At 46.2% G+C, this 143,568-nt stretch overlaps 3 protein-coding genes and 1 non-coding gene across 6 annotated transcripts; all 4 read left to right on the forward strand.

Moving 5' to 3' along the window:
- The first annotated feature begins 5,360 nt into the window (after nt 1-5,360).
- Nucleotides 5,361-40,645, forward strand: SLAMF1 (signaling lymphocytic activation molecule family member 1). The gene is made up of 7 exons (XM_026487271.4): nt 5,361-5,649; nt 12,759-13,097; nt 14,951-15,235; nt 25,019-25,117; nt 29,325-29,398; nt 36,658-36,750; nt 38,129-40,645. Exons 1-7 carry the CDS (start codon nt 5,574-5,576, stop codon nt 38,177-38,179), a joined length of 1,017 nt encoding a protein of 338 aa, XP_026343056.2. The 5' UTR covers nt 5,361-5,573; the 3' UTR covers nt 38,180-40,645.
- Nucleotides 40,646-49,850: 9,205 nt separating this feature from the next.
- On the forward strand, nt 49,851-80,195 carry CD84 (CD84 molecule). Its single transcript, XM_026487455.3, has 8 exons — nt 49,851-50,041; nt 63,798-64,145; nt 68,545-68,796; nt 69,147-69,266; nt 69,914-69,946; nt 71,285-71,382; nt 72,342-72,401; nt 74,801-80,195. The coding sequence occupies exons 1-8, from the start codon at nt 49,996-49,998 to the stop codon at nt 74,864-74,866; spliced, it is 1,023 nt and encodes a 340-aa protein (XP_026343240.1). The 5' UTR covers nt 49,851-49,995; the 3' UTR covers nt 74,867-80,195.
- Nucleotides 80,196-94,216: 14,021 nt separating this feature from the next.
- Nucleotides 94,217-127,497, forward strand: SLAMF6 (SLAM family member 6). 3 transcript variants are annotated; one of them, XM_048225228.2, is made up of 8 exons: nt 94,217-94,330; nt 117,196-117,528; nt 121,617-121,877; nt 122,311-122,439; nt 122,687-122,725; nt 123,822-123,901; nt 125,705-125,779; nt 126,153-127,497. In XM_048225228.2, exons 1-8 carry the CDS (start codon nt 94,285-94,287, stop codon nt 126,198-126,200), a joined length of 1,011 nt encoding a protein of 336 aa, XP_048081185.2. In that variant the 5' UTR covers nt 94,217-94,284; the 3' UTR covers nt 126,201-127,497. The 3 variants fall into 3 exon arrangements, with proteins under 3 accessions (XP_048081185.2, XP_057171533.1, XP_057171534.1); XM_057315551.1 differs by having other exon boundaries at nt 94,219-94,330; nt 122,311-122,421; XM_057315550.1 differs by having other exon boundaries at nt 122,311-122,725.
- On the forward strand, nt 99,683-99,787 carry LOC113246761 (U6 spliceosomal RNA). The gene has a single exon (XR_003313059.3). It is a non-coding gene; the product is annotated as a U6 spliceosomal RNA (small nuclear RNA).
- Nucleotides 127,498-143,568: the final 16,071 nt, after the last annotated feature.

Consider the following 143,568-nt stretch of genomic DNA (forward strand, 5'->3'; position numbering starts at 1 on the left):
TACCTTCATCTGTGCCAGAGGGAATGTTCCATGGATAACAGGGGATTGGCCAACACGAGCCTAAGGATTGGTTAAGGTTCTTGCCAAACGTCATGGAAGTGGTATGGTAAGTAGAGAGAGCACAGACTCTGGGGTCAGGTAATGCAGGATTTGAATCCAATTCTTCCATTTTTGGACACTCTGAGCCATCAGACAAATTATTCAGCAGCTCTGTACCTCGAGCTGTAAAATAGTGATAATTATACCTGCTTTCTCCTATTATAAAAATTAATGAAATCCTGTATGTGGAAGCCCCAGGCACCCAGGGAGTTCAGTTAGTAGGATTTCCTTCATCCTTACCTTCTTGAGTATTCATGGAGATAATGAGTATACTCCAGGGAAAGAGAAGGAGGTTTTGACCTGGAGTCAGGGTCCCAAGTTTGGTCCAGTCCGTCTTCCATCACCACTAGTTTGCTTCCTCCATAGGACTGTTGGAAAGATCAAATGAAGGCTTTTGAAAATGGACTCATAAGTATGAGGCTTTATCACTTGTGTATCTTTAGTTGTGGGTCTGTCCAAATCCGCTTCTTACAACTGATGGAAACACCTTGGTGTACCAGATACAGTAACTGCAAACCTCATGGCGGTCACCTGGCCCCTCAGGTCCTATCTTGGTTTCCTGTGGCTGCCATAACAAATACCACAAACTCAATGGCTTTACTGTAAGTCTTTGTAAATATTCTTTATCAGGTCAGGGAAGTCTTTCTCTATTTTTGGTTGGCCAAAAGCTCTTATTATCAATTTTGTCAAGTGCCTTTTTTCACACCTGTTAATATGATCTTGTGATTCTTCTTATTTATCCAATAGGATAGATTGATTTTTGAATGTTGAACCAGCCTTGCATGCCTGGGATAAATTCCACTTGGTTGAAAACATCCCACTTGTTATACCTTGTTGGATTTGATTGGGTAATATTTTGTTGAGGATTTGTGTACCTATGTTCATGAGCGATATTGGCCTGTGGTTTCTTTTCTTTTGATGATTTTATCTGGTTTTGATATTAGAATGAGTTAGAATATTGAATAGAATGAGTTAGGAAGACAGGATAGAGTGAGTGAGTCAGTATGCTTTCTGATTTGGAAGGTTATTTAATTATTGATTCAATTTGTTAATAGATATAGACCTATCTAAATGCCCTATTTCATCTGTGAGTTCTGGCAAATTATGTCTTTCAAAAATTGGTCCATTTCATCGATGTTAACAAATTTGTGGGCATGAAATTGTTCATAGTATTCCTTTATTGTCCTTCTTATGTCCACGGGTTTGGTAGTGATGTCCCCTCTTACATTTCTGATATTAGTAATCTGTATCCTTTATCATTTTTTTTTAATTTATTCAGCCTGGCTAGAGGTTTACCAATTTTGTTGATTTTTGCAGAGAACCATCTTTTGCTTTCATTGATTTTCTCAGTTAATTTCCTGTTTTCAATTTCATTGCTTTCTACTCTAGTTTTTATTATTTCTTTTCTTCTGCTTACTCTGGACTTAATTTGCTCTTCTTTTTCTAGTTTCCTAAAGTGAAAGCTTCTATTACTGATTTTAGGTCTTTTTTTTTTTCTATTATATGCATTCAGTGCTATCAATTTTCTTCTAAGCACCACTTTTTTTTTTTTTTTTGCTGAATCCCACACATTTTGGTAAGTTGTGTTTTCATTTTCATTTTGTTCAAAATATTTAAAATTTTCTCTTGAGATTTCTTCTTTGACCCATGTGTTATTTAGAAGTGTATTGTTTAATCTCCACATGTTTTGGGATTTTCCAGTTGTTTTTTTGTTATGGATTTCTAGCTTACTATCTCTGTGGTCTGAGAGCAGACAATGTATGATTTCTATTCTAAATTTGTTAAGATGTGTTTTATGGCCCAGAAGGTGGACTATCTTGGTGAATGTTATATGTGAGCTTGAGAAGAATGTGTATTCTGCTGTTTTGGGGTGAAGTAGTCTATAGGTGTCAGTTATATCCAGTTGATTGGTGGTGGCATTGAATTCAATGGTGTCGTTACTGATTTTCTTTCTGCCTATTGGATCTATCCATTTCTGATGGAGGGGTGTTGAAGTCTCCAGTGATGATAGTGGATTCATCTATTTCTCATTGCCATTCTATCAGTCTTTGCCTTACATATTTGAAGCTCTGTTGTTAGGCACATATACGTTAAGGATTGTTATGTCTTCTTGTAGAATTGACCCCTTTGTCATTATATAATATCCTTCTATTTCTGATAACAACATTCCTTTCTTTGAGGTCTGCTCTGTCTGAAATTAATATAGCAACTTCTGCTTTCTTTTGATTATTGTTAGCAAGTTTTCTCTTTCTCTACCCATTTACTTTTAATCTTTATGTGTCTTTATACTTAAAGTGGGTTTTTTATAGACTACATAGTTGGGTTTTATTTTTGTTTTGCTTTGTTTTTTTGAGTCATACTTCAATTTATTAGCATTGTCAGTCTGCGAACAAGAAAGGTATTTTTTTTCCCATGAAGTGAGATCATTTTCAATCTGCCCTAACATGTGCCCACACATCTTCACTTGGAAAATGCAGTGTTTTAAGCTTCAGTCAGAGTAGATTATTCCTTTTTCACTTTCACAGGTTTTTTTTTTTTTTTTTGCTGCTGCTGCCGGAAGTCTTCTGGGCATTTGTTTCGAATTCTGTCGTCAGTGCATCTCATACTGCTTTTGCACAGATCTGAGAGTATCGGATGTAGCTGAGTCCAGTCTGTTCAGCAGTACACCACCATGATGTCTCAAGAGTGAGTGCCTCTGGCCAGCTCACAAGGACATGTCAATGCTGGCTTAGTGGGCAGCCCAGCTACAGGAAGATCAGGCCTGAGAAGCAGAAGGGGCAGGGCTCTGGACCTGCCAATCCTGCCACCTCTTGCCCTGCTTCACCTCCCTAATGGTCCCTGCTGTCCACCAAGCCAACAGGGTCTCATGTTTTTGACCCATTTTGACAATCTCTCTTTTAATTGGTTCATTTAGACCACTGATGTTCAAAATGTTTCTTGATATCATTAGAATAATATTTACCATATTTGTTACTGTTTTCTATTTCTTGCCCTTGCTCTTTGTTGCTATTGTTGCCTTCCGCTCTTTTTCTGCCTTTCGTGGTTTAATTGCGCATTTCATTTTCTCTCCTTTCTTAGTATGTACGTTATACTTTTTTTTAGTGGTTCCTCTAGATTTTGCAATATACGTTTACAACTAATCCAAGCACATTTTCAAATAATACTATATTGCTTCATGGGTAGTGTGAGTACCTTATGTAACAAAATAGTCCTAATTCCTCTCTCCTATCCCTCGTATCATTGTCATTCATTTCACTTATAAATAAGCATTCAGAAGCACATATATACATAAGAAATGTACACAAGTATACATAATTGAATACATTGTTGTTATTATTATTATTTTGAACAATGTGTTATCTGTTAGATCAATTAGGAGTAAAAAAAAATATGTTTCTATTTTACCTTCACTTATTCCTTGTCTGATGTTCTTCCTTTCCTGGTGTTTTTGACCTATATTATTTTCTTTCTCCCCAAAGAACTTCTTTGACTATTTCTTGCAAGGCAGAACTACTGGCAACACGCTTCCTCAACTTTTGTTTGTCCAAGAAAGTCTTTGCTTCTCTTTCACTTTTGAAGGATAATTTCTCAGGATTTAGAATTCTAGGTTGGTGAGTTTTTTCTCTCTCTCAACTCTAGAAATATTTCACTCTATTCTCTTCTTGCTTCCAGTCACTTTTTTCTTTTTTAGGTTAAAGAAATGTGCAACATCAAAGACAATATACTGTAACCTTATTTGCTGGTCAGTGACATTAGTGACTTTTTGCTGAATAAGACGGTAGTTATTAAATACTGGAATATCACTTCCTCAAATTTTCCGTGCTGTTCACAACCTCAAGGCTACGGTCATGATACACTTGTAAGTTTATTCTGAATCATTACCTTTTCTTTATCACTTTCTTACATCTGGAAAATCAACAAAACATAAAACCAAAGCTCTGATTCTATCATTTGCCACTAGGCTCCTACCCTGGCTGATTTCAAGCTACCGACATGGTGTCATGGAACGTGGGGCTGTAAGAGCAGTGCAGCGGCCCATATATCTGGTATTTTATTTCCATCTTTGAGATACAATAGATGTAAATGTGCTCTAGAGAATAGATAATAGTAAAATGTTGTGAACTAATTAGGAAGTAATGAGTTTTGAGTCTTTATTCCCTTAGTTTTAATATAATTTACATAATTATAAATTCATATAATTGAAATTCTTAATAATGGTAATATTTATCAACAACCCAGCCCGGAAGAGTCCTGAAAATGTAACCATCAGCTCTCACTGGTTGGTACACGTTGGCTCCTGCACAGCACCAGGTAGTGTTGTGGGGAGGGTGCCTGGGTGTCCCGTGAAGGAGGGAGAAGAGCAGTGACGATAAAGAGTAAGTTCACATACATCACTGGCTCGTTGCCCTAATTTCCTCAGGAAGGTCCACTGGAGAGTGCCTCTGATCTGTTAAAATGGGTTTCTTTTTTTTTTTTTAAGATTTTTTATTTATTCATTTGAGAGAGGGAGAGACAGAAAGAGCACAAGCAGGAGGAGAGGCAGAGGGAGAGGGAGAAGCAGACTCCCTACTGAGCAGGGAGCCAGAAGTGGGGCTCGATGCCATGACCTGGAGATCCTGACCTGAGCTGAAGGCAGAGCCTCAACCATCTGAGCCACCCAGGTGCCCCTAAAATGGACTTTAAAAACAAAAGGCTGGCCTCTCCAAGTCTCTTCCTGAACACTGGTAAAAGCATCTTTCCAGGGTTTTCATTTTTATGGCTTAACTCATGGAAAAGTATATAGCTTTCTCCTGCCAATTTCAGTCCCTTCCCCCCCACAACAGTTTAGACCAAGCTCTGAAATAAAGGTACCCCCTCCAAACACAACCCCAAGCTCACTAAATTCTCCCACACTGCACCAGCTGGGAAATTGGGTTTCTGCCAACTGATCTGCCCTTGCGCTCCCCATGTCTCTGTGGCTTTGGCATCAGGACCTAAAAGCATGTGGAGGTGTTCTCTGAAGCGACGGAGCAAGTCAGACATGAGACATAAGAACTCTTCAACGTTTAGTCATCCAGGTTCAGCCTTGAACTAACTGACCCAGATTTCGGGACGGGCTGACAAGCCCCCCTCTCTTCTTCACACTCTGAGAAGGGTTACCAGACAGAACTACCAGGGAAGCCTGGGGTGGGGAGGAGGGGGAGGGTCCATTTCTGCTCAAGCCTGGGTTTGCTGAGCTACTTTCCCGTCTTTGGCAGTCCGAGCATTTGACACGGACTTCTTGGGAACAGCAAAGTGATTTAAAGCCTGAAAGGAGATGAGCAATCCTCGAGACTCAGGCAGAAAAAGTCCCAGTGATACAGGAAGCCATCTGGTTCCTGATGCATAACTAGACGGCAGAGGCACCTCGCCTGACACGGACCTCACTCTGTCGCCACGTCTGCAAGCAGCTGCTGGGCTCCTCACGGGGCTCCCTTTCCTCTCTTCACCCGCTGATGGATCCCAAGGGGCTCCTCCTCTGGAACTTCCTGCTGTTTCTCTCCCTGGCTTTTGAGCTGAGCTGTGGAACAGGTGAGTGTTTCTCTGTTTGAGGATGTGAGTCCCGCCATTACCTGCCAGGAGTCAGCCAGCCCATGGATGGAGAGGAGTCGCAGGGGCTGAGGGCTGTGGTTTGGCTGCCTCTCTCTCAGGGATTGGCTCTGAGCTCCTTCTGACTCTCTCAAAGAGGAAGGAATATTGTGGGTTCCTGGATGCTAAGGCTCAGCCCCACCAATCCTAGTTTCCAAGGAAACCAGGAGCCCTAAGCCAAAGGCACTGGTCACATCCCAGACCTGGCTCTTAGGGTGGAAGTTCTGGTCGAGGTTCTGGTTGAGTGGTTGTTTTTGCATCTGGCAAAGACCCAGGCTAAGGGGCTGAGATGGACGGATGGAGCTTGGGGAGAAGATGACTCCTACATCCCTGCCCTTGAAGGGGATCCTCACACACGCGAGCAGACAAACCAGAACCACGGTCCAACAACAAGGAAGGGCTGTAGTGGGAAGAGCGAGTAGAAGTGAAGTGAAAACCTCAGGCATCAGCTGAGAACAGACAGTGGCTAAGTGTGGTCATACTGGTGGCTACTTTCCTGGAAGAGAACCTCCCAAGGCAGTGAGAGGGGGAGAGGCTAGGATTTCTGGAAATGCAAATCGGGAACCCTCAAGGGTCAGGGCAGCTCCAGCAGTGGGGCCAGACGCACAGCACAGGGCTTGGGGCTAGGCTCTGCTCTTGTCTTTCTGGCTCGTGTTCCTCCCGAAAGCGAGCTGGGGTTCTCTGTTAGCGGTAGCAGGGCTATGAGAAAAGGTATTTGAGAAAGAAAAAGCCATGCAAGAAGTGGACTTTGGGCTCACTGAAGAGTGTTGAAGTGCCTGGAGGCCGGTTGGGCTAGGGGAGGCAGCCTGGGGTGGAAGAGGCATTAGGGAAGGGGGGAAATCCTGAGGCTCTGGGTGTTTTGCACTTGGGGTTTTCAAGACCGCAAATCCATGAAGGACTTTTCCAGGAAACGTCCAGAGATACACTAGGGATGTCGGAGAGGCTGTGCTTGGAATCTATCTTTTGCTAGACTCCCAGATAAAGAGGGCCTTTCTTGACCCCCGTTTCCCTCAGAATCAGGCAGACCCATAGCTCTTGCTTTCTGAGCTCTAGGGAAGGGGTGATCGAGCTCAGGGTTCCGAAACCCAAACTGACCCACTTTAAGCCACCACAGAGAGAGCCAAACCTTCCCAGGTGCACCCCATTTGTGACTCTACCATTTGGGGATGTTTCTTAGCGACTATCAGGAGTGATGGGGTTGAACAGTGGACTGGACATTTTAAATCTCTGTGCTGGCTCGCCTGCTGGCCAGCCTGGCCCACAGTGTCCCCGTGGTACCAGGTGTTGGCAGCTGCTCCACTGGAGACTTGGAGGTCCCTGCTTAGTGAGAAGCAGCCCAGCCCTGGGGGGCGTGTCTACCCAACCTGCAGTGTCTGTCTTCCGTGCATTCCGTTTTCTCTGAAATATGCACAAAATTTTTAGTGTTTTTATTTTTAAATACACACCCATTTGTGAAACCCCAATTAAACACAGATGGAAATGCTTTGCAAGTGGGACAGGTCAACCATGAGAGTTACTCAACCAAGAAGTGCGACTCTTGTAAAATCAGGACCCACTCGCTCTCCTTCCCATCTCTACTCGTAGCTTGCCTCCCAATTCCCTGTCAGAATTATAAAATCAAAAGTCCACACGTCCCTTCCCCCAATGAAGTGAATTTTCTATTCCCTCAATAGTATTTTTTTTTACAATAGACTTTATTTTTGAAGAAATTTTGGGTTCACAGCAAAAGTGAGCAGAAGTACCAAGACTTCCCCCTACTCCCACACATACTTAGCCTCCCTGTTATGAGCACCCCCCCCCCAGAGGGATGTGTCTCTTACAGCTGATGAATTGCCCCAAGGGGATTTTGTATTCCTCCATGCAGGTCGGCCCCACCTCCTTCACACACATGAAGGACAAGTGCATGGCTTCCAGACGTGGCCCAACTTTGTTCACTGGGCCATTCTATCCCAAGACGTAGATCTAAGCACTTCTATTTCTCAAAAGCTTTAATGCTGGGGTATAATGCCATCACCTTCACATCTCCAGCGCCAGACTGGAAACCAGAACATCAGGGCTGATTGGTTTTATCCATAGACTGACTTTGGACAGTCCCATTGAGTAGCTATCTATAAGGCCACGTGATGTGGCAGGCATTGCGAGAGGTGTGGGGAGAGCAAAATGAACAACCACAGCTTCTGCCCAGCACCTGACGCAGTATATCAGAGCCCTTCCACAAATGATCATTGAATGAATAATAATAGTATGTCCAGCCTGCTTGCTATATACCAGGCAGTGTTCTAAGTGCTATGTGTATTATTAACTCTCACACCGACCCGATGAGATATGTTATTACTGTGACCATCACAATTTCATAAATAAAGGCATGAGAGGCCCAGAGTAGTTTAGCAATTTCTCTGTAGTCACACAGCTTGACTTCAGAGAACTCAATAAATGAAACTGGATAAACTTATGTTCGGTGGGGGTGGGAGGGTTGTTAAAATTTATATCCAGGTCCCCTGGTAAAAATTAGAATACGCTATCTATAATTGGAGCATGTAAGTTGATTTTAATTGAATTGAAATGAAGTGTAGGAATATTCAAAAGATGAGAGAGGTTGATAAAATTATAGCAGGAAGTAGAGGGCATATGGAAGTATTCGATCTGGAATTTGGAAAGGGGACAGGAACTTCTTTCATCACGTAAGTTGTCATTTAATTTTTTTGTTAACTAGTTTGTTTATTGGAAGAGTATCACACATCAGTCTATTTAAAACTTCAGCAGTACCAAAGGGTATAAAATGGAGATAAATCTCCCCACTGTCTCCCCTGCTGGAGGCAAGTGCTGTCACCAGGTCCTTGTGTGCCTTCCCGAATACATGCATTGGACTTTTATGAGACTTGAAGAGAGTGTTCCAGATGAAGGACCCAGTGCAGAGGTGAGGTGTTGCGAGTGTTCGGGGGTGGGGGGAGATGACAAGTGGTCTGCTGAGCTTGAAGCCTAGGGTCCATAGCCAAGGCTTTTCCATCTGTTCACCTGGCAAGCGGGGAGACGGGTCCCCATCATTTCCCCCCACACTGTACTTCTTAGGGATGTTATAAAGATGAAATCGAGTACCTTCTGATTTTGGAGAGAGGGGAACTTCGACTCTGTGTTGCCATTTGCTCGCTCATTCAGTTTCTCATTCTCTTGAGCAACGAGGATTCACTGAGCTTCTACTGTGTCCCAGGTGGGTGTGAGGACTGGAAGTGGACAAAACAGACACAGTCCCTACTCTCAGAAGCTTATTCCTGAGTAAGGATGACAGGCATAGATTCAGAGTTTCAAGTGTGATGAGTGATATGAAAAGGCACTGGAGGCACGAGCAGGGAGGCCTAGACGAGGCTGGGGGCCAGAGGCAGAGACGGGGAGGACGGAAGGAGTTAGTCAGGGAAATAGAGCACAGTCACGGTAGTCAGGCTGGGGCATGGAAATGAGAGTGCTCTGAGTCAGAAAGACCCAGCAGCATCAAGGAACAGGGGAAAGACGATGGCTCTAGGGACCGTACATGAAAGAGCAGCTTCTCCTCCTGGGCCTACGTGTGCTGTAGGAAGCGTGAGGCCTGGTAAGACCTGCCCCCTCCTCTCCCTGCAAGCTAGGGGCGCGGTGCCGTGGCCCCTGTGAACATGTCACGACCCGGGCAAACACCACGGGTGGCTATCATTACGTGGAATCCCATCCTGAGAAGGGTTGGCCAGATGGGGTTCTTTCAGGAAACTATCCACGGGTCCATGTGAATCACTCTACTTTCTAAGTAGAATTACCCTTGAAGAAAGTGAGTTGGTGTTGATGGCTACAAATGTTTCCTCCAGACTCGAGTAAACAGGGCTGACTGAATCACAGCCCCGCTGGAAAACACGCATCAGGCCGCGGGGTGTTTCGGGAGCGGGGACTCCACTTGAAGGGTTCTGTGAACCACTTTAAAGTCCCCACTTGTTTTTCCACTGGTGCTTCGGTGGTGCCGGTTTCTAGCACCCCTTCCAGACCCAGCCACTCACACACACTCCGTTGTGAGATCACCATTCTTCACGTGGGTTGCAGGGTGCGAGGGTTCCTTCCTGACCGATGTTTGATCCCCCTCCCCGTGCGTGAGTGTGCAAATGCCACTCGGCCTGCCCTCTCAGCTGCTCTTTCTTTGATTTCTCCTTCTCTTTCTATTTTCTTTATTGATTTCTTTGGTGGTGGTGATGGGGGGCTCCTCTCCATCCTCCCTTCCCCTCACTTTTCCTTAATCGTTCTGAGTCTCCACCAATCTTACCCTGATTTCGGCCGACGTGGACTGCCTATTGTTTTCTCCCAATCTCTGGATCCTGATGCTGGCCGGGCCCTCTGTGGGCCCGTGTTGAGATCTCAGGGCATTTTGGTATCGAGAACATCGGGACCGGTTCGTCCAATTCTCCAGCCCGCCACGTGAGTCACAAGTCGACGCTGTCCTTTCTAGGAGGCTGTGCAGCTCACTGGTGGTTTTGCTCTATTTCTCTGGCTTCCTTATCACCTAAAGCAATCTATGTTCTCTGAGTCATGGGCTCCTTCTTTTATGAGAATTAGCTTATGGTTAAGTTCAGTTATTAAGTTCAGTTCCATATTGGGCGAAGTTAAATAAAAGAGACTTTAGTCAGGTAAGTAGCTTTGTGCGCTCCTATTTTGAACAGAAATTTATTAAAAGCCAACCACATACCCACTACTGTTGTAGGTCTTAGACACAAAACAATGAACAGAATGAAATTCTTCCTCTTGGAGAGTTGGCATCCTAGCCGGGGACCCACAAATAAAATAAAATAATATACGATGTAGATCATCAGACGGGGTAAGTGTGTAATCAGAAGGATGGTCGGAGCAGTTTCTCAGAGGAGATAATTTTTTGAGCAGAAGTCTAAAATAAAGTGAGGGAGGGGGATATCTAGATATATAAGGAAAAAGATATCCAGACAACAGCAGAAGCAAAAGCTCTGAGGAGGGAATGTGCTCCATGAGCCAGTATGTGTTTGAGCCAGTATGACCATAGTGCAGTGAGTGGAGAGAGAGGGCAGGAGAGGGGTCAGGGACGGGGATACTCAGAGACTTTGAAGCCATAACGAAGCCTATGGGTATTTTTCCTATGGGTGCTAGAAATCCCTGGAAGTTTCAAAGCAGGAGAGAGACAAAACGGGACATAGGTTAAAAAATGACTGTGTCTACTGCATAGATGCCAGGAGATGAGTTGGAAGCCAATGGCCGTGCCAGGCTGTGACAATGGTGGCAGAAATGCGGGAGGTTTGAGGTGCTAGGATTGCAGACATATTCTGAAGGTAGAACCAACAGGGTTTGCCGATAGACTCCATATGGAGTATGAGAGAAGGAAAGGAGTCAAGGACCAAATGTTTTGGTCTCAGAATTTGGGGGAGTTGTCATGTTGTTGGTGGAGGGGGCTATGGAGCCAAGAGTTCGTTTGCTAAGTTTGCAATGCCCTTTGGACCTCCAAATACTGACCCATGTAGGCAGTTTGGGTGGGAGATCTAGTCTGCAAGCTTTCCAGAAGTATGTCAACCCATGGAACTGGATAAGCATGGCTGGGAAGGAGGAGGTCTGAGTACTGAGTCCTGGGATGTTCCAATATTTAGAGGTCTTTAAGGGCAGAAGGTTCCAGTCAAGGAAACCGAGAAGGAGCAGCCAATGAAATAGGAAAGAAACCCGGAGAGCAGTGTTCCAGGGGTTGAATGAAGGCAGTGTTTCAAAGAGGGAGTGATGAACCACATCAAGTGCTCCTGAGAAAGCAAGATGAGGATGGAGAATGGGCTCAGCACCATGGCATATACAGTGACCTTGGTCAGCGTGGTTCCAGTGAGTAGCAGGGAAGAGCACCTGCTAAGAGTAGGTACAGGAAAAATAAGTCAGGAAACGGAAACAGAAAATATAAACACACATTAAAGGACTTTGTAATAAAGGAAAAGAGAAATGAGGCAGCAGCTAGGGATGAACCTGGGGTCAGGGGAGGGGTTTGTAAGATGAGGGAAGTTACAGGTTGGTATGTTATGTGTTGATGGAAATAACCCACAACATTCTATACCAGTAATAAAGCTGATGGCGCAAGGGGTGGGGGCTATTGCAAGAGCAAAGGCTCGAGGTGTGTGAGTGTTCCATGATGGAAGAGGCTAACCTAATGGGAGCATAGACCATCCATGGGCATGTAGGTTTCTCAGTGGTAGTTTCAAACGGAAGCTCTCTTCTCATTTCTTCTACATTTTCTGTGTGATGAGAAGCAGAGTCATCAGCGGAGGTCATGGGTTTGAGGAGAGAGGAGGTGTTAAATAGTCAGCAGTGGGATCCCTTACAGGGACTTGAAAGGGTGGTTTTTGTGTTTTTGTTTTGTTTGTTTGTTTGTTTTGTTTTTGGTTGTTGTTGGCTCAGGTCTTTTGAAAAAGAGAAATAAAATAATTTCTCACCCTTGGTATTAGGAACCATCTTATGGTCTTTTGGACCAAGATTTCCAGTTTGGACACCGGGCTCACCACCTTCCTAGCACCACATCCCTCAGACTTTTCTCTTTCATCATTGTCTGAAAAGACGCTCTGTAGCCTTGGTCTCCCGGGCTCACGGGCAGAGAATCAGCTTCAGTTGCTCTCCACCCTTCATACTATGTACCCAGTGGGGGTGAGAAGTCTGGTTGAGGAATTAGCAGACCTGGCTTCCAGTCCAGTTACTGGTTATGTGACTTTAGGGATGTCCTTTAAAATCTCTACATCTTAACTTCTCTGTGCCTTAACTATAAATCTGAGTTGATAGAATTCTTGCCCAGATCAAAGAAACTCAGTGTCCTAGTTAGTCTGTACATCTCCATTGTAAGTAATTTTAAGGTTTCCATAGGGATTTTTGAAATATTGAGATTATAGTGGGACGGTCGTGACCATTCTTATGGGCTACTGAGGACCTGGCAACCCCAGGGATCGTTCAAGAGGAAGAGGGAGCATCTTCAATCTGTCATTCCTGATCCAAAGACAGGGTGTGATTCTCAGAGACCTCTACAATAAGGGACTTTCTTCTTCGTCCTCGCACAGGTGAGAGCTTGTTGAATTGCCCAGAGATCCCCGGGCGGTTGGGAAGCAGTTTGCTGCTGTCCCCGGCATCTGAAGGGAGAAGTAAGAGCATGAACAAGAGCACCCACGTCCTCGTCACCAGGGCAGAGTCACCGGGAAACACTGTCAAGAAGAAAATAGTGTCTCTGGATCTGCCAGAAGGGGGTTCTCCACGCTATCTAGAAAATGGCTATACATTTCATCTGGAAAACCTGAGCCTGGGGATCCTGGAAAGCAGGAAGGAAAACGAGGGCTGGTACTTCATGAGCCTGGAGGAGAACTTCTCAGTTCGACACTTTTGTCTGCAGCTGAGGCTCTATGGTAATAACGGGCTCCCCCGGTCCGTGCAGAGTTGGGGGGCGGCACCCGAGATCATCCCTTACCTAAGGATTTAGCTACCTCTCGGAAGCCAGAGTATCCAGGACTGGGAGCAACTTGAAACATCACCTAGTCCAGGGTGCTTTAGGAAGAGGTTTGAGAGATTCACAAATCTTTTTTGTCCAAATTGTTCATTGAGGGCAGTTGATTAGCACTGGTTAGCTCGACCCCCATTTCGCAAAGGAAAGGAACCCAGCTGCCTACGGACGACAGGGCCTGTGGCCCCAAGAGTCTCAATTTGCAAATAAGATCGATTTTTAAACTGTTTGAATTCCGCAGATTGAGCCCAACCTCTTTTCCATAGATGAGGACACTGAAATCCAGGCAGAAGTGGCTGGCTGGTGCTTACACAAGTCCTCGTGGGTGGTTCCCTGGCGAAGGGGCCCAGGAAGAGGAGATCTGAATCAGCCCAGGCACCACTCGCGTGCTCCGTGCTCTGGCACGGGACCCCATCTACCTAGTGGGAAAGCACCCTTTTCTCATCAAAACAGAGGCTCTGGTTATAAAGTCGCTTAGTTGCAGAACTTAAACTAGAACCCGGGTCCATCTGAATCCAAGGCCAGTGCTTTTTGAGCCTCTTTAACTGCCAGCCCTTCTCGAACGCACCCAGAGTTTATGTCTCTTAGGCCCAGAGGCTCTTTGAATTTCCAGAAATCCTTTCAACAGCCATATGGGTTGTCCTGCTTTCTCATAGAGAGACTTCCTTGTCTTTGAGATGGGACAGAGAGCCCCACCTACCCAGCATTTCTCTGAAATCCTCAGGTGCCTACAAGAACGCTGGTGACACCCTCGTCACCCTTCCCCTGGCCCCAGCATCCCCCTTCCTTCACATAGTGTATGCAGACTCCCCTCAGCCCTCTGCCAGGTACCAGAGAGCTCTGACTACTCCAACAGTGGCCCTAGGGATGACACATCATGCATTTTTCTAGAATAGTTCACTGCCTTTGTCACATCTTGTCACATAAATTCTTACCCTGGAAGATACAGTCTCTGCAACCATAAAAGGAAGAGGCTGGATTTCAGAGTCAAACGATCTTAGGTGCTGATCTCAGCTTGAGTGGTATTATGGGAGACACTCTACGTCTCTGGGACTCAGTTTCCTCATCTGTAAAACGGCAATACTTATAACTAAGGTGATAATTGTGGAGAAAGTTGTTGAGAAGATTAAAGACTATGATAAATGTAAAATCCCAGAATCGTGCCCATCTTACAGTAGTTACTAAATAAATACAACTTGCCCCCTTGCCTTGGCTCTTTCACAGCATTACAGTGCGATCCTCCCCCCCCAACATCCACACAGATACATACATACACACTCACAGACACATAGACACATAGACACACACTCACGGACACACACCCCCACCCCCACCCCACACACTCCAGGTAAAACCCCACCACTATGTCATTCTTTCAGGTGTGGAGGTAATACTTTGGCCAATGACAATTAAAGCGCGGAGGATTAGTTGGCAGAAAACGCCACGGGTAGAAAACAGAAGAGCAACTCAGACTGGGAGCGTCAGCGAGAGCAGGCGGAGCCCTAACAGCAGCTGCGGGAGGGAACGAAAAGACAAGTGATGCTTCCCTATTTTGTCCTGAGGCTGTACTGGAAAGGAGTACAGAGGAGAGACAGGGATTTGGGGGAACTAGCAGATCCCCACTAGAAATAAATCACACCGCAGACCCACATGGAGGGAAAAATACCATTAGGCTGCATTTTTTTCTAACAAGAAGGTCAAGTTAGAATCCCAGGGGGTTCACTTCAGTGATGGCTTCCTTCCTCCCCCTCCTGACAGAGCAGGTCTCCACTCCGGAAATTAAGGTGTTGAACTGGACCCGGGAGAATGGGACCTGCAGCTTGACGCTGGCCTGCGAAGTGGAGAAGGGGGACTATGTGGCTTACAGCTGGAGCGAGGAAGGGGCTACCAACCCACTGATCCCAGACAACAGTTCTCACCTCCTCCGCCTGCGCCTCGGCCCTCAGAATGTCACCAACGTCTACGTCTGCACCGTGAGCAACCCCATCAGCAGCCGCTCACAGACCTTCACCCCGAAGTCCAAGTGCGGGCCAGAATCTTTAGGTGAGTGCCCTGGTGGGGGCGGCGTGGCACAGGGATGGTATGGGCTCGGTGCTCACCTGGACTAAACGCTCTGCTCCCATAGCCGTGGCCTTCACCGTGGTAATGACACTGGCCATTTTCACTATAGTCGGTAAAAGGTTCCTCATGTGCATTCGGTAAATGCCGTCTGCTCATAATCACCAGGTTGGCCTTACGCTCGGTTCACACCCGAGGGCAATGATGAGACATGATGGAGCCTCCCAGTTGTGATTCTTCCTCTCCCCTTCTGTCTTGGGTCCAAGCTGCAAGTCAGCTGGGTGAGAGAGTGAAGGTGGCAGGTCCCAGCTCCCCAGGTCCGTACTCCACTAATGGTGGGACAGGTCCGCACCGTCATTAAGTACTGTTGACCACCTGTGCACAGAAAATTGGGCATGGATGTGACACGTGGTCTCGGCGCGCCAGCAACTTGTTGCCCAGATAAGACATGAACTGTTTGCTCAATAATGGAAAGCAGGATGTGATGAAGGGCCACATTTGATGGACTGGACTGTGACTCTCCTAGCAAGTCAGGAGGCCAGGGGACTCCGCTCTCTGACTGAGACCTAGACCGTGAGGTTTGGGAATAATAATCATAGAGTACTTCGTTATGGGCAGAGCACTTTCAATGGTATGATCTCTTTTGATCCTCACAACAACCTTCCCAGATCTGTGTTATTATCGTCTTCATTGTACGGGTGAGGAACGGGAAGATTGTAGCATTTCCGTACCCTGCTCACATTTCTTCAAATTGTAAACGGTAGAACCAGCCCCTGAGCCTAGACCTTCTGCCTGCTCTGTCTCCAGGCGGAAGAGCGTCATGACTCTGCTATCAGAAGGGAGGGAGGGCTGAGTGGGTAACCATGTGAGGTTGGAAGCAGGATAGACAGACCGCCAACCCTTTTCAATAACAGATCCTGTGTCCATGCCTCAGGTGGGTTCAGGGACAGAAGGACCTGGGTTCTGGCCTTCAAAGCATACGTATGCCCTGACATTCTCCACCTGCATCCACCCCAGGGAACAGGAGTCATTCCAAGGAGACTACAGCCCACAGTAGACGTGGTGTCATTGCAGGAGTCTTTATAGAGTTTATTAAAGAAGGTGACCCCAGGGACACCTGACCCAGTGCTGCTCTGTTTACTTACAAGGATAAGGTCACTTAACCTAAGACTTAGCTTTTTTTATCTAAAATAGTAACAACGGACAAATCTTAATTGTTGACTATGTCCCGCTTAGGTGGCCTCTCATTTAATCCTCACAGCAACCAAATAGTACTAGCATTTCCACTTTATAGATGAGGAAAGAAAGATATCAAAAGAGCACACACAGAGCAAGTAACACACAGAGCAAGTAATCGGTCTGATCCCGGAATCCTCACAGATACCAGTGCAAGAGATAATACACACAAATTGCAGGGGTTTTCTTGGGGGCACAGCGTTCCATGGTCAGAGCAACCCTCTTAGAGCAAAGACGGGGCATCAAGTGTTTACCCTGGCCTACCTCAAAAAACGAAGAACTCTCTTCATGCTTCTCCATGTGGTTTAAGAAGAATTTAATTAGTGCATTCCAAAGTCTTGATAGGTCACTTGGCTCAGAGCTTTCTACAGAAACATGTGAAGATGTTTTTACTTACCTAGGCTACGTTAAGGACCAAGTATGCACAACACAACCAGATTTACTGAGTGTGGAGCGGCTCTGTGAGGGGTGAAGGAACATGAAGAAGTAGAAACATGGCGCCCTGGGAAAGCCCCGTCAGAATCTCAGCTCAGTCGTTAGAGGAGACCCACCTGACAGGAGGCAGCTTTGTCACTGTCTTGGGTCCCTGTTTCATCATCTGTAAAATGAAAAGAGTGACTTAGTGACATTCTGTGCAGAGTCCAGAGTCTACGTTTCAGTTCGCACATACATTCGTAACAAGTGCTAACAAAAGGTCACAAGGAGTGGGAGTCTGGTGGGGCTGGGACAAAGTATGATAAATGGAGTGGCTGAAACAACCCAAACTTACTGCCTCACGGTTCTGGAGGCTAGAAGTCTAAAATCAAGGTGTTGGCAGGGCTGGTTCCTTCTGAGGCTGCGAGGGAGGGGTCCATGGACGCCCCTCTCTGCGGCTGGCAGGTGGCTGTCTTCTTCTGCCTCTTCACCCTGTCTCCCCTTGAGGCATCTCTCTGTTCAAATTCCCCCTTCTTACAAGGACACCGATCATACCGGATTAGGGCCCCCTTGTAACTAGGGCTGCCATAACAGAATACCCACAGACCAGATGCTTGAATGACAAAAATTTCTTTTCTCACAATTCTGGAAGCTAGAAATCCAAGATCAAGTGTTGGCAGGGCTGGGTTATTTCTGAGGCCTCTCTCCTTGGCTTGCAGGGGGCTGCCTTCTTGCCACGCCTCTATATGGTCTTTTCTCTGTGCATGCGCGTCCCGGTGCCCCTTACTGTGTCCAGATTTCCTCTCCTTATAGGGACACCAGTCAGATTGGATGAGGGCCTGCCCTAATGGCTTCATTTTAACTTATTCATGTATTTTAAGGTTCTATCTTCAAATCCACTCACATTCTGATGTACTAAGAGTTAGGGCTTCAACATACGAATTTGGGAGGGATCCAGTGCCACTCCTAGTGCCACCCTGCTGACCTCATTTTAACTTGATTACCTCTGTAAAGACTCTGTTTCCAAATAAGGTCACGTTCTGAGGACTTCAATGTATGAATTTGGGGGGAAGCACAATTCAATCCATAACACAAACAGAGATCCCTCCTCCCTGCCTCCAAGGCTGAGGGACTGTTGTAACAGCACATCAGAGGTCACACGGCTGGTCTGTGGCGTGCCATTCCCAGTGTGCCACATTGCCCAAAGACAGAAAGCCCAGTTTTATGAGTTTATTGATTTTTGTTCGCAAATGCATATGACTAATTCTTAAAATACTGTGCTTAGTTTGACAAAACTTTTATCGAACTTCTGCTACGTGCCAACCTTATGCTAGGTGCTGAGTACGCAGAGACAAAAAATAGACATGATCCTTGCCCTTAAGGAAGGAGATAGTTTCTGTAAATAACTGATCCTAGGTTATGTAGTGTGATGGGCAGAATGGAAGTAAAAAGAGGAAGCAATGATGGACACTGTCCAGAGGAATCAGAGAGAGTATCACAGAGGATGTGACATCAACTGAATTTTGAAGAATGAACAGAAATTGCCCAAGCAGATAAAAGAAAGACATTCCAGGCACAGGGAAAAGCAGAGGCAGCTGGGTCTCGTCCTGTATTATCCTACAGGCGAGGGGAAGTGACACAGCGTTTTAGGGAGAGGAGTATCGTGATCAGCTTTGCATTTCAGAGAGAAAATTCACTGGTGTGGGGGCAGGGCAGAGGCAGCAGAAAGAGAAATTAGCTGTGGGGAAGAGCCGTCCCTGCAGGGATCCATCAAGAGATGACAAGGCCTGGACCAAAGCAGCGACCACTGGTTTAATGAAGACTTCATACAAGGGACTTTCCAGCCTTGGGACAAGTGGTGGGGTCTGAGGGTTTCTTAAAGGTCTCTTGACCATAACATTTTTCTAAGGACATTTGTCCAGGCTCTCAGTCACATATTCCTCCTTTTTCCAATTTCCACTTCATTATTTTACAGTAAGAAACATCTTAATGTCTCTTGCTATGAAGCATTTTATTGCAAAGTCCAAGTCTTAGTCTGCTACGGAGGACTCTCGGGGAGTCATGCAAACCGGTTCATGTGGGTCAGTCGTGTGTGGCCTGCTGCTGTCCTTCATGACCATCTTCTGGAACAGTCATATCTATGCTAGAATGAATAATACGAAACCTTAAGTAATTTAGCTCAAAGGGAATGCCCCTGGAAGTTCATCTTGAAAAGAGGACCCTTTTCAGTAGGTTAGCAGAAAGTTGGCTCAGCAAGTCTGGGTTAGCTCAGAGGAAGAGACAAATGACACCTACCACGGAGCCCCAGGGGCTCCCCCTTTCTAACAAGGCCTTTCTAATAATGGGAGAACCCATTGCTATAGTCACCTAGATGTTCCATACACAGAGACAGGTCCCTCTTCATGGTACGCGCAGTCCAGTAATCATGACGATAGCGATAGGAGGATGGAACCTGGTACCTCTCGTGGGCCTTGTCACATGGCCACAGCTGCAGCAAGGGAAGCTGGGACAGGTAGTCCTTAGCTGGACAGCCCTGTGACCGGACAAGGTTTGTGCTGCCACAGAAGCATGGGGGCAAACTGTGGGCACAGCTGGTATCCTCTGCCACACTGCCCTGGGGTAAGGGGTTTTTCTGGAAACTGTGAACTCTGTAAAAATGTATACTTGGATGGTCCCAGACCTTAAATTAGTGCGTGGTTTGTGTGAGTGCCCCTCCCCCACCCCCAAATCTGAGTGGACGCCTCCATGAACGAGAAGGTGTTTGTTTTGAAGATGGCTGGCTTCCTCACGGAGCTGTGCGCCTTGCTGACAGAACCACATGAAAGGCAGGAAAGAGATCTGGCATTCTCAGACCGTTATGGTAGCGTCTCGGATCTCCTGAGGGCAAACTATATTTGTTTCTCAGCGTCTTTTTTGTTTACTTCTTTATCTCTTCAAAGAATAAGTTTTGGGGACTTGAGGGGGGAGAGAAGCTTTTGTGTTTCTGTGGCAGAAGACTTTTGGGGTAAAAAAGGCCCTCCAGCATTTCCCCTGGAGGCAGCCTACTTGCCAAGCTTCACACTTTAAACCACAGCCAATAGGGTAGAGGCCAAAGGGTGGGGACTCCTTGTCAATGGCGCCGGAGTTCTCAACCAGCCTCCTTGGCTGATTCTACGAGGCTCCACGGGGGAAAGGCCCCAACCTCCTGGGTAGGAATATTCAGATTGGGTTTCTTTGTGAATGAACCTCTTGGCCCATGGCCCTGGAACAACACTGCTCTGACTGCTGAGCAACGCCATTCTGAGAGTCTTCACTGAGGAAGAAGAGGGAGAGCTGGAGTCTTCGGTCACAGGAAACGGTGGTTTGAAAATGGGAACACAGGTGGTGCTGACGGCACAGGCACACCCTCTCTTCCTGGTCCCATTACATTATCGTGAAGCATATGCTAAGTAGGTCATCGCTCATTCCCTTCCATTCCTGCTTTGAGCCATTCAGAAGTGACCCTGCATTCCTTCTGAGACCTTCTTACATTCAGCGCTGTGATCGTTCTTAACCAAAGGATACAGGACAGTGTCCCCCAGCTTTGTTGTATAGCTTCTAATTTAATTAACCTTCCTTTTTCAAGTGCTCATTCAGTGCCCCCTAACCCTACATTGTATCAGGTGGGGAGCAGTGCAAAGAAAGCATTAAGGAACTGGGTACCTTAATTTAAATGTTAGAGGGCAGAAGGTGAGACCCTCCCCCAAAGAATGCAGCTGTGGGTTAGATGATTCTGTATGAGAAGGGGGACAGAAGTGGTTTGTGCAGATCTAGGAAGAGAAAAAGAGGGTCTGAGCCTGGCAGATGGTGGACAGCTGCCTGGTTCACGATGGAATCAGCTCCCTGTGACCTTTCAACGCTTCAGTAGAGGATTCACGTCCACAAAATTCTTGGTGTGAGCTTTTGGCTTTTTTGTGTGGAACTGACGAAGGCACTGAGCCTTGCCCCCAGGGAGCCCAGACCACAGCAAGCCAAACCACACGAGCAGAGACGTGGAGGACCATGAGGAAGTTCTCACCAGAAATTGCAAGAATCATGGGCAGCCTGACTCCAACAAGCCATAAAAGCAGCGTTTGTCCATATTTATCCAAATTGCTAAGGGCATAGAGTTCCCGATATTTAGTTTTCATATGAACATGTGTATCCCTAGGTAATAGTACCAAATAGATGAGCGCCCAGTGCAAGACCACTTGGACCCGCCAGGTAGGGAAACTAAGTCATAAGCAAACAACAGGGTGGGGCTGGAGTGTGAGCACCAGCAAAGGGACTTCTCTGGATGTGAGAGCAAACCTATCTTCTGTCCTTCCAACCAAGCAACAGGAATTTACTGAGGACCTACTGTGTGCCAAGTCCTAAGACAGCCACAGAAGAGGTAAAGAGGTGGCCTCGGAGAGGCTGGCAGCTAGGTGGGGGAGTTAGGCTGGTGGAAGGAGCTGGCATTTCTGCACCACGCTCGTGCCCCAGGCATTGCTCTGGGCACTGCCCGTAATTATTTCCTTGGCTCGCTAGAAAGACTCTGTGAACTAAATATTGTCATGCTCATTTTGCAATCAAGGAGACTGAGGCCCCAGAGGTTATGAGCAGTCTGTCTGAGGTCGCAGAGCTAAGTGGTAGGTCCAGAATCTGAATCCACTTGTCTGGTTCCAAACGACCTCGCTGAAAATGGTCTGCAGAGCAACGGTAGCGTCACAACTCGGGTTCTAAGACACATGATGTAAACCAAGGAGCCGCAGAGTCCCAGGGAGAGGGAAGAATGGGAGTTGGCATGGTCAGGGACACTGACACAGAGGGGATAGGATGGGCCTGGGGTCAGCATTGAGCAGGCCTGGTTGGCAGCTGAAGGTGCAGGGGGAGGCAGGGGAGGGGGCACAGCACAGGGGACAAGAACAGGCAGGTGTTGGAGGGAGGATGTTGATGGCGGGGGCACCTCCCAGGGCTTTCCTTGTGGGGGCCCATGGCCATAGGCGAAAACACAGAATGTCAAGTCTACAGTTCTCATCCTGCCCAGCTCTGCCATCAGCTTCTCTGCGACTCTGGGGACACCTCTGAATCTCAGTTTCCTCCACACAAAATTAGTGGGTTGGGTAAGATAGCGCAGTAGCTCCTTTAACAATGAGAAGCCTCTGTGGACCTGTCACTTACATCCTGGAACAGACTCATGTACTTTGTACCCAAAGACTAGGAGAAAAATGAGGGCTTATGAAATATGTCTCAGGACAAAGGCCAGCTTGCCTCTCAGATCCGGCTGGACTGGCAGAAGCTGGGTATTTACGCTCTAGGACAAGGGTAGCAGATGGCTTCCATCCTCCCGGGTCCCTGGAAAGGACGGAGAGGGCCGGGGAGCAGCCATGCTTAGTTCATGCAAGTAGGTGAACAGCAGAGCAGCGGGCGCCTGGCGACAGGAGAAAGGCTTGCTCGGCAGGTGTCCCCAGTGCAGTTTTGTCGTCTGCTACTGTGGAGTTCAGAGGCACGCCCCAGTTCGTTGGCTTTCCTTTATTTGTATCTCCAATGAAATTGGAGAGAGATACTACCTTTTAAAAGGATTGAAATGGTTGGAGTCTTTGTTCTTAAACGAACCGTTGTTTTAGAAGGTCCCCACATAGGTGAGGGAAGAAGGAAGAGGAAACAGTGTCAAAATAGCGACTGTTAACAATTGGCTGGGTCAGTTCCACGGGCTGACAGAACACGGTGGTGTGTGGCTGCTGTCTCGGCTTCTCGTCTTGGGATTGAGATAGTTCTCCATGCATCCCTGATGTTGGCGGCGTAAGCCCTGAGGACTCGAGGTTTCTCTGGTGCTGTCTCAGACACACACGCACACACACACACACACACACACACACGCACGGCCCGCCTGCGAGGAGGGGTCTCAGTGACCACAGGCCGTTCAGAGTGGGCCCACTTGCAGCACAGCTCCGGCAGCTGTGGTGTCTCCATGTTCAAATCTTGGGCTTTATACAAATTCAGGAGTCTTACTACAGCTCTCTGCTTGCCCCCCTGCTTTTTGATCAGGTCATATGGCGTGACCGTCTGCCGAAGTTGGTATCTGGCAGGGTTCAAGCATGTTTCACTTGGGGCTGGGAAGCTAGCATCAAGATGTTCACAAAGCTAGTTCGGTAAGATTCCTTGGGATGACTTGTTGAGTAAAAGAACTAGGAAGAAAAAGGAAGAATCTTTTCAAACCCAGGAGGCAACCTCTGGCTAGCTCTCAGGCTGAGGGCCCACCTGGAACTCAGTGGGATGCCTTTTATCAATTCACTGACGTTAGCCTGTAGCTTTGGTCAACCCTGTGAACGTCTGAATTGTGCTTGCAAGGACTCTATTCCTCCGTAACCCACCTATTCCTCTCAGCTTCGCCCCCAAAAATCCACCCCAAGTTCACCAACAAGCAGGCAGATTTCGTAAGCATCCTTATAAGCCCTCCTGATGCATTAATGTTAACACCTGCTACCATCCTCTAGCGGACCCTTGAACACACAGGTTTGAACTGGGCAGGTCCACTTACACGCAGATTTTTAACAGACACAGCACAGTAATGGAAATGTATCTTCTCTTCCTTATGGCTTTCTTAACATCTTCTTTTCTCTAGCCGACTTTATTGTAAGAATACTGTATATAATACATAGAACACACGAAATATGTGTTAACCAACTGTTTATGTGATCAGGAAGGTTTCTGGCTAACAGTAGGTTATTAGCAGTTAAGCTTTGGGGGAATGAAAAGTTGTATATGGTTTTCAACTGTGTTGGGGGGCCAGTACCCTTAACCCCCATGTCATTCAAGGGTCAACTGTATTTAGAGGCTTCATGCTGTTACTTAGAATCCTGGTGCTTCAGGTTGACCCCTCTGTTTATTACCCTGAGGTAACTCACGCCAAGCCCATAAGCCTCTCTGACTCTCCACGAAAGTCTGTCTTCAGCATTCAGCCACGTTTCTACCCCTAGACCAAGCTCTAGGAGGTGAAGATCTCCACGCCGGCTTCCTTACGCACAAAACGGGAGTAATGATTGTTGGATTGTGGGAGAAGGATTGTTGTAAGGATTAAACCCATTCGTACACACAATGCACTAAAAATAAACCCTGGGCCACGGACGATGCTCCATGATAGTCTTATTATCTTAGTAAGCGGAATGTCTTGTTTGCTGGGGCATTAGGTGTCATCGCTGTTTTCCAGGGTACTGCTCCTGGCTAGGAAGGAGTTGGTGAAGTGAGTATAAGAGAGAAAGCAAAAAAAAAAAAAAAGTGGCTCTGAGACTTTGAGCCTGGCTGCCTGCTACTCCAGGACTTGCCTTAAGCACTGGAATCCCTGAGAGGGAAACATACACGCTTTTCTTTCCGTTCAGGGTCACTGCGTTCAACACAGCTATTTGCATGGGAAGACAATAATAGCACTATTGTGTTTATTTTTAAAGAACAAAAGTCAGTAGTTCTTCCTCCGAGCATCACATGAGCCTGGTGTGGGAGTATGGGGACAGCAGGTGGAACTGGCATGTTCTCTTTACCAAAATGGATGCAGGACGCCTCAGAGACTTAAAACCAGGGAAACGGGCAAGAGATGTTGACTTGGGACAGACAAAGAGAAGTCTGATTTTGGATACGTAGTCATGCAGGTGCAAATCAAGCATTTGAATAGAAAAATCCTTATGGGGACACCTGGATGGCTCGGTTGGTTGAGCATCTGCCTTTGGCTCAGGTCATGATCGCAGGGTCCTGGCATCAAGTCCCGCATCGGGCTCCCTGCTCATCGGAAAGCCTGCTTCTCCCTCTGCCTGTTGTTGCCCCTGCTTGTGCGATCTCTCTTTCTCTTTGATGATAAATAAAATCTTGAAAAAAAAAAGAAAGAAAAAGAAAAATCTAACTTATGGAAGTTAGGACATTTCCATAGGAAATTAGGAAAGTCAAGTATGGTGAGAGAAATTAGAATAAGAGAAGAGGTAGGAAATCGTCAGTGGTCTGCAGCTGCTGTCTGAAACCATCAGAATGGATGTGTCCCCTGAGAGAGAATATAGACAGAGAACACGGGGCTTGGTCTCCCCACTTCCGTGAAGGATGTTTTCAAACTTACAGTACTGTTGAGATTGCCCTTTGACTTTTTTTTTTCAGAATCAAGACCATGGGGACTGTATGCTGGGCTGTTCTCAGGGGCCATCGTTGGTGTCATCTTGATTCTCGAAGTGGTAATACTGCTGTTGAGAAGAAGAGGTAGGTGTCTGACAATAAAGAGATTCATATCAGACTCTGTGGTAAGCAGGGAACCTCTCTGCACAGGCAAGTATTAGCTGGCATCACTGTGGCTTTCTGCCCAAAGCACTTTGCACTAACACTAAATACACCTATCTTGGGACCTTGCTCAATTCAGTCTAATTCAGTATGTCTTGATCCCTCATTAGGCCATGGGGATGGAAAGAGGGATGAGCCACAGGGGTTGAACGTGGGAGACATGACACAGATGGTTCACGTTCAGGGTGACCAGCGCTGGCGGAGAGGATGCTGAAGGGGACCAGACAACAGACTTGACAATGTTCACTAGACGCAGAATCCAGGGCACTCTTGGATCTCATTCAAGAAAAGTTATAATTACGGACCCAAAAAAGGGTGGTAGAATAAGATGTTTTCATCCAAGGGTTGAAATCTTTCTACAATCTCTCTTTATTCTTGCAATCTCCGTCTGAGAATAGTAAGCTAGTTGTTTCTACATGACTTAGCAATGGGGTAACAGAGGCACAGAGAAGCCACGTGACTTGTGCAAGTTCACCCAGCCAGCTGACGAGAGAACCAGAACTGTATGTCTCCCAACAACCAGGCCACGTGCCACTGGAAAGGCCCACGTGTCACTGGGAAGACCCACAGCAGAGGGAACGCTCTTTACTAAGATTTTTGCACAAATTCTGACTCATCTTGGGAAACTGTACAAGTTGTGAGATGGCCTAAGGCCAAACCAAACAGCACGGAAGGTCACCCTGGGTAGCCAATAAGGCCCAGTTATTCCCTTGAAGTGCCTAGAGGATGTGTCTCCTGGCCTCTCCTCCAAGGTGTCCCCTGATTCCACGTCACAGGGCGGTGTGCTCGGCCACACTTTCGTCACCCACCTACACCGAAGTCAGAAGGTCCTGCCCCCAGACCCTGACCGGTCCCTGGGCTGGCCTCCCCGTGGTGAGGACAGGGCTTGATCCGCACGCCACCAAGCTGATGGGATCTTAATCTCAAGTAGATCAGCGTTCTCACGTGTAACCTTCTCAAAAAAGCCCTTACCACAGCACTCAGAGCTGGGTTCACTTGTATAAGAACGGCTAGATCACAGCACAGCCACCTACTTTCATCTCATTTCCTCCAAATGAGAGTTAGCTGGGGAGCGGTGGGGGCAGGGTGATTCAGACAGAAACCGTGATGAGAGCCCAAGGGGGTGGGGCAGGGCACCCACATTTGGCTTGGATAATAAGGAAACAGTGAGATACCAGGAGGGAGAAAAGGGAGATGAACACAGCCACGCCAGCCTAGCGGGGCTGGGTGCCAGGATCCTAACTCACATTCTTTCCTCAACCACATTCTGCTCAGCGCATGGTTGTGCTCTGAAGGGAGTAATGCCCCCCCCCCCAAGTCCCTGTCACCCTCCTCAGCGCACATATCCACCCTCGTGTCCAGCCGCCCTGTGTTCCTTGTAAGCCAGGAACATGAAAGTCTCGCCTCAAACCTGTGGGAAAACCTGTATTAATTGCTGTGCCGTCTGCAAGGCTTTGCTCAGGAGAGTCTGTGGGCGCCTTCTAATGCCGTCACCTGCAAAGGGCTGCCTGGCTCCGAAGGTTTTCACGTGGTTTCTTGGGCAGTTTCACATCCAGAATATACTGGCTAAAAACAGAGGGTCTGGCATCAGACAAACTTACATTCAAATGCAGACTTTGCCACTGACAAGCTCTGACTAAATAAATGAGCTCTTGTCTGCAAAACAGGGATGATATTATGTACCGCACGGTTTCGTTGTGGGGATCCACGAGTCCACACGGAGAAAGTACCAAATACAGTGGCATCCGTGGTTAGACGGTGGATCATGGACGGGTGCAGGATGGGTGGATGGACGGATGGATGGACACATACACAGACAGATCTTTTAATGGAGTGAATTAACACATCAACGTTTAAGTCTTATGGCCAGCAGGGGGCGGCACTAGGAGCATCCGGGAATAGTCCTTAGAGCAGATCTAAGTACATGAAATCCTGCTAACAAAGGACAACTTTGTGCTTCAGGACACAGTTGAAAAGGACACTCGGCAGTCTATGTCTTCATTTTATAGTTATGATAAGAGGTCCGCTGGATGACGGGTTTTGTCCAATGCCACTCAGCTAATAAAGGCTAGAACATAGATACCCTAATCCGAAGGCCACAAACTTTCTCGTTCGGCCCTTGGCCTCATGACTTTGAGCCGAGAGGAGCTGACCCCCGAAACATGCTCTGACCCTGGGAAGGAAAAGACGCGACTGAACGACTGCGATCCACTGGTTTTCTCGGAAGCAACGTTCAGCCCCTCTTCTTCCGTCTGTCTGAGCATTTCCGACTGTCCCCGTGATCCTAAGTTTCAGCCGGAGCTGACCTGAAAGTCACAGTCCCTGAGGACCGGGGTCTGTCCTCTACTCTGTCGCCCTACAGCCTGAGGACAATGCAGGGCAGGTGTGGCTAACTTTGCCAACACTCCCAGATTTGAACCGAGAGCATCGATTTCACAGACCTAACCCGCACCCCCTCTGATATTTCCTCCATCGCTCCCACCCCTCTTCTCCATTCCACCCATGCACACGCACACGCACGCGTGCACACTCGGCAGCCAGGATCGATCCTGGCCACAAAGTCAAGTTGGACCCACCAGGCCCCCCATGCCCACCCCCACACAAGAACGTCACGCATGGACATTCTTTGGATTCTTTGAGCTTCCCCAAGGGCTGCGCATCATTTCCACCCCAAGGACCATACCCACGTGCAACACATTCCAGTACTTTCACCACATATGTACATACTCAGCCTTCCTCTTCCAAATAAGAGCGTACCTCTCCTCGGCGCTGTTATTCCCTCAGAGACGCGCTCTAGGTTTTTTAAGAAAATAAACTGCTTGATGTTAAAACAAGTCCACTCTAAAGACCCTGTGTGGTTTCCTCTGGGTCAAGCCTCCACTGCCTCCCCCTGGAGTTTGCAGTAGTCCCCAAATTAGCTTCCGTGCTTTAGTCAGGGACTCTTCCTCCAGCTTCTCACCGCGGCGTCATGCGTGTAAAGAACACCAGGAAGCATTAGAAAGAATGAGATGGGCCTACTGCACTAGCAGAGAGTGCGTCCTCAACACGCGTAAGCGAAGAGGTCCAGTTACGGAGAAGGGTGGAGAGAACGGCCCCGTTGCATAAAAAATATCTGTATAGCAAATGTCCAGACCCGCACTGTCTAATATGATAGTCAGTCGTCACATGTGGCTGCTTCAATTTACATTAATTAGAATTAAATACAATTTAGAACTCAGTTTCTCAGTTGCATTAGCCATAGCTGAAGTGCTCAGTAGCCCCCGTGGCTTGCGGCTACCACATCAGCCTGCGGACACTGCACGTTCCCATATTTGCACAGAGCAGGTCTGGAAGGATATACGTCAAACTTAAAAGCGATTGCTTCTGGGAATGAAACTGCATTGGTTAAGGGGGGAGGAGGGACACACTTTTTACCTTATAGAATTTTAATTTTTGTAACAAGAGTGAATTGTTTCTATAATTTAAAAAGAAAAAAAAATGAAAAACTGGTTAAACATGAAAATGTTCTGCGACGGATTAAATTCCAGAGACTCTGGCTCTGAGCAAAGTTGCTGGATGGTGGGTGTCAGAATGACACTGTCACCTTAGTTTCCAATCAGTCCCAGGGGATCATCCGTCTTATACCCCTTCCCCTAACCACGCATCAAGTGCCCCAGAAACAGAGTGGTGAGAAAGCTGAGGGAAGCGACTTACGACCAGTGGGAGAGTACAAAAGGGTAATGAGTCCTGTCCTTGGAGAACTTAGAATCCTATTAGGAGACCAGATATGCACATTAAACAATAGAGATTAAAATAACAGAATGGCATTCCGATTGCATGTAACACATACTGGGAATTTACCACGTGCCCGGCACTGTTCTAAACACTTTACAGATAATATCTGTGATCATCACAACATCCTTGGGGGGCAGGTACTTCCGTCCCATTTCACGGATAGAGAAATAGAAATAGAGAGATGGAGTAACTAACCTAAAGTCATGTGACGCATGTCGGGGGAGGCTGGGACTTGGCGTTCGTTCCTTTGGGACTCCTGGGGACAGCGGGTATGCGGTGGGGGGTAGAGACCAGACCGGGATGAGCAGATTGTGCAGTCCAGACAGGAGTAACCACTGTGGTTTCTTTTCCCCAGGTAAAGCAAATCATTACCAGCCAACCATGGAAGCAAAAAGCCTTACTATTTACGCCCAAGTCCAGAAATCAGGTGTAAGTTCTGTATTTTCTTTGTCTGGGGTCAACCTGTCATGTTTCCCATGGGGTTCCTGGTCAGTCCATCTTGCAAAAGGCATTAAACTTCGTCTCAAATGGGACTATTTATTATTTGAAATAATGGAAAACACTGGGTAATCTCCTGGTCATCCGTGTCTTCATAAGGGAAAAATGAGGAAGCAAGAAACACATGACTCATGACTCCTCCAGCCCCGGTTCCAAGGGTCTGTGATTCCCTGTTACCACACTCTCCCCTCTCTAGGGACAAGGGTGCAGGCTTGAGTACAGAGGGAAGGTTCAGAAAGGCTGTTGTATGATGTGCTGGTCTGATCCAAGTGTAGGAGTTTGCAAAGTGCCGTGGAGACAGGGAAGGAGGATCTTGAGGATTTTGGCTTCGTAGATGGAAAGTGATACATAGGCTGGAGGCGAAAGAAGACAAAACTTGATGGAGGGCAGTTGGACTGAGGGAGAGGGATGAAAAACTAGTCATGATGGGGCGCCTGGGTGGCTCAGTCGTTCAGCATCTGCCTTTGGCTCAGGGCGTGATCCCAGAGTCCTGGGATCGAGCCCCGCATCGGGCTCCCTGCCCCACCGGGAGCCTGCTTCTTCCTCTCCCACTCCCCCTGCTTGTGTTCCCTCTCTCGCTGGCTGTCTCTCTCTCTGTCAAATAAATAAATACAATCTTAAAAAAAAAAAAAAAAAAGAAAAACTAGTCATGATGAAGTTGATAGGTATATTAGGAGTAAGAGGGAGGCTAAAGGAATATGGTTAGATGGTAAGACATTCTAGTTCTTCAGACATGAAGGCAATTCTAGGTGATGTACAGGCCAGAATCTGGCCATTCAGAGGAAGCAAATTCTGATTAGCACCTTGGAAAATTGCACCAGATGAGAATAAAGGCGTTTCTGGTAACCAGGGATGGACTCTAGGACAAAGCGCTTATTTCTGCTGCCCCCTAGTGGCTTGGAGGGTGTAATACATAGGCCATCACCACGGCTGAGAACCCGGCTCCATTTAAATACAGGAGAGTCCCGAGAGCAGCCCCCGCCCTTGCATTTACACATTTAGATAACCAGTTTCAACTTTAGCAGGGTGCCTTCCCTATCTACTGTCTGATGCTGCTCTTTTTACTGTAAACTATGACATATATACCAGAAGTGCACAAAGTATAAATGTCACCTCAATGAATTACCCTATCGTGTTATCTAGTAAAGCAAATGTTCCCACTTATTTTTCTCCAACAGTTTTCAACTTCAACAGTAGTCTTGTCCCTTTGTACTTTTGTATACATTTCAGAATCAGAAATATATATATATATATATATATATATATATATATATATATATATATATATATATAAAATCTCAAGTATCAGAAAAGGGGGCAAATCCTATTAGGATTGCATTGAATCTACAGATCTATTTGAGAAATTACACCTTTCAGTATTGAATGCTCTAATACCATATAACTACCACCCAGATCGAGGAACAGAAGATTGCCAACAACCCCCACAAGACCTCCCTTCATCTCTGTTCTCTCTCTTCTCACCAAAGATATCACTATCCTGACTTATATTTTAGTGTGTACTCTCTCTCTAACTTGACAAAAATGGGATTCTACAGTATTTTTCCTCTTGGGTCTGTTCCCCCCCCATATTACTTTCATGAGATTCATACGTCTTTATGCTTGGATATAATACATTCATTTCCATTGCTTTATAGAATAGCAGTGCATGAATATACTAGAATTCATTTATCTAGTTGACTATTGATGGACATTTGGGTTATTTCCAGTTTGAGACTATTACAAAAATTCCAACTGTGAACATTGACATGTGTGTCTCTTGGTAGACACGTGTACCTATTTTTGTTGGGTATGTACCTAGAAGTAGAATTGCTGATTCATACAGTATGCATATCCTCAAATTGGCTAGCTAAGGCCAAACTGCTTTTCAAAGTGAGGGCACCCATTTACTTTTAGGCCAGCTACACATTCTAATCAAAACTAGGTGTTACCAGCCTTTTTAATTTTAGTCATTCTGTTGAATGTGTCTTTTTATAGTTGTATTTTGCATTCCCCTAGTTATTAAGGAAGTTGGACAATGCTTCTTATGTTTATTGGTCATATTACTGTCCTCTCTCTTAAAGAGCCTGGTAAATCTCTTGCCCATCTTCCTTTGAATTTCTGGCTTTTTTAAATGATGAGTACAAGTTCTTTAGATACTTTTAGCTTTTTGGCACTTACATTTTATTTTATAATTTAAAAAAAATTTAAATTTTTTAGCAGTTACATTTTCGCAAATACCTTCACCCCTTCTGTGGTTCGCCTTTGCAATTTCTCAGTGACACCTGATAAAGAAAGGTTCTTAATTAACTCTGTATAGCAATTCAGTAATCTCTTCCTTTATAGATAACAATTTTTGTGTCCTGTTTAAGAAATCTTTCTCTACTCCTGGGTAATGAAGATATCTTATCATTTTCTAAAAGCTGTGTGGTTTATCTTTCACATTTATATCTGTTATGTACCTGAAAATGACTTTTGGAGTTGAGTGTGAGATGGGTCAGGTTTCATTTTTCTCCAAATGGATGTCCTATCGACCATATATTGAAAAGATCGCCCTTGCCCCTGCCAGAGAAGGTGGCTTCATCACAAACCAAGGGTCCGTATACGTGAGGATCCGTTGTTTGGCTCTCTCTCCTGCTCCCTTTCCTGTTGGCTTATGCTTGTGCCTGTGCCGTGCGGTCTTTACAAATTCGTTATAGATTACAGATTCATTGTAAGTTTGATATCTGCTAAAAGGTCTTCTCATTTGTTCTTCTACTTCTTCAAGCGTTCTTGGCCATTTTCAGTCATTTGCATTTTCAATATATATATTTTACATTCAGTTTGTGAAGTTCTACCTAAACATCCTGCTGGAATTTTAATCCGAACTGCACTGATCCCTTTGAGGAGACCATACATACTTACAGTACTGAGTCTTTCCATTCACAAAATAATACATCCTTTCCTTCACGTAGGTCTTCTTTAAACGATGTCTTACAGTTTTTTGCATAAGAGGACTTGTCCACCATAATTTATTACTTGGTATCTGAGCATTTGAGATTTTGGAATAGTATCATCAACATTATCTTTTTAAAAGATTTTCGTTTCTATATATTATCGATATGTAGAAATACTTATCTTTTGTACTTTAACCTTCTATTTGCAACATCGCTAAACCCACTTATAAATTCTAGTCATTTATCTATAGATGACTTGGATTTTCTCTGCACACAATTGTATCATCTGTAAAAAAGATTACAGTATATTTCTTCATGTTCCAATCACATAACTTCTCTTCCTGTTTTACTGGCTGAGACACCCTACCCAGTGTTGAATGGAAGTGTTGAAAGAGGCGTCCTTGGATGGTTCCAAATTCAAAAGGGAAACTTTCAACATCTGGCCATATTAAATATGGTTTTTGCTGAAGGTTTTTATAGCTGCCTTTTCATCTGGTTGAGAACGTTCTCTTCTATTCCTGGTTTGCTAAGGAATTGAAGTTGAATTTTATCAACGCTCTCCCTGCATCTGTTGATATGATCTTATGGATTTTCTTATATTGATCTTTTTTATTTACCTGAACCATACTGATCTACAAAGACTACATCGCATTTGCATTCCTGGAATAGAAGCCATGTAGTCTGGTCTGTTTTAATATTGCTGGGTTTTATTTTATTCGTATTTTGCTGAGAAGATGCTGTTGATGTCCTGTTTAGGTTTCCGAGTGGAACCGGCCTACAATGTTCCTGGCTTATAATGCCCCGGTGAGGTCTTGATACCAAGATTATGCTAACCTCACCAAATTAGCAGGAGGGCATGTTCATGTCCTAGCGCGGCTGTAACAAACGTCTGTAGACACAGAGACTTAGAGCTACAAAGTCCTTCTCTAACAGTTGTGGAGGCCAGAAGTCCAAGATGGAGGTGTGGGCAGGGCCATGCTCCCTCTGAAAAGGTTGCTTTACCTCTCCCAGCTTCTGGTGGCTCCAGGCGCTCTCTGACATTGGTTGGCTTGAAGCTTTAGAACTTCTGCCTCCACCTCCACATACATTTCTTCTCTCTGTGTCCCTGGGTCTTCTCCTTTCCTGTCTCTTACAAGGACGCACTCATCGTTGGATTTAATCCAGCTTGACCTGAGTTTGAAATCCTTACCTTAATTACATCTGCAAAGACCCTTTTCCAAATAAAGTCACGATGAGAGATTCTGGAGGGATCTATCTTTTTGGAGGGGGTCACAGTTCAACCCATTATAGGGTTTATTTCGTTTGGGCAGGATTGATGTTATTTTTCCCTTAAATATTGGGTAAGATTCATGGGTGAAGCTATCTGAGTCAGAGGTTCTTCTGAGGGTGGAATCTTTTAAATTATATTTTTATTATCCCGTTCTTTTCCCTTTTAGTAATTAAGCAACTTTTTTTCCTGTTTTTTAGTTGCTAACCTAGAAATTATAAAATGCATCCTTGACTCACCAAAGTCTAATATTTATTCTCTTCCTGGACAATACTTCATCTTCCCTGTTACCTCACCTTCTGACTTATGTGCCTTTTTGGGCCATTATTTTAATTTCATGTACGTTTTACATGTAGGAGACATAACTGTTATTGTTTTACACATCAATACGCATTTACACCTACCACTGTCTTCACGGTTTCCTTTGTTCATAGTTGCAATGTCATATGATATCATATAAAGACTAATAATGTGGACAATGATTAAATGTTAATATTTCCTTTGTTCTCATTCATAACGGTGATATGATACCTTTATAAAGACTAGGGTAATGGAGAATTATGTAACACACATTTGCTGTCTGCTAGGGAACTCTCGTAGGTCTTATCAGGACTGCTGCCTTGTACAACTCTGGGGGACACTGATCACAAAGAATGTGTGAGAATAACACCCCTGGAGCTCCTTGTAAGTCATGCTGGACTCGTGCCGTAATTGAAGACATGGGGGTACAAAAAGGTCCTAAGTTATTACAATGGTGTTTAAGAGAATTCCCTAAATCCGGGTTAAAATCCTGAAGGGAAACCCAACAACGTGCTAACCGTGTTGTGTTGCAGTAGAAAGACTTACAGGTGGTTTCCTTTATACTTTTTCCTCCTTTCCAAAACTTCTTAACTACACATTAAAAATATAAGTTACTAACTTCTTCCCCGTGCCCATAAGTCAGGTCACACCAAAGTCCTCGCAGAAAGGAAGACAGGCGGGGTGGATAAAGGTCTCCTAATTAAATTATTTCACATTCTCTTCATCTAGCTCATTATTGCAAGTAATTCTTCCTTAAATTAATTTTTTCTCCAAAATATAATATCTATGAGTTGTATGGGATCTTGAAAGTCATCTATTTGAATCACTCAATTACTGCTTGAGTTTTCTTTTCATCATTACTTCCAAAGCGTTGCTAGCTCCTTTTTACTAAGATATAGTCTATCAACAAGCAGCGGCAGCATCACCCGGGACCTTATTAGAAATGCAGAACCTCAGGTCTTCTGAAATAGAACCAGCCTTCTAACAAGACACCCAGGTAACACATATCCACATTCACGTATGGGAAGCCCTGGTCTACCCCAGGCACTTCTGGTAACGGGGAACTCCTTGCCTCCCAAGGCAATCCATTCCACATTTGAGCATCTCTCAGTATTAGAAAGATCTTCACTATATTGAACCAAAACGTTTCCTCCAAATTCCAATCTTGGCTTAAACGCGAAGGACTCTACAGAAGAAATCTAATTCCTTTTCTACATGACAGTCCATCAAATATATAAAGAGAAAGATCATATCCCACTTTGAATCTTCTTTCCTCCTGTAAACTTTTTCAATTCCTTACCTCTTCCATCAGAGGACAAGATTCTGAGCTTTCTCACATTAAAGCCCATGTTTAGGGGCGCCTGGGTGGCTTAGTCGTTAAGCGTCTGTCTGTCTGCCTTCGGCTCAGGGCGTGATCCTGGTGTTCTGGGATCGAGCCCCACGTCAGGCTCCTCTGCTGGGAGCCTGCTTCTTCCTCTCCCACTCCCCCTGCTTGTGTTCCCTCTCTCTGGCTGTCTCTCTCTCTCTGTCAAATGAATAAATAAAATCTTAAAAAAAAATAAATAAATAAATAAATAAATAAATAAAGCCCATGTTTAGTTCTAGTCTTGCTCTACAGCCAGGAGAAGTGGGGAGTAGCCATATGCCAGACCAGTGCCCCTGAAACCTGTTGAAAGGATGACATCCCTAGCATAAGTCTTCTGACCTCTATTTTATGGGGGTGTGGTGTCATTTTACCCCGGCACCGACCTCGTCCTGGTATTATGGATTGTAAGTCATTTAAAGTAAAATCAACGGATTTTTTTAAAAACGTGCCCAGCACTACTTTTGTGGGGAATGGGAAGAAATATAGGAATAATTAGCTTGTTTGAAAATACAACATGTAAATATATCAGAGTGCTTTAAATATCGTACAGTTAAGTGCCATCATGTATGAATTAGACTTTAAGTATCTGGGAATTTAGGTAGAGGAGAGGTCATTATAAGTTGGGGTAGCCAAAGAAGAATAGCATGCTGGGAAGAGCATGCACTTTGAGCTGAGCGGCCTCGTGGGACTCCTGGCTTTGATATTTCTTACACACGCACATAGGAAAGTAGTAAGTCTTTTGGAGCCTTAGCTCCTCCATCTGTGAAACGTAACGACGGGATTTAACGCGCAGAGTTGACATGAGACAAACGGGGCACCCGTGGAAAACACTGTGAACACCTAGATACGTATGCTTATTGTTAAGGTCAGTACTTGGGCAGGAACGAGCAGTCACAGGAAACCCTGTCAGAGTCAGGAATAGCAGGAACAGCAGTGTGGGATAGGAGGAACCCGGTGTGTTGTAGGTGACGGGAGAGAGACAAATGTCAGGAAGATCCCATTCCCTGCAACTGCTCTGGTGACAGCCCCCCAAGTTCTGGCTCAGCACGAGGAAGACTTACCCCATCTGGGAAGGGCTCATGGTGCAGCAGGCTGCCTCTCGAGGCTGTGAGCTCCACGATGCCACCGGCGAGTCCAGGCAAAGCCTTGAGAATTGAATTCTGGGGAATTTGCAAGAGCATTTCCACCTGGGAAAGAGGCTGGACCAGTTGACTCTGAGGGGCTCTCTAACTCAAACCTTCTGGATCTTGTGCTTCTCCATGGGGAGAATCGGATGGAAACAACTCTGCTCAGCTGATTTCCTCTTTCTTTGCTTCTCTTGCAGTCTGTTCACAAGACACCTGGTCCCCTGCCAGCTCAGGACCCCTGCACCACCATTTACGTTGCTGCCACAGAACCTGTCCCCGAGCCTGTCCAGGTGAGGCACCTCTCTGAGCCTCCTCTCTGCGGGGAGGGAAGGGGTGGAGGAGGGGAATGGTGGGACCTGGGTAGAGCTGAAATAGAACCATCCTGAAGTGGAGAAGGCAGGCCCTAGCAAGTGGGTCACAAGGACCCTCCATGGCCTTGGCTGCGGGACTTCCGGGAGACGCCTCCTGGCTGCTCACATGGGGACTCAGCGCTCTCTCTGTTCACTAGTGTTTCTTTGAGAGCCGTCCAAAAACCACATCACAATCAGCTGGCGTATTTCTAAAAATAAAGATTCCCAGAGCTTTCTACAAGGATTCTGTACATTAAAAAACAACGTCCCCAAGTGGTCCCAGAGCGTATTCACTTTTGGGATTTGCGTCTCGAGTCCAAGAGCTCCTGAGTCCAGCTGCATAATAAAGTCACAGGACAGCTTTGTAGAAAGGCTCGTGAGGGGGCTCCATCCAGCCCGACTGCATCCGAGTGTCTAGCAGTGGGGCTGCGCCCGGCACGAGCCCGGGAGAGGACACGGTGCGCAGCCCAGACCGAGCCCCGCCATCTACCCCCACTGCAAGATCAGCATGGATTCAGCTTACTCCGCAGGAATTATCCCTTCTCCTGAAGCGACAGAAAGAAATTCTGGGCTGAAATCTTGGCTCCAGGGGGGATTCTATTAAATAAAGCATTTTAGGGGCTAATTGAGGATCCAAAGGCCACAGAAATGCCTACATTGAGCCCTCTGCCTCAGAGCTCTTACTGGACAGACCCCTAGAAATGCCTGGGAGGAAGCCCCGTCTGCACCTGGAGGTCTAGTCTCAGAACACTGTCTTATCCCCTGGGGAAGGAAACACATGAATCTGACTTTTAAAAGCTTTAAGAAATAACGCAGATTTTTAGTGACACTTTCTTCATCAAAAAGTCTGTTGTACTTCACATTTTACAGAAAGAACCTCCTGAATTCCTCCATTCCTCCCTTTCTTTGACTCTTGAATCGACCCTGTCTAGAAGATATCTTTGCCTGCGGTCCTGTTTCTCTTTCCTCCCTCTCTGCTGCAATCCTTCCCTTCTCTCTTTGGGTCTCACTAGCCCTTTCTGAAGCTCAATCGGAGTTCTCTTGGCTTTCCCAACTGTGCCCCATGCCCAATGGCAAAGCAAATGGTTTTCCTTACAAGGCAAGGTCAGGGCAGAGAGCAAAGAGAGGCATGTCCCGGGTCTCCCCGCTGGTGATGGGTGCAACACCTGGAAGGGAGCTGGAGCCCTGGGGTGCCGCTCCCAGCAAGTCACTGCTCCACCCGATATTGGAGACTCTTTCCTTTTACTAAGGAGCACGGTTTCCATCTGTAGCCTGTGAAGCTGGTGCCTCTGCTCACAGATTTCTGTTTTGTTGCCAGGAACCAAATTCCATCACAGTCTATGCCAGCGTGACACTTCCAGAGAGCTGACACCACGGACTCAGTGAAGGGACTTTCTGAAGGAATATGGAGGGACCACAAAAAACACTGAACTTGGCTCCAGGTCCCAAGCTCCCCGTGACACCCTGCACATCTGTCCTCTTCTCAGATCAACTCCTCGGTGACGCTTCTTCCACAGCCACCTGTGGGGTAGACAAGGGACTGAGCTTTCCCAGCACTCAGCCCGCTCCTCGGACCCAAATGGACAAGGGACTGAGCTATCCAAGCACTCAGGCTGCCCCTCAGAGCCCAGGCCTGGAAGAGAGAGCTATAGGGACAGCTTTCCAGCTCTGTGGTGTAGCAGACGGACATGGTCACGTGGGCCCAGGGAGCCCAGACCCGCAGGTGTCTTGCTCCTTGCTGGGACTGGACAGTAAGAGCCAAAGGCAGGAAGTCGGGACATCCAGTACCTCTCTCAGACAGCTGACCACCAGCCGCGACGTCTGGAACATGGTACATCTTGGCTGCCTGTGCTTGGTGCTGGGAGCCGGCCCTGCTCCGCACAGACCTGCTCACACAGACCGATCAAGGCTCTGGGTCTGCCTTTCTCTCTCTGGCCGGACAGTGAAGGGTGAACTCCTTTTTATATGTGGAGCACTCTGAGACTAGTCTATGAAAGAAGCTAATAGAGTCAGTATTTTATTTGGAAAATCCAGAAGCTGAAGGGTCAATAAACTGACAACATGACTGTCAAGTCTCTGAGCTTTGAATAATGGAAGGAAAATCACCTAAAATTGTTAAAAAATTATAGAGTATTTAAGTTTAATATTATATAACATATATATACTTATAGATGTAATATTTAAGTATAAGAATACGTAAACGTATTCCGTGCAGATGGCATTAGGTTTAAAGAAACGTGACAAGTGTTTGGTGGCAGCGTGACAGAGGAACGCGGCATAATCAGAACTTGTCCCAGGCTGATCTTTCACTTCTCACAATGATCCTCAAACCCCCGCTTCTCTGTTTACTCCATTGAACAACGCCTGCGCAGTCTCAGCTAAAATGCTCCCACCGTGTTGTGAACCCGTTGACATCCGTGGCCTCACGTCATCCGGGTCTTTACCAGGCACCTGCACCCCCTTCTCACACTAAATGCATCCTGACGTAGAAAATTAGCATATTGTAACCCAACAGCGTCAGATAATTGCATGCTGAACGACTTAAATTGCAGGCTGCAGACAGAAAGGGCCTCTTTCAGCAAAGTCCTATTTTCTTCCCATTCTCTGCTCTCAGGCAGGCCCGCTTTAATTGAAGCTCTCACTTAAATTGGTTAAGTATGTTCTTGGAAGACCTTGGTGAACCCCGGTTCGGAAAATCAGCAGCCCTCTCACCACTGTATGACGAGGGCACCGACTTCCCAGCGCAAGGGTGCTGGGGACCAGCTGGGCCGCTGTCGCCTTCCTGGAGCTAGACCCCGACCCCCCGCCCTGCCTCCACCGGACTTGGAAACTCGGTGTCGCTGGCGTGCTGTCTGCACCCAAGTGACCCGCCCAGCGTCCTTCCAGCTCTTCCTTTCCAGTTTCTAATTCAGAGCCTGGGACTGAGTGGCCACTGCTAGGTCACACAACCATGTTCTGCCTCCGAGGGAGGCTGGGAGTTGAATGTCTGACTTGTTCCACTTTCATAGTGGTTGGTGAGTTCTGCGTCTTACGACTTAGGGAATTCCGCAGACACAGGCAAGTGAGATTCAATGCTGAGCAGGCCAAAAAAAAAAAAAAGTTCCCTACACCAGCCTCGGATTCGCGCAGGCTCCTTCGCTGTCTGTTCTCAGAACCTGAGGAAGCTACTGTCAAGGATTCGTAAACCCCGGGGTTATGAGCCCTCAGTCCCTCAGCTCAACACAGATTGTGCAACGGCTCAGTTCTCAGCACGGGGGCTTTTCCCGTGGCCGAATTCTGCCCGACGGAAGGAAGGAGAGAAAGGGGAGGCGAAGCAGCTCCCCCCTCAAAGTTCCCTGGCCGAGGCTCCGGGCCTCACTGAGGAGGACGGCGGTGTCTTGCGGACTTCCAGGCTGCCCTTCAAGTGACATTTGAGGCCTGGCTCTGCACCATCAGGCTCCGGGTTCAAGCGGGAAAGCCCACAGCCCTCCGCTCACACCTTCCCCCGAGGCTCGGCTGGTGGGACTAGAGCCTTCCTTTTCCTCAGGCCTGAAAAATGAAACTGATACTCCGGAGCCCAGTTTCCCCGCGTTTCTTTTCTAATGTTTTCTTTTGACTGAGCGTGTCTGAATTCTAGAGAACTCAAGAGGAACCGACCCTTCTCGGTTTTAAGGGGCTGGTGCTCCGAAGTGCCACCAGGTGTAGTCCCAAGCCTCTCGAGGACACCCACTCTGCTCAGAGCCCCCGACGTGGCCGGTGAGCGGCGCGCAGGCGGCCTCCAGAACCACTCATGACAGTCAGTTACGTCTCCTGGGTTTTTGTTTCTACCTCCTGGAAATGAATAAAATTCGGACAGTCCATCAAGGAATTTGCCCTTTTGTGTTGTGTTACTGGGAAGATTCATGACAGCAGTGTGGGCCCCCCAGTCACCAAGGTCAGGAGCCACCCTCCCCCAGAGAAGAGAGCTGTATGGGCCCAGGCCTGCCAATATTCCCAAGGTGACATAAATAGTAGAGTCGCCCGGGTAGCTTTCAAAAAATACTGATGCCCAAACCCTACGTCAACTCAAAGGGCATCTGGGGGGACATCTTCAGAGGCACCCACCCAAGGGCTGCCCTGACAGCCAGGAAGGATTTTGTGACAAGTTCCCCGCAGCAGTCACAAGAGGGAGATGTGGCAGCACCGTCCACCCGACGCCCGCACCACCCAGTCCGCCTCCCTGTCTATAGGAGCAGGGCTTAGTCGCAGACCCACTGAAGCGGTGGCGTCCGTGCACACCGCGGACAGCTGGGGTGAGCGTCGACCCCTCCCCCAGAGATAAGGAAGCCCAGTGTGCATTGCGGGCCGACTCTGGTCCAGGCTCGTTGCTGTAAGTTTCTGCCACAGAAGACTCCTAATTGTACCCAACATTTCACTCATCCAACAAAGTTGTTAAGTTCCTACTAAGTGCTAGAGCCCGTTGTCTAGTGGGAGACGCAAGTGATGAGGGAATAGGAAGGCAAGCTGAGGACAAAGCAGAAGCTGACACCCTGCAACCCCCCCCCCCCCATGGGATGTATGCAACATTCCTCAGGCACTCCTGGCTCCTCTAAAGGACAAAGGAACAGTCCTTACTACCTACAGCCCATTGACAAGTCCTTGAAACAGGCATGGTGACATTCCTCTAGGAACTCAGCGGCCTCCATGTTAATACTTTGCTAAGGGCCAAAGGCAGTCCTGGCCTGACCCCCTCCCCTCCACCAAGATCCTGTCAGTCTACTTTAATGCATAAAAATTCCTTTGGAAACTTCCTGTATCTCTAACCCCCCAAGATACGTATTGGCCATCATCCCCCCAGCATATGGCCCACCGATATAGATCTGAAGGGTCTCATGACTCAGGTTTTATTAGACGGTAATAAATGACCCTTTCCCAACAGTAGCTAGCCCCCTCAAGGTCCCGGAGACCTTGCTTCCAAAATTCCTTAGAGACTTACGCTATCCCTAGCCCCCTCCTCACTTGAGGGTATAAAATAGGCCATTCCCCACAACCCCGGGGCAGCAGCTCTTTCTGCCCACGGGTCCTGTCCCCGTGCTTTAATAAACCACCATTTTGCACCAAAGACGCCTCAAGAATTCTTTCTTGGTCGTCGGCTCCAGACCCCACCCCGCTGAACCTCACCTGCACCTCATCACAAAGAGCTCAGACGGTGATGGCAGCATCAGGATTTGGAGACACCCACGTGGTCTACCGGGACCCACGTGAAAAGAAGGAGCTCCTGTTAGTAGTTATCACAATGGGGCAGTGGCCGGGCCAACCACAACGTGTCGTCCCCTGAGCAGGGGAAGAAAAGATGTTCGGGAAGCACATGGGACGTGCACCACACTCCGACTTCAGGAGTCAGGAGAGCGCGCTTAGTTTACGTAAAAAGTTTGAAGTAACAATGGAAATGAAGTAGAAATTTCCAGCCAAACATAGGACACTGCAGCTCAGAATTAAAAACAAAAAAAAAAACAAAAAAACGAACCAAGGTATCAGGTTTACTTTTACGGCAGTCACACTTCCGACCTGAGAATAGGAAGAAGAAAGGGGAAAAAAAAAAAAGAGGCATGATTTATGCAAATGTTTATGCAAATATTCAACTTTGTAAAGGTATGCCATTGTTCTGCAAAATTTATATTCCTGCTGACAGTACATTAGAGCTCCTCCTTTCGCCATTCCTCGATAGCCCTTGATATCAGCCGATTTTCTTGGCCGGTCAGGTATGTGATCTAGCCCAGTTGTTTTAATTTTCATTAAAATTATGTCTAGTTTTTAAACAAATTTATGTCTATTTGTAGACATAATTTTTTGAAAATATTTTTATGAAATTATTTTTCCAGTTCACCATTATTGATGAGAGAACAGAAGGCAAGCTGAGGACAAAGCAGAAACTGACACCCCCCAACCCCCCATGGGATGTAGGTGACATTCCTCAGGCACTCCTGGCTGCCCTGAAGGGAAAAGAAATAGTTAACCTATAGAGACCACAATCCTGCAAGACTTGAGTCTCCCTCAGTTTACAAATGTCCTAGCGATTGCAAGAACAAAGCATTTCTATCAATAAACTAGCTTCCAGAAGGATATGTAGATACAATTAAATGTCCTTAAAATCTGCAGCCTCCAGGAAGTTCCCTACTATCTTCATGTTAATGCCTTACTAGACGGGGAAACAACCTTTACCTTACAATGGCAAGGGCTCCAGTATCCTGTGAGTCGTCTTTAACATATGAAAGCATTTTCTCAACCTCCCTTTTTCCCTTACCTCCCCCAACCCCATGGTATATAATCAGCCACCCCTCACAACCCGGGGCCGCAGCTCTTTCTGCCCACGGGTCCCGTCCCCCCGCTTTAATAAACCACCATTTTGCACCAAAGACGTCTGAAGAATTCTTTCTTGGTCGTCGGCTCCAGACTCCACCCCGCTGAACCTCACCTGTATCCTACAGTCTCATCAATTATAATAAAAACCAACTTGTCTTCCCATATATTCATATTTCAAAAAATAAAATAGTATTAATTCGCTAAGCGCCCTTTTAAATCTGAAACATCCTTTGGTTTGGATAATAAATTATGTGATTATTCTAGGAAGAGGAGAACAAGGAATTGACCCATAAAGTTCAGAATGTGGAGATCATTCCAGCTCACTGAGAGAGAAACGCTAATTCATTTTGTTAGGAGGCAGGGATATCAATACTAATTAATTTTTATTACTGATAGAAAAATATAGATTTGTGTATGTTTCTTAAAAGGTAATGTGTAGGCACTAACAGAACCGATTGGTTTCCAGGTGTAGGCCAGTCTATTAAGGCATTATGACATATTGGCCAGAGAAAGAACGAGGCAATAGAAAAAGTGGCTTCTGGCTGACCTGTTCGTGGATGTAACGCTCCACCAAGAAGAAATTAGAAGGACACACTACAGTGAGCTGGCGCATGGGCACCATCATGAAAATGTCCAATGGCCAGGTCAAATTGAATCAAAAGAAACATGGCCATCCTTCTGACAAATTCTAGTTGTATTTCAAGGAATTTTGGCTTCATGAATGTAAACGCTATGCTGTTAGGAGCCTGAAAGTTTTATGATCACTCCATCCTTTAAGCAGATTGCGGGTACCTTTTGTCATCCGCACGCTCTCGCTCAAACCACACACTACGATGGGCTTATTGCAGAGCTGCTGTAAAAAGAACATTTAGGAATTATGTTGGAGGCTGGATGACATCAGGTGTATCGACGACTTGATAGGAGCTCAAGGACTAGGAATCAGTAGATGACACACCATCTACCATTTTCCAAGGAAAGGTGACAATAGCTATAGAAAATGTCTAGCGGTAATACTGCGAGTCTGACGTTTGGGGATATTCAGTCCATCTGCATACTTGCCGCAAAAATTGAACACAGTGTAAATTGAGTTTCTGGTTCCCAAAGTGCTCTCTACTCAAGAAAACAGGTGTAGGAGACTCCAAATATGCTTAAATTGCTTAAACACGTGTATATGTGTATTTTTACATATGTACACACCACAAAACATTACTCAAAATAATGAGCACACCCATCACTGCCAAAAGTTATTTTGTGTCTTTTGTGATCCTACCCACCAGTCCCGCCTGTCCCCCAACCAGGTAACTACTGATGTGCTCTCCGTCCCTATAGAGAAGAGTACATTTTCTAAAATATTTTTGTAACTGGAACTGAGAGTAGACTTCGTGTCTGGCTTCTTTCACTAGGCGTGATACACTACGATTCTCCATGTTGGCGTGTGCACCGATGTTTTGCTGCTAAGTATTCTCTTGTATCGACGTCACACAATTTCTCATCCATTCACCTGCTGATTGGCATTTGGGTTGTTTCCAGTTTTTGGCTGTTACGGATAAAGCCGCAACGAACATTCGTGTACAAGTCTTTGTAGGGACACAGCCTGTCATTTCTTTCTAGTAAATGCCTCGAAGTAGAAGAGCTGAATTATGTGATAGGTGAAGTTAAACTTGTTAAGAAATTGCCACCGGTTTCTAAAGGGCTTGTAATCGTGTCTTCGTCCATTCAGGCTGCTATGAGTAAATCCTGCATGTAGGTGGCTTATGAACAACAGAAGTTTCTCTCTCATGGGTGTGGAGGTCAGAAAGTGCAAGGTCATGGTGCCAGCAGATGCGGTGCCAGGACGACCCAGGTCCTGGTTTGTAGAGGGCTGTCTTGGTGCTGTTTTCCCATGTGAAAGGAGAAGGACGCTCTCTGCAGCCTTTTTCATAAGGGCATTAATCCCACCCCAGAAGACTCCATTCTCATGATCAAATCACCTTCCAAAGCCCCCATCGCCTGATACATTACATGGAGGGTTAGGTTTCAACATATGAATTTTAGGGGGACACAAACATTCGGTCTACAGCAACCGTTTTAGGTACATATCCACCAGCGGTGTGTGAGAGCTCCAGTTCCTCCCCGTCCTTGCCAACATTTGGAACAGGGAGTCAGGTTTCTCCCGAGAAACAGAACCAATCAGAGAATGAGGTTTATTATAAGGAACAGGCTCATGATGTTGATGGAGGCTGAAAAGTCCTACAAGCTGCTGCCTGCAAGCTGGAGAACCCAGGAGGCTGGTGGTGTGAGTCAGAGTCCGGAGGTCTGAGAACAGGTGCACTGACGGTGCGATCCCCAGGCCAAGGGCGAAGACCGATGTCTCAGCCCGGGCAGTCAGGCAACAGAGAGCCGATTCAACCTTCCCCTGCTTTACTCAGTGCACCAATTCAAAGGCTAACCTCTTCTAGAAACACCCTCACATCACACTCAGAAATAATGTTTTACCAGCTATCTGGGTATCCGATGGCTCAGTCAAGTTGACACATAAAATGAACAGGCCGGTGAGTCTTTTTAATTTTACCCATTCGAAAGGATGTGTAGAAGTACCTCATTGTGGTTCTAATTTGATTTCCCTAATGGCTAATGATGTTGAGCATCTTTTCACGTACCTGTTGGCCATCTGTACGTCTTCTTTAGAAAAACATCCATTCAGAACTTCTGCCCATTTTTTAATTGGATTTTTTTTTTTTTTTTTTTTGCTACAGAGTTGTAGGAGTTCTTTTTATATTTTGGATATTAGCACCTTATCGGATATATAATTTGCGAATATTTTCTCCATTCAGTAGGTTGCTCTTGCGTTTTGCTGATGGTTTCCTTTGCTGCGCAGAAGCTTTTTAGTGTAATGTAGTCCCGTTTGTTTTTGCTTTCGTTGCTTTTGATTTTGGTGCCAGATTAAAAAGTCATCACCAAGGCTTATGTCAAGAAGCTCACTGCCTATGTTTTCTTCTGGGGGTCTTGTGGTTTCAGGTCTTATAGTCAAGTCTTTCATCTATTTTGAGTTAGTCTGTCTGTGGTGTAATTCTGTTTCACTTTTTGCACGTGAATATTCCGTTTTCTCAGCACCACTTATTGAAGAGCCTGTCCTTTCCCCACTGTAGATTCTTGGCTCTCTTGTTATAAATGATGTGACCGTGTATGTGGAGGTTTATTTCTGATTTTACGTATTTGACCTCTCTCTTTTTTTATTGGTGACAGTCTTTCAATTGTTTATCTTTTCAAAGAGCAGCTCTTTGCTTCATTGACCTTCTTCTCTATTTTCTTTTTCATCCTTTTTCATTTCCTTTATTTCTTCTCTAGCCTTTATTGGTTCCTTCCTTCCACTAACTTTGGGCATCACTTGTTCTCCCTTTTCTAGTTCCTTGTGGGGGAAAGTTATTTGCTTTCTTGAGGCGGGCATTTATTGCTGTGAACTTCCCTCTTAGGACTGCTTTTGCTTCATCCCACAAATTTTGGTATGTCCTAGTTCCATTTTAATTCATTGCAAGATTCCTTAAAATTTTTTATTTCTTCTTTGACCCCTTAATTATTCAGTAGCATGTTGTTTAATCTCCACATATTTGAGAATTTTCCAGTTTTCTTTGTGTAATTTCTAGTTTCATACCATTATGGTCAGAAAAGATGCTTGATATGAATTCAATTCTCTTTAATGTATGAAGACTTGTTTTGTGACCTAACATATGACCTATTCTGGAAAATGTTCCATGTATACTTGGTAAGAATGTATGTTCTGTTGTTTTGGGATGGAATGGTCTGTGTACATATCTGTTAAGTCCATTTGGTCTAATGGGTCATTTATGGCTGATGTCTCCTTATCATTTTCTGTCTGGGTGATCTATGCATTGATGTAAATGGGGCATTAGAGTCCCCTGCTATTATTGCCTTGCTGTCAGTTTCTCCCTTTAGGTCTATTCATATTTGCTTTATATATTTGTGTGCTCCTATGTTGGGTTTATAAATATTTACAAATGTTACATCCTCTTGTCAGATCGACCCCTTTATCATTATGTAATTGGATGTGCATAACTTTAGATGTAAGGACACACACAGACTGAAGGGGAAGGGATGGAAAAAGCTATTCCATACAAATGGAAACCAAAAGAAAGCTGAAGTAGCAATACTTCTATCAGACAAAACAGAATTTGAAACAAAGGATAATATGTATTCAAGTATAATATTATAATATTTTTTATTCTGCTTTGCTTTATTTATTTTCTTGGGAATGTAACCCCTTCCCTCTGCATGGCTATTTGAGGGAGAAGCTGATCATTAATATTTCCCTTAGGATGAAATTGAGCTGGAATAGGGCCACAGCGTTAGATTGAATTCATCTGTAATTAACCTAACCCTTCACCTCCTTCACCACCAGAGCCTTTTAGATCTTGCTAATATTTGGGGTGGGACAGGGTTGGCTGTAGTTTCAGTATTTTTTTGTCTACTTTTATATTAAAACTCTAGGATCCAACTAATATGAAATATGTGATATCTTACAATATGTCTCTGATCTCCAGTTCCTCCTCAGTGCCACTTTCTCAGCAAAATTCTGGAGGGGATGGGAATTGTTGGGCAAAACGATTTGGGTTTGCCCTGGAGGCTTCCAAATTCCATCCTGTCTTGCCAGGGCACACTGCCATCTAAGTTTCATCTAAACTTGTCCTTCTTCTCGAAGTCTCTGTTGATGGCAGGCTTGCTCTTCTAGTCTGAACCCCAGACCAACCTCCTGCCCCACTGGAATTCAGTCCATCAAGGGTTTGCACATACACCACTCGTTGCATGTCCCATAGAAAAGTATGACTTTTATTTTGTTTTTGTTGTTGTTATTATGGAATAGGAGGACTTTTGCATCTTTCTGCATCATGTCAAGAGAAGGAGTCTCAAAAGTTAGTTATCTTCTTGATAAAAATATACTAGTTGTTTGGTGATCTAAGGCTGAAAGACAGAGATAAAACACTGGTCCAGGTTCAACAGGAGATACATCCTTGAGTAGGATACCATCTAGAATTTCTAAAGACATAGACATGAGACCAAGCTACAGTTGTAAATGGCCAGAGTGGATTGAACATTCCTACAGAGAAAGAAAAAAGAAGAAAGAGGATACAAAGTGGGGTTTTCAGCAGCTCTTGGCAACTTCATAGTCTTTCTTCTTCCTTCTCTGTGCAATGAATAGATGATAGTGTGTGGTTTTGCTCCTGTAGCAAGTACATATTTCAGGAAGACATCTTGCTAAAAGTATGAAAGTAATATGGTTCAATCTTGTGAAATGAAGAAATTAATTTGGGAAATTTTATTTTTATTTTCAACGTTTCTTTGGTCCCAAACTGTTGCCTAGTTCACCACCTACCACCTTTATGTAGATAAAGGTATTCAACTACTGAATTTTGAGCAAGTATGTAAGGAGAATGATGAGGGCGATAGTTCAATGAATGATTTTGGAGGCCCACGAGTTGGCCAAGGACACTGCTCAGTGGGAAAACCTTTATACAATCTTACTGCCCTTGGGTCTCAGGGGCCATGTCCTCAGCTTCCCCCAGAGTTCCCCAAAATAGTTGGGTTCAAATTTAAACTGCTTGGGGCATGGGCCCAAATATTTATTCCCATCACCTCTCCCTGACACCCCACATACATACAAGGCCCCTGTTATTCTTCTTTTTTTTTTTTTTTAAATATTTTATTTATTTATTTAACACAGATAGAGACAGCCAGCGAGAGAGGGAACACAGCAGGGGAGTGGGAGAGGAAGAAGCAGGCTCCTAGTGGAAGAGCCTGATGTGGGGCTCGATCCCGTAATGCTGGGATCACGCCCTGAGCTGAAGGCAGACGCTTAACCGCCGTGCCACCCAGGCGCCCCCCCTGTTATTCTTCTAACAGGGAGTGGAGGCCTCTACCAGAGAACGGTCCTGTGTTACATGTAGTTCAATCATAATACAATTATATTCATTACGTTATATAGTCTACACATATACATAATATATAATTTATATAATCAATATAATTACCTAATACAATTATATACAGTAGAATTATATGTAATATAATTATATAACTGTAATTCTATACTTTTTTTTTCTTAATTTGACAGTGAGAGAGACAGCCAGCGAGAGAGGGAACACAAGCAGGGGCAGTGGGAGAGGAAGAAGCAGGCTCCCAGCGGAAGAGCCCGATGTGGGGCTCGATCCCAGAACTCCAGGATCACGCCCTGAGCTGAAGGCAGACTCTTAACGACTGAGCCACCCATATAACTGTAATTCTACAATGTGAGTTGCTACCATTTATTAGGTCCCTATTGTGTCAACACATTCTTCCTATTCCCTAATCCTCCTACCACCTTTCACCTAAGAATGCTAATTTGCTCTTCAAGTCGCCCTCAGCTGGGCTGTCGGTTGCTTTAGAAAGCCTTCCCCACACTCTCCTTGCCTGGGTTAGAGACCCCTGCCGCTCTCCCAGTTCCTTGTATTTCCTCTCTTGCAACACCTCGCAGACTATATGGGAATTGCCTATTTAATTGTTGATCTCTGCAACAAGAACATGAGCTCCATGAAAGGAGAGGGATCCTTTGCTTTGTTGTTCTGTATATGTCAGTTCTCAGAAGAGTGCCTGGCACGCAGGAAGCATTCAATAAATATTTGCTGAATAAATAATTAATTAATGCCAGGCATTTTGTATTATATAATAGGAAAAAATTATCATGATGAAGCCCAGACCCATGTTTCTCCAATCGGCTCGCTCATACTTCCTTTCTCAGTGGTGGTTATAAGCTGAGCAGGGAAACTTACTTGCAGCTGGCTTTTCGTTGGAGGAACGGCTTCTTGTTCACACAAGAGTACAGCCTAGAAGAACATGGCTCAGCGCTGCCTGTGCATCTTGCTCCTTTGCCTGCAAACCTGTGAGTTCTGACCCTTGTTGATGCCCTCCTCGTTTTCTATTAAGTTTTAGAAATCGCCTGTAAGGAAGACATTGAAATGCCTTCTCCATCTATTTTAACAGGTGCACTCTGGGTCTCAAAAAGTATCCAGCTGTCTGGGGAGAGACTTAGGATCAAACCTGTTTTTCAGCTTTAGAGTTTATGTTTCTGAATTTGATCTGTGCCCAGCCTGCAAACCCTTCTGCTCAGGAAAGTCAGCCCTTGGTGGGCCCACCCAGAAAGCCCAGCAAAAGAATGTATCGTCTAACACCTTGCATAACTTAAACAGCATTTCTTTTTGGCTTTAGATTCTGATGTATAGTTTTTGACAGAGATATGCCCTTCCAAATTGTATCTCATTGCTCTGTCAGGTTGGACTAACGAGTACCTATAATTACCATGGTAAGATCTTCGTCTCTATAAGCTCCCTTTATTTTCAAAGCACATTCAGAGTTATTACTCTGCCTCTATCCTTCAGAAACTTTCCAAAGTAAATGAGGAAGAGACTGTTAACTCCATTTGACAAATAAGTTAGGTCTCAAAAAAGAAATGGAGAACTTGAAACTTGGTTTTTCTTACTTACAGCTCAACAGAAAACTGTAAGGACACAGGGCTAGTTGTTGCTGTTGTTGCTGTTAGTAGAAAGAAAACTAGGCAACACCAACATGGCTCTGGCAGTGTTTTGTCTTTGCAGTCTCTCCTTAAATCCAAACAATTACCTTCTGTATTTAAAAATTGGCTATGTTTGGCATTTTTTAAAAGATTTTATTTATTTATTTGTTGTTGTTTTTAAAGATTTTATTTATTCATTTGACAGAGAGAGAGCACAAGCAGGGGGAGTGGCAGGCAGAGGGAGAGGGAGAAGCAGGCTCCCCACTGAACAGGGAGCCCACTGCAGGGCTAGATCCCAGGGCCAAGATCATGACCAGAGCCAAAAGCAGACGCTTACCTAACGGAGCCACCCAGGCACCCCTATGCTTGGCATTTCTAAACCTACTTCTAGTCTTTCCTACCCCCTCTGAAAAACTCACTAGCAAATTCCTGGTATGTATTAGAACGTAGAAAATCTAAGGGGGTTGGGATTTCCTAAAAAAGTAGAATCAATACCCCTTGGGCTCTGGTTCCCTTGACCATTTAAAGCTGTGGCTCTTTTTACTTGAACTTCATGGAGGTTGCAACGACCAGGCGGGGCAACTTTTTCGATCCTGTGCTAACTACCCTGACATGGTGGACAAAAAACACAAGTAGATGGGGAAGAGAGCTGGATAGAAGCTAAGTGAAAGTCCAAGGATGCCCCCAATCTTCCAGAGAAGGGCTAGAGGGTGACATCTGATGCCACTTAATTTGCAAAGCATTCTGCAATTTTTATGCCTATATTCTTATGTGATCGACACTAAAGCCATTGACATAAGCAAAAATAGATATTATTAATCCCATCACACACAGAAAAAGTATAAACTAAGACTCAAGTTAAACAATTCACCTGAAGTTTCACAACCTGATATTTGTAAGGCTGGAAAGGGATATTGATTCCTCTAATCCCAAGGCTAGAGCTCTTTCTGCCCTACTCTTCCTGGCCTCCTCTGATTAGGTTTTCAATTTCTTGATGCTCTTTCAAGTGCTAGCACGTGCAGATTTAATGTGATCCCTATTAAAATACCAACAGCATTTCTCACAGAACTAGAACAAACAATCCTAAAATTTATATGGAACCACTAAAGACCCAAATAAACAAAGTAATCTTGAAAAAGAAAAAATAAAACCGGAGACATCACAACCCCAGACTTCAAGATATATTATAAAGCTATAATAATCAAAACAGTATGGCACTGGCACAAAAATAGACACATAGATCAATGGAACAGATTAGAGAGCCCAGGGACACCTGGGTGGCTCAGTCGTTAAGCGTCTGCCTTCAGCTCTGGGAGTGATCCCGGGGTTCTAGGATCGAGCCCCGCATCGGGCTCCCTGCTCCGCTGGGACCCTGCTTCTTTTTCTCCCACTCCTCCTGCTTGTGTTCCCTCTCTCACTGTCTGTCTCTCTCTCTGTCAAATAAATAAATAAAATCTTAAAAAAGAAAAAGATTAGAGAGCCCAGAAATAAACCCATGATTATATGGTCAATTAATCTTCAACAAAGGAGGCAAGCATATGCAATACGAAAAAGGCTCTTCAACAGATGGTGTTGGGAAAACTGTATGTCTACATGAAAAACAATGAAACTGGACCATTTTCTTACACCATATACAAAAATTGACTCAAAATGGATTAAAGACCTAAAAGTGAGACATGAAACCTTAAAAACCCTAGATGAGAGCATAGGCAATAATTTCTCTATAACAATGGCCCTAGCAACTTTTTTTCTAGATATATCTCCTGAGGCATAGGCAACAAAAACAAAAATAAACTATTGGGACTACATCAAAATAAAAGGCTTCTGCACAGTGAAGGAAACAATCAATAAAACTCCATGACAACCTACTAAATGGGAAAAGATATTTGCAAATGACCTATCCAACAGAATTGCTCTGAAATCACTGAAATAAGAGAAGTCCGAGTACACAAACTCGTGAGTCTACTATGTTGGAAAAGTTTTCTCAAAGAACCAAGACTCACAGTCATATGCTCCAAATTCCTCTTTCTCATCCTAACTTGTGACTATGCTTCTGACTGCCTCCGTAAACGTCTAGTCACCCAGTCTCTATGGTGGAAGACAGAAGAATCCACCACTTTTGCTCCATGCCCATTGTCTTCTATATGTTCTTTCTCATACTCTTTTAATTCTTCCTTTTCTCTCCACTTTTCTTGCTTCAGTTTCTTCAACCCTTCAGCTGGCTCCCATTTCCTATCCCCCAGCAATAATAGTAATAACTAACCATTTATGGAGCAATCATGACATGTTTGGCATTACTCTAAGTAGTCATATTTATTATTTACCTTAATCCTCACAATATCGTACAAGATGAGCACTTTCAATACCCCCAGGTTCACAGAGGAAACACGGAAAACTAGAGGTCGTTGAGCCAAAAAGTGGAGGAAATAGGATTTGAATTCCAATGTCTTTAGACTTAACCACTGAACAACGCTGCCTTTGGCCATGATGCCTTTGATGGAATAAAAATAATGCCCTTACTATTGATCACGATCACATTTTGGGATTTGTCAGTGGAGAGTGGTGATTTATTCCCGTAAAGACAGGATCTTTCAGGAAGAGAATGGGGCTGGTGGGCAGGTCTTTGCCAACACTAGAAGTTTAAGCACGCCCCTGAGGCAAGACATCCGAGGAAATGAACATATCCAGACACGGTTCAAGTACCAGTCATACCAATATGGTGTGGTTGACTTGAATTAACTTCTTCAAAATAAACAAAGGTCCAATATCAACAAGGTCTTGATGTCCTGTTGCATGTTGAGAACAGTAGAAGCATTCCAGAAGTCGAGTCTTAGAAGTCCAAGAGGTGAGTGGGCCCACCTGGATATCTGTCCATGGATAAGTAGGTCCTGAGCACTGTCCTAGGGGTTAGACACAGGATTTCATGGCTGGAAGAGTCCTGGTGAGATCCAATTTGCCACTATTCCAAAGTCCTTGTAGAGAGGGGCCTTTGAGACAAAGAAAAAGCCTCTGTTCTAGAAAGACGTTTAAGCAGATTATTACCCCAGACATTCAGAAAGATCTCAAGAGCAGAAGCCCAGTTATAGAAATGGAAAAATATATTATGTATGGGGGAAACTGGATATCAAGACATCAGCTCAAAAATCCAGTTTCCAAACAGAGGCTGGGAAGGAGCATCCGTGTGCTTACACAAGACTCATAGGAGGCAGTAGAGACCCACCTTGGCAGCTGGTGCGCTGAAGCAGGCCTGGAGATCAGCATGGTGACTGACCAAGCAGCCGGCGTGCCTTCGCAACAGCTCCAAGTTTCAGTGGTAGGCCACGTAGGCTATTCAAGTGTTTCCTGAATCAAATCTTCCTTGAAACTTAGAGAGGAATGCACCTACAAGTTTGGGGTTTCTAGGCTCACCTGTGTGGAAGTTGGAAAAGAAAGAGGTATGAACAATAGGTTGGGAGACTGATGTTGGTGGCGCTATGTACCCATATTTTCTTTGTTATACTCAATTTTCGATTATACGCCAATAGAGGGAAGTAGTGATAAAATAGTGGTTGGCCAGGATCCCATCTAGGTTTTGAGAATTTGTGTGTGCGTTTGTTTTTGTTTTGAAGAAACGGATTTGAGTCAACCCAGATCTCAAAAAGGTGATAGAAAGTTGGGGTGCCTGGGTGGCTGAGTCGGTTAAATAGCCAACTGTTGATTTTGGCTCAGCTCATGATCTCAGGGTCCTGGGATCGAGCCCGGCATTGTGCTCTGTGCTCAACGGGGAATCTGCTTCAGGATTCTCTCTCTCCCTCTGCCCCTCCCCTCCAAATAAATAAATAAATCTTTAGAAAAAAAAAAGAAAGTAAGAAAATCTAGTAGACAAGAGTATACTATTGTGCGGGGGCGGTTCCTCTTCTTAAAACCTCATGATCAAGGACTTTCCACCCTTATGGAGAATGACACCAGTCTGGTGGCTCTACCCTTTGCTTCCTTTTTGCCCTTTACTCCCCTTCACTCAGTGTAACACACTGTACCCCGTTCTCTCCCGATGGGTGCGGTCTGCAGCCCTCTCCTGCTGCCCTTCTGTGACTGCCGCATTCAGGGAGGTTCTCCCCCCACTTATTGGTCTAGGAGGCAGTGGGTGGAAGGAGAGGAAGGGATGGTTAGGTAGGGCTCCCAAAGCACAAGAAATGCTAATTTGAAGGATCCTAAAGGAGCCGGGGGAAGGGGGGTGGTTCAGGAGGCTGTTAGCAGCAACGTGTTCTTCCTCATCTCTGCTCTCGGTAGCAGCTCCCTGCTCCGGACTCCAGTGCTCCGACTCTCCTTTTTCCCTTCGGAGTTGACTGGAGTATTATTTGCATCTCTCTAACCAGGGGTCTTTGTTTTATACAGTACACACGTAAAGGTGCCTAGTATAGGCCAGGCCTAGTTCTAAGAACTTTACAAATATTAACTCCTTTAACTCTCGTAACACGTCTGTGAGGTAAGTGCCCCTATTAGCTTCATTTTAAAATGGATAAAACTGAGCACAGAGAGGCTGCTAACTTTCCCAAGGTCTCAAGCTCACACAGTCAGGTTCCTCTTCACGAAGTGAACACCCAGGCCCACACCCTAGGGTTCCAGCCTTTTCTTGCCTTCGCTTCTCCTCTAGTGCTGCCTTTCTCACCCCTCCCTTCTGTAGTCTGGTATATGGAAGTCAGGAAATCACAGTCACTGGGAGATGCTGTAAAAGTGGGACACCCCTTCCTCACTGGCCTCCCAAGGCTGCTCGGCACCCCCTTTACCCCCTTCATCAATGTCTCGTTGCATCCCTAGGATGTTCCTTACAGTAGCAGTTCCTCAAAATTTTTACATTCATCAGAATAATAACAGCAACTCCCATTATATGTGCTAGGCATTGTGCTAACGGCACAGCCTCATAGTTGCATTGAATAATTTTCCACATTCGAGAGGTAAGGGACCTGAGGATCAGAGCATTTCAATAATTTTCTCAAAAGAGCACAGCTAGGTTCCAATATACCAGGATGCAACCCCTGGGCTCCTCGTCTTTACACCTCCCACCTAGTCCCACCTCAGCTCTTCCCTCTCAGCAGAGAGCCTCATCTTCTGCGTTACTAAAGAGAGGCGGGTCACCGAGCAGGACGATCTTCTATTGTATCTTCTCTACTCCAAAATGTCCATGTGTATGAAGCACCTCTCGGTGCCCTCAAACAGTTCTATGGGGTGGGTATTATTACACCCCATCTTGCGGTAAAGTAAGATAAGGACCTCGGTAAATGTCATGGGTTGAACTTGCGTACGGGGCCACCTGGCTCAGACCTGTGTTCCTCACCAAGCAGGTTTTCTTCTATCCCCATCCCCAACGACACCTCGAAACACTCTGTCCTTTCACTCATCATCTCCTTTTCCCCTTCCGCTTCAGATGAGGCACGACCCTCTTCTGATTGAAAACCTATGCCTCCCTCTACCTGCCTCCATCCTCTGTTCCATGACAAGCATTAGTGGTCTGTGTCCCTGCACTGTCCTGGGCCTGGGGATTTGAAGGTATAGTCCCTGGACTCAAGTCATTCACAGTGTCCAGAAACAGACACATGGGTTCCTGACTACCACATAATACAGCAAGTACCATGAAGGAAAAACAGAGTTCCAGAGAGCCCAGGAGTAGGAGCACTTAACCTAGAGCAGGGCTGATCAGGGAAATGTCTACATGGTCTTCTTCCCTACCTTCCACCCCAGCGAACCTCTTCTCTCTCTCAGGCAAAACTGGTATATAACAGTATATAAGTTTCAGGTGTACACCACTATAATTTGACATCTGTATACCCTACAAAGTGATCACCACCGAAGGTCTAGTTAGCGTCCATCACCGTATGGTTGACATTCGCCCATTTTGCCCACCCACCCTCCAACCCCCTCTGGTACCCATCAATCTGTTCTCTGTATCTATGAGTTTGTTTTTGTTGTATTTGTTTATTTGGGGTTTTTTTTATTCCACATATGAGTGAAATCATATGGTATTTGTCCTTCTCTGACTTATTTCACTCAGCCTAATACCCTCAAGGTCCATCTGTTGCAAATGGCAAGATTTCATTCTTCTTTATGGCTGAGTAGTATTCCAATATATATATACTATATTATATATACTCCATTAGATATACTGGAATATATATATATTCCAGTGTGTGTGTGTGTGTGTGTGTGTGTGTGTGTGTGTGCGCACCACATCTGCCTTACCCATTCGTCCTTTGATGGACGATTAGATTACTTCCTTACCTTGGCTACTGTAAATAAGGCTGCAAAGAACGTAGGGGTGTATATATCTTTTTGAATTAGTGTTTTCATATTCTTCAGTTAAGTACCCACAAGTGGAATGGCTGGATCTTATGGTAGTTCTAGGCTTAATTTTTTGAGGAATCTTCATACTGTTTTCCATAGTGACTGCACCAATTACATTCCCACCAGCAGTGTATGAGGGTTCCCTTTTCTCCACTACTTCTTCAACACATGCTATTTTTTCTCTTTTTGATAATAGGCATTCTAACAGGTATAAGAGGACATCTTATCGTGGTTTCGATTTGCTTTCCCCTGACGATTAGTGCTGTTGAACATCTTTTCCTGCACTTGTGGCGTCTCTATGTCTTCTTCGGACAAGTGTCCATTCAGATCTTCTGACCATTTTTTAGTCAGGTCATTTGTTTTTTCATCGTTGAGTTGTATGAATTCTTTATATATACTGGATATTAACTCCTTATCGGATATATGATTTGTAAATATTTTCTCCCATTCAGTAGGTTCCCTTTTTGTTTTGGTGATGGTTCCCTTCACTGTGCAGAAGCTTTTTAATTGGATGTTGTCCCACTTGTTTATTTTTCCTTTTGTTTCCTTTGTCTTTTGTGCTAAATCTACAAATACACCACTCAGATTCATGTCATGGAACTTGCTATCTATGTTTTCTTCTAGGAGTTGTATGGTTTCAGGTCTTACATTCAAGTCTTCAATCCATTTTGAGTTCATCTTTGTTTACAGTATAAAATAGCAATCTCGTTACATTCTTTTGCATGAAGCTGTCCAGTTTTCCCAGCACCATTTATTGAAGAGACTGCCCTTTCCCCATTAGATGTCCTTGGTTTCTGTCATAAATTAATTGTCCATAGATATGCAGGCAATCTCTTCTAAGACGAAATCAGATAAATTAGTTTTACCGACTTCTCCAGCTACCATTCTATTTCATCCCCTTTCTTTCAGTATCAAGATTTTCCATTTACTTAGCACTTACTCTATTCTCAATCCTCTAGACTCTGGCCTCCATTCAAATCATCTCAGTTGCACCATATTCTCAAGGGCCATCAGTAACCTCCTAACGGACAAACCTAGAGTCCATTTTCAGTCTTTATTCCACTTGAACACTCTGAGTCACTAAACTTCCATGACGACCCCTTCTTGAGACTCTCCTCTTGGGTTCCCTGATATTGTCCACTACTGTGCCACTCTTGCAGTGTGTTCTATTTAGTTTCTTTCGATAGCACCTCCCTGTGGCTGTTCACAAAGCAGCCTTGGACTTAAGCCTTACTTTTCCTGAATAACTCACCTCTCCCTCCAGCACCTCCTCTCTGCGGATGATTCCTAATCTACTTAGATTTCAGCTCAATGGCAAGTTAGAGCTCTCAAAAAATAAGAGTGGACTAAAGAAGAAAGAAGTTTATTTCTTGCTCATGTGAAAAAGTCTGGCATCGGCAGTTCCATTGGTTGAATAGTTGACAAGGTCGTGAGGGATACATACTTTTTCAGTCTTCCTGCTCCACCATTTTCAGTACGTGGCTTCCTTCCTCTTCTTGATCCAAAATGTGTGTCTGAGATTCATAGCATTCCAGCCTGCAAGAAGCAAGGAAGAGACGAAGAAAGCAAAGTGCTCTCTTCTTAAAGACACAGCAGTCATATGCAACACTTCCACTTTCATCCCATTGACCTGAACTTACTCATATAACCTAGGTTAGCTAGCAGAGAGTTGGGCAATGTAGTCTTTATCCTGGGTGACCATATCCCCTGCTAAAAATTAAGCATTCTCTTACTAAGAAAAAAGGAGAGAACACACATTGGAAAATAACCGGCAGATTCTGCCACAACTCCCAAGCAATACTTTCAGGCCATTCTCTTTCCTTATCTTCCATCCTTCCAACTACTTACCAAGATGGTCCACCATCATCTTAAATTCAGTATTTCTTTCTTTCTTTCTTTCTTTCTTTCTTTCTTTCTTTCTTTCTTTCTTTCTTTCTTTTTTTTTTTTTATTGGAGAGGGAGGGCGGAAGGGAGAGGAGAGAGAGAATCTTAAGCAGGCTGTGTGCCCAGCACAGAGCCTGATGTGGGGCTCAATCTCACAACCCTGAGATTATGACCTGAGCCGAAATCACAAGTTGGATGCTTTGAACTTTACATCGGAATCCAGGGATGTACTGTAGGGTGACTAACACAATATAATAAAAAAACCATTAAAAAAAAAAAAAACAAGTTGGATGCTTAACCAACTGAGCACTCAGGGGCCCCTCAAATTCAATATTTCTTTCTTTTTTTTTTTTTTAAATCTTTTTTTTTTTTTAAAGATTTTATTTATTTATTTGACAGAGATAGAGACAGCCAGCGAGAGAGGGAACACAAGCAGGGGGAGTGGGAGAGGAAGAAGCAGGCTCATAGCAGAGGAGCCTGATGTGGGGCTCGATCCCACAACGCCGGGATCACGCCCTGAGCCGAAGGCAGACGCTTAACCGCTGTGCCACCCAGGCGCCCCTCTTTTTTTTTTTTTTTTTAACCTATTTTCTCCTTTGGACTTTTTTCTAGCATAAATTTAGCCAGTTTTCCAGTATCTATCAGTTTTCACTGACACAAAGTAGATGTTCAAAATATACTGTTGAACAATTGAATTCTATCGGGTTCCTCCTTATCCCCTATCTTTCTTTGCACTATCTCTCAAATTCAGCACTTCCTTTCCATTCATCTTATCATCCTCTGGTTCATGCCCAGATGCCTATAATAGCTTCCAGAATGGTCTCTCAAGCCCAGTTTCTCTTTCCTTCTATTCTTCCTACACATCATTACTCTATTACTCTGACCCTAAAATATCATCTTAATCTTCCTCCTCAAAAACTTTAATGGCTCCCCTCTGCCTGTGATGTAGACCTCAAGCTCGAGGCTGTCCCAGATCTAAACCAGATTTATATCTCCACCTTATCTCTTTCTACTCTGTTATGCAAATCTATATTCATTCAACCCACATCGCATGTTCTCCTGCTTCTAAATTTTTATTCAGGACGCGAGGACCCGAGACACTCATCCTTTCCCTTTCTCTTCAGTAAAATTCTATTCACTCCTTTAAAGGCCTCCTCAAATTCTACTTTCTCTAAAGAGTTTTCCCTAACCACTGTAGCTCAGAGCAATCTCTCCTTTCTTTGTGTTTGTACTGCAATTACTGTCTCTACCATTCACTTGAATTTACCGTTTGCTACCTCATTTTGCAAAGGAAAGTTACGTATGTGTGTGTTTTATTTCCTAAGCAATTATGAAATTCCTAAAAAGCGGCAGGGAACTGGGTTGGTCAGAGGCTTGCCTAGTGCATTGCATGGTAAGCCCTCAAGACATTTTTGTGCTACAAGTTCTCTCTGAAGATGGGTTTTCCTTAGGTCCCCTCCATTATTATAATTATATAATATATAAAATACATAGTAATATAGTATATAATAATATACATTATACATATTATTAGTATATTACATATACTTCAGCACCTACATTATATTACAGCACCTAGGAAAATAAATATTGGGGTAACTTGATATGGAGATTCTTTTTATTTCTTTTTTATTTTTTTAATATTTTTTTAAAGATTTTTTTTATTAATTTGACAGAGAGAGACAGCCAGCGAGAGAGGGAACCCAAGCAGGGGGAGTGGGAGAGGAAGAAGCAGGCTCCTAGCGGAGGAGCCTGATGTGGGGCTCGATCCCATAACGCCGGGATCACGCCCTGAGCCGGAGGCAGATGCTTAACGACTGCGCCACCCAGGCGCCCCTGAAGATTCTTTTTAAAACCTAAAGTCTTAAGCATAAAGCCCATTAAGTGGAGTGGTACCTAATACTCTCTCTGGGCTTTACTTGAATTAGCACTTCATAATGGCCCTTTATACATTTATGGTCCTGGTACCCCCCGGGCCATCAGAGGGGTGGCCTAGGAAGCCCTACATGGCACGTACCCGTTACGAGGATGATGGTGAAGAAAATGAGGAGGATGAGATAATCATCGTCGTTATCAACTTCAGAAACAACTAACATGTACGTTGCCTTAATGGTTACCAGACATTCCACTCATATGATATGATTTGCTGGTCACTCATTAGATAGAACGAATGTTACGGTTATTGTTTCCATTCTATGGATGAAGCAACTGAGACTCAGAAAGGTTCTGTGGCTTTACGAAGGTGGCCCAGCTTCTAAGCACCTACATCTCCAGGCTCCTTGGCTTTCCAGCCGCCCGACGCAGACCACAGTCGGAAGGTCTGGAGGCGACCAAGTCTGCGTCTTGTGCATGGGTGAGCCCGAGGCCTTTTCTGCGCATGCCCAGGAGTCTCACCCACAGCTCAAGCAGCAAGAGCAGCGGCAGGACTTTCCCCAGCTTGACCTACCTGCCTCTGCTCCCATCTCCCCGCCCTTTGATGCGCGAGCATCGCTTCCTGAATGAGTTGCTATGGGGGATAAGTCAAAAACAACATGACACACGCCCCACTTTGTGGCAGCCCAACTGCCATGACCCCTAGGAAGTTCTGTTTTCTCAAATCGCCTACCACTTCCTGGGGCTTGAGGAGAGAACCCACATCCTCTTCACACATTTAACTTGAATCTACAGAGCGGAATGGCAGTTAGGTGCCAGGCTCTGACTTTTAAAAAGCCCCGCAAGACCCGGGCTATCTGGCACCAGGATCAGCAGTCTAATTTGCAGAAGCCAGTACAGCACGAAAATGTGGGGGGTCCTCGTCCAAACAACGGTAAGACTTTCACGGCGGCACAGCAGCATTCAAGCAACCTCAGGGCTGAGCTCAAGGCCCTGTCCACCTGCACAGGTCGCATGCCCGTGTCTGAGAGGGACTCAGGCTGGCACACACCGAGGGCCCCTCTACCACACCCCATCAGCCCAATGGAACAGTTTATCTGGAGAGAATTAATGTTCAAGAAGCTGGATTTTGGTAAACTACGACTCTTGCCACTGAAGGAGGCCTTAGTCTCTCCTTCTGTTCACCCAATGGTTTGTTTCTTGTGCTCTTACCATTGTGTTATTTCTTACTTGCAAACACATCTGTCTTATTCTCTGGGCTGGGAGCTCCTGAGCACTGGAGCCACATCCTATTCTTCCCCGAGTCCCTAACACAGCCTCTGGCACATAGTTAGCACGTAAAAAATGTTTGTAGATGACGGTCCTTAGCCTCGCCTTCCACCACGACCCTGTGACATCTTCTGTGCTTACCCCACCCCAACTAAGTCATCATGCCTCACCTGGGATGGTCCTTCTAAGGCAAAATCTTGGTTGGTCTGAAAGCAAAGGCATTTGTATTAGCAATCCGTGGGTTCATCCAGGGGTTACTGGGCGGGAGGGCAAGGGCGGCCATTTTATAATTATATTGCTTTTCATTTTACAAACTAGATATTAAATCAGTTTACCTTCATGAGGTGAAAGAGGAGAAGAGAGAAGAAAAATAAACGTCTCATTTTACCCCATTAGATTTTAAAAGTGATCATCCTTCAGCTTTTACTAGAAAGTGTTTCTGGATTCCCCAGAACAGGTCAAGCCCCCTTGCTATTCTCTCTCAAAACACCATAATACTTATACAGTTGACCTTGAATAACGTGGGGATTGGGGATGCCAACCCCTCATGTGCTTGAAAATCCATGTGTAACTTTTGGCTCCCCCAAAACTTTACTAATAGCCTCCTCTTGACCAGAAGCCTTACTGATAACAAACAGTCAATTAACACATATTTTGTATGTTTTTTTGTGTTACGTATCTTATTCTTACAATAAAGTAAACTGGAGAAAAGAAAATGTTGTTAAGAAAATCATAAAGAAGAGAAAATACGTTGACAGTACTGTGCTGTATTTATGGGAAAAATTCATGTATAAGTGGACCCACATGGTTCCAATCTGTGTTGTTCAAGAGTCAGCTATGTATTTTATATCTGTGGTTATCCAATCAACATTGATCTCTTCCTTTAACTGCTAAGTTCCAGAGAGCAGGAACTTTATATTAATTTTTACTCACCACTGTCTCCCCCAGCTCCTTACATCGCACGTAAAAGAGTAGACACTCAGCAAACATTTGTATTAGAAATTTGATTAATAACCACTTGCTGTAGTATCTGGGACAGAGCTGACCTTGAATAAATCCCTGCGTTCATTCATAAACGTATGAATGAATAAATGAATTTTGCTTACTTCAGAAGTTGTTCCAAGAGATTCTAGGCAGGGCATAAGTGAATTCCACGTATTAATTCATTCCACAAGTATTTACTACGAACCCGCTACATGTCATGGACCCATCTAGAGGCTGGAGATGGAGTAGTGAACAAAAAAAGACCTCCCCCAACTTGGGAAATATTTACTCCAGAGCCTCCAAAGCATTCTCTGCCTCTGTCTTCTGGGAATAAAGGCACAAGTGTGGCTTTCTTCTTGCAAAGACCGCAGCAGCCAGGCTCTTGTCCCAGCTCTTCCATCACTTGGCAATCTGATCCTGGGAAAGAAAGACACTGAATTCTCAACCCTTCCCTAGATGGACGGTCTTTGTCCCTCTAATCCCTTAGACCTTTCAGTCTGTAAGTCTAGATAAAGGTTTCTAATGAAACGGATCCTTGGAAATTCACCGGAAACTTCATTTTTGAATGAGAATTCCTTAGAAAATGTAGCCATCACAACATATTATATGTACAGTAGAATGTCAAAAACAAAACAAAACAACCCCCCCAAAAAAAAACCCACAAAAAACCAAAAACAACCCTCCAGAGGTTGGATGAGCGGTATCTGGGTGGCTCTCCAGGGAGGCTCAAGCCTGGGGAGACAGGAGGCTCTAAAGGGTGCAACAGTAAATGGCTATGGTTTTCTATTTATGTCCCCAGGTCTGGAAGCAGCCGGAAGTGACACAGACGTCCTCACGGTGATTGGGATTGTGGGGGAGTCAGTCACTTTCCCCTTAAATATCGAAAAATCACAGCAAGTTGTCAACATTGTCTGGAACTCTGAAACATCTGTTGCTTTCGTAACACCAGGAGACCCAGGAACAGCACCCAAGGTGTCTGTGACCCACCAAAATTACAACGAGCGAATAAATGTCTCATGCCAGAACTACAACCTGGAGATCAGGAACCTGAGGCTGGAGGATTCAGGCGTCTACAAAGCCGACATTAACACGAAGACCGCGGAGGGGATGGTCACCACCACCAGGCGCTACAGCCTCCAAGTCTTCCGTAAGTGATGCAAATGGGCCATCTACAGAGCACCTGTATTTCTTTCTTGGCTTCCCTAAATCTTTCTGTACGTATAAATACTTCTAGAAATACATCAATACTAATGCGGAGGATGTGATTTTGCTTGTTTTTAGCGATGTAATCTTCAATCAGCCCATTGTTCCATGGGCCTGGTTTTTCTTTTCTATAAAATGTGAATAGTCAGTCATACTATTCACTTCGCTTGGTCCCTGAGAAGATCAAGTGAGATAGCGTATGGAAAGTACCTCTTAAAAAAAAAATTTTTTTTTTTTATTTTAAAATAAGTGTAGATGCATAGAGAGGTGTAAAGAACTGGGGGGGGGGGCGCGCCTGGGTGGCTCAGTTGGTTAAGCGTCCGCCTTCTGCTCAGGTCGTGATCCTGGGGTCCGGGGTCGAGTCCTGGGATAGAGCCCCGCATGGGGCTCCCTGCTTAGCGGGGGATCTGCTTCTCCCTCTCCCTCTGCGCCTCACCCTGCTCCTGCTCTCTATCTCAAATAAATAAAATCTTAAAAAAAAAAAAGAAAGAAAGAAAGAACCGTGCAGGGAGCGGCTGTGTGCACGTCGCCCAGCACCGGCCCCCCCCCCCCCCCCCCGCAGTGGTGACATGGTGCGTAACCGTAGGACGATAGCACAACCAGAAAATTGACCCTGGCATAGCTGGGGAGCTTATTCAGATCACACAGCCCCCAGTTGTAAGCGCCCTCATTTACGTGTGCGTGTATGGGCAGCTCGCCTGGTTACTCTCATGGGCGCCCTCGCGTGATCGCTACCCGACCAACATCCTGACCCGTACCGTCGCAGCCAGACTCCCTCAGCCGCTCAGTCACCTGTTCCCTCCCCAGCTCCTGGGAGACCTTACTCCGTTCTTCCTACCTAGCGTTACGTTATTTCACAAATGTCACATACACGGACTCATGCAGTACATGCTGCTGAGCTTGGCTCTTTTTCACTCAGCATAATTTATTTCAGAGTCATCCTAATTATTCCAAGTATCAATAGTTTGTATCTTTTTATGGCTGGATAGTATTCCATGGTAGAGATGGACTAGTCTGTTTAACCATTCACCCATCAAGGGATATTTCAGTTGTTTCCAGTTCCGGGCTATGACAAGTAAAGCTGCTATGCTCATTCATGTACAAGTTTTTGCACGAAATGAGTTTTTGCTTCTCTGGGATAAATGCCCAAGAATGAAAACATATGGTAAATCCACTTTTCTTTTAAAATTTTTTTATTGTGATAAAATATACACAACACAACATTTAACACTTTAACCATTTTTTAGAAGATTTATTTATTTATTTAGAGAGAGAGTGCATGCAGGTGGGGGGAGGGGCAGAAGGAGAGGGAGAGAGACAGAAGCAGACTCCCTGCTGAGCGCGGAGCCCCAACACAGAGCTCCAACCCAGGGCCCCGAGATCGTGACCTAAGCCGAAATCAAGAGTCGGATGCCACCCAGGCGCCCCGTTTTCATCTCTTTATATGTTCAGTTTTACCTGCTCCGTCTCTGGGAGCTGCTATACCACCCGCAGTTAGGGCGGACCACGGGAAAGTCTCAGAGAAAGCCGGATTGCCCACGTAACAAAATCTGTACCTTTTGGGGAATTAGCAGAGAAGATCATGAGATGGGAACTGACATTTATTGAACTCTATGTGTCTGGCATTCTACCACCTAATTCTAAAAAGTAGAGAGAGATCACACATATTTAGGCAATATATGCACAGAGTAAAAGACAATCCAGGGCATTGCAACTCTCCCTTCTCAGAGGCGGTCACTATTGCTGGCTTGTTCTGTCTTTCCCATAGATAATTAATGTGTCTAGATAGATAGATAGATGATAGATAGATAGATAGATAGATAGATAGATATAGATAGATAGATAGATAGATGATAGATAGATAGATAGATAGATGATAGATAGATAGATAGATAGATAGATGATAGATAGATAGATAGATAGATAGATGATAGATAGATAGATAGATAGATAGATGATAGATAGATAGATAGATAGATGATAGATAGATAGATGATAGATAGATAGATGATAGATAGATAGATAGATAGATAGATAGATGATAGATAGATAGATAGATAGATGATAGATAGATAGATGATAGATAGATAGATAGATAGATGATAGATAGATAGATAGATAGATGATAGATAGATAGATGATAGATAGATAGATGATAGATAGATAGATAGATAGATAGATGATAGATAGATAGATGATAGATAGATAGATAGATAGATAGATAGATAGATAGATGATAGATAGATAGATAGATAGATAGATAGATAGATAGATGATAGATGATAGACAGATGGACGGGTGGGTATTAGAGTGTTCTTTAATCACAGTAGCTCATTTAGTCCTCACAACAATCAACCCTACAGGAAAAAATCATCCCCGTGTTATAACTGATGGAGCTCAACTTTAGTGAAGCTGTGTGAGTCCTTGTTCTAGAGAGCAGGGGAGCCTGGTCGGACCCGTGTCTCCAGTGGCTTCCCCACTCTCAGCCACAGCCCTGGCCTTCTCTGCCCAGCAGCCTGATGGAGGGAACGACTCCGATCCTGCTGGAAAAATGAGATGGGGTCCTACCCTTGACCACTATCTCCCACCTCGACACCCAGCAAGAAGGGGTTTCTCTAAAAATAAGTAAATATCAAGCAGAGACTTGAACATTCTTGTAAACCAGTTTCCAAGAAAAGCACGCACACACGCACACACACACACTTTGGCTCATTCTGGCCTGTACACATCTGTACTGATCACTGTCGCTCAAGGTCACTCCAAACTTCCTTGGGAGTTTTTTCCCAAGTCATCACTAACGCTGGTCTGGAACAGATCCTGCCAAGAGCCTCACAGGACCAGGGTTTCTGGTACGGCTGGAGTGAAAAGCATGTACAGCTTCTCCCCCACCATATTCTACTTCCTCGCAGGCACAGACAGCTTTAAAAATACCACATGAAGTAGAAAGCCACATGCTGGTTCCTTCTGAACCCTTCCCACATGGCAGGCGTAGAAGGAACAAAGCCCAACACAGCAGCCTGGCCAAGAACGAACTAAATTTACCAACACGGAATGTGGCCATCTTCTTATCTGCTGGAAAGGGAAGATCTTCCCTTTCCTTCTGCCGGCCCCAGATAGCTCTTACTTCAACCTAAATATAATTGTTCTTCCCTAACCCTCTACTAGGCTACGACTTGGACAGTTTACCTTTTGATTGCTTCTGTAAAAACATTTTTTAAAATGAACTTTTAAAGAGATGTTAACTTTTCACCATGGGCACTTTAGAACAAAACAAAACAACTTAATGAAAACACACCGGAAAGCAGAGCCAAAAAAAAAAAAATTTTTTTTTTTTTAATTCCGTTTCATGCAGCGGTGTGCTGGCTCTTGGTGGCGTGTGTGGCACAAAGGGTGTGCGGCACGTGACTTGGTACGTAAACGGTAATGACCCTACACTGGTCTTTATCGTTCAGCCTTAGAGCCAGTCATATGCACAGAACGCTCTCGTTGCGCTTTGCGGCACGTTCCTACCTCCCAGCCTACAGGTGCCCCGGATGAAGAAGCCAGCGAGAATCCTGGCGCCCGGGTTCCTGGAGCGAGCTAATAAGGAAAACGTACTCAACAAACATACATTTCAGAGCTTCGCTTGCACGTCAACGTGAAGGACCTCTTTGCTGAGTTGGAAAATGGTTTTCAAATACTGGAAGAATATTTCCTAGTTTCTTTGGTGCTATTCACAATGTAATGGCTACAGACAGGAGGCACTTTTAAATTTAATCGGCTTTCGCCGTCATTCTTCCATTTTTTCCTGCGTCTGGACTTGCAATCTGCAGAGCAGTTGACCCAGCCCAAGTTTGAGCGTTTGCCAATTTCGTTTTTGGGGGAGGGATGGGTAAAGGGGAGCAGAGGGAGGGGGAGAGAATCCTAAGCATCCCACGCAGGGCTCGATCCCATGACCCTGTGATCATGATCTGAGTCGAAATCAAGAGTCCCACGCTTAACCGACGGAGACACCCAGGCGCCCCCAGTATTTGTCAGTATCTGTGGTATAAATACTCCTGTGTTTTAAAACTTGCTGAATTGGGAAGACTTTGTATATCATTACAAAAGACAGCTATGATCCATGTAGCTAACTTTTAAAGCGTAGATAAGAGTAAATTGGCCAAAAAAAGTCGTGAGTTTTGAGTTTGTATTAGCTTTTAAAAATATAATTTATTTTATTGTACGTTGTTAAAATTTCATTTTTCATGACGGCTGTGTTTAACAACGCTCTTGAAAAAATTTCTGGAAATTTAACAGGGGACTCTCCTGGTATAGGCGAGCTCCCGCTCGCCCCTGACCCATGTCCCTTCTTCCCCTCCTAGGTCGGCTTGGGAAGCCAAAAATTACGCAGAGTTTAATGACATCTAGGAACAGCACCTGTAATGTCACCTTGACATGCTCTGTGGAGAAAGAAGAAGAGAATGTCACATATAGCTGGAGTCCCCTGGGGGAAGAGGGGAATGTAATTCGAATCTTCCAGACCCCCGACAGCCAAGAGCTGACTTACACGTGTACGGCCTGGAACCCCGTCAGCAACAGCTCGGACTCCATTTCTGCCAAGCAGCTCTGTGCAGGTAACCGGCTCTGTCCCTGTCTCCTGCGGTCTCCAAGACTCACTCAAAGAGCGGCCTGCACTGGGCGGGGAGTGTCCCTCCCTCAGGCCGGGCCTGGTCCCCAGGGAAGGGCTGGAAAAGAGGCCAGAGCTTTCCGAGACAGGCCAGGCGTTTGGGGCGTTCTGAGGCTGCCCCAGCTTGGCCCTCTGATTCTGTTTCTCATGCCGACTTTGAATAGCAGAAAATCCAGTTTCCCTTGGAGCTTCGGCCCTCCCCCGGAGGGCACCCCATTTTGATAGTGCCCCCGAGTGTGGCCAAGTCCATAGGCCTATTTCCTGAGAGCCAAGTCTCACTGTCTCTTCTGTTTCCAGACACTGCCACAGGCCTCCGTACTCGCCACACGGGGCTGCTGAGCGGGCTGGCCGTGCTCTTTCTGCTTATACTCATTGCGCCTTCAGTGCTTTTGTTCCTTTTATGCAAAAGAGGACAAGGTAGGATTTTTCCAGAAGGTAAAATGTGGAAATGCACCTGCCTCCTTCCTGGGACTGAAGTCATTTATCCAAGGGGGTGTAGAGAGGTCCTTTGTTCCGGGAAATCCGCCTTCCTCCAACCCCCACTCCTCCACGTCACCATCTCCAGAGCGATGACCCCTGGATGACAGTGCCCTGAGTGGGCTTCAGAATCCGTTCCTGGTGTCATCAGTATCTGGTGGGCCCTGAACCTGGGTGTGAATTTAGTACTGCCATTGAGAAGCTGTGCTTCACTGGACCTGTGTCTTTCCCTCTCTGGCTCAGTGCTCTCACGTGTGAAATGAGATTTGAACTAGCGGGACTCCTGGGTCACTTCCGTTCCATCATATTTTGACTTTGCCCTTTGGAGAGTCACTGAGGAACAGGTACTAAGTTTGCATTCCATGGGCATCACTAGATCCCTCTGGATCATTCAGTAATTGTGGCATTTGCAATGCAGGACACCGCGTCTTAAGGCCCCCACAGGATCAGTATGCCCTCCCATTCCTCCTAACCCCACGATCTGTCCAAATCTTCCTTTCCCACCAATCATAGTAACAAGCCTGGATGTAGAGAGGCCCCACCTCTGTTTCCATGTTCCTGACTCTCCTTTGGGTCTGATTCCTCAGGTGCCTTCTTGAAGCCCTTCCGTAAGAACTCCGGTAAGTTCTCAGCCACCCCTTTCCCCAGGGGACAAATGGGAGAGAGGAGTTCACGGCAGATTGTTTAAGACTCAGCCTGTGTTTGCCGGCGGTCTGGGCCCAGGGCCCAGCTTGACCGTTTATCAGCTACGCACGAACCGTCGCCGTGGGCCTCAGTTCTGTCAGTGGTATATCACAGACGTACCGACAGCAGGCGATGCACAGGCTTATTAAGCGAATTATTTGGAATTACCCACATAAAGTACTTGGCCTGGGGCCTGGTCATAGCAGGGACTCAGTAAACGTCAGCACTGTGCTCACCACTGACGGCCCAGGCCGGGCACGGAAGCAGGCATTCCAGGGAAGAGACTTGAACTCAAATGCGAGCGATGGGGAGAAGTCCCATAACCTGACTCGGGCCATGGGCGATCTTCAGGGTTCCTCCGAGAGACACCTGTCTTCAATCGCTCACAGTCTCTTGGGAAGGAGGAAGTGCTAGTTTTCCATCTACCAGTGAGAGGACAGAGAGCCCCTGGTCTGGTGCGCTGGCCCTGTCCGAGGCAGGGTCTGGGACAGGATTTCACTCTGTGTGCCGCTCAGCTCACTGTTACTGGTGGGTATGTTGCTGCCCTGAAACACGAGGCCCCAAATTCTGGCCCTCTCTTTTCAACTTCGCCCTAGAATGTTCCACGTTAGGAGCCAAGAGAGGAACACACTGGAATGGATGCCTTTCCCAGCCCAGGAATTCTTAGGAGTAGGGACTCGTCTCTCTGGTCTTTGCCTCCCGTGGCCTCACATGGGGCCCGGCGCACAGAGGGAGCCTCGTCCGTGTTTGACCACGTGGCTCAGTCGAGCAGACAATGCATGTGTGTCGAGTATTTTCTCCCTGCTTCACGCTGGGGTGGTGACAGGAAGGGGTGCACGGAGGAGTCTGACACAACATTTCACTAGAGAATCAGTCTCGCTGAAAAAGCAAGACCCTCGCATGAAAAGACAGAGAGCCACGCGAGGCCGTCAGTGCCACGTGCCAGAGATGCCACGAAAGACCCTGCGAGGAAGCTACCCCTGAGCGCCCGCCCGGGTTGGGAGCATCTCGTCAGCCTCATGGGGATTCCAGAGCAGAGGGTCCCCACGAGCCCTGGGCAAGCCCAGCCTGAGCCGGAGCCCCCCACACCACGTGGAATCCCCACAAGAGGGAGAGGCAGACCCAGGACCCGAGCCTCCCTCTCAGGACCATGGTAGCCACTTGACTTTTCAGGGCTTTGTTTCTTTACCTTAAAAAGACAAGCTTAGACTAGGTCATCTCTAAAATCCATCGGCCTCTCACGCACTGTGCTCCCATGTTTCTTTGTGACCCAGATGCTGTCTCAAAGAAAACAATATACACTTACGTCATGGTCACGAGAGACGCCCCGCCCGCGGAGGGCAGAATCTACGATGAAATCCCCCAATCCAAGGTGAGCTGATGCCACTCATGGGTCCTCACCCCCCCCAGGAGAGGGAGTCGGGGGCAGCAGGCCAACCAAGCATCGTCGTGTCAGGGAAAGGATGCCATGAGTCCCTCTACGAGGATAGGAACGTGGCCAATCGTCCCCCCATGGCAGTCCCAGGGGTGGAGGCCGTCCGCTGCCACATGGGGGTCTGGCTCTGGGTGAGCCGAGAGGCCTGACTAGGCGCGGAATGCCCTCCACGAGGGAGGGCTGCTAGGTGCCCACCGACCCGGGAACAGGAGGCAGAACAGGAAGATGTCCCCCCGCCTTTTTTAAAAAATATTTTATTTATTTATTTGAGAGAGAGAGAGAGCACCAGCAGGGGGAGAGGCAGAGCGAGAGGGAGAAGCTGACTCCCCACTGAGCAGGGAAGCCTGATACAGGACTCGATCCCAGGACCCTGAGAACATGACCTGAGCCAAAGGCAGATGCTTAACCGACTGAGCCCCTTCCAGGAGCCCCCCACCCCAGGTCCTCTTGAGCTCAACTTCCTGGCCTGGCGGGGGCACACCCCTCCTCCCACCTGCCTGCCCCACCCCCACCTCCGCTCTGAACCAGGTTTCTACAAGCACCGGCCTGCCGCCCTGAAGTCTACAGGAGTGGACTGGTCCATCTGGCTCTGTGCTCGGACTGACGGGCGGCTGGGTCCGCAGCGCCCAAATCTTCAGTGAGCGAGACTCAGTCTGAACCACGCAAACCCCTCCTCTTGGCTCTGGAGGGTTTTACCCAACTGCCACCCACTCCTCCCGCCCCACACCCAGCCCTGACCCTCTCCAAGGTGGGATGGAACCAGAGCTGGGACCGGGAGAGGAGGCTTCCTGCTGGGCGTGGGAGCAGGGGGGGCAGCAGGCCCGGCAGAGGCAGGAAGGGTGCCTTGCAAGGTTTTGCCCAGGCGCCTCACTGAGGGGAAGATGGGTGTTTTGCAGGATCTCCCTGCCAAGGAGGAGCCAGTGAACAGGATTTATTCCACATTGCAGACTGATAAGGTAAATCCTTGGTGATTTTGTATCACTGTTGCCCTGTCCCTTCCAGCCATTCTGCTGTTCCCTGTCCGTTCCAGCCATTCAGCTGTACCCTGTCCGTTCCAGCCATTCAGCTGTACCCTGTCCGTTCCAGCCATTCTGCTGTCCCCTGTCCGTTCCAGCCATTCAGCTGTACCCTGTCCGTTCCAGCCATTCTGCTGTACCCTGTCCGTTCCAGCCATTCAGCTGTTCCCTGTCCGTTCCAGCCATCCTGCTGTTCCCTGTCCGTTCCACCCATTCTGCCTTACCCTGTCCGTTCCACCCATTCTGCTGTCCCCTGTCCGTTCCAGCCATCCTGCTGTACCCTGTCCGTTCCAGCCATTCAGCTGTTCCCTGGCTGTTCCAGGCATTCTGCTGTACCCTGTCCGTTCCAGCCATTCTGCCATACCCTGTCCGTTCCAGCCATTCTGCTGTTCCCTGGCTGTTCCAGCCATTCTGCCGTACCCTGTCCGTTCCAGCCATTCTGCTGTTCCCTGTCCATCCAAGCTGGGGCCAGCGGGTGCCCTTGCTGCTCCTCTCTGCCCTGCTCGGGACTAACCGCTGAGGGCCTTGGCCCACAGGTGCTTCATACCTGCACAGAGTCCGGCTCCCAGGTCCACGGCCATCCAAAAGCTGGCCTGCTGGGGATGCTGAGCCTGCCTCTAAGGGCAGGAGCCCCCAAGCGTCTGAACTGCGGTGTGGAAATTCCAGCCTTTAGAGCAGCTGGGCCCAAGCCGGTTCACAGAATAAAATTAGACAACAGGTGCCCCCCTCTGGACAGACACAGTCCCACACCAGGTGGCCAGACTGGCAAGTAGAACATAGGCTGAATTTCGGTTCCCGTTTCCTCTGTCAGCTGACTTGTGCAGTGTGCAACCTGCACAACAATTTGCAATGGAACAGCGACACTCACAGAGCTCTGTGCCTCAGTGTCCTGCTCTGGACCAGGCATGGAGGGGAGGGAAGACATTCGGTGTGGGGCATCTGTCACTGTCTAAGAGGACCCTCGTTTCTGCGACAGTCAGAAGGACAGCTTTGGGATCTCTTGGCGAATCAAATGTTTTGTCAGTGTTCCTGTTTGATAACTGAGCAAAATCATCATGAAAGATAAATAGGAACCCAGGGAGTCTAGGGGGAAGGGAAAGCCGTGAGAACAAATGAAGACTAGGAGGAAACATTAGGAAATTGGCTGCAAGTGGGTGAGGAAATGAGACTCAGAGCTGCTTCGGTAGAGGGCACCTCGGAGCTGCACTCGCAGGACCGTTGCACGAGAGCTCAGTGCACAGGGCGCTTGGGGTGGGATGCTAAGCCCGCGTCCTGGAGACAGAAGGGACTTCGCTTCCTCAACGCTCAGGAGAGGGACAGAGGGACAAGGAGACGAAGGGACAACCGAGGCACAAAAGACAGGGGAAGGGGAAGGAAGAAGTGAGGGGCAGGGGGCCGCATGTGTGAGCCGGGATCTGAAGGACAGTGGGAGGACACGGGAGGTGACACTGGCAAGGACTGGCTCCGAGGGATTCATCGGGGCCTGGGTTGCGGCATCTCAAAGCGCGTCCGCTAGACGAGATCGATGGCAGTTATTGGTTGGTCATTACGTAATTTGAGAAGAATTGTGTTTCCTGTTGGGTCCACTTTATTCGGGAGCAGGGTGTGGGGAGGCTCCAGGTCGGCTGGGCCCTCGGCGGTGCTGGCACCTGGCCGATCGGCCCGACGACACTGGAGCGCGCTGTGCTGCCCAGGGCCGTGTAGCGCTCCACGCTGTGGCTCGCATCCCCTGAGACCAGGGAGCCCTTGGGGGACCAGGCAGTAGGGGATGTCAGTGGCCAGCACGTCAGGACCAAGAGCCTGTGCCATGTTCTCACAGTGAATCTGGGGGACCCCGTGGGGGGAGGGGCGAGTCCTGGGGACCGCGGGTGATGCAGCTGCCAGCCCAAGGCCCAAGGTCTCCCCCGGGGACTGAGACTCGTCCAGCCAGTGGGAAGGCTGTCTGCAGTGCTCCACGTAATTAGAGCACAGGGCGCTAGTGGAGGTGACCTGCCAGTATGTGAGCTGTAGTTATGGGGGTTCAGAAGGAGCCGAGGCTCAGCTAGGAGCAAGGAAGGCAGGCAGCTTGAGCCCGGATGTTGCCCAAGCCGATAATCAAAATCAATTCAATGCCCCCTTCCCTCCTGCCGCTTCTTTCTGGGCAAGGGCTTGCGCGTGGGTGACCGGAGCAGAGGCGAGGGACTCCGCAAAGGGCGAGGCCCTGCTGGCCCAGATGCCGCCAGCACCAGGAGGCCCGAGGCCTCTCCCTGTGCCTGTGTCTGTTCCGGGTACCGCCCGGCCCGGCTTCCCCAGCAGCATCTCCCCGTTAACCTGCGGCTCCCACTCCCTCTCGTGCACAGATGGGGAAAACCAGCTCTCAGGACGGCAAGCCTCCTGCGATTTCCACCTATGAAAATGTGATCTAGGCTCCCGGCCAGGCTTCTCCCTGTGGAAACGGAGCTTCAACAGCCATCGATGCCCCGGCGGATGCCCCGGACCCGGACTTTCTCTGTACACGTCTTACCTGGAGATTGCAAACCATCACACCCCAATATGTGACTTTTTGTGACTGGAGGTGATGACCCTTCCCAGCAACCCCCTATGTAGACAGGATCGATATTTTGCACACCTGTCCTAGGCCGTGACACACCACCTAGGATGCTCTGATCACACTCAATGTCTGTGAGGAGCCCTGATGCATGGCCTCCACGGTCCACGCAGCACCTTGGACAAATGAGACAAAAGCACCCTTTCCCTGAGGCAGATGCAGCCCCTTCTGAGCATGTGGCTTGATGAGGCTTTCAGCCTCTATGTGCCCCTTTGCCCAGGAACCTCGTGCAGGGGACAGGTGGCTGGACCAGCCCACCCGGACATGAGAGTGTCACCTGGGAAGCCAGTGGAGGTGTGGTTCTCAGCTGTGCAGACACGCTCTCCAAATGGAATGCTGGGAAATGCGCTTTCTGTGGGACTAGACAGCTGGGGCATTTTTCTTCAGGCTCTGCTTCAGAAGCCTCATAAGATTTTCTTCCTGGCCAGGCTTTCATCTTGACTGGGCCATCATGGGGTGCCCAGATATTTGGTTAAACATGATTCTAGGGGAAATCTATGAGGGCGTTTCTGGATGCGATTAACATTCGGATTGGCCCACTGAGTAAAGCAGATGAATCCCCACTCCGGGATGGGTGCATATCCCCGATCCTTCCAGAGCCTGACTAGAAGAAGACAGAGTCAAGGGGGATTAATTCTCTCTGCCTGATTGTCTTGGAGCTGGGACATCAGTCCTCCTGCCTTAGGACTTGGACTTGGACTGGAACTCGCACCACCAGCTCTCCTGGTTCTCAGGCCTTCGGACTTAGGCTGGAGACACGCTCAGCTGTCCAGCTGCAGACCCTGGGGTTTCTCAGTCTTCACAGGCACACAAGCCAGCTCCTTGTCATAGTTACCTGTTTCCTGTTGGTTCCATTTCTCTGCAGAACTAGACTAATACCTATTCCAAGCAGCCTCGGCAAGAAGAAGAGACGCTACCCAGTACCCCATTCACCAAAAGGCATCGACCGGCTCTATTTCGGACACTTTAGGGGAGCTGAGTGCAACCCAACCATGGAAACAAGAGACCTTGGAAGAAGTGGGCCATTCTTCTTGGCAGAGGGAACTTGGCAGATGACGGTGTAGATGATGAAACTGGCTTTACCCCTGTCACTAAGGCTCGGTCCAGAGAGTCAGGGACTTCACGCTTTGGTTCAATGCCCTTGCCCCTCCCGCCAGCGCCGAGGAGGAATCACCCATGGCTGAGCAGAACATTCAAGTCACCATGTGAAGAACCGTTTCCCTTAGGTGTGAGCACCAGAGCCAGCCAACTCCTAAATCCCCACGAACAAGCCCAGGCTGGGCAGCAGAAATAAGCTGCATTTAGGCAGAAGGAAGGTGGCAGTCCCAGGGAATGGGTCCATGGAACCGTCTAGCCCTGACCACCATTAGCTCAGTGTCGGGGGCTGCAAGACCCCCAACGTATCAGACGAGCATAACGTCTGCCCTGGTCTGGCTGCCCTGCGCAGGGCAAGCACAGACACTACAGTTAAATGCGGAATCACACGTTCCGGGGAGCAGCAGGAGGTAGCGCAGTCTGGGAAGGCTTCATGAAGGAGGTGGGGCTGAGGCCGCGCTCCGGAGGAAGGCTAGGATCTGGCTGAGAATGAAGAAGACGGATGGCACCCAACTGAGGAAAGCACGGGAAAGAAGCAGAGGCCTGGGTCTGTGCGGGGTGTTTTGGGCGCCGCCCCCAACGCGCGGAGCACGTGCACAGTCCCTTGCCGTTGACGGCACAGCGCCTCCACTTCAGTGTGCAACCCCACCCCCGACACCTGCCACACACGTCAATGCTCAGCTCCAACGTCACCTCCTCTGTGAAGCTTTCCCTGGTATCACAGGTCAAATTAAGGATGGCTTCTTTGCCCTCCTTTCCCCCCGGGGGCCTTATGTCACTGCCACTCATTTCTTTGTGCCTCACGGTATAGACCGGGATTTGTTTCCCTCCACACTGCACGTATGTACTGAAGGGCGAGGTCCATGATTGCATGACCAGAGAGTGATCGTGCGAGGTGAGCGTGTTATTCCCCTGGCACCTGCCACCAGCCAACGTGGCACCTTGTACCCTGCTTGTGAGCAATAAACGCTATTGAACAGAAGTGAACATGACCGGCCAGCTCCAGCCGAAGGTCCACGTTGCAAGTATTGATACACAGACGCCAGCAGGCCTAGTGGAATCCAGTTGCGGCAAGCCTTGAATGTCGGAATGCAGACGTCAGTGTAAGGACACCTTGGAGGGAAGAGACTTGCAGAGTTAGACCAGCGAAGACATCACCTGAAGCAACGAGCCAGGTGTGAGTGAAAGGCAGCCCCGCTAGGGAGGGACATGAAGGAAGAACTAAAGAGACTCGTCATAGGATGGAGAAGTCCCAAAGGGATACTGAACAGACTGGGTTTCCCCTCAAATAAAAGCATACCTCACCTTTGCGTGAGCTGAGGGACCACTCCCGAGCATGGTCCTTCTCTAACCTGCCCCTGCTTCTGCCTGGTGCGCTCACCCAGTCAAATTGCTAGTATCCTACAGCCCCAGGGGCAGGTGGGGGAGAAGGAATAGAGGCAGAGGCAAGAAGAGCTCCTTGGGTCTTGCAGGAGAACAAGCCTGGGAGGGAACCGGTGCCCAGGAATTCCTCACGTGGCCTTTGGGACTCGGGACCACCGAGCTCCTGTTCCTCGCTTTCTTTCCTCTGACTCTTAATTTATAAAGATGGAAGCTACTCACCCCATCCCCTAAGGGCTTGGTTCTCAGATTCTCTTTCTGTAAAATGGGTGTGATCTTATTTTCCCCTTCACAGATTTCCAAATGAACTAGATTGTGACCAACGGGTCTGCAAAATTACTCTTTGCATGGAACAGAACTTTGTGGGCCAGTTTTTACGAAGATGCGTTGAAATTGAAATCTCAGGCGCAGGGCCCTCTAGCGGCAAGCGCCGGTAAGGCAGCACAAGCCCGGCACTGCTGTCCACGTGGGCTTTCAGCAGAGAACAGGAGAAATGGTGCAGCAAATGCCTCTCAGGAAAAGAGAGTGAAGCCGATTTAAAATGTGATGCTTAAAAAAAAAAAAACCCTATAGAAAGCTCTAACCTGCACATCCCACAAGAGAAGAGCTTGGCTGGGCCACTTTGGAAACCGGGCAAAGGAAGGAAGGAGCCTGATTGGCCTTGTGTTTCTTTTTCCTTTTTTTTTTCTTTTCTTGAAGATTTTATTTATTTGAGAGAGAGAGAGAGAGACAGCACAAAAAGAAGGAGGGGCAGAGAGAGAGGGACAAGCAGACTGCCCTGAGCAAGGAATGCCACGCGGGGTTCAACTCCAGGACCCCGGGATCGTGACCTGAGCAGAAGGCAGACACGTCACTAACTGAGCCCCCCAAGCGCCCCTGGCCTGGTGTTTCTTAGGCTCAGCCTGGAGAAAAGAAATGGCTAGGCCTTATTTTCTTCCAGATCCATTACTTTTCTTCTACTTGACCTTTCCCTATATTTTCCTGGATTTGAGTAATTTTGTCAAGAACCGTCAGCCACACTCTCACTGGCTGTAAAATGAGGTTTGGAGAAGGAGGCAGAAGGCAAAAGGGTACTAAGTGGTCCCAAACGCAGGCTCCGATGCTGGAATGCCTCGGTCTGAATCCTGGTTTCTTAGTTCTGTGACCTCGGGCAAGTTAGGTTCACCTCTCTATGCCTCAGTTTCCCCACCTGTAAATTGGGGACAATAATAGCTCCTGCTCTGTGGGGTTGATGCGAGGCGGCTCTGTAAGATTATGCCTGCAAGCTGATCTCACCGGCTTGGCACCCTCATCTGATGCTAAACCTGTATCAGGTTCTTGCAGGATAAATGTATCTGATATTGTGCTCAATCAACGCTGCGTGCTGGACTTTGAACTCCCAGTCCTCCTACGCCAGTGCTTGTTCTTCCTGTCATTTCACTTACCAGGCTACCCTCCCCTGCACCGGCTCCCCAGCCAGACCAGAGAACAGAGGCTGATCTGAATAATAATAGTGCAAATGGGGAGCTCCTGAGGGCACGGAGACTGTGAGAGTTCTCGAAGGGTTTCCTTTGTATACAAACTGCTCTTCCAGGGCTTTATACAACTCACAACACCCCTGCAAAGTAGAAGGTAATTCTTCCAGACTGAGGGAATAAAAGCACTTTAGCAAAATCAGGCCCCGGGGTGGGGGTGGGGGTGAGACAGGACTTGAACTCAATACTCCTCATCACCGAGGGCCACACACCTGCCCTTGACCATGCTGCCTTCCTGTACCCGGCTCTGGACTCCCAACACCTCACGCTTTGCTTCACACTTCCTAGGTGGACCACAAGTATCTGTTGAATGACTACGTACATGTAATAATATTTTAAACACACCAAGCGCAGCTCCAAGTTAATGTATTCATATATTAATTCCGTCGTTGTCTGAATAACCACTCAACTCTTCTATTGGAAACACCCATTAAAGCATCTTGAGTAGAGCTCACTGCATTTTGGGCAGAGCTGGTTTCACAGCAAACAAGGGATCCAGGTCATAAACATTTCTGATGAGTTGTTACAAGGTGAGAGAAAAACAGTGCAAATTTCCACGATCAATATCAGAAGAATAACAGAAACAGAAGAGGTAAGTGATGAGGGAACAGAAGGCTAGCTGAGGACAAAGCAGAAACTGACGCCCCCCCCCACCTCCCCATGGGATGTACGTGACATTCCTCAGGCACTCCTGGCTGCCCTGAAGGACAAAGAAATAGTTAACCTATGGAGACCACGAACCTGCAAGACGTGATTCTCCCTCAGTTTACAAATGTCTTAGCAATTTACAAAGAACAAAGCATTTCTATCAATAACCTAGCTTCCGGAAGGGAATGTAGATACAATTAAATGTCTTTGTAACCTGCAGCCCGTAGACAGATACTTGAAGTGGGCAGTGTAATGTTCCTCCAGGAAGTTCCCAACTATCTTCATGTTAATGTCTTACTGGAGGGGTAAACAACCTTAACTTGACAATAGCAAGGCCTCGGTATCCTGTGAGTCTTCTTTAACATATGAAAATATTTTCTCAACCTCCCTTTTTCCTTACCTCCCCCAACCCCATAGTATATAATCAGCCACCCCTCACAATCCGGGGTAGCAGCTCTTTCTGCCCACAGGTCCTGTCCCCCCGCTTTAATAAACCACCATTTTGCACCATAGACGTCTCAAGAATTCTTTCTTGGCCGTTGGCTCTGGATTCAACCCCACTGAACCTCACCTGTGTTCCAAAACCACATCAGTAAGAATTTGTGAGTTGTGCAACACTATTTAATAGTTTAAACACAGCTGTGTACCTTTAAGTTTTGATGACCCACCCTACTCATATTAGCTAACATTTATTAGTGCTTACTACGTGCCATTCCCCACCCAAAGGTTTCATATATACTAACTCATTTAAAGCCCACAAGAAACATTACAATTCATCTACACCTTGAAGTAGATGCAATCCTCCTCCAGTTTACAAATTAAGAAACTGAGTCACAGAAGGGCTCAGTAGCAAGTCCAAGTTAACATGGAAACCAGGATTCCACTGCTCCTAGGCCCAGGGGCTGGGCACTGAACCACTGTTCGCACTGCTTCCCCAGCCGCAGCTTCCCAAAGCAGAAAACTTTTATTCTTGACTCCAGACCCCCCAACCTCTAAGCAGTCATTAGGTCTTGTCAAGTCCAACTCAACCATGTCCCCTCGATCTGTCCACCTTCCTCCTGGTGCCCACTCTCCCAGGTCATTCCTTTATCATGTGTGACCCGGGCTGTTATCACATAAAGAGCAATCTTTCCAAAATGCTGACCTTATCACTTTATTTTTCTACTGAGAAATTTTTCCCGTGGGACCAGACTCCTGAGCAATGTGACCCATGAGACCATCCAAGCCTTTCTCCTGCTTCCTCCCTTGGCTCCAGTCACACGGAAGTACACGGGTCCAAGAACCCACCAGATCCTTTCCCGCTCCACGCCTTTGCCCACCCTGTGTCCTCCACCTGGAAATCTTTCTTTCCTTTCCATCTCTAGCTATTTTAAGCTCAAGGACCAGACCGAAGATCCCTCTTTGTGTAGAATTCTGAAACTCCGCACTCCAAGTGAAATACGTAGCTGGCTTGTAAATTTCCATTAATAAATTATTTATTGTCCATAGATTTTACCTCATAAGCACCTAAGAAATGAGCCTACAGACTCCATTTCCACAGGTAAACACAAACTATTCGATAATGCGTCTATTCTTTTTGTTCTTACTGTGTTTTGTTTTTCAAGACAAGAGACCAAGCAAATGGCAAAAGACAGCAAAGACTCTCCAATGTGACAAGGGCCTGTGCTGTCTGAAGCCTCATCCCTGGGTAGCCGCAAAGGGACCGTGGGGTTGAGGGCAGTAAGACAGAAACTGAGGACGAGGAATCTGCCGTGAGAGAGCTGACCCGGACCCCGAGAGAGGGTGGAAAGCTAGCCACTGGGAGGGCCAACGCCAGGAGTGAGAAACCGAGCACAGCGCAGGTGCTGGCTGGAGGAAGGGTAGACAGCTCTGCCTCCATCGTCCTAAAGACAGGAAACTGGGCACTTAAGGCACACCTCCCTCCAGGACAAGGGCTTGGCTTTATTCACCTTGTCATTCCCTGCCCCGTGACAGAAGCCAGCGCCTAGGAGAGCTTCATAAATATATGAATAAATACTTGTTGGACCGAACTCAGATCGGGACCCAGACACTGGTATTTTCCCTTTCAGAGTCTGGGCCTAGGGGATGGAGAGCAGAGGGTGCGTGGGTTGCTCACAGTGCCACTTGCAGAAAGCACTGGGCTTTTCAGTGCTAAGAGGTGGTGTGTGAGATTTCAAATGGAAGCTTCTAGATCTGAAAACACCTCCGTGACTCTCCGCTTATCAGAGAAGCCCCAGATCCTCTGCTCTGAGCAGCTCTTTGCAGATGTGCTTGGGCTCCCAGCTCCCCCCAGCTGCATCTCCGCATCCTTTTCTTGTTGGGCTGAAATTGACCTGCTATCCTGAAGATTTCAGAGTCTGTTTGTAGAAACTCTGTAAACAGATACAGAGAAGATTTAAAAAAAAAAAAAAAATGGTGGTGTTTTTCCAGTGTCTCGAGGTTCTGGCATATTTCATTTAATTTAGTCTATGTGTTAGCCCTAGGACTCTTTCTCTACCCCCCCCTTCCCCTCGCCACCTCCAATACCAACGCCCCCAGCTAATGCTCACCCATCGCTCAAGGCTCAGCGCAGACACCCGTTCCTCGGAGCAACTTTCCCTGCTCCTGCAGACCATGTTTGAGGCCCACATTTCGCTCTCATTGTACTATACGCCGTTCCTTCAGGGAAGAGTTCACATTTTGTCTTTAAATAGTTCTCCTTGTGATTATTTGGTAAATGTCTCTCTTTCCTCGCTAGACTGTGAGCTCATCAAGGCACACATAGATCATGGCTGGGTTTTGTTCACCATTTGCACCCCCAGTACCTGGCCCTGTGCAATTCAGAGAGGAAGTCTTCAATGTTGTCCCATCTGGATTAATTAACAGTTTGTGCAGGCTTCACCTGCCTTACCTGGGACGTGAGAATCCTCTGGCACATGTCTCAATGACAAAGCTATTTACTCCTAAGCATTAAGAGCCTAAATAAGTCTCTAACCTTTGGGTAAAAATGTGGTAGAAAAATACAGAATGTACTTCCTGTGCAGAAAACATAGTGAGGGGTCAGAAAACATAGAAAAGAACTAGCATTGTAGGCCTAAGACTGTTATCCTTGGAAAGGCGTGCTCACAAGGTTGCCCAGGGCCGGCGTCTGGGAAGTTGGATTTGGGGAGAGTTCCACCGCATCTTGATAAGAGTGGTTCACTGAGGGGCGCCTGGGTGGCACAGCGGTTAAGCATCTGCCTTCGGCCCAGGGTGTGATCCTGGCGTTATGGGATTGAGCCCCGCATCAGGCTCCTCCGCTGGGAGCCTGCTTCTTCCTCTCCCACTCCCCCTGCTTGTGTTCCCTCTCTTGCTGGCTGTCTCTCTCTCTGTCAAATAAATAAATAAAATCTTTAAAAAAAAAAAAAGAGTGGTTCACTGAGCTTAAACTGTTTGTACAAACAATTTGGTTTGTGCTAAACACTTGATTTCCTTCTGGGGTTCAGAAATTCTGGTATGTGCTAGGCAAACAGTGCCTCCATTTCTGACAGTTGAAAAAAACCCTGGATTTCTGGGCTCTGGGAGGCTTCCAGGTGGACAACATTTCACACGTGTTGGCACAACACGTTGCTAGAAGAGTTAAGAATGTCCTGTGTGACTCCACTGGGATAAGACTCTTGGAAGCTTGCACCTGGTTTCCTCTGGACATGACTCCAGGGACCATTCCCTTTGCTGATCTTTCTTTGTATCTATCTATTGCCTGTAACAAATTGTAGCCATGAGTAGGACTATATGCCAAATCCTCGAAGTCCTCCTAGTGAATCATTGAACATGGAAGCAGTCTTGCAGACCCCTAACACACCTCCAAAATGTTTTTACAGTCTCTCTGACTTCTCTTCTTTCATCTACAGTCTTGGCCACCACCTTCCTGGACAACAGCGCCTTCCCTCCCACATCCACACTCATCCCAGTCCAATCCACTCCCTATACCACGGCCAGAGTGGTCTTTCCAAACACAAATGTAATCCTGGTGGCAGGAGGAACCAATGGATTACTGGTGTAGAGCTTTATATCTATAGAAGTTCACAAGTTCAAAGTTTATAAGTAGAAGAACTCCTTTAACCAGAGAAAACTGGAAACAATATTCAGTAATTTAATTCCCCCAAAATGTGCCAAAGCTTGGTGGTCTTATGAACTAGTTCTATCACCTTCAGTGAAAGGATAATTCCCATGTAATTTTGACTGTTCCAAAGCATAGAAACTTCAAAGTTCACTGAGCACTATTAATATAACACTGACTCCAAACTAGACGAGGAGGATTCTCCAACAAGAAAAATGTAGACCAGGGATCAGCAAACAACAGCCTGTGGACAAATCCAGCCTGCCAAGTGTTTCTATATGACCTGTGAGCTAGGCCTAGTCTTTACAGTTTTCAAGGTTAAAAAACACTTGAAAGAATGATATTGGTAACATATGAAAAGTATATGGAATTCGAATTGCAGTGTTCATAAATAAAGTTTTATTGGACCACACACACAACAGTCATCTGTTTATGTATTGACAATGGCTGCTTTCATTCTACAACAGCCAAGTTGAATAGTTGCCGTGAAGACTGTACAGTTGCACAGTGTAAAATATCCACTATCTTGACTTTTACAGAAAAAAACTGTCAACTTCTGATAATCTCATTTATACATATAAATATTAAAATCTTAATTTAAAAATTAAGAGGAAAAATCTGAATTTAAATTTTAGTAAATGAACCAAGCAATGCATGAAGAGAAAAAAAAATACAATCCAGTAGCGTTTACCCCCAGCGTTCCCCAATGCAAGGATGACTTATCTTTAAGAAATCTTCTATTGCAATTTATTGTTTAACCATATCAGCGGCGCCTGGGTGGCTCAGTTGGTTAGGCATCTGCCCTCAGCTCGGGTCATGATCCCGGGGTCCTGGGATCGAGCCCCGTGTCGGGCTCTCTGCTCAGCAGGGATCCTGCTTCTCCCTCTCCCTCTGCGCTACCCCCTGCTTGGGCGCTCTCTCTCTCTGTCAAATAAATAAATAAATAAATAAATCTTTAAACACATTAAAGAGGAGGGAAAAAGCCATAATCATCTTGACAGATGCCAAAAAATATATTTGATAAAATGCAACAACCCCAACTGATTACGGAAAAAATTAGCAAATAGAATAAAAATAGAAGGTGTTTCAGTCAATGCCCAATCAGAAAAATTGAAACCATGTTAAATATTCAAGCTCCACAAACTGAACATAAGAATTGAATACAAAAGTGTTGGAAGGGTTTGAGGAGTGAAACAGGGAAGATGAGGTTACTGACCAAGCCTAGGAAGGTGTTAGCACTCTTGGGAGAATTTGCCTTTGGAACCAGTGCTGCCCCGTCTCAGGATGCCAAGAGTCCATACTCCAACCAAAGCCACAAGAATCTGGGAGCCTAAGGTGCCCCACCACTGTGGCTGCCACCATTGGAACCAGAGCCCACAAATACCATACTGCCAAGACTTCTGGAATGACTGCTGGAACTTTATTGCCAGACTAGTAACCCTCAGCTGCATTCATTTCCCACTAATGCTGCCACTGCTGGGGATATTATCAGAAGCCAAGATGAAAAAAACATTTCTCCCTTCTTCCCACTTTCCAGTGTTTCACCAGTACCACCCATTGATAAAAGTACTGAAAAATATCCCTTGTGAATGTTGATGCAAAAATCCTCAACAAAATGCCAGCAAACCAAATTCAGCAGCACATTAAAATGATTATATATCGTGACCAAGGTGGATTTATTCCTGGAAGGCAAGGATGGTTCAACTGAAAAAACACACACAAACCAGTGAATGCAATAGAACAGATTAATAGATGAAGGGGGGGGGATACACGATCACCTCAGTTGATGCAGAAAAAACGTTTGACAAAATTCAACAACCTTTTCATGATTAAAAAGTCAACAAATTAAGAATACAAGGAAATCACTTCCACATAATAAAAGCCATGTATTAGTTTACCAAGGCTGCCATAACAAAGGACCACAGGCTGGGTGGTTTAAACAACAGAAATGTATTTTCTCACAATCCTGGAAGCTAGAAGTCTGTAATTAAGATGTCAGCAAGGTCAGTTTATTATGAGGCCTCTCTCTCTGGCTTGTAGATGGTTTTCTTCTCCCTGTGTCTTCACATGGTCTCTCTGTGCATGCCTGTGTTCTAATCGCTTCTTCTTATAAAGACACCAACCTATTGAATTAGGGCCCACCCACATGACCTTGTTTTAACTTAATTAACTCTTTAAACACCTTACCTCCAAATACAGTTACCTTCTGAGGTGGTGGGGGTTAGGACTTCAACATATGGATTTGGGCAGGACACATTTCAACCTATAACATTTTGTCTTCTGCATCCCCCAAATCCATGTCGTCTTAACAAGTAAAGTGTGTTCACTCCATCCCAATAGCCCCCAAAGTCTTAACCCATTCCAAGATGATCTCAATCCAAAATCTCATCTAAATATCATCTAAATCAGGTTTGTGGGAACCTCAAGTCATGATCTATCCCGAGGGAAAATTCAACGCCAGTTGTGCATCTGTAAAACTGGGCAAGTTATATGCTTCCCCAATATGACGGTGAGACACATAAAGGATAGACATGCCCACTCCAAAGGGAGAAATTGAAAAAAGGAAAGGAGTCACATTTGTTTGTTTTGGTTTTTTAGAGTCCATATATAAGTGAAATAATATGAAATTTGTCTTTCTCTGTCTAACTTACTTCATTTAGCATAACGCCCTCGAGGACCAACCATGTTGTTGCTATGATTTCCCTTATATGTGGAATCTAAAACAAAACAAAACAACCAACCAAATTATGACAATAACAACCAAAAAACCCTCGAGCTTATGGATACAGATAACAAATTAGTGGTTGTCAGAAGGGAGGGGGAATGAGAGGGTGAAGTGGGTGAAGAGGTTCAAAAGATAAAATCTTCCCATTATAGGATAAATAAGTCACGGGGATGCAGTTATGAAAACTATAGTTTATAGTACTGTATTGCATATTTGAAAGTTGCTAAGAACAAATCTTAAAAGTTCTCAACACAAGAAAAAAAAATGTAACTATTTACGGTGACCAATGATAACTAGACTTATTATGGCAGTTATTTCCCATTGTATACAAACATGGAATCATTATGTTGTACACCTGAAGCTCATATAATTATATGTCAATTGTACCTCAATTTAAAAAAAAAAAAAAAGGAAAGGGGTCACAGGTCCCGAGCAAGTCTAAAACCTAGCAGGGAAGATTCTATTAGATTTTAAAACATGGGAGTAGTCTTCTTTGGCAACATGCTCTGTTCTTTGGATCCACCTTGGTGGCCCTGCCTTCTGGGACTACCAGGTTCATCCTCTTCACCTGCAGCAGTGGCCCCACCCCTCTGTAACTGAAAGCAGCCCTGACCCCTGAGCTGTGCCCTAGGTCCTAAAGTGGCAGTATCAGCCCTGCCTTTTTTCTCTTTTCTGGAAGGATAACACATGTTTGCAGCTGGATAACTTTATTGGCCTGTCCTGTCAAATTCCAGAAATCCCATGGCCTTCCTTCATCTAGTCCTGTCTCTGTCTCCTTCAGTCCAGGTTGACAGTATTTCTTCTGGTATAAAATTGCCAAAAGCCTTGTTGGTTTCCCGCACAATTCACAGAGGCCCATGCCATCGGACAAGAGGGTCCTCCACGGGTCATTCCTGGATAACTCCATCTCTATCCCCGGCTTCCACTGAAATGACTAATTGTATCCATAAGTCACACACCTGTAATTCAGCCCCATAATAGGCCATATATGAAAAACTCACAACTAATGTCATACTCAAAGGTGAAAGACTAAAACCTTTCCCCCTAAGATAAGGAAGAAGACAAGAATGCTGGTTTTCACCATTTTTATTCAACATAGTATTTGAAGTTCTAGCCAGTGCAATTAGGCAAGAAAAAGAAATAAAAGGCATCCAAATTGGAAAAGAAGAAGTAAAATGGTCTCTGTTCATGGATGACGTGATCTTATCTGTAGAAAACCCTAAAGATTCCACACACCAAAAAAACTTATTAGAGCTAATAAATGAGTTAAGCAGAGTAGCAGTCTACAAAATGAACACACAGAACAGTTGTTTTCATACACGAACAATGAACCACACAAACAGGAAATTGTGAAAACGATTCCATTTACAATAGCATTAAAAAGAATAAAATACTTAGGAATAAAATTAACCAAGGAGGCAAAAGTCTTAAACACAGAAAAGTATAAAGCATTATGGAATGAAATTAGAGAAAATGAAAATAAATGGAAAACATTCTGTGTCCATGAATTGAAAGACTTAATATTATAAGGTGACAATACCAACGAAAATGATCTACAGATTCAATGCAACCCTGACCAAATTCCAACAATGTCTTTTGCAGAAATAGAAAAACACATCCTAAGTTTCATAAGAATGTCAAGGCACCCTGAATGGACAAAAAAATCTTGAAAAAGAAGAACAAAGTTGTTTGACTCACACTTCCTGATTTCAAAATTTATGGGAAAACTATAGTAATCAAAAACAGTGCCATATAGGCATAAGAGAGATCAATGGAATAAAATAGAAAGCCTACATATAAATTGCATGAATGGCCAAATGATTTTTGCCAAGGATATCAAGAATATTCAAAAGAGAAAGGACAGTCTTTTCCACAAATTATATTGGGAAAACTGAATCTCCACATACGAAAGAATGAAGTTGGACCCTTATCTTATTCTATACACAAAAATTAATTCAAATGGATCAAAGGCCTAGATATAAGACCTAAGACTTAAAAACTCTTGGAAGAAAACACAGGGGAAAATCTTTATCACATTGGATTTGGCAATTATTTTTTGAATATAACACCAAAAGTATAAGCAATAAAAGAAAAAAACAGATAAATTGGTCTTCATTGAAATTTAAAACTTTTGTGCATCAAAAGACACTATTAAGTGACACAATCCCAGAATGGAAGAAATATTTGCAAATCGTATTATCTTATAGGAGATTAAGATCTAGAACATATAGAGAGCTCCTACAACTCAATAACAACAATAAAACCCAAACGAGCAAATTTTAAAAGGAGCAAAGAACTTGAATGGGTATTTCTCCCAAGAAGATATACAAAGGACCAATAAGCACATGAAAAGATGCTCCACATCACTCATCATTAAAGAAATGCAAATCAAAACCACAATGAAATACTACTTAACATCCATGAGGATGATATTAGAAAAAACCAAAACGACAAATGTTGGCAAAGATGTAGAGAAACTGGAACTTTCATGCATTGCCAGTGCAAATATAAAATGGTGTAGCCACAGTGGAGAACAGTTTAGTGGGTCTTCAAAAAGCTAACCATAGAATTATCATATGACCCAGCAATTCCAATCCTAGGTATATATCCAAGGGAATTGAAAGTAGGGCCTCAAGCAGATACACGTACTCCAATGTTCATCGCAAAATCATGCACAACGTGCAAAGGTGGAAACACTCCAGTGTCCACAAATAAATGAATAAATAAGGAAAATGCATTATATGCAAACAATGGAATATTATTTAGCCATAAAAAATAGAGTGAACTTCTGATACATCCTGTAATATGGATATACCTTGAAGACATGGTGCTATTTGAAATAAGCCAGACACTAAAGGGCAACTATCCTATAATTCCACTTATATGAGGTATCTAGAATTGGCAAAGTCAGAAAAAGAGAAAGTAGAGTAGGTTACTAGGGGCTGACGGAAAGGAGAAACAGGGATTCATTGTTTAATGGTTATAGAGGTTCTGTTTGGGATAATGAAAGGTTTGGCATCCAATCCCATTGTGTGTTTTGGTAGGGGTGGGTGTCCAAACAAGGAATTTTCCAACACCAGCTGGGTGTCCTATAATTCAACTCAATTCTGACACCATCTACTTGGAGATAGCATCGGGTTCCACAGGTGAAGTGTTTAGTCCCACAAGTCTGTCCCCCACCCCCATTTCAGATGCCCGTGACAAATGCAGGTCATTGTCAGGGCTTCTGACCCACAGGCTGTAGGTGATAGACTGAAGGCTCCAACAACCCCCTCCTTAGGTTCAATTAATTTGCTAGAGCAGCCCACAGAATTCCAGGAAACTCTTCATTTACTAGATTACCAGTTGATTATGAAAGGATGTAATTCAGGAACAGCCAAATGGGAGAGACGTACAGGACAAGGTGTGGAGAAAGGGCAGGGACCTTCCATGTCCTCTCTGAGGTCACCATTCTCCCAAATCTTCACATGTTCACCAACCCAGAAGCTCTCTGAACCCCCTCCTTTTAGGTTTTCATGGAGGCTTTGTTATGGAGGCATGATTGGCTAATTCACTGACCTTTGGTAACTGATTCAACCTCCAGCCCTCTCCCCTCCCCGGAGGTCAGGAAGCGGGACTAAAATTTCCAACCCTCTAATCACATGGTTGGTTTCCCTGGCAACCAGCCCTCATCTTAAGGTGAGGTCCAAAACCCACTTGTTAACATAAATCCAGTTGTGGTGGAAAAGGTCTGTTATGAAACTTTTTTCTCTTTTAAGAGAACACCCAGTTCTTTTTTAAGGCTCTGAAGAGATTTTAGGAACTAAGGACAAGAGACCAAATATTATAACAAAAGATACTCTCATTACTGTAGTCACTCAGGAAATTCCAAGGGTCTTGGAGGCTGTGAGATGGGAGCCATGGACAAAGACCAAATATATATAAGAAATGAGTGACCATGGGGTGCCTGGGTGGCGCAGTCATTAAGCGTCTGCCTTCGGCTCAGGGCGTGATCCCAGCATTCTGGGATCGAGCCCCACATCAGGCTCCTCCGCTGGGAGCCTGCTTCTTCCTCTCCCACTCCCCCTGCTTGTGTTCCCTCTCTCGCTGGCTGTCTCTCTCTCCGTCGAATAAATAAATAAAAAATCTTAAAAAAAAAAAAAAAAAAAAGAAACAAGTGACCAAATATACACTTCTCATAAATCACAGTATCCCAGGTAATGAAAACATTTTGGAAATAGATACAGGCATATCTCAGAGCTGTTGGGGGTTCAGCTCCGAGCACTACAATAAAGTGGGTATCACAATAAAGCAAGTCAAGTGAATTTTCTGATTTCCCAGTGCATATAAAAGTTATGTTTATCCTGCAGTGCCTACGTGGCTCAGTCAGTGAAGCACCGACTCTTGATTTCTGCTCAGGTCATGATCTCAGGGTTGTGGGATCGAGCCCTGCAAGGGCTCCCTGCTCAGCGGGGAGTCTGTTGGAGATTCTCTTTCTCCCTCTCCCTCTGCCCCTCCCTGCGTTCACACACACGCGCGCGCACACACACACACACACACACTCTTTTTCTCTCTTCTCTCTTTCTCTCAAATAAATAAACCTTTTTTAAAAAATTATGTTTACAGCAAATTGTAGTCTCTTAAGTGTGCAGTAGGTGTATGTCTAAAAAAAAGTACACACCTTCATTTAAAAATACTTTATAACCAAATAAAGAGCTCATACAACTCGACACCGAGAAAACCAATCAACCCAATTTAAAAATGAGCAGAGAACCTGAATGGACTTTTTTCTTTTTTAAAGGTTTTATGTATTTATTTGACAGAGAGAGAGAACACAAGCAGGGGGAGTGGCAGGCAGAGAGAGAGGGAGAAGCAGACGCCCCGCAGAGCAGGGACCCCGATGTGGGGCTCAATCCCAGGACTCTGGGATCATGACCTGAGCTGAAGGCAGACGCTTCACCGACTGAGCCACCCAGGCGCCCCATGAATAGACATTTTTCTAAAGAAGACATACAGGTAGCCGTTGGACACATGAAAAGATGCTCGACATCACTAATCAGCCGGAAATGCTCATCAAAATCACACTGAGATGTTGTTTCACCAGCCAGAGGGGCTAGTATCAAAAAGACAAGAAACAACACGTGTTGGGGAGGACGTGGAGAAAAGGGAACCCTCATAACTTGGTGGGAAGGTGAATGAGTGCAGCCTCCATAGAAAGCAGTCCGGAGGTTCCTCAAACAACTGAGAATAGAAATACCGTATGATCCAGCTATTCTGCTTCTGGATATTTACACAAAGGCAACGAAGACACTAATTTAAAAAGATATATGCATGTCTACATTTATTGCAGAATTATTTACAATAGGGGCGCCTGGGTGGCACAGCGGTTAAGCGTCTGCCTTCGGCTCAGGGCGTGATCCCGGCGTTATGAGATCGAGCCCCACATCAGGCTCCTCCGCTATGAGCCTGCTTCTTCCTCTCCCACTCCCCCTGCTTGTGTTCCCTCTCTCGCTGGCTGTCTCTGTCTCTGTCGAATAAATAAGTGAAATCTTTAAAAAAAAAAGAATTATTTACAATAGCCAAGATATAGAAGCGAATGTCCATTGATAGATGAATGGATAAAAATGTGCCATATATAGATATAGAGAGAGAGAGAGAAAGAGAGAGAGAGAGTGGGATATTACTTAGTCATAAAAACAAGTGAAATCTTGCCATTTGCAACAACATGGATGGACCAAGAGGGTATCAGGCTCAGTGAAATAAGCCGGACAGAGAGGGGTAAATACCATACGATTTTACTTATACATGGAATCTAAAAAACGAAACAACAAGCAAAAACAGGCTGATAAATACGGAGAACAAACAGGAGGTTGCCAGAGAGGAGGGGGCAGGGGCACGAACGAAATAGGTGAGTGGGATCAAGACACACAAACTGCCCGTGATAACGTAAGTCACGGGGATGAAAAGTGCAGCATAAGAAATATAGTCAATAGGCACCGTTCAACGTGTTCTCTCTCTCTCCTCCCCGACTCTCATGATCTCTGCTCCTCCCTGAGTGACAACCTCATCCTTTCCTCCTGCAAGCACCCCTAAGCCAGCATCTTCAAACCTCAGCAACGCAGATGTAAAATCATCTCTCTTTATCTCCTGACACTCACATATCAGATACAATAAGACTGTAAAAAGGTTTTACTGCTAAAAAATGCTGAGCTTTCAGCAAGTCGTCATCGCTGTTGCTGGTGGAGGACCTCGCCTCGATGTTGGGGCTGCCGTGTGATCAGGGTGCAGCTCGCTGAAGCTCGAGGTGGTTTGGCCATTTCTCACAGTAAAGTTTGCCGCAGGAGCGGTTTCTCTGTATTAGGTGATGCTCTTTGATAGCATTTTACCCACAAGAGAACATCTTTCAAAATTGGAGTCAATCCTCTTAATCCCTGCCACTGGTTTCTAACGGTGTCTACACCACACCCTAAACCCTTTGTGGTCGTTTCGACAAGCTTCACAGCATCTTCACCAGGAGTAGAATCCCTCTCAGAAAAAAAATCGTTTTTTCCCTGCTCATCCATAACCAGCAAGCCCTTATTTGTTAAAGTTGTGTCAAGAGATCGCAGCTGTTCAGTCCCATCTTCAGGCTCCACTTCTGATTCCGGTTCTCTTGCTGTTTCCGCCAAATCTGCAGTTACTTCTTGACCCCCTCAAAGGTATCCGGGAGGGCCGGCATCCGCTTTTCTTCTAAGTCCTGTTAATGTTGCTATTTTGACCTCTTCTCAGGAACCACGAAGGTTCTGAATGACATCAAGAATGATGACTCCTGGGACACCTGGGTGGCTCAGTCGGTTAAACGTCTGCTTTCAGCTCAGGTCATGATCCCGGTGTCCTGGGATCGGGTCCCACATCGGGCTCCCTGCTCAGCAGGGAGTCTGCTTCTCCATCTGCTTCTGACCCTCTCCTCTCTTAGCTCTCTCTCTCTCTCCCCCTCTCTCACAAATAAATAAACATAAATCTTTTAAAAAATAGTAACATCAAAGATCAGTGATCACAGATCACCACAAAAATATAATAATAATGAAAAACTTTGAAATATTGTGAGAATTGCCAAAATGTGGCTCAAAGCAAGTAAGTGTAGGAAAAATGGTACCAGTAGACTTGCTCCACCCAGGGTTCCCACAACACTTCAATTTGTAAAAAGCGCAATGTTTGCAATGCGCAATAAAGTGGAGCACAAGAAACCGAGGTACGACTATAATGTTGTGGGCAGCACTGGGAATGCAGTTCATGCCACTGACTGGAACAATTAAAACAGTAGCTTTTATTTTTTTTAAGATTTTATTTACTTATTTGAGACAGAGAGAGAGAGAGAGAGAGAACCAGCAGGGCGAGGGGAGGGGGACAGGCGGACTCCCTACGCGGGGCTCGATCCCATGACCAGAGATCACAACCTGAGAGCCAAAGCCAGACGCTTACCCATCTGAGCCACCCAGGCGCCCCTACGACGGCTGCTTTTAGCTTACAACACCATGCCATGTCATTTAGGCTATTTCACCGCAATAAAAAAACCACCAAAAAATGAGAAAAGGATTTAGATGGGAAACGAAAATGCCAATTCACACAGCACACTGAAGAGCATCGCGCTCCGCTCAGAAAAAAAAGTAAACAGAAGAGTCACGAAATCAGGACTGCAGTACGCAGGAAGAGGGCTTACCACACCTCTGAGAGGAAGGGGAAGTCTCGGTGAGCACCAATTTCAGTCTCTGACGGGGCCGCGAAGGGCAGATGCCAGCCCCCGGAGGCCGCCCGCGCCAGGCTGCGCCGCGGACAGCATGCTCCGGCCTCGCCTGCTGCTCGCCCTCGTCCTGCTCAGCTCAGGTACCCGGGTCCGCCGAGGCCCCGCGCTTTGCGCAGCGCGCTGCCCCTAAATCACTTGCGCATACTGTCTGTCTGTCTGTCTGTCTGCCGTCGGACCCGGGGCGGGGGGCGGGGGGGGGAGGTCTCTCGGTGGCGCCTGAGAAACCGCCAGCTCCTCTCCACTCAGTGCCCGAGGTGCCCGAGCTCCTTCACAGTTAACGGCTTTGCGGGAAGTCTCCGCGGGGCTCAGGAGGCCAGCTCTTTATAAGGCCAGACTGTTTGGGGTTCACACCCAGCATGCTGTGATATAAGGAGTACTGAGATCAGGAGAGTGAGTTCTCTTCTCGCATTAGCTACTGTCCTGCTCTGGAACCTCAGGTTAGTTACCGATTCTGCCTGAAACTCACTATCTTCATCGAAGAGATCGAAGATCTATGGCTCAGCATAGCCAAAATTTCTGGGCACAAGGAAGACACTGGAAATAGCCCTATTAGTTTTTGCTTATTGTATAAAAAGGCATCTCCCTTCCTCTGATGCAGATCAGGGTCTAGGCAGCCCAGCAGGACTTCACCAGCAGCGGAGAAAGGGACGGGCTGGTGCTGCCTCCCGGTTCCCCGCTGTCCCCTGGGTGGAACCCAGGAAGGTACCCTGTGCCGGGTCCTGGGCTGAGTGTTGCACACGGATTTTATACATACCCTCAGGACAGGCTGTGAGTTTGTACTCTACTGACCCCATTTTAAAATGCGGGGCCCAGATGATGTCAATAACTTGCCCAAATTTCATTAGCCAGCAGGGGGCAAGCTCTTGCAACAGTTGCAACAGTTCTGAGAAACGGTGCCAACTGACCAAGCACAGCCCTAGCCCAAGAGAAAAGACAGAAGTGAGAGCATCACCACAGCTGTAGAATTAACTAGATTGACTGGCAGCTGGAGTGAGGGGAAAGGGCTGGTTTTCTACTTTCTGGGGACGCATCATGATCAGAGCGGAAAAAACTCCCATCCCTGTGGAGTTCACATTTGAGCAGGGGAAACAAGAGGAGTAAGTGAAATGGCATATTGCACAGAGATAAATGATAAGTAAGTCAAGCAGGGAAAGAGGGCATGAAGTATGGTGGAAGGGGCAGGGAAATTTCAGACGGAGTAGCCGAAGGTGACGAAGTTGGGTGACAAAGGGGAGGGGACGAAGGAGCAGTGAGTTCAGTTTGGGACCTGCTAACTTGAAGACATCCGTGTGCTATCCGTAAGATTTCCAGAGAGCAGCTGGAAATTGAGGACTAGGGGCTGGAGGCCTGGAAGTCATGGCACGGAGCGAATAAAGCTAAGGAGCGAGCGCAAGGAGGACAGAACCCTGGGCAGTAGGTGTAAGATGCAGAAAGAGGGAGAATTTGTTCCTATATTCAAAAGCCACTCCCTGGCCTGGGGGCAAAGCCCCACATCTTTGCCTCGCTTTTACCTCCTTGCAAAATTGAACCCACCCTAAACTGAAATATTCTGAATGTGCTCAGGTGAAAATTCCCCGGTTCCTTCCCATTTCCATCGATACCACTCATAAAGACCCTACGAAATAGGGTCGAAATAGACAGTCCTTATTCCCACTTCAGGGAAGAGGAAAGAAGACACATGACACTTAAGTAACATACTTCGTGTCACCCATTTATGGGCTGGGGGGGGGGCACCATGGGCCGCGTGGATAAAGAAACACACGTCCATGCATTTGCAGGTGTTCTAACGCCCAGGAGAGAAGCAGTGATTGCCAAGTTTGGAGATCAGGAGTCTGGTTTCAGAGTCTGTGCTCAAAATCACCTTGCCATGCTAGTTTCCACGAGCTACCTATTCACATAAATGTATATATAATTACAAAATATGACACTAGGAAGAAAATCGGCAGGGTACCATGAAACAGAGAGACGAGGGGATCTGCTTTGCATGGGGTCAGACGTGTGCAAGGCCCTCTGCTGGGAAGAGTTTGAGGAAGGGAAAGAAATCCGCTGTGGCAAGGATCTGGCACAAATTCAATCAATTTTGAAAACGAGTATGAAGGACGATGACTCACGCCATCCCACCTTCTTTCCAGTTGGTCAGACACTGTGACTTTCTATTTTTAAAAAAAGCTGAAAAGATAAACCATGTTGAGAAATAATCCCAGTAGGTATAACTGAAATCGGGCATCATCATGCCTTGGAGAAAACGAATTTCATTTTTTTCTCCATTTTATTCTTTCTAGATGGGAACTTATCAAACATTAATATACATACAAATTACTAGGGAATCTTATAATACCGATTCTGAATGCAGACAAATACTCTGCATTTCTAATAAGCTCCCTGGTAAACCCAGTGTTGCTCTGTGGACCACACCCCTTGAGTAGCAAGGTTCTAGATTTCATGGGATTTTAGTCCTACTGGGGTTGAAGGGAGGGAGAAATGAGGACTAATTCTTTGAGCGTGTTTGCCAGAAGCAGATACGGGTATTCTGATGTTCAGGAGAGAAGTGGTTGCAAGCGGAGGCAGAACCAATCATGTGAGCTAGCCATATGATTCTGAGGTCCTGAGTCAAAACTCCCAGACTTTTCTGCTGAGAGATTGTATCCAATGGCTCCCTTAGCTACTTCTCTAACCAACCATCCACACCTTCCAGTGTTTACTGTTGCTCATTTTTGTTGCGCATCGCGGGCAAGGAGTTGTTTTGCATTATCCTCGGGGACAACTGTGCCTTTCCACCTCTCAGAGTCCGTGGTCTGTCCCCATGTGACCTCCAGCCTCCCGTGACTCTCAGCTTCCAGCCTCCCAGTCCCCATCTAGCCTCAGCTGGGTCTCCATCTACAGGCAGATTTTCTTTCTTTCTTCCATTAAAGAGAAATTCACAAAACATAAAATAATAGTTGTAAAGTATATAATTCAGTATCATTTAGTACATTCACGATGTTTTGCGACCACCACTTTCATCATTCCAAAACATTCTATCACCCCGAAAGAAGACTCTATGTCCATTAAGCAGTAATTACCCATTTGCCCCCCAAGCCCCGCTCCCTCCTGGCAAATACCGACTAGCTTTTTGTCTCTGTGGGTCTACCTATTCTGGACATTTCATATCAGTGAAATAGTGTGATGTGCGACCTGTGTGTCTGACTTCTTTCACTTAGTATAATGTTTTCCAGCTTCATTCGTACTGTATCATGTATCAGCACTTCGTTTCTTCTTATTGTTCAATAATATTCCATTGTATGTACGTACCACATTTTATTTATCCGCTCATCTATACAGATGGACGCTTGGGTTGTTTCTACCCTTTGGCTCTTGTGAACGCTGCTGTGATGAAGGTTTGCGTGCAAGTAGTTGCTTGAGGACCTGTTTTCAATTGTGATCCAATTCTGGATCATACGATAACTCTAGGATTAATATTCTGAGGAGTCACTAAGTCTTTTTCTACAGTGGCCGGTCCAGTTGACATTCCGACCAGCAATGTATGAGGGTTCTAATTTCTCCAGCACTTATTTTATTAATAATTATTTATTTTATTAATCCTTACCAGCACTTACTTTCTGATGATGATGATGATGACGACGACGACTCTCCTGGAGTTGATATTCAAAAGGTTTCTTTTCCTGTTCCAGCAATTCATTAGTTAGTTTCTAAAAGATGAAATTCGTAGTTAGGCAGAAGCGTCTAGGAGTTTCCTGAGTCTAGGAGGTCTCACTGGTGACAAAATCCGTTCTCTACTTTTATTCTGCTTCTCATTCCTGAGGGCCATGGGATGATGGATCATCTTCTGTAGCTGCTTCCTGCTGGACGTGGGCACCGTCGTGGGGGTCCGGGGAGGTAGAGAACCTCTTCCAGCTAGTCCGAGGTATGTGGGTCGCCGGGCTTCGCTCTGAGCTGCTCACACCCTTGTGTTACCACCTTCTGTAATTGTATGGCCTGTGTAGGCTTGGTCAGGAACTGTACGAAGAGTTAAGTATGCAGGTCCAAGGAGTAAGGATTATTAGTAGCAGGATTATTAGTGGCCGCAGGAAAGAGAGGAAATTTGTGATACTGGGTCGTGCCGTTTGGTAGTCGGCCAGACTTAACTGGGAGATGCCCTCTGGTTGAAGGTACGCAGTCAAGCCTCGTGATCAGAGAGGTTTTAATATCCACTTCTACTTCATCTGAGGAATGAGTGCTCCAGGTAGAACGTGAGGTTTTAGTTACACACAGGTCCCCTCCTTCTGCTAACAAGTGGTCCAGAGCTGGTCTGTTACCTCACACTACATTAGCGAAAGAGTCAACGACAATTTGTAAATTCTTGAGGGCACCGCCTGTATTTCTAGCCAGGGTTTCTATTGTGCCAGTTCCTAGGGTGGCCTCATGATACATAAAACCTCCCAAGGGCTGCTTAATCTGATGGGCGATCCAACGCTGGCCAGAACCAGGCCCCAGGCTCTCTGTTCCTGATGGGAAGATTGAGTAGGGTGATGTAAGGTCGTCCGCGTGGGACTCATGAAGCCTACAGTACATGGCCCAGTGAGCAGGATATCGTCAACGGACACATGAGCAAAAGCGAGAAACGGGGAGATAAACATCCCAGCTGGAGATGATGCCCTGGGAGCCTATGGTGGCATGGTCCTCAAATAAAAGCATGTCCTGGGGTGCACAGGCTCAGTGAGCCTGCGTTGAGTTAAACCAGTTAAGCAATGCGGGGTCCCAGCTTGGGGATGCCATTGCATGCAGGAGACAAAGGCTGTGTACTTGATTGGACCTGTGGCTGCCTTTCCAGGGGCCTGATGACATAAATAGGTCCATCTCCAGCACCCCTTAGGTTGGGTCAGTCTTGTCCGTGCCCTACATTGACCTTCCCACGTCCCTGTAATGTTGTCGCATCCCCTCAATGGACACCAAGGAGCTTCACTGGGAAAGCAGTCCTCAGTGACGTTGACAGTAGGAGGGGCTGTGGGCGTTCCAGGGGTACATCCACAGCAGAGCTCTCCAGCTGATGTGCAATTTACGTATTGCACCCCTCTCCTCCCGCTATCATTAACAATGGGGGTAAGATTTACCCATAAAATTTTTCTGTGGGAATGACCCAGCCCGTACAGCTATGGAAGGAGAATTTTTATTTCACTTTAATTTTTAAAATAATTAATTTCTTTGAGAGAGAGAGAGAGAGAGAGAGAGAACATGAAAGGAAGGGGCAGAGGGAGAGGAAGAGAGAATCTCAGGCAGACTCCGCACTGAGCACGTAACCTGACTCTGGGCTCGATCCCACGACCCTGAGATCATGACCTGAGCCGAAACCAAGAGTCCGACGCTTAACCGACTGAGCCACCCAGGCGCCCCTGGACCCTGGAAGGAGAATTTTTAAAGGAATTCAGAAAGCCCATAAAGAAACTTACATTCATGCGCTTTTCGGCAGTGCATATACTAACATCAGAACGATACAGGGAAGATTAGCAGGGCCCCTGCGCAAGGATGACACGCAAATTCATGAAGCATTCCAGATTTTTATGTATCAATCGAAATCGAATTTTGCGTTGTAATTACGTGTTATTTCCTAAGCCCAAAATGTATGTATTAAGCATAAAACCTATTATAACTTTAAAAAAAATTTCCCACTGCTGCATTAGAAGAGAGTGAACTTCACATCCTTTTTTTTTTTTTAGAGTAGAATTTTTTCCCCTGATTTTTACCCTTCGGAACATACTACTTAGCAAACAGCACATTTTCGGAATAGAGTCAGTAACACTTTATTAAAGGACCTGTGCGCCAAGTACTATGCATACTCGTATGTTGGCCAATCATCTCTAAACCTTTCATGTTAGAAATTGTGTGCGTAACAGTCCTAATTGAAAACGTGTACCACAGCTCATATCGCTTGTTCTCTGAGATGTCTACAGGAGTTGAGCTCTCAGCCATGAAGAACTTTGGCTTCTCAGAAACAGCTTGTTGCCAAGGTCAGGCTAAGACGAGACCTGCTTACGGTTGTGGTTGCCCAGCTCATGAGAGTGGTCCCCACCTTCCTACTTAGCTGGCTTACCTCTGCGTACGTGCTATTAACCTGTAGGTACTTAACGAGGAGTCGGTTACCCTCTGACCCATCTCCGTTGACAAGTCATCTTAACGTTGGTTAAGCGAGAAGAAAACGGATCAGTCTTCCAGTAGTTTGGAGCCTTTGTGGGCTCAGATGTCCTGATTTCGATTCTCTGTGTGTGCTTGGAAACAGTATACTGTGGTTTTCAGGATTTTTTGTTAACACATCGAAGCCTTAAAAAAAAGAAAAAAGATACACACACATTCTCAATGTATGGTAAAACAGATATAAGTCACTTTTCCAGGTCCAGAGCAGGGTCCAGAGCCCTACTCACTGGGTGTCCTCCTCACTCTCCATAACCAGCTCCTGGTGGTCCCCAAGTCCCCTCCTGGGGTGCTTGGAAACCACTGGTCGGGAGCATTCCTTGTTCTCATTAGCCAAATAATAGTACTTCTGTCACCACTGTCAAACTGATTTGGTCTTCATTATTTTGTATTCTGGTTTCAACCAGGATCATCCCAATTTGTATTTTAGTTTTCATTCCAATTTTTCAATTAATTTTTTTAATTCATTTTTAATCAGGTTTATCAGTAGATGCTGTTATTCATAAGAACGGTGCGTCCAGCAAATGAGGATAACTGATGCCTTTTTTGTGGTTTTGAATAAAAGCATTTACAGTTTCTAAATTATTATTTTGTAAAATTCTTACAGTCTCACCATTTCACCTCATCACATGCTGATTTAATATTGTTTTATGTAAAAATAGTCCTTTTCCCATTGTGCCACCGTTCCTTCAAGCGTCGTTAGTTCTTAAAACGCATTAAAAAATAATAACCAGGTTGACTTTCACACCTTATATAATCAGCTGTATTACACACCCGTGTTGCGGTGACAGTGTCCTGGAAAGACATACTATTTCTCACGTATGCTTTTACTGAGAAAATAATATACCAATTAGCATGGTCATGTCACCCAGTGCTTCATATTGAAATTTTTACGATCATAAAATTGCAAAGTCCGATCAGGGATTTACACCTGTGTTTTTGGTAATGCCGTAGGCAGCCTTTCCAGAGTAAATTCTGGGCCCCCTTGCTGTTTATGCTTTCTTTGACCTATTTTGCCTTTTTCATTTGATCAAGTCCTTGGAAAACCATTTTCAGTAAGTTTTTCCTAGTCTCTTTAGGCATGTGGTTGGTTGTCATGGGGGTGACGCGTAAGGGAGGCCAGAAGTTGGGTTGAGATGGCAAGAGACTATTTTGTGCTTTAATGATGTCGTACTTGATAATAAGTGTGTAAGTTACTAATACATGAAATGATGGTAATTGTATCTTCCATGTGAATTCCCATTGGGTAAAGTTATTTCCTGATGTGAACAAAATTACACTAGGGTCACTCTGGATTGGATGGTGTATAAACCATCCAGCCTCAGTGTGCGGGTGTCGGTGACATATCCAACAGCCTTTAGTTTATTTCCCTCCGCTGTGAGTTTACTTGGATTCCCTAGGGGTTCAGTTCCCAAGGGTGCTCGGGTGTGTCTGTAGCTTGAGATATTCCTAGAACCACTGTGACAATAATGTCAGGAAAGTGTTCACATTACGATCTTAAGGGCTAAAACACGGTGCCTAGCCCTTGGAAGCTGGTGAGCAGGGCAAAGAGGACTGGAAAACTATCCATTTTACCATATAGGAGCAAGGAGCGGTGGTATTTCTTACTAAACAGTCACGGGGAAAATGGCTTAACCTCTTCAAGGCAAAAAAGCAGGAGAGCAGGCCAGCACCGTGCGGGCTGACGTCACTGTAGTTCAGATCTGGGTGTCCTGTCCACGGGTTTACTTATCTGCGTGCCCCTGGAACAGAAGTGTCAGGTCGGAGAGTGGCTCACGGGTGTGTTTGTTGTCGTCTGTGGCTTGCAGCACCTCGTCCTGAGCTTCTGGTGCAGGTGACTTTTCCACTCCAGAGTTGGGGACCCATGGCACCACCCTTCTAGTTTTAAAGAAGATAGCATGGCCAACAGTACGACAGGAGGCTCTGTTTTTATTGGGTGTGGTTGATCCTGGGGTGACCCACTTTTCCAAGTTTGGAGGTACACCCAATGCCCGGGTTTGTTGGGGGCAGCCTGATTTCAGTAGGTTGGGGGAGGTGACAGAGCCAAGGATACTTGCTGAGCGTGTTGGAGATTCACTATATGCTTAATGGCCAGAGAAACCTCCGGGTCTGGTGGTGAGAAGTGAGAGCCTTTAGGAAAGAGCCTCCCATAAGTCGTTTTGAATGGGCTAGATTTTGGTTTACCCTTTGGGGCAGCTCTTACCCCGGTGGGAGCTATCGGTGATAATTTTAAACAGTTTTGCTGTGTTTCTGGGCACGACTTCACCAGGGCCTTTCCAGAGGGTTCTTTTAGTTCGTCCTGTCCTTCTAGAAGACTGAGGTCTCCAGGCACAGAGTGTGGCCTCCATTTGATGTCCAAAGCTCCGGCTACCCCAGAAATGACCTTTGATGTGAAAGTCGACCCATTATCACTCTGTAGCGACCTCGGTAACCCAAATCAGGGAAATCTCTCTTTTTTTTCTTTTTTACTTTTTTTGAGAAAGAGAGAGAGCATGTGAGCTGGGGGGGGGAGGGGGTGCAGGGACAGAGGGAGAGAGAGAGAGAATCCCAAGAAGGCTCCACACTCAGTGTGGAGCCCGATGTGGGGCTCAGTCTCACAACCCTGAGATCATGACCTGAGCCAAAACCAAGAGTTGGACGGTCAACTGACTGAGCCACCCAGGCGTCCGAGGAAATATCTCTTTTGATAAGGCCTTTCTGTCCCACAGGGAGAGGCCCCATGCATCCAGTGACTGTATCCACAAACACCAAGAGGTATTTGAACCCCAGGTGCTACCGCATGACAGCAACATGCATTTACTTCCCCTGGGGGTGCCCCCCAGTCTGAGTTGCTGCGGCTAAAGGGGGTACCAGAGGCCTGGCTTGCACATTATTTGTCTGGCAGTAGACACACCGATTTGCTATCCTTTTACTAATCTCTTTCATCCTCGGGATGTCTACCATCTTTGCTAACCACGGGCAGAAGCTTCTTTGCCATCATGGGTTGAATCGTGTGCGCTCTTAGGAACCCCCAGACAGTTTGCTTGGGTGCCCGGACTTTCCCACTGCTCTCTGTCATCCAATCTCTGCTTATCAGGGACCACGGGGAGCCCATTTTTGCTCCCTCCTCTCTTTCATCATAGGACTAGGTGGACTGATAAAGAGGCAAGGAAGGGCGTAATGGCCGCTGCAAAGTCTCCCCTGGTCTAGCAGGCCTTTCCATGCCTGCGTCCGCCAAACAGCCTCCCTGTATGACTTCTGAATTTCCTTTCTGGTGGCCCTTACAGTCACTGCCCCACTGCCATCTGTGGTGGCTTTGCCCTGCTTCCAGCAGCCTGTGGATTTCTTTGCCATATTCGATTCCTTTCTTTCCAGCATTTAAGGACCCGCTTTCTTTCCCTATTTCTCCAGGAGCACAGATGACAGAGCAGGTGTATTTAGAATCGGTGTGAATAGGTAGCCCTTTCTCTTGACCCAATTCTAAAGCTCTGTTTAGCACAATTCTGTCTGCCTTTTGGACGGAGGAGCCTGGGGCCAGCCTCTCGGCCTCCACAAGAGTGGTTAGGGTCATGCCCCTTTTTCTATGAAACCGCTACAAACCAGCCTCCGTCTGCATGGGACGGGGCTCTGCTCCGGAGATCTCTGGGACTGGATAGAGTACCCTTGATCCGTCACTTCTGGGCCACTGTGGGTAGTCGGTGGATCAGGTCCGGAAGTCGAGTGGCTGGGTGTCAAGCGTGACATGGCTTCAGCTGTCGCCGAGGGGGGCCTCGCTGCACGGCCTGATAGCGCCGTATTCTGTGTCGGAGTAGCCACAGAGGTCCTTCGGTTTCCAATAAACCAGAGACCAGGTGTGGGGTCCAGACTGTTGCAGGCTGACCCATAGGTTTTCTCTGCCTCTCTGATCGAAGGGCCTGTGGCTGCCACAGCTCTCAGGCAGGGAGTCCGACTCTTTAGAGAAATAAGCTACCCTTCTCTTCAAGGCCCCCAGCGTTTGGGTTAACACCCCCACGGCCACTCCTTGTCTTCCCTGTACATATAAATCCAACGGCCTTTCAAGGCCTGGTAACGCTAAGGCTGGGGTTTCTGGAAGGAGGGCTCTCAGTCTAATGAAAGCTTGATCACAGGCTTTATCCCACTCAGATGGGTTGGTCTCAGGTCCCTGAAACTCATCGTAAAGGGATTTCACACTTAGCCCAAAGTCAGGAACACAGATGCGGCCAAACCCAGCCATTCCCCAAATCCCGCACACTTGCTTGTGGGTCCTTGGTGAGGCCGGCTGACACTCCGCTTTCTCTTTCACGAGGAAGACCTTGTGGCCCCCTTAGAAATAAGGAGCCCCAGCCTTTTACAGTTTCCTTAGCACTGTGAGCCTTGTCTTTTGATACCAGTACCCCTTGCTGGCTCGGAAATTTAACAGGAATCTAGCATTTTTGTCAGAAGACCCTGAGTGAGGCTGGCTTTTGCAACACCACCCATGCATTCACGAGAGTGCTGTTTTCTAGAGTTCCCTTTTTTAAGGCTTGTTCTGGGATTTCTCCAGAGAGAGTAGGGGAATTTTTTAAAATCCCTGATGTAAACCGGTCCAGCAGTATGGTTTTGCTGGGGGGCCGAGGTCTTTCCACTCAAAGGCAAATAATTCTTGGGACTCCGAATCTGGTGGGGAGCAGAAAAAGGCCTTCTTTAAATCTAATGCAGTGTAATATTTACTATTACTTGGTGGATCAGCTGATAGGGCTCGACAGACGTACGTCTCAAGTAGCCTCATTAACAGCTTAGAGGCCTTGAATGATCTGTTCCTTGCTCCCTGGCTTTTTAACGGTAAACTGGGGTATTGAGTGGGGATCTGCGTGGCCTGCTCAACCCTTGCTCTAAGAATCTATTTTTTACCCAGAAGACCCCTTTATAAAAAGCTTCTGGTTTTAAGGGGTGTTGCCTTACCCCTAGCCAATGATCGATCGGTTTTATTTTTTTTAAGATTTTATGTACTTATTTGACAGAGAGAGAGAGCCAGCACAAGCAGGGGAAGAGGCAGAGAGAGAAGCAGGCTCCCACTGAGCAAGGAGACCGATGTGGGACTCGATCCCAGGACCCCGGGATCATGACCTGAGCTGAAGGCGGATGCTTAACCAACTGAGCCACCCAGGCGCCCGATCCATCTGTTTTAATTCCACCATCACGAGTGTGGCACTGGGGGCACATCCCACTCATCCTTGTGCCCAGACCTGCAGGTTAACCTGGCTTAAAATACTCTGTCTTCCCCTCAGACCCTGGCAGACCGTGTAGGACAGCGGTGAGTTTAGCCCCCGGGACCTGGACACTTGGCTCTCTCTCCTGTCCTGCTCCCAGCTGATTAAGGCTCCCAATTTGGAGAAGATGTCTCCCCCTAAAGGAGGAACCGGACGTTCTGCTGCATAAAGAAAAGAGTGCTTTTGTCATTTTGATCCTATGCCATAGGTCAGAGTCTCCAGAAATCTCTTGGTTTCTCCTCTTCCCGAGACTCCTTTTATATTACATTGAGTGTTAGAAAGGCTACCCTTCTGGGTGCTCCACACAGAGAAAGTGGTTCCAGTATTAAGTGACAGTTCCACCCACACTCCTCCCACTGTGAGGGTCACCAGGGCTCCTCATGGGAAACGAGGATCTGGTTGTCTGAAGCCGGCCAGGGAGCCCCATGGCCCCATCACACCCCATCATCGTGGAGGGGCAGCTGGGATGATTCAGTTTTGCCCATCCTCCTTTTGGGGGCGGTGAGTAGTTCTGTTTCCATTGCCCTTCCTGTTTACAGTAAGCACCCTGACTGTAACCCAACTCTGTCAGCGGCCTCTTGATCCCACGGGTTGGGGGTGGGGGTCAGGGTGTCTTCGTGGGTGTCTTCCTTCCTGACCCTGGGTACCTCGAGTGGCCTGGAGCACCACTGCCAGAAGGCAGCTCACCTTTCAGCTTTCTCGACCTCTCTCCTCGCAACTCCACCCCCCCCCCGCCCCGCCCCACCCCCTCCCTACCGGACACCCCAAGGGCTGCCTCTGCTAGCCGAGCAGAGTCAGTGTCCGGACCTATGGCCCATTTTGGAAGTTTCCTACGGATTTCTGGGGCACCTGGAGATCGGAAATGGGTCTTAAGGACCACTTTGGCTACCTCGGGCCTTGAGGTCCCAGTGTGTATGCCATCTCAGACTATCCAGCAGCCTGAGCTGGCGGGTGGGTTTTCACTTGTCCCCTGGGACTCCGGCAATGTGGATCAGTCTATAGGAGGTCCACTTACTTCTTGCATAGCTTTCAAAAGTAGGCTCCGGAAAAGCCCTATAAACCCTCTCTTCCGTCTAAGGAGTTAGGATCCCACCGAGGGTCAGCTCCTGGCACTGCCTCCTCGCTCCGTCTCGGAGAATACAACCCAGGGTGACGGTCCCTTTCAGCCCCTTCTCTGGCTTTTGCCGCCACCCAGACTTTTCTTCTGCCTCTAGGAGGATGGTTAGTAAAGCTTGGCTTCCCCCCAGACCGGACTGTGCATAGAAAATATGCATAAATTTATGAATTCAGCCAGATCAGCTCATAGTCCCCTGGTGCGCCTACCAGCCGCACAGGTCTGATGTTGAAAAGAGGACACGCACATTAATGAGACGTCTGTCACCTTTAGGGACCTGTCTAAATGGGAATATTCCGGCCCCAGGCTGGAAGCAGGTCCCTAATCTAGTAGTGCTATCTGGTAAGGGAGGAGACATCAGGGACCGCTTGGGGGTGTTACTGAGAAATCGGGGGTTAGCACTGATGGGGTTGGAGGAATTGGGGTCTGGGTGTCCCTAAGGATCTGGGTACGGGGGAAATAAGGCGGAGGTTTATTGCGACTTATGGAAATGTAGAAGGGATTTGAGGCAAATGGTTTCTAGCTTTATGTCTTCGGACTTAGAGGCAGAGTTCTTCATCAGATCTAATAACGGGAAGTCTTTTGGAGGTTTTAGGTTCCACCTTTATCTTACAAATTTTCCATTTCCTTTGTAAACCTTCATTTCGATATAGTGGCATAAAGCATTGAACGTATGGGATCTCTCCCCATTTTCTTACTTTTCTACAAAATAGTTTCAATCGCAGTGTGGTCTTGAATTTTAAAGTTCCGTTTTCTGGCCACTTTATTGCACCCTCTACTGTATATTGTGGCCAGGCTGTGTTGCAAAAGATCACTTGCTTCTGAGTCCAGGGAGAGGATCCAAAACCTTCCAGTTCTGGAGACTACAGCCCACAGGCTTTCCCTCGGGGTGGAACTTGTCCCGTGTTCTGGGAATCTTCCTTAGAGTCTCCTTCTTCTTTTTTTTTTTTTTTAAGGTTTTATTTATTTATTTATTTGACAGAGACAGAGACAGCCAGCGAGAGAGGGAACACAAGCAGGGGGAGCGGGAGAGGAAGAAGCAGGCTCATGGCGGAGGAGCCTGATGTGGGGATCGATCCCATAACGCCAGGATCACGCCCTGAGCCGAAGGCAGGCGCTTAACCGCTGTGCCACCCAGGCGCCCCCTTAGAGTCTTCTTCTAACTTACAAAGGGAGTTCACAGTGAGTAGCGGTGACACAAATGCCACACCATTTGCTCACAGAATATTTAAGACTCCAGTGGCTTGTCCTTCAGAAAAAACCTAGAGAAAGAAAGGTGCCCCAGTGGCTTAAAAGATGTTCGGAGACTGCCAAGGACTCTGGGGTGTCTATCTTATCAGTTAGTCACAGCGAAGGTAAACCGGAGAACCGAGGTTCCCTACTTACAGATCGCCGGGAAAGAAAAGAAAGGAAGGACAAGCTACACAAAGAACAAGCAGCCAGGGTGGCCATCCAAACAGCCAGCCACAGCCTACTGACTAAAAACATATGACGCAGAATTAGATCAGCCAGGACGGAGACGTCTGGCTATCTCCCAGACCCTAAGCACCAGGTAACGGAACAACTGTGCCCAGAGTCCCCGACAAAGGGACCAAACAACTTTATCCCCTGACTAGTCTTTAAACGAGCGCCCCCGTTCCCGTTTCACCAGCCTGGGGCGTCCAAGCCTCCCGAGGAGCCCGGTGATGCCATCTTTCTGTTTTCTCCCGATTTACTCAGACTCGGTGAGACAATCTCATTTACCTCTAAAAGCTGTGCTGTAGACCCAGCTTATGCCAGCAGGGATCATTGTAAAGATAGCCAGTGCGGCCGCTGGATTTCAGGGGATGGCCCAACGCTGGCGGTGGTTAGAGGCACCAAGGAGGGAGAGACCCGCAAGGAATCCACTCCTGGCCCAGGCCCCGGAGCTTGAACGCGTTAGCCCAGGACGAGCCGCCACTGCCCTCGGCTCTGCTCATCGGAAACCAGGGACCTGGAGGGCAGAACCTCAGGAGGACGAGAGTCCCATCTGGGTCACCAGACTTTGTTACTGGACCAACGTGGGTGATTGAGAGAGACTACAGAGCTGGAGTGGCCTTGTGAAGTCTTCTGTATTTGCAGCAAATAAAGAGAACATGAGTTCCAAAGCTGTGACTCCCCCAAACGGGAGTAAGCAGCTCCTTTTTTTCCTTTTAAGTCAATTTTTAAAAATGCAAGTATAATTAACATACAGTGTTATATTAGTTTTAGGTGTATAATATAGTGATTTAACAATTGTATATATAACTCCGTGTTCATCATGGTAAGTGTATCCTGAATCCCCTTCAGTTATTTTACCGCCCCCCGCCCCACCTCCTGGTAACCAGCAGTTTGTTCTCTCTCGTCTGCTTTTTGGTTTGTCTCTTTTCTTCTTTGTTTTCTTCCTTAAGTTCCACGTATGAGTGAGACCATACGGTATTTGTTTTTCTCTCCCTGGCTTATTTTACTTAGCATAATCCCCTCTAGATCCATCCATGCTGTTGCAGATGGCAAGATTTCATTCTTTCCAAGGCCGAGTCATATTCCAGTGTGTGTGTACACCACACCTTCTCAATCCGTTCATCTGTGGGTGGCCACGTGGGTCGCTTCTGTGTCAGGGCTCTGGTAAATGCAGCAATTAAAGATGCAGTGGTTCCTGTATCTTTTAGAATTAGTATTTTCATTTTCTTTAGGTAAATACCCAGTAGTGAAATTACTGGGTCATATAATTTTATTTCTAATTTTTTAAGGAACCCCCATACTGTTTTCCGCAATGGCTACACCAGTTTGCATTCCCACCCACAGTGCAGGAGGGCTCCTTGTTCTCCACAACCTCACCAACGCTTGTTATTTCTTGTGCTTTTGATTTTAGCCCTTCTGACAGATGTGAGGTGGTATCTCATTGTGGTTTTGATTTGTATTTCCCTGATGGCGAGGGATGTGGAGCATTTTTTCATGTGTCTGTTGGCCATTTGGATGTTTTCTTTGGAGACATGTCCGTTCATGTCTTCTGCCCATTTTTTAATTGGATTATTTGTTTGGGGGCCGTTGAGTTGTGTAAGTTATAAGTTCTTTATATATTTTGCATACTAATCCTTATATATATATAAGTTCTTTATATATTTTGCATACTAATCCTTTATCGGGTATATTATTTGCAAATATCTTCTCCCATCGGTAGGTTGTCTTTTTGTTTTGTTGATGGTATCCTTCACTATGCAAAAGCTTTTTCTCTTGGTATAGCCCCAGTTGTTTAATTTTACTTTTGTTTGCCTTGCCGAAGGAGACATATTTAGCAAAATGTTTCTATGGCTGATGACAAAGAGATTACTGCTTGTGTTTTCTTCTAGGAATTTTCTGGTTTCAGGTCATTTAGGTCCTAATCCATTTTGAGTTTATTTTTGTGTATGGTGTAAGAAAGTGGTCCAGTGTCATTGTTTGCATGTAGCTGTCCAGTTTTCCCAACACCGTTTGTTGAAGGGGCTGTCTTTTCCCTATTGTATATTCTTGCTTCCTTTGTTGAAGATTAGTTGACCATATATCTGGCTTTATTTCTGGGAGCTCTATTCTGTTTCATTGATCTATGTGTCTCTTTTGTGCCAGTGTCATACTGTTTTGGTTGCTACAGCTTTGTAGTTTATCTCAAACTCTGAAATTGTGATTCCTCCAGCTTTGTTCTTCTTTCTCAGGATTGCTTTGGCTGTTCGGGGTTTTTTGTGGTTCCCTACAAATTCTAGGACTGTTTGTTCTAGTGCTGTGAAAAATGCTGTTGGTATTTTGGTAGAGATGGCATTAAATGTGTAGATAAGCAGGCTCCTCCCACTGGGGGCTGGGATGAATATTCAGAGGGAGAGCTCCTCCTCATCGCGTGTAATGGGCAGGCATGGAGTTGCACGTGCACACTCAGAAAACACGCCTATACATACGTTGTACGTTATGCCAATGAGGCTTATGCTCTCCCAGGGCAGGGATTTTTAACATTATGATGAAGCTGAGGTAACCATTGGGCACTTTATGAGTTATCTGCCCAGACCTGTCCTGGGGCCTGGAGGTGGGGGGCAGGGGGGATCAAAACAGTTCTTTTCCTGTTCCAGCAATTCTTTAGCTAGTTTCTAAAAGATCAAATTGATAGCTCGGCAGAAGTTTTGAGGAGTTTCTTGGGTTGTGGGGTTCTCCCTGGTGGCCAAGTCACACCATCTGGGCCCTGAAGCAGCTCTCCTTGTGCCCAAAGTCTCACAGAAGGGCTTTGGAACATTGTCTGTAACTTCCTCACCTTCCAGAAGCAAAATGCCTCCAGCCTTTTTTTTTTTTTCCGTAGACTTTCGGGGGCCTCTACCTTCCCCTTCTCCACCTTCTTCTACTTTGTCTCTTCTGTCACAGACCCCTTTCTCGTCCCCCTGTACCCAAGCAAACTCTCCACAAATAGAAGCAGAGGCAAGCAGGTATTTGAGCTCATCCTTGAAGGATCACTCGGAGCTCACCAGGTGGAAAAGGCGAGGAAGGGCATTTCAGGCAAAAGGAACAGCAGAGCAGAGAAAGAGCAGGGCATTCTTGGAAGAATTACAAATAATTGAGCTCTGGGAACCTGTCGCTTTTATTCAAAACACTGCGACAATGTTATCTCCCCTGAGAAGTGCTCCTTGACAACCCCTCACTCCCCCGGCCCCCGACGCTCACTTCCCTGTGCTCCCACGGGGCATGCACCTCTATTGCTTCGACATGTATGGAGCTAGAAAGTGTGCTAAGCACTAGGGATACGGAGATAATAAGCACAATCCCTGTCCTCAAGATTCTGGAAAAGACAGGAAAACAATCTCATAATTATGACAGAAAGAAAGAAGGACTTGGTACCGAGTGCGCCAGGTACGAGGCAAGCAGAGGTCAGCCCCGTCCCAGCTCAAGGGCGAGGTCACTGCGCCGAAACTACTCCCTTACCTGCCAGGCTCCTCTCCCACATGGTGAGCGCAGAGGACCAACATTTCCTGTTCATGTTGCCAATCTTCAGCCACGAAGTTGGTCGGTCAAAGGGATCTAATACATACGGTCTGAATGCCATGATTTCTATAGCCTCGCTTACTGAATTAACATGGAACAGCGCAAATAGTAGAAAGAGTGACTTGTTAAATGCCTAATTGCTGTCTACAAAAAACAAAGGAGACTTCAAGGAATGTGCTAGGCAGGGAGGCAACAGTTCCTAGGGAGTCCTTGGGCCTCAGGTATGCCCAGACTCCTTACAAAAGAGACACTGTTCCTTAATATCCTAAACAGAGAACCTCAAAGAGAAAGAATGGAGTGTCCTCAGCAGCTGCTCATTGGTTGAGTAGTATGTGCCTACCACGTGCCAAGCTTTGGTCAAGAGTGGTCACAACCGGGGCGCCTGGGTGGCACAGGGGTTAAGCGTCTGCCTTCGGCTCAGGGCGTGATCCCGGCATTATGGGATCGAGCCCCACATCAGGCTCCTCCGCTATGAGCCTGCTTCTTCCTCTCCCACTCCCCCTGCTTGTGTTCCCTCTCTCGCTGGCTGTCTCTATCTCTGTCGGATAAATAAATAAAATCTTTAAAAAAAAAAAAAAAAGAGTGGTCACAACCATGAAAAAGACACAAAATTCTTTGCTCTCATGGCGCTTACATTCTAGTGGAAGAGAGAATTTTTAAAAAATGCAAATTATGACGTATGCTAGATGGTAAGCATTATGGAGAAAAATAAATTCGAAGGCAGCTGAATGTACAAGGATTGGAATGCAGGCTGGTGCAGCCGCTCTGGGAAACAGTATGGAGGTTCCTCAGAAAGTCAAAAATAGAGCTGCCCTATGACCCAGCAATTCCATTACTGGGTATTTACCCCAAAGGATATAAACATAGTGATTCGAAGGGGCACAAGCACCCCAATGTTTATAGCAGCAATGTCCACAATAGCCGAAGTATGGAAAGAGCCCAGATGTCCATCAACAGATGACTGGATAAAGAAGATATGGTCTATATATACACAATGGAGTGTGACTCAGCCATGAAAAAGAGAAATCTTGCTTTTTGCAACGACGTGGATTGAACTAGAAGGTATTATGCTAAGGGAATAAGTTGGTCAGAGAAAGACAAATACCATATGATTTCATTCATGTATGGAATTTAAGAAACAAAGCAGAAGAACATAGGGGAAGGGAAGGAAAAATAAAATAAGATGAAAACAGAGAGGGAGGCAAACCATAAGGGACTCTTAACTCTAGGAAACAAACTGAGGGTTACTGGAGGGGAGGTGGGTGGAGGATGGGATAACTGGGTGATGGGCACTAAGGAGGGCGCATGATATAATGAGCACTGGGTGTTGTATGCAGCTGATGAATCATTAAATTCTACCCCTGAAACTAATAATACAGTATATGGTAGCTAAATTGAATTTAAATTTCAAAAAAAGGCCGCTGAATGTACGAGGGTGAGGGTTGGTGGTAAGAGAAGGGTGATCCTCTCTGAGAGGGAATGTGTGCGTTAAATACCTTTCACGGGTGAGAAATGAGCCACGTGCACACGTGGGAGGAGCGCTTCCAGACAGAGGGAAGCGCAGGTGTACAAGCCCCAGTCTATTCAAGGAAGAGCCAGGCCAGCAGAGTGCGAGCAAAGCGAACCAGTCCGGGAGAGTGGTAGGAAATTAAATCAGAGAGCTAAAAATGAGCAAATCGTTTCGGTCCTTATAGGCCATTGTAACTGGTTTGGTTTGGTTTGGTTTTTGTTGTTGTTCTAACAGTTTTAACTGAAATAGAACACCCAGCGACTTTTTCCATATTTTGGCTGTTGTGGGCATTGCTATAAACGTTACGATGAAGGGGCCCCTTCACATCAGTGTTTGTATCCTTTGGATAAATACCCAGTAGTGCAATTGCGGGGTCGCAGGGTTGCTCTATTTTTTTTTTTTTAAGATTTTATTTATTTATTCGACGGAGATAGAGACAACCAGCGAGAGAGGGAACACAAGCAGGGGGAGTGGGAGAGGAAGAAGCAGGCTCCTAGCGGAAGAGCCTGATGTGGGGCTCGATCCCACAACGCCAGGATCACGCCCTGAGCCGAAGGCAGAAGCTTAACCGCTGTGCCACCCAGGCGCTCCAGGGTTGCTCTATTTTTAATTTTTTGAGGAACCTCCATATTGTTTTCCAGAGTGGCTGCACCAGCTTGCGTTCCCACCAACAGTGTAAGAGGGCTCCCCTTTCTCCACATCCTCACCAACATCTGTTGTTTCCTGACTTGTTAATTTTAGCCTGACAGGTGTGAGGTGGTATCTCATTGTGGTTTTGATTTGTATTTCCCTGATGCTGAGTGATGTGGAGCATTTTTCAGGGGTCTGTTGGCCATTTGTATGTCCTCTTTGGAGACATGTCTGTTCATGTCTTCTGCCCATTCCTTGACTGGATTATTTGTTTTTTGGGTGTTGAGTTTGATAAGTTCTTCATAGACTTTGGATACTAGCCCTTTATCTGATAAGACACTTGCAAATATCTCCTATTCTGTCGGCTGTCTTTTGGTTTTGTCAACTGTTTCCTTTGCTGTGCAACAGCTTTTTATCTTGATGACGTCCGGATAGCTCATTTTTGCTTTTGTTTTGCTGGCCTTTGAAGACATGTCTAGCAAGTTGCTACAGCTGAGGTCGAAGAGGTTGCTGCCTGTGTTCTCCTCTAGGATTTGGATGGATTCCTGTCTCACATTGAGGTCGTTCATCCATTTTGAGTTTATTTTTGTGTGTGGTGTAGGAAAATGGTCCAATGTCATTTTTCTGTAAGATATTCATTGACAGATCAAAGATGTGGTATGTACACACGATGGAATATTACTCAGCCATCAAAAAAATGAAATCTTACCATTTGCAATGACGTGGATGGAACTAGAGGGTATTATGCTGAGGGAAATAAGTCAGTCAGAGAAAAACAATTCTCATATGGTTTCACTCATATGTGGAATTTAAGAAACAAAACATGATCATAGGGGAAGGGAGGGAAAAATAAAATAAGACAAAATCAGAGAGGGAGACAAACCATAAGAGACTCTCAACTCTAGGAAACAAACTGAGGGTTGCTGGAGGGGAGCGGAGTGGGGGATGGGCTAACTGAATGATGGGCATTAAGGAGGGCACTTGCTGTAATGAGCACTGGGTGTTGTATGCAGCTCATGAATCACTATACTCTCCCTTTGAAACTAATAATACACTATATGTTAATCAATTTAAATTAAAAAAAAAAGAAATATAACACACAGCAAGAAAACTGTACAAATCCTAAGTGTGAACTCAATGAGTTATCATAAAATGAATAAATCTGTGTATCCAGCCACAGGTCAAGAAATAGAACATTAGCAGCACTCCAGAATTCCCCGTCGATGCTTCCTCCTACCTGCGCTCTCCCTCCTCCTCAAAGGTGACCACTGTCCTGACTTCTAGTAGCAGATTCGTTTTGCTGCTTTTACTTTCACTAAATGGAATCAATAGTAAAAATAAAAGCCAAATGAATCTTTGCTCAAGATTTTGCTTGTGATATTCACCCACGTGGTTCCTAGAGGGCAGAAGGGTTCAGATGACAAGGGCCCATTAAACTCCTGATGGCAAAGCCGGGGTACAGAGGGGACTGCGTGCAGTGCGTCTGTGCCCAGCACCCACGTGACAGTCCAGGAAGGGGAGAGGAAACGTGAGCTCACCCAGGAGCTGAGCGTCAGGGTCTCGAGAGGTATTTCCTCCCTGCTCAGAGTCTGCCCTGAGAAGTAAGAGATCTGGAGAGGGTTGGGGTCATGGCTTCAGTTACTTCTTCCCTGATTCACTCAAACATTCCCAGATCCTACTTCATGTCGGGCACAATGCTGAGCTACAAAGATATTTAAGGAAGGGTCAGTTAGACAAACGGGTGACCAGGACTGCAAAATGGCGTGGTAAGTGCTCAGTATTTGCAAAGGGCGCTAAGAAAGCATCTTCTTTATTTTATTTTATTTTTATTTTTTAAAGATGCTTATGTATTTATTTGACAGAGACAGCCAGCGAGAGAGGGAACACCAGCAGGGGGAGTGGGAGAGGAAGAAGCAGGCTCCCAGCGGAGTAGGGATCCCAGGACCCCGGGATCACGCCCCGAGCCGAAGGCAGATGCTTAACGACTGAGCCACCCAGGTGCCCCAGGAAGCATCTTCTTTAAGAATCGTTGTGACTATCTCACCTTTTGTGCTCAAACATTAATGGCTCTGAGATACGCTCAGGAGGATATGCCCATTATCTCTTCCTTTGAAGTTATATTTATTACTTTTTTAAAAAAGGTTTATTTCTTTATTTTAGATATGGAGAGAGTGCGCATGAGCAGGGGGAGGGGCAGAGGCAGAGGGAGAGATTCTTCAAGCCGACTGCCCGCTGAGCGCAGAGCCCGATGTGGGGTTCAATCCCACGACCCTGAGATCATGCCTGAGCCAAAATCAGTAGTCAGACGCTTAGCCAACTGAACCGCCCAGTCGCTCCTTGTATTTATTACTTTATATTTATCAGTTTTATCTCCTCGATTAGACTATCATCTGTTTGAGAGTAGAAAAGGTATCTTCTGGGATCATAAAAAGAGCACAAAGTGGCTGAAGTCAGAATAGTTGGGTTTGAGGGGCGCCTGGGTGGCTCAGTCGTTAAGCGTCTGCCTTCGGCTCAGGGCGTGATCCCGGCGTTCTGGGATCGAGCCCCATGTCAGTCTCCTCCGCTATGAGCCTGCTTCTTCCTCTCCCACTCCCCCTGCTTGTGTTCCCTCTCTCGCTGGCTGTCTCTCTCTGTCAAATAAATAAATAAAATCTTTAAAAAAAAAAAAAAAGAATAGTTGGGTTTGAATCCTGACTCTTATTCTTTAGCTGGACAACCCCGGGGAAATGAATTAAACTCTCTATGCCTCAGTTCCTTCATCTATAAATGGAGATAGTACTATCCATCCTACCTGCCTCCCAGAATTGTAACAGCATCAAAGGAAATAATGAGTAAGAAGAGCTGTAAATTCTTATCGTCCGTCCTCTAAACCCCACAAACCTACTATGTTGAGCACAGTAACTGCTCAGTAAGTTCATCAGCAAAGACTTGTGGTTGCGGGAGCCTGTGCCAGGGAGTGGATGCAGTTCCCTGTCCCCCTCCACCTCCTGCCCAGAGAACTCAGAAGTTGGACTCAGATATTGTGCCCATGACTCTGGAGTGACCGACCAGTGTGGGAGGGTGGACTGGGCCAGAACCGTCTGGGCCAACTGCCCGTTCTCCAAGAACGCCAGACATCTTGCTGGGGGTGGAACCTCTGGGATTGTCCATTTCAACGCTTCGGCTAACCCCTGTCTCTCTTGCTCGTATCTCTGGGCATCAGTATCAGCAGGCTCTAACTGACGGGCAGAGTTGGGGGAAAGGGCGTGGGGAGCAAGGAGTGGGCAGAGGGGGATGGTTATAGCCGTTTCCCTTCTGTGTTTGCAGGGAACTCAGCTCCACAAGACAGCGCCAACCCACTGACGGTGAATGGGATTCTGGGGGAGTCAGTAACTCTTTCCCTGAAGCTTCCCGCACGTGACGATATTCAGTCCATCACCTGGCTTCACAATGGAAAATCTGTCACCTTCATATTGCCGAAAGCTGCTCCCGACGTGCGGGTCTCGGTGACGGACACAGAACGGAAACATCGACTGCAGATAATGGAGAACTACTCCTTACTACTCAGCAACCTGACGGCGGCAGACGCAGGACTTTACTGTGCCCAGATAACCATGCAAACCTCTACCGAGTTTTCCTGTTACACTCTGCAGGTCTTCAGTGAGTCACAGCATGGGGTGTAATTGTGTATGGACTGAAGGGTAGCACAGATGTCCAGTCCTGTGCCCGCAAGTGTGCACGGTAGCCCAGGAGTAAAGAGCGTGGCATTTGCAGTCCGACTGAGGTCTGGCAGGAAAGCAAGTCAATGGCATTGCTCGGCCGATGAGTGACAGAGTGGAGAATAGAACCTAGGTCTTGTGACTCCTGGCCTCAAATCACATCACTGTCACTCACACACTAAAATCGTCCCCCTCCACCGGAAATGTACTGGAAGTAATAGAAGCGGAGTCGCTGTGACTCTGTTACCTGGTGTATTACCTGTATCCGTAGTATATTCTTCACAATAAGTCCATGAGGCAGGTGCCACCGTTACCCCTGAGGCCTCGAGTCAGTCCCAGCAGCCTGCCTACGGTCATGGAGACAGTAAGTGGGAGAGTACCCAACATGATAGCGCCCTTTACACAAAGGCCAGTCTGACCCCATGGAGTGATCAGTGTACAGAACAGGGGTCTACCTAGAAAGTGCTCTGTAAGGATGAACTGATAATAAGAAAGATCTTTTCTATCAAGCTTATTTAACTTCTTTTTTCTTAAGGATTTTATTTATTTATTTATTTATTTATTTATTTATTTATTTGTCAGGGAGAGAGGGAGAGCACACACAACCAGGGGAAGCGGGAGGCAGAGGGAGAAGGAGCTCGATGTGGGACTTGATCCCAGGACCCTGGGATCATGACCTGAACTGAAGGCAGACGCGTAATCGACTGAGCCACCCAGGGGTCCCAAGGTTATTTAATTTCTAACAATATTTTCCCCAGATGGCTCATATCCTCAACATAAAATTATGGAAACTAGGAGACAGTTTATGAGTCAGTATTAGAAAAGAAAATCCTTCTAGCAATCGGTGATATTCAGAAATGCCATGAACGGCTTTAAGATAATCACTTGGTGAGAATGTCGTACAGGAGAGTCAAGCATTAAACTGGCAACTCTAAAGGCCACCGGGATTCTATAATTCTTACCTACTCCAGAATCCATGGTATCTAAAATTCACCCAGAGTCTTTCGGGTTAAGACATGGAATCCAAAAAAAAAAAAAGCACTTTAGTTAAAATGTCACCACAAAAGGTTACATGTGAACCTTTAGAATCCCACGAATATTTGGTGGATTTGCCATGTTAGATTGGTCAAAGTCATGTCCCTAAAGGAATAGGACACAGAACAGGTAAACATGATAGGAAAGAGCATTGCCTAGAAAGTCCGCAACAGGAATTCCAACCAAAGGGGCAAACTGCATTAGTTTCTTGGGGCTGCCAAAACAAAACACCACAAATCCGGTGGCTTACAACAACAGAGGTTTTTTTTTTTTTTAAGATTTTATTTATTTATTTGACAGAGAGAGAGAGAGCCAGCGAGAGAGGGAACACAGGCAGGGGGAGTGGGAGAGGAAGAAGCAGGCTCATAGCGGAGGAGCCTGATGTGGGGCTCGATCCCATAACGCCAGGATCACGCCCTGAGCGGAAGGCAGACGCTTAACCGCTGTGCCACCCAGGCGCCCCAACAACAGAAATTTTATTCTCTCTCAATTCCAGAGGCCAGAAGTCCCAAATCCAGATGTGGGCAGGGCCACGCTCCCTCTGGAGGCCCTACGGGCCATCTGTTCTTTGCTTCTTCCGGCTTCCGGGTGCTGTTGGCATTCCGCGGTGTTTGTTGGTCTGTGACTGCATCACGCCAGTCTGCCCCCCCCCCCCGTGTGATCTCCTCTTCTGTCTCAAATATCGCTCTGCTTTCCTCTTACAAGGACCCTTGTCATTGGATTTAGGGCCCACCCGTCTCCTCATCTTACTTAATTATATCTGCAAAGACCCTTTTCCAAATAACATTCTGGGAATTAGGACATGGGGATATCTTTTAGCCGAGGGGTGGGGGGTGTCATTATTCAACCCACAACAAGCACAATCCCTCAGGGTGACCAGGATCACCAAAGCAGAGCTAGGATCCTGGAGAGAAGAGAGACATCCAGTCGAAAATCTGAGAATAGACCCATATCAGGCTCCTTCATATTTGTTGAGACGATGTCCTTCTGCCATTCTCTAGAAGACCAAGCGTGACTTCTGCAATAACCATACTCCCCAGATTCAATGCCAATCCCTTCTCAGGGCCCTTTGACATCAGGAGTGCCAGGGAACAGGGGTGAGTTCTAAATGGGGTGGTCATAAAAGGCCTCACTGACTAAATAGCATTTGAGCCAAGACCTGTTGGAGGTGAGGGAGTGAGCCATGCAGATTTTTGAAGGAAGAGCCTCCCAGCATAGGCATTCCCTGGACCCGGCATGCTCAAAGAGCACCAAGGGGGTCCAACACCAAGGAGCAGAGTGAGGGGAGAGTAATAGGAAACAAGGTCAGTAAAGAAGCAGGGACCGCATCAGGTAAGGCTCTGAGAGCCATCGCAGGGACTTTGGCTTCTCTTCTGTGAGATGAGAACCTTCGGAGGGCTTTGTAGAGCAGTCGTATGACTTGACTTACTTGCTTAATGGATCCTTTTGGCTGTTAAGAATAGACTCCAGGGGCCAGCAGAAGAAGCCAGCGTACCAGGCAGGCCACCGTGGCAATCCAAGCAAGAGATACTGCTGCTTTGCCCCAGGATGGTAGCAGGGGGGGAAAGGAGAAAGGATATAGTCTGGAGGTAAAGCCACCAGGATATCCTGGTGTGGATGAGATGAGAAGGTGAGTCACGCGTGGCTCCAGGGCTTTTGGCCTGAGTGGCTGGAAAGGCGGTTTCAACTAGGGTGCTGAAGACAGCGGACTGACAGGTTTGGGAGAGGAAAACAGGAGTCCTCTGGAACATGTTGAGTTTGAGGTACACATTACATCCAAGAGGAAATGTCACGTAGGCAGTTTTCTATTCCTTAAGCGGAAAAAGGTAACCAGATAGATTTTTGAGGTCAGCCAGGCACACAGGTTGAGGGAAATGTGGCATTCGTGCCACATATTGGCCATTGCTGTGCTAGGCACTGTCTCAGTTCACCCTCATAATTCCCTAAGAAGTTGGTGTTATTGCCCAGGTTTACAGATAAGGAAACTGAGGCTTGGAGAGATTACAAACATATCCATCGTCATGTAACCAGTAAGTGACAAAGCCACGAGTCTAACCCAGGTCTTCCTAATTCCAAATCCAACACTTGCCATTACACGACATCTCCTTTCTGTCAAAATATGCCCCACCTCCTACTCCATTCACGAAGCTTAGAGCATTCCTCAATCTCTTCCCACCAGACAGTGGGAGACATCCAGTGCTTCCCTGGGTCACCGCTACCCTCAGGCCAAGTCCAGGTCAGTAGCCTTTTCTGTATCGCTCCCACGTCCCTGTTGATTCAAGGCTACTGACATCTTAATAGCCAGTATTTTCTGGTCTCTGCTCTCAGAAATTTCTACAGCAGATGTTCTCTCACATGCCTGAACGTATTGTACTTCTTTGCTCCCTAGACTTGCTTGCTCATTCAGTTTCACTCCTTTCCCAGTCTTTAAGCTCTCAACATTTCCCTCTCTGTCTTGCTGGCGTCCCACCTCAGTCACTTTGTCATCATGGGAGCCAGCAGCCGGTAGCATGAGGCCCAGGATTCCTGCAGATTTGTGAGAAATACAGTTCCTTAAGGACGTTCAGCTTTTAATTTCCTCCCCAGCTAGGGAATTCTGACGGCTGAGAAAACATGGTTCTTGAGTCTGGTCTACCGGTTTCTGCCCTGGCTAAGGTAGAGTTGACCCTCAGCTGAACTCCCCTGTGTCTTCACACAAGGTCCGTGTACAAGGCTAGGAAGGACACCAGGAATAAACTGAGGCCCAGAAAGTCAATCGAGCCGCCCAGAATCATCTACCTAGTCAGTGTGTCCCTACCCACTTCTCCCTCTGGCTCCTCTGGCTCCTGCTGGTGCCCTTCCTCATGTGGTCACCCCAGACCTTGGGGCCATCAATTAGGCCAACAGGAGAGTGTTAGGTGGAATACAGGAACATTCTGTGGTGGGAAGGATATTTTTCACGGAGTGCTGAACCAAGCCATTTGTTGTTAGTTCGAGTCTTTTCTCTGCACACAGGACAACTGAGGAACTTACGAATTACCAATCACACTAGGCTGTCTGACATTGGGACCTGTGAGATACACCTGACCTGCTCTGTGGAGAATTCAAATGACAGCTTGTTACGGTGGCACGTGGTAGGAAACACATCCATAAAGGAAGCAAACCTCACTATCTCCTGGGACCCCAGGAATTCCAGTGACCAGAAGTACACCTGCATAGCGGAGAATCCTGTCAGCAGCATAGCCTTCTCTGTCTCCACCCAGAGTCTCTGCAAAGGTAACAGTCTGTCTCAGGTCCCTCTGAGAGCCTTGAGCAGCTGCGGGCTGTGGTGTGTCCCTCCTGCCCAAGGTGATTCCCCAAAACAGTGGCCCAGTGGGAGGCAGCCAAACCCCGCTAGGAGAGGACAGACATTCCTGCAGCTCTGTGCCTCTCACTACCTCCAGAGGCCTCTCCACCCTCCCTCCCTCCCCCGACCCTTCCTCCAGCCCACGAAGAGCCCAGGAGCAAAGTTCTTGGGGAGTCAGAACTGCTCCCCACTCTGGCTCTACCGGGCTCCTGCCCTGTCTGCCACACGGACTCCCACTCTCAGAAAATCTACCCAGAACCAGAGCCTAGCCAGCCCCCAAAGGCGGCCTAGAAGAGGCTCAGGGGAGGCTTTGAGGAAAACACTTCCTGTGTCTCAAATGCAACTTCTTTTTTCTTTTTTCAGGTGTTTTGAATACGAAAAATCACCCTGATACCAAATGGATTATAATTGTGGTTACAGCTATTTTGATGTGTATAATCATCACGATAGGGTTATTTGTTTGGAGGAAAAAAGGTTGTTTGTGGAGGACAGGTAAAGGGAGGGAGGGTGGTTCACTGGCACACCCCCTGGGATGTGACCCCACACCTATTAATCTCCCAAGGGGGGTGGGTCCTACTGGAAAATGCATGACCAAGCCTCAAGGCCTGGCTGCCCTTCCCCTTCAGCCCCTCCCCCCACCACATCCTCTAGAGAGACACCACCTGTGGGCTTGGGGTAGGGTGTGGGAGCCTCTCCCCCTACACTTACAAATTTCAATTTCCCTGATTTTATTTTCTAGGCATCTTTCATTTCTCTACTCCTCAAACCCAGAGTCCTGGTGAGCTTGCAGACTCTTAGCTCCTAATCATAAAACAGATGGGGAGAGCCTAGTGGAGGAGGAAAAGGGCTGGTCAGAGGGCTGGATAATGAGAGAGGAGGGAGTCAGAATGTCACTACTCAGATGGACCGGATGGTGCAAAAGGAGTTGACCTGTAACTATGCATGTCTGTCCCCTCTGGGACCTAAAGGGTCCCTTACAAGTATGCAAACCAGTCACTCACGCAGTTTCCTGGAGTGGGATTAGGGTCATTCCCCACCCTGCTGATGAGAAACCAGGTGCCAGGGAAAGGCTCATGGCCGGTCTGCCAACAAATCCAGGGCAAGGACGGGATCAGAGCGTCCAAGGTCCAAAGACCAACTTCTTGAGCCCATCACTCTTTCAGCCAAGATTTGAATACTGAGTAGACCCAGTCCAAACAGGTAGTCTGATATGGAGACAGGAACACAGGTACTGGCTTCAGATTGGCTGTGAGTCTCATTTCCTGGGTGAGAGCTACACGACATCGTGTGTAGAGGACAAACAGTAGATTCAGTCAGAAGGCAGACATCTAAGTTCCCATTCCATCATTCCCACGTGACTTTGTGCCACGTTAATTGAACTTTCTGAGCCTCTAGTTTCTCATATATAATTAATATAATATAATATAATATAATATAATATAAATCTAGAGTATAATCATCCATAGTATAATCACCTATAGTATAATCATTAATAATATAATCCGAGAAGTTGAATAATATCATATAGGTGAAATAATCTGGCTCCACTAAGCTTGCCAACAAGGTTCTCTAGCCCTTGTGTAGGCTGTGCTCTTTGGTCCCAGGAGCTCCCTGGCCCAATGTGAATCCAGAGGAAGACTCTGAAGCTTTAGGGTACCTCTAGACCACATCCCCCCAGGAGATGAGGTCAGAAATAGAGCACATGGCTGAGAAGGTTCTGGTTCAGCCCAGAACTTCAAAGACTGTCAAAAGTGAACGAACCCTGGGGAAGGGCACTGCCTTGAACAACTGCCTCTTTGGACCCAAAAAGTGCCCTGGTGTAGACAGAGGTCCCAGGGGAGCAGGACACTGACTGTGCCTTCTTGTGTTAACAGCAGACACCATAAGGAACTTAGATTATGTCTCCGTCTCTCCAGGGAACACCGTGTATGCTTGTGTCACTCATCCAAACAAGGTGAGTCCTTTCAGCTTTATACTCCATCATTGGCATGGTTTTTATAGTCTTTATTCACAAACTTGTCACCACAATCATCTGACTAACCCAATGACGCACGCCGTCGAGGAGAGGGGAGGCAGTGGCAGGAGCTACGACCTCGTGTGTGGGCTCTAGCTAGCCCCCAGGGCTCAAGCCCCGTGGTGTGTCGGTTCATACCCTGCTTTACACGGTCCTGTAACTGCATGATGCATCAGTGAGTCTTGTCCCTTCTCAGCTTAATTACAAGCTACCTGAAGTGACAATTACGTCTTCCTCTCTCTTCCCTGAGCACAATGCACAGTAAATACTTGCTGAATGGATCAGAGTTCATTTAAGTCTGAGAGTTTCCAGAGCAGACAATTCTATAGCAGGGGATTTCTCACCCTGGAAGTAGTGGAAATAGGGGAACTCAGAAACAGTCTCTCAAGAGGGAAGTGGGGCAAGGATTTGCAACAGTAGAACACAGTAAAGGCAAGAGCAGGCTTCAACCCTCAGCCCCCATCCGCAACATGCCAGATGGCCTTGGTCAGCCACCAGGAACGCCTCTGCCACACATCAGCAGTTTCCCACCACCCCCAGAGTAAAGCTCCTGCAGGTGAACATTTCTAAATAATACCGCCCATCTTCTGAAAAGTAAGCCAAGATAATTCAGCATTCGCCAACTCACGGGAGCAATGATCCAGCTAGAAATCTTAGATTCTCCAAGTGAATGTCCCTTCACACAGCCCATCAGTTATTTACAAGGTAGGCTCCTTGAAGAGAGGTAACAAGAAGGGGTACTCCCACTTGTTCAAATGTTTCTATCGCCTTTCCAAAGCCCTGTTGAAGACCAGATGAATCACCCTCAACAAACCAATACATTAATCTCCAGCAAATGTGCTAGCTTCTTCTTTAGCAAAAATTATACTTTGGAGAGTTCCAGAGGTTTTGATTAATACCCTGAATATTCCTCGGGGTGCCTGGGTGGCGCAGTCGTTAAGCGTCTGCCTTCAGCTCAGAGCGTGATCCCGGTGTTCCGGGATCGAGCCCCACATCAGGCTCCTCCGCTATGAGCCTGCTTCTTCCTCTCCCACTCCCCCTGCTTGTGTTCTCTCTCTCTAGCTGGCTGTCTCTATCTCTGTCAAATAAATAAATAAAATCTTAAAAAAAAATACCCTGAATATTCCTTAATAACTTTTAAGTGTCAAAACTTATGAGCACAGGGGACTTCTGCTGTTATTACTGTACTTTGTATTCTAAGCAGAGCCATTCTTGAGACTGGGTCTTCCTCCCGCTTATCGGTCCCTCAGGCTTGAGGAGAACCCAATGGCATGATGACAAGGCAATTCGAGTCACAGGGACAAACTGGAGCAGGCAATACCTCCATTTATAGCTAGTAAAGATCTCAGACAAAAGATGCAACACTTTGTATAATTCTGGTATAGAAGTCAGTTCTTACAATGGAGGCAGGAGAGTCAGGTCGGACGCGGGGAAGAATGCTTCCTTTTCTTCCCACCACCTGCTGACAAGATCGCCCTGTCCCTTTCTGGCTCTCGAGCCACTGGTTGGCTGGGGGGTTGTGCTTCTGGGTGGGCCTCAGGAAATGTCACTAAACTTCTCAGGTTGGAGAGCTAGTGGTGTTTGGTCTCCAGCTCCTCTTGCTACATAGCCTGTAGCCTTTTCCTCCTGAAGAACTTTGACATCATTGCTCTGTATCACATTGTCTTCCCCCGGCATTTATCTACGCAGGAATATCTCTTCGTCTGTGTGAGCCAAATGTATATGATTATTTTTTTTTTACAGCAAACAAATATCCCAACACCTGTGAAAAGCAGTGATTTCTCCACCATTTACTCCACAGTTCATCAGTCCAAAGAGGTAGGCCCGTGACTGTCCCCTGTTGTCACATCTTACCTCTCTCCCCAGACTGGTAAGCTTACAGGTGAAGTACGAGTAAAGGGGCCGTTCTATAGACACACGAATAGCAGCAGGTTATAGAAAGTCTCAGGACATCACCAAAACATATCCAAGAAGCTGTCTTGTATTGCAGGGTCACCGCCCATAACTAAGTTTTCAATGTTCCTGAATTTAATGAGATTTTTTTAAATTCAATTTTTAATTTAACTTTGCCTTAGCTATCGATGTCCTTATCTACCAGTCAGTGCTCTCCAGGCCTTCTCCATAGCCATGAGCCGTAGCCTGAATCTCTGGTCCCTACTAACCGAATTCATTTTCCTCTTTTTTCCATTAGAGTAAACCTATTTCTTCCAGGACAACTGCGCTTGACAGCGTCATCTAAATTGCTGAGAGGTCTCAAAAGGAGCCCAGGAATGACACAGCTTCTCCTGATCCCATGGGAGAGAACCCAGCTTGGTTTCTGCCTGGCAACAGAATTTGAATCTTTAGGCTTATTACTTGCAGTTCTTCGGACTAGAACCTGCTTAAGTACGTCAAACGTCTAAGGAATAACATCATTTCCAGCGTGTGATCCAAATAACATTTTCTAATTCGCTCCAGGCCAAAAAATGCTTCTGTGAACAAGCCTGGACATTGACTTTCTCTCTGGCAACTGATGGAGTTTTGTGCTTGACAGAGGATTATAATTCAGAAGACAACCACTCCTCTCCTTCTAGAAAGCAGCCCGATTATGATTCACTGGGAGAGAGAACAGTGTGTTTGTTATGTGTGATGTCTCTGGAATTGGACGGGCCTTGTCCGAAATCCTCACGCGTCATTGACTAGACATATCTCCTGGGACGTGTTCTGAAACCCTTGAGCTCTGGTCTCCTAGACTAAAAAATGGGGATCGGCCTGTTCCTCAAACCAGGAACCGGAGTTAGCCTTGACTTCAGCTGTTCTATCACCAGGCCCTTTGGACTCTACCTCTGAATACATATTGTAGACCGACCCACTTCTCACCAGTCCTTTAACCTCCGCCCTGTGCTAACCCATCATCACCTCCAACGTGGAATAGGACAGTAAGCTCCAAACACACTTCCCCGATTTTTGTTCTTATCTCCCTCCGATCCATTCTCTACAAGACAGGGGGAGTAATATTTTTAATATAAATCAGATCCTTCACTTGTCTGTTTTAAATCGACCCTACAAGACTTCCCAGGCACTCGGAAAGAAACTGAGTCTCTGTGGCTCTGGATGGCCTGAGCCATCTGCAACCTCAGCCATCACGTCTCCTTCCGCCCCCTCTCTGATTTGGCTTCTCTGATTCTCTTTCAGCGCCCCCCCCCATCAGAGGAGACAGTTTACCCACATGTGCCTGAGGACCCTTCTCTGCCAGTCTGGTTCCTCCTTACAGGTCCCCCTGCATATATGTCCCCCCTCCAAGAACGACCTTCAGACCCCTGTACCGAACGCTAACCCTAACCTTAACCCCCTGTTATTCTGTCATATCTTCCATGTCATTTATCACATGTCATTAAATATTTATTTGTATTTAATGTCTGTTTCTCCTACTCTACCGTATGCTCTCCAGGAACGGGGACCACGATGATGTTATCTCTGTATCCGGAAGCACCCAGCACAGTGTCTAGCACATAGAAAATGTTCAACAAATACTTTTTAATAAATAAATGAATATGCGATGGAGTTTTGTGAGAATTAAAGACGATGTGCCTACAGCCCTTTGCGCGGTGCTTCACACGAAAGAGCTCAAGAAATGTGAGCACCTGTGTCGTGCTCTGTTGTTTCTGTTATGAAATTGCGCTCCTCCTGAACTGACAGAATCTTCTCACAAACCCTCAGCTCAAGAAGGGAGGAAGGATACATCCTCTGGGGCCTCTTGCCACATCACTTCCTACGTTTTCTCTCTGCTCAAATTTTAAAAGTTCGTTCTTTTTATCCCCAGAGAAGAATTTTCTGATTTTTTGTGTGAGTTTGAGATCTTTAAACCAATTTTTTTCAACACTTTATTGAGGTATGATCAACCTACGAAAAGCCATCGGTCCGTATAAGCACACAACTTAATGAGTTTGGAGAGAAGTATACATTCGTGAAACCAGGACCACGATCAGTACTATAAGAAGTTTCCTCTAACCTTTTTTTTCCCCTAATTTTTAGGTTTTTTGTGTGATAAGAACGCTTAACATAAGACCTATCCTGTTTGTAAATGTTTAGGTATATAATACGATATTGCTAATTATAGGCACTAAGAAGCCCAGTGTATCTCTGGGACTTACTCCTCATGCAGGACTGAAATTGTATACCCTTCCTCCCTCCGCTGCAGAGCCAGGCTAAGTGCTGAGTCACCGGGCCATAGTCCCCAGAGCAGTTCGCGGACATGCCAGGATAACGCGTGTGAGCTCCATTACCCTCCTTGCCTGCTGAAGGAGCCGTCCGGGGGTTAGGGGCTTTCTCCCAGTCCTGCAGAGCCAAGCCAGCTGCTGGCATCCGTGCTGGCTGCTGGGAGCCGTGTGCTGTTTGTAGGGCCAAGCATGGGGTGGGGGTGGGGGTGGGGGCCAGTGGGGCACCATATGCAGGGGCGGACACAGGCCAGCTGCTGAGGGCCACCAGTGGGCCAGCTGACTGGCAGGGTCCATGGGCTGGTTTTGGAGCTCCACACGTCAGTTGCAGTTGCCGTGAGCCCCAGCCCCTTTTCTTTGTTCTTAGTTGCTCCTCGATGAGGCAGAAATGCAAATTCCTTAAGCAATCTGGGGCACAGAAGCAAGCCTCAGGCCTGTTCGGAAAGGCTGGGGAAGCAGGACGCTCTTTTCACTTTCTGTGTCTCCTGTGGGAGGAACCACAGATTGAGGGAGTCTCTCTAAGCACTGAGCTGTGCCAGCCCGGGGAGTGGGTGATGTAAGTCAAGTGAAACTGTTCTCACCCTTTGCAATGTGGCTGTTCTCAGATTTTGCGCTCCGTTGGGGTGCTAGGCCTCTCAACGAAACCCTGGAACTCTCTTAAAAGTCTATGTGTCCATGCATGGCTGTTAAATCGGAATTCCTGCGGGAGGACAAGGGCTGGGCCTCCTATGCCACCATCTAGCTGATGTGACTCTAATACATCTTTTTTTTTTTTTTAAGATTTTATTTATTTATTCGACAGAGAGAGACAGCCAGCGAGAGAGGGAACACAAGCAGGGGGAGTGGGAGAGGAAGAAGCAGGCTCATAGCGGAGGAGCCTGATATGGGGCTCGATCCCACAATGCTGGGATCACGCCCTGAGCCGAAGGCAGACGCTTAACCACTGTGCCACCCAGGCGCCCCGACTAATACATCTTTTTTCAATGTGTCTTTCTGGTCACAAGAATAAATACATGCTCATTATGAATAATTCAAACATTCCACAAACAAAAATCCCCTACAATCCCCAAGATAATTACCACAAATGGTTCTCCATGAAAGAACAACATTTTTACCAGAATGAAATATTTTTTAGATTTTTTTTTTTTTTTTTTTTTGCTTAAGAATATCTCTTAAGGGGCCTGAGGCCGGCTCCGTCGGTGGAGCCCAAGACTTTTGACCTCAGGGTTGTGGGTTCCAGCCCCACGCTGCATGTGGACATGACTTAAAATTTCTCTTAAATATTTTTATTTTATTTTATTTATTTATTGTAGAGAGAGAGCGTGTGTGAGCAGGGGAGGAGCAGAGGGAGAGGGAGAGGGAGACAATCTCCAGCAGACTCCGTGCTGAGCGGAGCCTGACACCGGGCGCGATTCCTAGACTCCAAGAGACCATGACTAGAGGTGAAACCAAGAGTCAGTCACTCAACGGTGAGCCACCCAGACGCCCCCACATTTTTAAAAAATCTTTTAAAAAACCAATATCTCTTAACTTTCCAATGTCAGAGCATGTAGCTGTGCTACATTTTTTTTTGCTCTTGATTAATTTTTATCAGTTTTATCTACAAATAATTCAAAGTCAAGTAGAGCTTTAAAGTGGATATAACAAGAGGGCTCCTGGGTGGCTCAGTAGGTTAAGTGACTGCCTTCAGCTCGGGTCATGATCTCCAGATCCTGGGATTGAGTCCCACGTCGGGCTCCCTGCTCAGTGGGGAGTCTGCGTCTCCCTCCCCTTCTGCCCCTCCCCCTGCTCGTGCACACTCGCTCTCTCAAATAATAAATAAAATCTTTAAAAAAATAAAATGCATATAACAACTAACTACAGTCTCTTGTTTTATATTAGCCTCTCACATACTCCCCCTTCTACACACACACACACACACACACACACCCCACACTGTCTACGGACTTCTTATCTGTTTAGATTCATTCCTTCCCTGCTCCATCCTCCTAACGTGAAGACATGTCAGTTTCGGCTGAATACGTATTCGAATGCTTTCATCATTAGGACCATGTAAAATACTGCTGGTTCCTGAGCCAAGAAGTGACTATGATTACATTTCCCCTCTTGTACAGCTGTTAGTTTTTCTTGGAGTTAAGGCCTCGTTTTCCTCTTTGCTTTGTTGTCATTGAACACCTGTATTTCCATGCCCTCCATTAGCTCTATAAAAGTGATTCTTGATATACTTTTCCACCCAGTTAAACCTGTTAAATAATTTATCAGCTTCATGTTCTTCTAGAAGCATCCCTACCAGAACGTCTGACCTCCTACTTCATCCGGACCTGTTATTTTCTATGCCCGATGCACAGCCATTGTCTTGGGATCCCCTTTGCTATCACCTTTGACAAACCTTTAACCTGTCTCCTCTGTGAGATACTCCAACTTTTGTATCCCCTGATTTCCTTTATACATTTCTGAGTTACTTAAATAGCTACAGTAATAGTGTATTGTTTTGTGATTTTTAAACCAATACAATTCTTCTTAAAATTTAAATCGATTTTTAAAGTTAAATGCAAAATTTTAAACAGGCCAGGACTGGTGGGGGGAGCCCATGTGCTGGAAACTATGCGATGGAGACCAGCTCTTTAGACCTCAAGTTTCAGTGGGAAGGGGTGGGCGAGCTTGAATAGCAAAGAGCTGAAATAGTGGCTGCAAATAATAGATAAGCCAAACAAAATTCATCAAAGTAAAACTAATCTCATGTACTGGCTATCACTTACGTTACCAGTCAGTGGAGTAGGATGAGACTGAGAAAATTCGTTCAGGAAGAAGGAAGGACTTTTAGGAACAGAGTCGTGGAAGCATCAAGGAAAGAGAAGAGGGTTACTGTCATGCCACGCAAGATGGCATCAAGCTCAGAGGAAATCTCTTTGGGTAGGTAAAGGAGAGCCTTCCATACCAAGGGGATCAATCAACAAAAGGAAAACTTCCTTCAGAGGGGAAGAAGGAATAATCTGTGAAATCAGGGCAGGTAGAGAAATGTTTTCAACACCTAGAATGCCAAAAACCAGCCAGAGAATTAGAGATCATGTCACGGAAGGGATGTTAATCTATCTAGATCAGGAAATCTACAAGAATCCACCGGAGGCTGGACAGCACTGGACAGCATCACTACTGGTGTGGGAACTAGAAATGTGTCCACGCGTGTCTCAGAAGTGAGTGAGAAAAAAGCTTATAAGAAAAACTAAGCTGACATTTCACTATAGACCAGGTAATAAAACACAGACTTCTTAATTCTTCTATTTCCTTAAACCTTTGGAACATCCTCCGTATTTATTATCCGTGTCACACTCTCTTCCGTTGACTCCTGCGATACCGCGTCCTCCCACATTTCCCTCCTTCTTTACCAGCTGCTTCTCAGTTTCCTTCTGAACCTCTCTCTCCTCGGCCGGACCAGTAAAGACTGGAGCTAAGCTTCAAACCTGGGCCCCTTTCACTTTTCTATCTACATATTCTTACATGATGTCAACTATTTCCTTTGTCTTAACACGATTTATATGCTAATGGTTCCCAAATTAATATCTTTAGCCCTCACCTGCTGGCTTACATCACGAACTCCTACTTGGCATTTCCACTTCGATGTCTAACACACATATCAAATTTAGGATGTCAAAAAAACCCAAAAAACAAGAAACCTTTGGATTTCCTTCTCCAAGCCTCTTCTACTGCTCTTCCCCATATCAATAAATGGTACCATTGTTAATGGGACACTATCAACCCTCCTTTAGAGGCCTGAAGACCACCCAATGCTCACCATATAATTAATCATTTTTTCCCCTTTCTGGTGGGAAGCAAAAGGAATTAGCCGAGTGTAAATAATCTATTGTTATGAAGGTAAACACATTACGACCTGGGATGCCCCATTCCCAAGAGATAGAAAATGCATTTTGCAGCCAAGGAAGAAAATAGTCAATGTCTACAAAATTCCTATGAAACAAAAACAAAAACCTTTCTTTATCCGGAAAGTAAGCTCGTTCTTCAATGTTTTCATTGTTGCAGGGAGGAAACTGCACCACCGTTAAAATGCTTGGATTGTGGGAAGAAGACTGTGGTTGGCTGTCCTGGGAAGATCATGAAGACAAGTCCTCTCCCCTTTTAAGCAGCCCCCGGTCACGCCCACTGGCAGTCCCAAGCCTTTGGCGTGACCTGCAAGACCCCTACTTACATTTCCACTCCTCCCACAGCATCCCAGACTCGTTCTCATTTTGCTTCTAGAACAATGCAAACTCTGCTTCTGTGCCCTTGTATATTCAATTCCCTCTGTGATACATTCTACACACGCGCACATGCAAACACACCCACACGGGCTCCCCAGTTCCTAGTCATCAGCACTCAGCTTCTATATCATTTCTCCAGAGAAGCCTTCTCTGACATATTCACCCTCACTACTCCTGTGATATGGTTTCATAGCTCCCTCTAATTCTCCAACCACTTATGCAAATTGTAATTTAATAGACATTTATGTAATTTTGTGTTTGATATATCTAATATATCTCGTTGCATTCTAAGAGAATAGTGAGTGTGTCCCCAGAACCTCACATGGTACCTAGTCTATCAAAGTAGACATTCAATAAATACTTATTGAATAGATGAGCAAACGACAGATCGGAAGTAATCTGGTAGATGCGGGTGGAGGGGGGAATTTAAAGGCTAGAGGAAGGACCAGGGTACAGAGTGAATGACAATAAGATTGTTAGAACCCAACCAGTGTAGGTGAATGCTGGGGACGCCAGAAGGGGTTCCTTATATACAGAGGGACAGGTCTTCAGTGGAATCACACCCCAACTGTCTCATCACAATGGCCTCTGAAATCTGAAATTTGAAATTACCCCCTCTGCTTCTTCTTTACGTTCCCCCTATACTCACTGGGGTTTCCTCCCTCCTTCATTCATTTTAAGTCACCCAGACCCTTCGTCCCTATCTGAATGGCTTTCATTCCCTGTCCACAGATCAATGAAGTCATGATTAACACTCTCTGTGCTCTCTTCCTTAGCTTTCCATATGGCTGAGCCAGCGTCCAATCCAAACGATCGCCTCTGCCCCATCCTGATTTCCCAGTGCCACCCGCAACATCCGTAGGAGAAAGCCAACGAACCACGCAGCACACCACAAATCCACGCGATTTCTCTTCGGACCTTCGCTCCTTTGGCTGATGTTTTCCCTTCCCCAGCTGATCCAAACTCTCTCACCCTTTGCATCTTTTCAGTAATCACCTATCCAGTGGTTCTCAACCCTTGACTGCTCGTTCGAACCACATAAAGTGATTGTAACCCACCAACGCAGGACCCAATGTCCAGAGATGCTGATCCAATTATTCTAGGCCGGGACTCAGGCAGCAGTCTTTCTTTCTTTTTTTTTTTTAAAGATTTTACTTATTTATTCGACAGAGATAGAGACAGCCAGCGAGAGAGGGAACACAAGCAGGGGGAGTGGGAGAGGAAGAAGCAGGCTCATAGCAGAGGAGCCTGATGTGGGGCTCGATCCCAGAACGCCGGGATCACGCCCTGAGCCGAAGGCAGACGCCTAACCGCTGTGCCACCCAGGCGCCCCGGCAGCAGTCTTTCTTAACTCCCTGCGTGACTCCAGTCTCCTTACTGGCAGAAACGTTCTTTGACGCACGTAGACTACGTGAGGTAGTCTTTGAGAGGACCTTGATCTTCTGGGTGAGGCAATGCGTTGATCTTCAGGAACTTTGACAGAACACGGACGGCATGCGTGTAGATTTGAGAGACCAAACTGGAGGGGAAGCCTCCGCAGCTCGTCCCCATTCCTAGCCATAGGCCACTGCCCACCTGCTGCCTCCCTCAGAGCCAGCACAAAAGGGTGGAGGAGAAAATCATCACAGTCAGTGAATGGCTGAGAAAAGGGGTTTGGAAACCATGATGGAGGTGTTGTGGGAGTGGGGAGTCGGTAATGAAGGGAGGAATGAGGAAAGTATTCCATTGGCATACTTTCTCAAGTCCTAAACCAGAAAGCACAACCTGGCAGCTGGAGACCAGGATCCTATCGACAGATATTTGGCCCCTCGGTGCTTTAATTTTGTTGCTGTTATTACCCTCTGCTCACCACGAGCGTATCTACCATCTATCACACACAAGGCTATTACAACACCATTGACTATATTCCCTATGCTGTGTCTTCCATCCCCATGATTCATTCATTCCATACCTGGGGGCCGGTATCTCCCACCCCCCCTTTACCTTCATTTTTTATACAGTACCATGAAAAATTGAGATAATTTACCTAGAGACCCTCACGTCTCACTTTTCTTTACAAATGTTTTCCAGGGGCGCCTGGGTGGTACAGCGGTTAAGCGTCTGCCTTCGGCTCAGGGCGTGATCCCGGTGTTATGGGATCGAGCCCCACATCAGGCTCCTCCACTATGAGCCTGCTTCTTCCTCTCCCACTCCCCCTGCTTGTGTTCCCTCTCTCGCTGGCTGTCTCTGTCGAATAAATAAATAAAAAATCTTTAAAAAAAAAAAATGTTTTCCAGATCCCTGACCATCCTGGGAGCACATTTCTACAGGGCAACAATATCAGGTGCTGAGGGACATTTGTCTTACTCTAAATGGGGCTCACACTCTACCCTTCACCCCTGGCCTGGCTCACCTACCTCCCTGGCTTATTGGATGTGCCTGATATCTATAAATCTTTACGCTTCCAACCCCGGGCTAAGCCATGAAACTTTGCCCCACTCCATATTAGTCCAAGAAGCAAATTAGCAAGTCAGGCAGAGTAACAATGCCTGACCTCCCTTCCCCACTCCCATCTACCCCCGGACCAATAGTTGGACCCTGGGGCTTTAGAACATTTCTCTTAAAGCTTTTAGTAAAGAACCACTGAGCCTCCATCAGGGTCCAATGTATAGCTTGATAGGAGGAAGATCGCCACAGATGGGTGCGGAACAGAGAGAAGGTAACCTGCTCCAGAGACTCGAAGCAGACATTTCATGCTAAATTTCAGTGATGACACGGGGGAAACCTGAACCCCTGAATTTCCTCTTCCCAGAGGTTACCTAAAGACACTTTCCATGGGAAAGAAGGAAGGGGACATTGTCCTTGGCCTCTACTACCAGGCCACTAACATGAATGGCTTATGTCCCCCGCTTTCACTTCTTCATATGTAGTCGCACCCCTCTTCTGAAGCTTCCGTCTTAAAAGCATCAATATGCCGGTGCCTTCTGGGGCATTTGACATTACAGAGTCCTCTCCACCCCGAAGGTTTCCCTCTTTCTAGCTCTCAGTACCATCCTAGCTCTCTCCCCTGTCTTTATGGCTCCTTCTAACCTCTCCTTGGCTTGACTTCTCTTACGATTCTTGTCTCATAAATAGATTTGTTTTCCTAGATTCTGCAGACTGGACGCTTTGTCGATGTCCTATAATCACCTCAAATTCTGCTTTTCTCTCTCCCTTTATTCATTTCCATGTCTGTCACATCTCTTTCCCCAGATCCCTGTATGGCCAGCTTCTTCTCACCGTTCATATCAAAGAGGCTTTCTCTGATTTTTCTACCTAAAATTGCTCCCAGCCTCCCCACCCCCTGTCATTCTGTCCTGTTACCCTTTGTTTTCTCATAGCACAGATCACTATGGGAAAATACATTATTTCTATACAGATTTCTTGCCCTGCTCCCCAACTAGAATCTAAGTTCAGGGATGGTATGGACTTTGTCTATTTCTTCACTGTATTCTTAGTGCTCAGAATAGTGTGTGAGACAAAACAGATACTCTAAGTTTTTGGTAAATGGAGGAGAGAACAATTACAGCATAACAAGGAGAAGCCTACCCAGTTAGGGTGATCAAAGAAGGCTTCTCTGAGGTAGTGACTTTTGTTTCGTTTTGTTTTTTATTTACAAATGATAACCTGCAACCAAAACTTCTTATCTGGTATGGATACACACACACACACACACACACACACACACACACCAGTTCTCAACCTAGAACATGCACTGTCCTGAATCTCAAAATGACTTGTCAGGGCAGTGGGCTGGCATTCAACATGCATCCCATCTTCCTTCTATGGCCTTCCTGTGCCATAGAAACACAGCATCTAATAAACTATATGTCCTAAGACTTCTCCGAAGCTGGGCAGTGACTTTCTGTTTTTCTTCACCAACTTTTTGTTGCACAGATATAGGTTTGAAGGAGGCAAAGTGTCAGACCTAATCAGTGTTGACAATTCAGATATAGAACTCAGAGCTCAGAAATAGAATTCACAGGAATCAGTGACTTGACTATATATGGGCGATGAGGAAGAGACCCATGACTGTGATGAGTCAAATATGTCAGTGATTGACTGAAATTCAAAAATGAAGGGAAGGAAGTTTGGAGAAGATAATTAATGTGGTCTTGAATGACTTTAAGCTGCCTGAAGGACATCCAAATTCTATTAAATTAACAGTCGGAAATAGAAGACTAGAGCAGGAGAGCCCATTTGGGGCTGGAGCTACAGCTCCGGAAACCACATCATGTGGGCGCAGCTGAAGCCGTGGGACTGGTGGGATCATCCCGGGAGCGCATGCACAGTGAGAAGAGAAAAGGACACGTAGGGAGCCCTGCGTAACTGAGAAGTCACCCCTGGGAAGGAAAATCCAAGAGATAACAACAAAAGGCATTGACAGAGAGGTAGGAGAACCAGCAGATCTCAGAATCACAACAGTTCAAGATAAAAGAGTTTCAGGAAAGTGGAAGTGATGACAAATTCTGCAGAAAACTTAAGTAAGACGTTTGCTAAGCAGGAGATCATGCATGACCATACAATGAGCAATTTTAGCTTTGAATCTCGTGTTATAAGACTGCAACACCACCGCTCTTCCTAGTAGAGTCACATGCTATCCTCGGGTCACTGTCTGCCAGCTCCTTGGGTTCAGCTCCTGGCTGGCTGACTTGTACACTCTTCAACACCACTCCTTCTGAACTTCTATCCATGCACATGGTCCTTCCGTTAGCCTTGCTTTTCAGATCACCGACCTCCTCTCCTCCAATGCCCTTGTCTTCCACTCCTTTCACTCCATCCTGGTCTTCTCCTCTGTCTTTTTGACTCCTTCTTACTGCTCCTTGGCTTGGCTCCTCTTGTGATTTCTGTCCCATAACCTGATTTGTTTCTCTAGATTATGCTGATTAGACATCTCCTGTAGTCATAACCTAGTACCAAAAGCTGCAATCTTTCTGTAATCTTAGTTTCAAGCATCCTACTCTCTCTAATCCCACCTTTTTTTTGTTTGTTTGTTTTATTTATTTACTTGAGAGAGAGAGAGCATGAGCAGGGGGGAGGAGCAGAGAGAGAAGCAGGCTGCCAGCCGAGCAGGGAGCCCGACGCGGAGCTCAATCCCAGGACCCTGGGATCATGACCTAAGCTGAAGGCAGACACTTAATTGACTAAACCACAAAGACACCCCTCTAATTTCACCTTCTATCTTTCCATTTCACTCCTTCTTTTGCCCAACTCCAATAATCCCTTCACCTCCATGCCCCAACCAATAGTCCATTGACCCAATTACCTTTCACTGTCCTTTCTGCCCCTCGTGGCATCACTTTCCTCCTTACCCAACTTAATGTCCATAGTAAGTCATTGTCACCACTCCCTCCCACCCACCCTCAACTTCCTTGTTCCATTTTGTGTCGTATTACCTGGCCAAAAAAAATAATAGAGTCAATACTGCTTAATTCCAACTTGGGCTCATTCATGCCTGAATTTGAACAACTGGCTGGAAAAAAATTATACAACCATGCTATGATTAGTCTCACTGAAATTCATGATCCCTAACTTCAATACCACCTAGCAATCATACTTTAGTTCTCTCATTCATTCTCTCACTCGCCTAAACAACTAGGAAGTGAGGGCAGAGAAATCATACGGGGCACCAATACTTCTTCATTCTCTGCTTCCTTACTGAAAAAACAGAAGGTATCTGAGGAGTATTTCCACATGCTTCCTTTATACCATCAGCCATCCACCTTAATTTGTATCCTACTCTGTCTTCTCTTCCTTTCTGTAACTTTCTTCATCTTCCTGTTACTATGGATGAATTTAATTAACCGTGCCAAGTGAGGGACAGTTCCTCTACTTATGCACTAGGCCCTGTCTCCTCTCGCCTGCTCAAGGACATTGCTCCAGCACTCTCCCCTTTTAAATCTGCTTTCACAAATTCCCTCTCTGCTAGGTCTTTCCCATCCGATTACAGTCAGAGGGCAGACATACTATTTCTCCCATCTAACAGACAAAACGCTCTTGATCCTACTTCTTTCCTTAGCTACTGCTCTATTTCTCCTTCTGTTCACAGAAAAAATCCTACTTTTCTCCTCCCACCCTCTTGACCCATTGAAATTCTCAGTCCGCAAATTACATGAACTATCAACATTATTTGGTTCAGTCAATTCCTTCCTCCTTCTTGAAACATTTCTTCAGTCATCTGTCAGAACACCACACTCTTCTGATTTTCTTCCTTTCTCCTGGCCACTCCTCTGTCTCCCTCACTGGTTCATGCTCGTCTTCTCTGCCTGTTAACATTAGGTTACCCCAAGGCTCAGCTCGTAGAACACTTCTCTTTTCTATTTATTCTCATTCTGTTGATGATCTCATGTATCCTCATAAGTTTAAATTCTACCCACAGGACAATGACTGCCAAATGCATACCCCGTCCCTTTGACAACTAAACTCCATCCTTCATCCAGCTGCCTCAAGACTTCTACACTCGAATGTCTTCTGATCACCATCTCATGTTTAGGTGGTACAAACCCGATCTCCTCATCTTTCCCCCAACCTGTTTTTCCCACAGTAGCCCCCAGCTCAGCGAACTGCAGCTCCATCCTGCCAGTTTCTCAGGACAAAAATCTCTGAGTCCTGATTTCTCAGACCCCCCATCCCATCCGTCGTCATATGCTATCGGTTCTGTCTTTACAACAGATCCGTCACAGCTACTTACTTCCCTGCGACTTCCCTGGTCCAGATCACCGTCTTCTATCATCTACGTTACTGCAGGCCTGCTTCCTGTCTTGTTCTTTTCAATCTACTCTCAACACAGTGTGACCCTTTTAAAACTTCAGTCAGAACGTATCACTCCTCCGCTGAAACCTCTCCAATAGCTTTTCAGTTCACTCACAGAAGTTAGGGTCATTAAAATGGTCCAAAAGGCCTGACGTGACTTGACCCTCCTCTCCTCCATTACTTCTCTGACCTCAATTCCTACTGAATTTTCCCCTTACTCTCAGCTCCAGCCACACTGGCTTTCTGGAATGCCAAACATTCCTACCTCAGGCCTTGACACTTGGCTATTTCCACTCTCTGGAATGGTGTTCTTCCAGATATTTACATGGCTTACTTTCTCACCTCCTTCTGGTTTTGCTCAAGTGTCATTTTCTGGAGAAAAAGGTTTGGGAACCATTTGCATCTGGGTGACAGCTGAAGTCATGGTATTGATAAGGTCACCCAAGGAGTGTGTCTATAATGGAAAGAGAAGATGGTCACGTACAAAGCCCCGAGTAACACCACGGTGGAAGAGAATCCCAACAGAAGAACAAAAAAAGGAATCAGCAGAGAGTTAGGAAAAAAAAACACAACAAAACCAGAAAATTCTAGTGTTACAAAATTCAAGGAAAGGGCGAGACAGAGGAAATAGGAAGCACATAAATAAATTCCACAGAAAACTGAAGTAATATGGAAGTGTGATGAGTAGGAAGTCATCGGGGACCTCAGCAAGGACAGTTTCCTTGACATGGTGGGTGGAAGCTACTGAGCAAGCGTTTTAGAAATATCTGGAAACTGTGGAAGTAGAGACTGAAATTGGAGAGATTACTATTTTGAGAAGTTTGGTTCGGTAGAGAAAGAAATTAGGTGGTAGCTAGGGGGTAAAAATGCAGGTACATGAGAAGGAAGGCTTTGTTCCTTTGGGGGGACAAAGCTTGAGTTTGTTTATAGAGTAAAAGGAGGTAGAAGACGAGAAGTGAAAGTGCAGCTGAGGATCGGGGGTACCGCGAAGAGGATTCAACAGCACCCGACAACTATTTGTGGTGGCCCCACTACCAAATGACGCCAGGTGTTCAGATCCAATGAACGAAATAAAGATATTGTAGCATAATGGATGTGGGCAAGGTTAAAACCACAAGCACAGATTCTGATTTTAAAGCCAAAAGGAACAAAGGAAGGAGGAAAGGATCGGTTACAGGAAATTGAGGGACTCCCTATTCTATGGCCTCTATTTTCTCAGCAAGCAAGAGACTGCAATCTGTTGACAGTGAAGGGAATATGAGAATGGGGCATAAGGAAGATATTTCAGGTTAAAGATTTGCAATAAGAATTAAAGAGAACAGGAGGGGAAGCTAATAAAACTAAAAGGAAAAAGAACGATCGAACGGCTCTTGGACACCTGCGTGGCTCAATTGGTTGGGTGTCTGCCTTCAGCTCAGGTCATGATCCCAGGATGAAGTCCCGCATCGGGCTCCCTGCTCAGTGGGGAGCCTGCTTCTCCCTCTGCCTCTGCCCCTCCCCCTGCTTGTGCTCTCTCTCTCTCTCTTTCTCAAAATAAAGAAATAAAATCTTTTTTTTTAAATGCCTACATGATATTAAATGCCATTAATTTGTAGAGGCTCCATTCTCTGCAATTGCGTGAATTTTATCCACTACCCTGCAGCACTCAGGGACAGAATGGCTTGTAGAACTCGCAGGTGGTTGGTGGCTTACAGAGCAGGGAAGGAGGTAACGTGTAGTGGTAGGATCCCGAAAACAATCAGCTTGGGTTTGTCTATTTCCAACCCGTCTTTCCTTTGCCCGCCTCTAACAGACGGTAAAAGCTAAACCCTTAATAACCCAGCTCCCCGGCAGCGAGGGGAAGCCATGCCTCAATGAGCATAAGCGTAAGTCTACAAATGAGGATCTTCTGTTTCTCCTTTCTAGTGTCCACAGCACAGTCATGAGGCCTGGTGAAGCAGCAGCCGCTTGGTGACCTTGAGGTCACAAGTAGCTGGATAAAGTCAGCCTAGTAAGGCTGTCAGAGCAGAAAGGGAGAAAGAACATGTGTTCCTGACTGTGTTCAGCGCTATAGTTATCAGCTCTGGACTGCCTTGCCTCGGGCTTCTTAGTATGTGGAATAAATAAACCCTTATTTCTACAGGACATGGTTTTTGTGTTTTCTGGTGGTTTGCAACCAAATGTGTTCATAATTGAAACAGAGGTCCGGGCTATGTAAATATGTTAGTCACGATGATTTTGGTCGTAAAAAACAAAAATATTAGGTAAATGTAGGAGCTTCTTTTGTATCCCACACCTGGGTCCCAGCTACAATGCAGTTTTGATTTGATAGAGCCTCTACTTCCGTGATGTCTGTTTCAAAATGGCTCCCAATCATGTCTGTGCTGCGAAATAAAGCCAAAATTGGGGCAGGGAGGTATTATAAAGTAATATAAGGGAAAAGAAGTGGGAGAGGATTTATTAACTCATATGACTGGAACATCCACGAGATAAAATGGGCTTCAGATCCAGCAGGATCCATAGTTCAAATAATCTCATAAGAAAAATTATCTCTCTTTATCTCTCAGCTCTGCTCGCCTCTGCTTGACTTTATTCATTCCCAGATCGCTCCAAGTATCCAGCAGCTCGGTTTTTACATCTTGTTTAGAGCTCATGACCCCATAGGCTGTTCATATGTACAGTGTACATATCAACCCCCAACAAGGATTGCTTGGATGGCCTGGGTCGGGAGCCCACATCGATGGTAGAGGTGGTTAGGCCACAAGACCAACAGCCCCGCCAACACCACATGGAACGCAAGAAGAGCTCCCACACGATACTGAGGTTCGGCATACAGAGAAGCGATAGGGCGACGATGGTGGGAAAAGAAAGTGAGGCTAGGAAGGAGACAAATAAACTGGGGGAAAATGAGTGGGTTATTGGACTGGAGATATTGATGAGGCTTATAATTTGTATTGAGAAATTATGCAAGATACGGAAGGATAAAAATTTGTAGTCAGTAGGATACAGAAGTTCAGTATTTCAGACAGGTGGAAGAGCTCTAGATGATAACTGACAAGGTTTAGTTTGTGCGTACGGAAGAGGGTAGTAAAAATAAAGATCTGAGTACTAGGTACTAGATCAAGATGATCAAGGATAGATTTGTATCTTAAAGGCCTTAAACTAGTAAGATATTTATGATACCTGTGTTCGTTATCTATGGCTATACAACAGGTTACCCCTGGAAACCACCATTCTGCTTTCTGTTTCCTTGATTTCAAGGATTTCAGATACTTCTTGTAAGGGAAATCATACAATATTTATTCTTTTGTGACTGGCTTACTTTACTCAGCAAAATATCCTCGAAGCTCATCCATGTGGTAGCATGTGACATAATTTTCTTCCCTTTTAAGGCTGAATATCTATTGAGTTTTTAATTTCAGCCATTATATGCCTCATTTCTGGAAATTAAATTTTATAAAATCTTGGTTTTTGTTTTACTTTATGTTTTTAATAATTTTAAGCATAAAGATTTTACTTTCTAGAATATGATGCCAACTTATTCTTTTAAGTGCCTGAGGGCTCAAATTTTCCTTTTTTAAATATGCTGACTTTTTAAGTCCTAATGAGTTGTTCCCCTGTGTGCTTTGAATTTCCCATCAAGGGAAAAATGGGAAGTTGTTCAATGGGTATAGTTTCAATTTTGCAAAATGAAAAAGTTCTAGAAATCCGTTATACAACAATGTGAATATAGTTAACACTACTGAACTGTACACTTGAAAATGATGAAGAGGGTACATTTTATATTGTGTTTTTACCACAATTTAAAAATTTTAAGTTAAGAAAAACAACTCAATAGGGGCGCCTGGGTGGCACAGCGGTTAAGCGTCTGCCTTCGGCTCGGGGCGTGATCCTGGCCTTGTGGGATCGAGCCCCACATCAGGCTCCTCTGCTATGAGCCTGCTTCTTCCTCTCCCACTCCCCCTGCTTGTGTTCCCTCTCTCGCTGGCTGTCTCTACCTCTGTCAAATAAATAAATAAAATCTAAAAAAAAAAAATAAAAAAAAAAAAATAAAAAAAAAAAAAAGAAAAACAACTCAATAAACACATCCACCAAGATAAAGTTGATATACTTTTCTATTCTTCCCACTGAGTACAATGTAAAACCCTAGACATTATATATAAAACAGACATAAGACGTTGCTGAAGGTGGAGAGAAGAAGGCAGACAGGCTGGGGAACTCACGACCCAAGGAAAGACTCAGTGCTGAGTTTTCTGGGTTCTGTTTTTGCTTCATATATCCCAAACTTGGAGCTGAAGAAGACAGCAGTCTAAAAATGCCAGGGGGTGTAGACAACTTACACCTGGAAATCACCAACACATGGGTAATATTTAAAGGCATGAGACCAAATGTGGAGAGTTAGTAT

This window comes from Ursus arctos, unplaced genomic scaffold (assembly GCF_023065955.2).
Source record: "Ursus arctos isolate Adak ecotype North America unplaced genomic scaffold, UrsArc2.0 scaffold_2, whole genome shotgun sequence".
Taxonomy (NCBI): Eukaryota; Metazoa; Chordata; class Mammalia; order Carnivora; family Ursidae; genus Ursus; species Ursus arctos.

Bases quoted from the DNA above. Each gene is read 5' to 3' on its own strand.
- SLAMF1 (XM_026487271.4), top strand. From the start codon at position 5,574: ATGGATCCCAAGGGGCTCCTCCTCTGGAACTTCCTGCTGTTTCTCTCC. The intron at 5,650-12,758 runs GTGAGTGTTTCT...GTCCTCGCACAG, and splicing joins TGAGCTGAGCTGTGGAACAG to GTGAGAGCTTGTTGAATTGC. The intron at 25,118-29,324 runs GTAGGTGTCTGA...TCTTTTCCCCAG, and splicing joins ACTGCTGTTGAGAAGAAGAG to GTAAAGCAAATCATTACCAG.
- CD84 (XM_026487455.3), top strand. From the start codon at position 49,996: ATGGCTCAGCGCTGCCTGTGCATCTTGCTCCTTTGCCTGCAAACCT. The intron at 68,797-69,146 runs GTAACCGGCTCT...TTCTGTTTCCAG, and splicing joins TGCCAAGCAGCTCTGTGCAG to ACACTGCCACAGGCCTCCGT. The intron at 71,383-72,341 runs GTGAGCTGATGC...GGTGTTTTGCAG, and splicing joins ATGAAATCCCCCAATCCAAG to GATCTCCCTGCCAAGGAGGA.
- SLAMF6 (XM_057315550.1), top strand. From the start codon at position 94,285: ATGCTCCGGCCTCGCCTGCTGCTCGCCCTCGTCCTGCTCAGCTCAG. The intron at 117,529-121,616 runs GTGAGTCACAGC...CTCTGCACACAG, and splicing joins TTACACTCTGCAGGTCTTCA to GACAACTGAGGAACTTACGA. The intron at 123,902-125,704 runs GTGAGTCCTTTC...TTTTTTTTACAG, and splicing joins GTGTCACTCATCCAAACAAG to CAAACAAATATCCCAACACC.